Source organism: Prionailurus viverrinus, chromosome D1 (genome assembly GCF_022837055.1).
Source record: "Prionailurus viverrinus isolate Anna chromosome D1, UM_Priviv_1.0, whole genome shotgun sequence".
In the NCBI taxonomy this organism is placed as follows: Eukaryota; Metazoa; Chordata; class Mammalia; order Carnivora; family Felidae; genus Prionailurus; species Prionailurus viverrinus.
In genome coordinates, this window is record NC_062570.1 from 45,432,938 (window position 1) to 45,560,528 (window position 127,591).

The window sequence follows — 127,591 nt, forward strand, 5'->3', positions numbered from 1 at the left end:
AGTTTCTTCAACTTTAAGTAACAGAGTTTGGCCATATTCTTCTAAGCTTATAGTCAACTTAGAGAATCTGATTTTTAAGAATTTCGAGAACTTAAATTTTTATTGTTTATCATGGTATTGGGTGTTGGGGAGGATAATGATGAATAGAAATTCTAGTCTGCAATTCTACTGTAAGTAGAAAGAATACTAAACTTGAAGTAACAGGTAGCACTTAACTTTTCTAAGCCTTAATTTGCATTTCTTAAGAGTGGGCATAGCAGTAATGTACTTTGTAGGGTTGTTGAGTAGATTAAATAAAACAATGTGTGTCTAAACGATTTCTGTAAATGTTTTAGGAAATCATGCTCCAGGCCCTCAAGGACTTTAGGCTAGTTTATTGGGTGGATAGGAGGGGCCAAGTCAACAGAGAACCATGGTTCTCAAACTTGCAAATTACCTGGAGGTCTTGTTAGAGATGCAGACTCTAGGGTGGAATCCAAGATGCCACATTTCTAACACACTCACAGATATGCTACTGATGCCTAGTTCACATTTTTAGTAGAAAGCCTATCAAATGAATGTGTTTAAAGCAAGACACTGTAGAATAAAGCATGTACATGATGCATACCATGAGTGAAAGCCTCTATTCCTTTCCACATACCTAAGTCCTCTCCTACTTTGAAGACCGGTTCAAGCAGTATGGTTCAGACTACTGCAGCCCTCTATAAACCCTTCCTTCTTAAGCGTGGTGCAGTACTCTGGATTCAAATAACTTTTCCAGGTGACTGTGATATCAAATTGGTTCAGCACCAAACACTACAGAGGTAGTTCTCAGCCCTGGCTGCACGTTAGAATCAATTGCAGAGTTTAAAAATGTAGAGGCTCAGCCCCTAGGCCAGCTAATTATATGAAATCCATTAAAGCACCACAGGTGGTTCTAAGGTGAGCCAAGTTTGAGAACCACACACCATACTCAAGTCTACGATTGAGGGCAGGGATCACGTTGACTTGGTTTACCACTGTATTTCCAGTGCCTAACACAGAATTTGGCATTCAACAAATACTTGTTGAATGAATAAGTCAATAATAAATAAGTGAATAATAAATAAACAAATGAAAATTCAGGCTGTCAGCCATTTCCTTAATCTCTTTTCTGATGCCCAACAAAACTACGTACTAAAGCATAGAGTTGAAGTTAACCTCTGGAGCAGATTGCCAGGATTGCAATCCTAACTCTGTCACTGGACACCCATGCAAACTCAGGCAAGCTTCACAACCTCTCTGTCCCTCAGTTTCCTACTCTGTGACATAGGGATGATAACAGTATTACCTACTGTTTAGCGTTTTGTAATAATTAAATGAGTTAGGACATGGAAAACATGTAGAAAAGTGCCTGGCACACAGTAACAACGTATTAATTGACAACTATTTTTATATTCCATCACTGAGCACACAGTGGTTCTTAGAGTTCTGCAACTGGTCAGATCAGTGAGCACTGTCCTGTCATTTACCCAACTGATATTTCTTAAACAGCATCTCTATTCCAGGCACAGAGAATCTGTGACTATAGATATAGCAGCAAAAGGAGAGAAATAGGACTGTTCTTACATTACTTAAAATATAGTGGGCGAGGCATACACTGAACAAGTTATTTCAAAGTGATGAGTAATAGAAAGTTATTTTAAGTGTACTGACTATTACAAAGGGGAAAAGTATCATGAAGACCTAGAAAGAGGGTGGGAAGGCGACTACAACAATGTACAACATGGGCAATTAATACTGAAGGTTGGAAAGGCCTCCGAGAGAAGAAAGGATGTTCAAGCCTATTTGAGCAAAGAGAGATGGCAGAGCCTTCCAGTCAGAGAAGAATGTTCATAAAAGCTCAGAAGCATGGAAGAGCAAAGTTTGCTTTAGGCACTGAAAGAAGGCAGGTGTGGCTGAGACATATAATCACGGAAGGCTTTGGGACATATGGTTGCTTAGGTTGGGTTTTGAGGCCAAGTAAGATTGGGAAGGCAATGAACAAAACAGAGGGAGTAAAGACAGGAAGGTGAAAATTAACACAGCATTTATTCATTCATTTTCTACAGCGTGTTAAAGATAGGCAGTGAATGAAAATACAAAATACCCCTGCCTTCATGGAATGTACATTCTAGTTGGGGAGGTGGACAATAAGCAAATAAACCTAGTAATTAAATAAGATAATGAGAGGTCATTACAAGGGCCATGTAGGATATATGCAAGGTGACATGCTGGGGGATAACAAGAACGTATGTGAGTCAGAAGGAGATATGTCTGACAGAATTAAAGAGGACCTATTGATCACCATGTGATTTGGCTCTATGGGACCAGGCATGCCAAATCATAGCCACCGTAGAAAGCCTGGCAGACAACTTCAATGTCTTTAGATACAAGGCTGCTTCCTTTGTGTCAGTCTGCGCTTCTACCCTCTTTCTCTCTCCTCATGATTCCTTCCTCTGCTCTACTAAGCTTCCTTTATTAACATCGCCTTTCTTTCCTTGTCTTCTAAAAATAAACTGGAGAAGTGAGCATCACATAGAAATCACTGGTATGGCCCATATGTGAAATCAGAAAGAAATAATTTTGAGGTATAAGCTCCAGTCTTTATTAACTATAGTACTTGAAGCTTTGGTTTCCTTTTCTATAGAATGAAGTAATAATATTTGTATTCTAAAAGAACCAACAGGATATGCATATATAGTGTGTGTATGTATGTGTATATAATATGTGTGTATATATAAATGTGTGTGTGTATATATATATGTGTGTATATACGTATATACGTATATATGTGTGTGTGTATATATATATACACACATACATATGTGTATATATATATGTATATGTGTATATATATATGTATACGTGTATATATACATATATATGCACATATATACGTATATACACACACATATACACACACACATTTATATATACATATAAATACATATACATACACATAAATACATATACATACACATATATATATACATATGTATGCGTGTATATATACGTGGAGAGAGAGAGAGAGAGAGAGAGAGAGAGAGAGAGAGAGAAAGAGAGAAGGGGAACCTGTAAGGAATTGGCTTATGTGACTATGGGAGCTGATTGGTCTGAAATCTGGAGGCAGGCAGATAACCCAGAGAAGAGTTAATGTTGCAGCTGCAATCTGAAGGCAGTCAACAAAAGGCATCTTAAAGTGCTCAACAAATTGGATGAGATCCAACCACAATATGACAGGTAATATAAATTATTCAAAATCTACTGAATTAAGTATGACTCACATCTAAAAACCACCCTCACAGCAACATCTAGATGATTTTTTACCAAATATATGGCCACCATAGCCCAGCCAAATTGACATATGAAATTTACCATCACACTATCCTTTTACCTACACCAAGGATGTTACTTGGATCGCACTGGTTAATATACATGGATGAACTTGGGCAGGTCACTTTGTCTCTCTAAACCTCAGTTTCTTCATCTGTAAAATGCAAGTAAGACTACCTATATCACAAATCAAAATAAGAATGAGTTATCACCTCACAGTTGTCAGAATGGCTAAAATCAACACAAGAAACAACAAGAGTTGGCAAGGATGCAGAGAAAGGGGAACCATCTCGCATTGTTGGTGGGAATGCAAACAGATGCAGCTGCTCTGGAACACAGTATGGAGGTTCCCCAAAAAGGTAATAGAATTATCATCTGATCCAGCATTTGCACTACTAGGTATTTACCCAAAGAACATAAAAACACTAATTCAGAGGGATATATGCAGTCCAGTGTTTATAGCAGCATTATCTACAATAGCCAAATAATAGAAACAGCCCAAGTGACCATCACTGATGAATGAATAAAGAAGTGGTATGTGTTTATATATATGTATAATGGAATATTATTCAGCCATAAACATGAATGAAATCCTGCCATTTGCAATGACATGGATGGAGGTAGAGGGTATAATGCTAATATAAGTCAGTCAGAGAAAGGCAAATGCCATATGATTTTTACTCATATGTGGAATTTAAGAAATAAAACGAACAAGAAAAGGGGGGTAAAAGAGACAAAGCAAAAAACAGACTCTTAACTATAGAGAATTGATGGGCATGGGGGTGCAATAGGTTATAGGGATTAAGGAGTGCACTTGTGATGAGCACTGGATGATGTACAGAATTGCTGAATCACTACATTGTACACCTGAAACTAATATTACACTGTATGTTATCTAACTGGAATTTAAATAAAAACTTAAAAAAAGAAGACTACCTATTTCATAGGGTTGTGATGACAACCAAATGAAGCAATCTAAATAAAAACTAAGCACAGGAACTGACACCTAGTAAACTCCCAAATAACGTTTCCTTTTACGATTATTTTTATGTTAGTATTATTTGCACTGAGCACTTCACATTTTCTTAGCTGTTAACCTTAGCGTACCCTGCTATGCATACCACTTTCCTCTTTGACTGAATTCTAACCACACTTCAAGATTCAGCTTACATGTAAATCCTTTCCTGACATCCTTTGCCCTGCATTCTGGATTAGCTGCACTGTTTTCATACATCTTTCATAGCACTGAGCTTACTTTTTTTGTTTGTTTGTTTGGTTGGCAGATTTCATCACTAACATAAATTATAGAGGTAAGTAGGTGACTTTAATTTCCATGTCCTATCACTTAGCACAAAGCAGAACACAGAATATTTGATACAGTTGCAAAATGAACAGAATTACCCAGATCTGCTTATGCTCATGCAATGAAATGTATATTTGGAGGCACTTTACCCTCTTCAGATTATACCCATTTGTCCCTCCTCATACATCTATGGGGACCATGAGAGCCCCAGCCATTCCAAGCCTCTGGAATCACAACTTTTAATATTTATTCTCTATTTCATTATATTAAGTGACATTCTTCTTCTGTTTATTACAACTCTGTAGTAGGCAAGTAGAAAAATATGTTCGATGTTTTTTAAATTGAAATAAATTGACACTGACATACTATAACAGATTCAGTAGGTAGTTGCTGTAGAAAAGTCAGGGATAGCTTTTTTATACTAGCAAGAGGGAATGTTTGGGGGATGACAGAACAGTTCTGTATCCTAATTGAGATAATAGTTACATGAATCTTCACTTGCATTAAAATTCATGAAACTATATACCCAAAAGTCAATATAACTGTACCCTAACAGAAATAGAAAAAAAATCAATGTGCAGAAAGTGTACACAGTGAGAGACAATATATAGACAAGTCCATACAATAAAACTTTTATGACAATAAACAATTTTATGACAATAAAACTCTAATCTTTTACCCCTGCAGCAACCAAGCCAGGAAGCCAAACCATAACCTCTGTAAACAATGGCCCAGAATGGCCCATGATGTGGTGACAACTGTCAGTTTCTCTACTTTCTGTCCCCACTTCCGAACTCAGGACCAACAAGAGTAGGCCAAACCAATCACTAGGATGCCTTATTTCTAATGAGTCCACCTCCAGCTTCCCTAGGCCAACAATCTGCCATCAGGGCACATCTGAAGCCTTCCCTTTTCTTTGCTAAGATACTTTCCCACCCTCGGTCAAACACAGTGATAGGGGCTCTCTTGCTATAACAAGCTCTAAATAAGCAGTTTCTAGGGGTTTTTTTTCTTATGTAAATGGTCTTTGTTTATTTCCACAGCAGTATACTATCATTTGGGATAAAATATAATTATATGCATGTGTTTGTATATGCATAAACTTTAAAGTACATGTGCACACATGAAAACAGAAATGATGTTGCTTCCTAGGAAGGCAACTGGTTGGTTGGGTAATAGACTGATTTTTCTGTATTCTCCTTTTGAACCTTTTGGATACCCCACCACCATTAAATCAATGATTTAAAAATAAAAAGTAAAATAAAAGGGCAACCTGGGTGGCTCAGTTGATGGAGCATCTGACTCTTGGTTTCAGCTCAGGTCATGATCTCACAGTTCATGAGTTTGAGTCCCACCTTGGCACAGAGCCTAATTGGGATTCTCCCTCTCCCTTTCTCTCTGTCCCTCCCCCATTCACATACACACACACTCTCAAAAATAAACATTTTTAAAAAGTAAAAAAAAAAAAAAAAAAACCTAATATAAATAAATAAATAAATAAATAAATAAATAAATAAATAGTGAAAGTGAAGTTCACTAAATTATGAAGACCTCTGGACTAGAAGTATTAATTATTCAAATTCACAAATGATCACAAATAGTCTCTCAAAGTAAACAGCTTGATAATTATTATGTTTAGAATAAATCAGTGATAAGGAATTTGGTGAGTTGTTTGACAGCTCTGAGATTTGCTGCCCCATGAAGACAGTACCAGCCTGGGGGGTGGGGGTCATAGGGAGGATTAATTGTCACTTTATATGTGTGGCACCTGTCATATATTAAGTGCATTTGCTGGAAAGACTAACTACTGAAGAAAATATAACCCAACATTTATTATAACTCAGACACAGATGTTTCTTTCTTGCTCACAGACCAGTGAGGGTAAACAAGGTAGCAGGTGGTGCAGTTGCTCAGGAACACAGACTAACTGTGGTCCTGCCATCTTCAGTTTGGGGCTTCCAAAGTCTTCCTGGGTAGTGTCCCTATCCATCTAGCACAAATGAGGACACAGGAGGCTCCATAGCCCGTGCCTGGGAGTTGGGACTGTCACTTTCACATTTAGGACTGCCAGATTTAGCAAATAACAGACATCCTATATTTTATCTAATTAATTTGAATGCCACATAAATAACACAGTATTTATCTTATGTTTTTATTATTACTGTTTTTTTTAGAGAGAGTGTACTTGCAGCAGGGGAGGGGCAGAGGGAGAAACAGAGAGAGAATCTTAAGCAGGCTCCATGCTCAGTATGGAGCACGATGTGGGGCACAATCTCACAACCCTGGGATTATAACCTGAGCCAGAACCAAGAGTTGGATGTTCAACTGACTGAGCCACCCAAGCACCCCCACAGTATTTTTTCAGTATAAATAGTATGTCCCATGTAGTATTTAGTACATATTTATAATGAAAAATATATCTAAAATTCAAATTTAACTAGGTATCTTCTATTTTATCTACCCATCCTGGGCCACATTCCATTGGTTAGAATAAAACACAAGCCCACATAAAACAACAAAGAAGGCTAGAAAATGTGGTTTTGTTGTTTCCTCAGAAGATGGGAAGAAGAGTGTGGGTCTCGCTAAGCAACTAGTAGTCTATGCCATGATAAGAAATGAACACAATTTAGGTCCCTTCCTTTTTCTACGCTACAGGTGTTACAGGACCTACAGAATTAATAGGAAATAGTTGTTCTTGAGCTTTTTCAGGCATTCTCATCTTAAAAATATATGTATTTATTTATTTTTAAAGGGGGAGGCAGAGAGAGAGGGAGAGAATCCCAAGCAGGACCCACCCTGTCAGTGCAAACTCCAATGTGGGGCTCAATCCCAAAACCACGAAATCATGACCTGAGTCCATATCAAGAGTCGGATGCTCAACCAACAGAGCCACCCAGGTGCCCCCAGAATCTTCTTTCCTAACCAGTGCCTCAGGCTCCATTTCAGACAATGGAAGCAATATATCTTGGACTCTTTGGAACTAAGACATAGGTACATAAAAAAATTAAGGACTAATCAAACAGTTTGAAGTGACACAGGCTATAGTAGGGCACAAACCTGAGTTTTTGTATCACAATAGACAGAGGCATTGTTTCCAACACTACCTGTGCAGGAAGCCAACCTGGAACACTGGCCTCAAACTTTGGGTACAGAGCACAACTCAAACACCTGTCAAAACAGTCTCTGCAAAGGTTCTACCACTTGGAGCAGGTCCTTGGTAGACTACAAAAATCAAATAACAAGAAGACAGTGACACAAGGTTGGCGTCCTTCATCAAAGTCAGACAGTCCTGGACCCTGTGCTGCATGGCAAGCCTCTGGAGGCAGCAGTACAGCTGGTGTGGACTCTAATAAACTGCCTCCTTGGAGTGATAGGACTTGTGAAGCTGACTGCTGTCTCAGGTAGTTTAAAGAACAAGAGAATTATTTTTTAACAAATCCTCTTGTGATGGTTGAAATCCCAGTATTCATTTGTATTCATTTTGGAAGCTGGCACCCATAACTTAAGGGACTGGTAATAACATTGACAATCTGCTACCGTGGAACTCATGCAGGTGTTATTAACTTTAACTGAATTGATCTCAACTAGATCACTGTCAGAGAAGATATGGTAACAATTGATTTTTTTTCCAGCTCTGAGAGCATTATCAGTTGACTTATTTCCATTTCTCCAGTCTTATTTTTTTTTCCTTTTGGTTGAAGGTTTATGGCAGCATTTCTTTCTTCTTGCTTTCTCATTTCAATTTGTAAATAGTATGTTTTTAAAGCACAATATTTAGGGAGAAAAGGCAATGCAACTTCAAAAACAACTCATCCAAGCCTATAAATTTGGCAGCTGTAGAATATGTTTAAACAGGCATTGAGAAAGAAGGGCACTTTCTCTGAACGTGATTCATATCAACCATGCACTATGGACTGTTATGCCCACTGTTATGGACAAACTGTGCCCCCCTCCCACAAATTAATATGTTGGAGCTCTAATGTGCAGTCTGACCATATTTGAAAGAGGTAATTAAGGTTAAATGAGGTCATAAGGGTGGGCCCTAACACAGTAGGACTGGTGTCCTTCTAAGAAGCAACACCAGGGATACACACACAAAGGAAAGGCCAAGTGAAAACACAGCAAGAAAACAGCCATCTGCAAGCCAAAGAAGGAGGCCTCAGGAGAAATCACACCTGCCAACACCTTGATCTTGGACTTCCAGCCTCCAAAATCGCAATAAAATGAGTTTATTTTGTTTAAGCCACCCAGGTCTGTTGTATTTTGCTATGACACAGGGCTTACCAATGCACCCACCTACCCAGTACCTTAGAGGAGTGCAGTTCTGTGTAGTACAGTGTTTCCTAATAGGCTTGGGAAGAGCACTGCATGTCTTCTAGCAGCATTAAGGTGGATGGAGGCACCAAGATGCTTACTCTCTGTTCCCCATTCCTAGAACATGCACCTGCCTCTCCTGTTGTGCTCACCTGAATCAGAAGCCAGTGCAGAAATAAAGGCCCTACAGGGAAAGATGGAGTGTGGAACTCTGATATGGCTGGCCCTGGCCCTGTAGTTTCCTAGTACTGTGACCTTGGGCACTGTGTCCTTGGGCAGTGAAGCTCCACAGACTACTGGGTTATTATTTGGGCAATAGGGAGAATAATACCTGCTTCTGAGAGCTGTTACAGTGATCTAATAGAATAACAAATGTGAAAGTATCCTGTACAGTGTAAAGTACCAGACAAACTAACAGGCGTAGTAAGGCTCTGATAGTAGAGGATTATAAAAGTCACTCTTTTCATTTGTTACCTCAAATACTTCAAAAATTTATATTTTAAACTCGTGACTATCCAGAAGGAGGTAAATCAGCTCTTCTACTGGCTGGAAATTATTTTAACAAAACCAGGAAGACAAGGGTCTGTGCCAATAGGATGCATAAATTAAAGAGTGATTCTGAAGATGTAGGAGTAAACAAGGACAAATCATAAACAATTCAAGGTATAGAGAAAAGTCAAGAAAGCTGTTTCCTTAAAGTACAGGCCCTGGACTCAGGTAGGTCTCAGTGTGAGTAAGCTTTTCATCTTTCTCTTACAAACTATGTATTATGGGCAGGTTATTTAATCTTTCTAAGCCGTATAGGTTTATTGAGGGCTAAATAATATTGTATGTGTATATTATATATATACACACATATAATAATATATGTGTATATGAACTACTTTGGTGCTTTTTGTATAAGAAATGTAATTATTTCTTGTCCTAATTTTACCAGCAATTCCCTGTGTGACCTTGAATTCACCCTTTTAAGCCCCTGTTTTCTTACCTGGTTTCAAGGACTTCCTTCTGGCATGCTATCATTTTAAAATAGTGAACATTGTGGCTGTATCACAAGGCTGATAAATAATTCAGGGTTCTTATGTAACTATGAAATATAACTTACATATCAGGACTAAAAAAGAACAACAACAAAAAAAAAAAACAAAAAACAAAACCAGTGATTAGATTTGAAAATGGTTCTCCATAAGCATACAAGGTCATAAGCAGAAAACTGTGTCTCATGAGTCTTTTTCCTCCAGACCGAATGGCCACTCAAGAAATGGATACCACATACCTACTATGGGCAGAGCCCAGTTCTAAAAGCTGAGCATACTGCTGGAGCAAGCTCATGCATGGTGAACTGTACAGTGTAGAACATTCACTGCTGTGCAGTGCAGAAGACTTTAGGATAGATCCAATGAGAGCAAGCTAAGCACTGAGAGGAGGTTCAAGATGCAGAGTTGCATGTAAGTCTCTAACATTTACAAAGGTGGAACAGTCCTAAATAAGTACAGATCCGCTGGCCTGGAGCTGTCAGTGGAGCAAAAGCCATGCCAGCCTCTATCCTGGTGAGGAGCTGGGGAAACCCTCCACCCCGACCTCACAGTTATGTGCCAAGCATGCTGACAGAGGTCACCCAAGCTTGTCTTTACTTAACTTCTAAAATCACTGTGTTTCTGAAGCCACAACCAGGCCAGGAGGTCAGGCAATGAAATCAACCATCTCCGCGTGTGTTTGTTTTTTCTCATCTGTGAAGTAAGACCTACTTCACAGGGTTTTTCTAGCAATACAATTAGATAATATATGTGAAAATGCTTAAGGAAGCGGCACAAATACAAATGCTCATCATTGCTGCCATCATTTATCTCAAAAGGATCTGCCATGTGAAACCACCCACTTCAGCCTGGTTTTGCAGCAGATGGCTGCCAGAAATATCAATAGCAGCAATTTTTCCAGTCATTCTTCAAATTCTGCTTAGTGTTCATTATCACCTTTATTGACTTAGCCCAGCTGCAGACACCAGCCCAGCTCCATCATCCTGTCACCGGGATTCGGCTGGGCAATTTGTGCTTTCCAAAGAAGGAAGGATGGTTGGGCAGGAATGCAAGCAGGATTCAACAGCACAGCCTGATGACATCCTCCCTCTCACATGTCCTCTGTCCTTGCTGGGCCTCCACAGAGCAGGGGTAGGGCTGTCCCTTCTGATCCTGGGGTCAGGAAGGCCCACAGCTCTAGGGTCTATGTTTGTATTCAGGAGAAGAAAGCTACATCAGGGCCCATCATCACTTAAGAATGAGCCCTCTACAGACAGAGAACCTTACAAGCAATGTGATGTAGTGGGAATAACAGTAATAATGCCCTCTGTGTGCTGAGGAGGTACAAGGAGCCAGGCTCTATGCAGATGCTTTAAAAATTAGTTACATTAGGGATTCCTGGGTGGCTCATTCCGTTAAGAGTCCTACTCTTGATTTCAACTGGGGTCATGATCTTGCAGTTCATGGGTTTGAGCCCCATGTAGTGCTCTGTGCTGACAGTGCAGAGCCTGCTTGGGATTCTCTCTCTCCCTCTTTCTCTGCCCCTCCCCTGCTCATTCTCTGTCCCTCTCTCAAAATAAAAATAAACTTCTTAAAAATTAAAAAATTAAATAAAAATTACTTAGATTTAGGGGCGCCTGGGTGGCGCAGTCGGTTAAGCGTCCGACTTCAGCCAGGTCACAATCTCGCGGTCCGTGAGTTCGAGCCCCGCGACAGGCTCTGGGCTGATGGCTCAGAGCCTGGAGCCTGTTTCCGATTCTGTGTCTCCCTCTCTCTCTGCCCCTCCCCCGTTCATGCTCTGTCTCTGTCCCAAAAATAAATAAACGTTGAAAAAAAAATTAAAAAAAAAATTACTTAGATTTAAATGCCAGCTTTGTTCATTCCTAGCTGTGTGGCCTTGAGAATGTTACTCAGCCACTCTGTGCCTCAATTTCCTCATCTGTAAAATGTTTCTGGGAGTATTGCTTTGAGGATTACATAAATATATAGCTATAAAGTGTACATAAGTGTAGACATATAAAATATAAATATGTAAAATACATATTATATAATATATAAAATAAAATCTAGAATACCGGAAAACGCCTGTGACATATGCATCACATTAAGTATTATTAGTTATTATTATAAATCTTCTATATTCATTTACTATTGTGGCTGTAACAAATTACCACAAAATTAGTGGATTAAAATGACACAGATTTATTATGTTATAATTCTGGAGGCCAAAATTACTAAAGTTAAGGTGCCAGCAGAGCTTCCTTCCAGGAGGCCCCAGAGGAGGACATGTTTCCTTTCCTTATTCAGGTTCCAGAGGCACCTACACTCCTTGGCTCATGGCCTTCTCCTTACACCCCCCCCTAACCTGTGCTTCCATGGTCCCGTCTCCCTCTCTGCCTCTTATCCTCCCAGCACTGTATTACAAGGACTCCTGTGATTTCGTCAGGTCTAATAGAGCAATCTGGGATGATACTCCCATTACAAGACCCTTAACTCAATCACATCTGCAAAGCAAGGTAACATACTCATAGGTTCTGAGAATTAGTATGTAGACATCTTTGAGGGGCCATTATTTGGCCTCCCACAGCTCCCAAGAGTAAAATATCTGTATGAGGATTTTACACTAAGGGTTGAGTCTTGGAGGAATTACAAAAAGCTAAAAATGCTAAAGGTGGGTTCCAAATACAGGTAACCCTTGTTGAAAAATCCCTAATCTTTGAACCAGTTGCTTCTAGACATGGACAAGGAAACTCAGAGTTGGCTTCCCAGTCCTGCTACAAGCTGCCCAATGGGACTGGGCCACTAAGAGGTGCCAATGAGACAGTGACTATGAAGAAGATTTAAACTGTTTCACAGGTACGAGGCCCTTGACTGGGTGTCCAGATGGGGAAAATCTGCCCCGCGAGCAGAATGACTTAAAGTCACAAACTAAGGAAATAGTAGAACCAGGATTTCACCCTAGATCTGCTTGACTCCAAAGAAAATAACTTTATTCAGTGAAAACTGTAGTTTAAAGAGTCATTGCAAAAGAAGTGTGCTTTTGTGATTTTCAACTTGAGTATACACGGTGTAACCTTTTCATCCTCTCATGTACATAACCTTTCAAGTACAAAGCATAACGTGCTTCTATTCAATCTTGTACTTTATGCACTACAACCTTTATACTTTCAACATGGACACGTCTGGGATTGAGAAGCTAGGACATATGAACACAGAAGGAAAAGGTTATGGCTCTCTAGTAAAGAAAGGGGAAGGTCAAGCGAGGACATGCTTGGAAACCCGAACATCCTAAGCAGAACCCCAACTGGTCCATCCATTTCTGACAGAAAAGGACAAGAAAACTCCTTAGAATAAGAGGAAGAAGTTTAGGGCCAATTAAATCAGGCTCTTCCCACTGCATGGTGGATGAGAGACTTAAAGAATGTATTTCTCTACTCTTGCCCCAATTAATGGTACAGATTGAAAATATAAATACGTCTGAATGGGGGTAAGTTAAGTCAAATGAATCAGGAGCATTGGCTGGCTCCTAAGAGGAACTAAGCACTACTGTGCCCCCAAGGTTGACCTCCAAGGGGCATGGAATCTGATGGTTTGGATCATGGATTAAATTTCCACTCTGCTTTGTTAGGCTGGATGATTCTTTAAGTTTTTATTTTAATCGCCTCGTGCTCATCACAACAAGTACACTCCTTAATCTCCATCACCCATTTCACCCATCCCCCCACCCACCTCCCCTCTGGTAATCATTAGTTTGTTCTCTATAGTTAACAGTGTGTTTCTTGTTTTTTCAGTCTTTTTCCTCCCCTTTGCTTATTTCATTTCTTAAATTCCACATATGAATAAAATTGTATGGTAAAGTTCTTTCTCTTACTGACATATTTCACTTAGCATCATACTCTCTAACTCTATCCATGTCATTGCCAATGGCAACATTTCCTTCTTTTTATGGCTGAATGATATTCCAGAAACACACACATACCCCACACATCTTCTTTATCCATTTATCAATTGGACACCTGGGCTGCTTCCGTTTCTTGGCTATTGTAAATAATGCGGCTGTAAACATCAGGGTGAATGTGTCCCTTTGAATCAGTATTGTTGTATTCTTTGGGTAAATAAGTCAGTAGTGCAAATGCTGGATCATAGGGTAGTTCTATTTTTAACTTTCTGAGGAAACTCCATACTGTTTTACACAGTGACTGCACCAGTTTACATTCCTACCAAGAATGCAAGAGGGTTCCTTTTTCTCCCTATCTTTGCCAACACCTGTTGTTTGCATTGTTGATTTTAGCCATTCTGATAGGTGTGAGATGACACCTCATTGTAGTTTTGATTTGCATTTCCCTGATAAGTGATGATGAGCATCTTTTCATGTGTCTCTTGGCCATCTGGAGGTCTTCTTTGGAGAAACGTCTGTCCATGTCTTCTGCCCATTTTTAATTGGATTATTTGTTTTCTGAGTGTTAAGTTGTATCCATTCTTTATATATTGTGGATACTAACCCTTTATCAGATACATCATTTGCAAATACCTTCTCCCATTCAGTAGGTTGCCTTTTGGTTTTGTTGACTGTTTCCTTTGCTATGAAGCAAGTTTTTATTTTGATGAAGTCCTAATAGTTTATTTTTGCTTTTGTTTCTTTCCTTTGCCTTAGGAAACCTATCTAGAAAAAAAGTTGCTACGGCTAATGTCAAAGAAGTTACTGCCTGTGATCTCTTCTAGGATTTTTATGGTTTCAAGTCTCCACATTAGGTCTTTAATCTGTTTTGAATTTATTTTTATGTATGGTTTAAGAAAGTGGTCCAGTTTTAAGGCACGTAGGTGGCTCAGGCTGCTAAGAGTCTGACTCTTGATATTGACTCAGGTTCCTCAGAAGTTGTTCAGAGAAAAAAAATGAAAAACCATCCATAAATCACTTGGCAGAGGAGCTAATATATTTCATGCATGGACGTGATGATGGCTTATATTAATTGACATCTTCCCACATTATAACAGAGACCTCTGACAAACTGACATTTATATTGCAAAATACAAACTCAGGAGAATACAGTAAGAAGTTTCTAGGTGCTTGTTTCAAAAACTACTCAAATAAAAGAAAATAGAAAAATATACAAGAGTGATAGTTAACATTTATTAAGCATCTGTGGTGGTCCAGGTACTCTTTTATATATTTTATTTATATTAATAATTTAATCCTTACACAACCATATGGATTTAATATCAACCCATTTTAGAGATGATGCAACTAAGGAACAGAGTCTGCACTGCTAGGAAATGTAAGAGCCAGGATGTTAACTTGGGCAGTGTGGTTCCATAGCCTACACATTTTGTAACTACACTAAGGTGGCCATATAATTTACCATCCAATCCAGGATACTTTTAGCTAGGAAAGCAGGCAGAAATCCAGTGTTCCCAGGCTAGCCAGGACATATTGGCATGCTAGCTCTACTGCCTACATAATAGCCATTAAGAACATAAATAGATCTTAGAAATTATCTACTGCTTGTATAAAATGAGGAACCTTAGTGCCTGTCTCATGGTAGGTACTCAATAAATTTATGTTGAGTGAATGAATGAGTTGAGTAACTTGTCAAAGGACTAAAGTATAATTTTCTCTTATTTTTATGATGTGATTGCAGAGCCTGGAAATATCTGGGTTGATGTTGTCTGGGAATTTTCCTGTACTTTCTTTCATAGGACAGTGACTATTAATTGCTTTAGGATTCATTCCATAGGTAAAGCAATTTACTAAGGTCAATGAGGAAAGGATCTGAGTGTCACAATGTTGGACAGACAACTCAAACTCTATGCCTGTGGGAGAGAGTCAGGACAAAAGATCAATGTCTGTCTCCCTGGTAATTTATGTGTAAGAAAAATATCTTATCTAGTCCCTCTATGTTCCTTACTGCCCTGTGACATCAGAGAATGTTTTGTGTATTTTTCTTCTCATGTACTGCCAGAGGTGCCTTTGGAAAATACAATAATACCTAATATTCATGATGCTTACTATATGCCAAGTATGGGTCTCAACCACTTTACATATATGAATCTCTACCATACCCTATGAGGTAGGTACTTCTGTTACCTATTTTACAGAGGAAGAAAAGGCATAGCTAGTAACTGACAGGACTGGGAATTAAGTTCAGAAATTATGAATTAAATAGCTCCAGAGCCTATACACTTCACTGTTCTGCTGTGTTGCCTTGTTATGCTAATGCAGCTGTTATGAGAAGGTTCTGGACAAATACATGGAGGAGGGGGAGAAAGAAGAGTTACAGAGAAGGATTATTCTACTAAAAAAATCTCAGCAAAGAAAAATAACAGTTGTGGAAAGATGGGAGTACCAAACTCATGGGCTGGTTACAGAGAGAGTATTCCTTGATATCAGGAGAGTGAGAAACCAGTAACATTTTGGAGAACAGCTCTTTCTTAGGTGGAGCTTTTTGAGAGTATCAGCAATGAAAAGAGAATTTTAAAGTTATTTTTCTGTGTTCTAAAGATGTACTTCACCACCACCTTAAAAGTTAGAGGTGATTTTTTAAGAGGCACAGGAAACTTTTTCATGTATTTCAACTGTTTTTTCATAGAATGTCTGTTTAAATTGACATGAATTTGTTCCATTTGGGTTTCATGTAAAGTATCCCATCTTGCATGCACAATGGGACTATGAGGTAGATACTACTATTGTCATATTGTAGATGAAGAAACTATGGATCAGAGAAGTAATTTGCTTAAGGTCACACAGAAAGTAAATACCAGAAGCTAGGGTTTGAACTTAGATCTGACTCCAAAAAGCCCTGCTTTCACTATGCAAACTAAATTGGTTTGTATCTCCTGTGACAAGGCCAGAGTTCACACAGAGACAGAGGAAGATCTAGAACATCAGCCTCTCAACTTTAATTGTAGAGACATTACAGCTTCCCTTATTGCCTGCATTTCCTCCCCAATGTACACTATGTACACTATCAGGACATTTAACACATAGAAGGGAAATTCTAGACTGGAAGAAAATGATAATTCCCAAAAGAACCTCTTTCAAATGTTTCTGAATTTGACCTTGAACCTCACTTTTTTCAAAAGTGAAAATACATGTGGGGCACCTGGGTGGCTCAGTCGTTTAAGCGTCATCTTTGGCCTAGGTCATGATCTCCCTGTTCCCAAGTTCGAGCCCCATGTCAGGCTCTGGGCTGACAGCTCAGAGCCTGGAACCTGTTTTGGATTCTGTCTCCCTCTCTCTCTGTGCCTCCCCTACTCATGCTGTCTCTCTCTCAAAAGTAAATAAACATTAAAAAAATGAAAATACATGTAATAAGTGATATATTCACACATTAAATACATATATCTATGTGTACATACATATAATGCACATAACTACATACATATATGCAATTTGCCATTCTTTGACTTGTGGTGAAATGGAAGGATGTATACCATATTGGTTAATAGCTTTGGCGAGACACACATATGGATGTAACCACCATTCTGCCTGCCTTTCAGGATCTATGTGATCATGGACATTTAATTCAACTGCTCTGTCTCAACTTTCTCATTGTTAAATAAGGGTAATTATCCCTCCCTTATATTGTTGTGTTGATTAGGTTAAATGTGTAAACCACTTAGCACAGGCCTGGCACCATAATAAGCATAGAATAAAAGATTACTTTCATTACTTCAAATAAAACCTTTGCATTGTTACCAGAATTAAGTTATCAAAATCAATTGAGCTTTTGTCAATACCAATCACAGGGAGCCATGGCCAAAACCGCTAGCCTTAGCATGTAAAGGACTATGAACCCTGTGGTCCTAGTCACTCATCTATCCTAATGATACAACTGAATAAGTCATTTCCTTCTCTGGGCCTTCATTTTTTCACTCAATAATAGAATATTATTATGAGTAAAGCAATGGTTTCTGTGTTCAGTTCTGACTTTAAAATGCCAGTTCCTAGTCATAGTAAATGTCAACAGCACCCTTTTTCAATCTTAAGAACAGTGATTTTTTCATGAAAAAGTCCTCAACAGGTCATCCTGGTTGACACTGTGCAGACACAGGAAATTCTACCTTAATGAACAATTTGTGATTCTGTCAAAAGTTGTAACCTCAATTTCCTTCTAAGGAGGAAGCATTTCCATCCAGATCCTGAGGGAAGGGAAGGGTTAGTGGCCTAGGAAAGAAATTAGACTTAGTTCTGATTTCTTCCCACCAAATGGCCACACAATGGTGATGCCATAGTGATCAACTGAATTCTGCTCTGGAGATAAAGATGCATATTAATTATCCTTGGAGTAGCTCTAAACACTCTAATGTAATCCAAGATTAAGTACTACGACTGTGCGGACCACTTTGTTTAATAATGTAGAGTACATATCTATGCAATTCTTTCCACTTCTCATAGAAAACTCAAGCACATATAAGTAACAGGTTCACAGAATCATTCATTTATAGAGTCAAGAAACTTTAGTGAATGCCTACCAACGTGCTAGATGCTAAACATATGGGAGAAATTAGAATATAGTTTTTTGCCCTTGAGGCTAGTAGGCAAGACAAAAAAAATGCAATACCAGTGTGATAAGGTAGTAAAAGTATTATGAAAGCACCCGAACACAGTTTAGGGAGTGAAGGTGGCAGTGTGGTGATAAGCTGGTTCTGAGGGTGGCAGGAACTCTTATTTATAACATTTGCTGATTTCTGTGGTGTAAGAACTCCAAAAGGCCTATTTCAAGGCTTCAACAAGACATCCCTGAACACAGAGTTGAGAAGAGGGATGTGTAATTAGCTCTTATAAGCTAGTACACCCTGGCAGTAAAGGGCAGATTCTCAGAAGAACTGACAAAAGCTTTCTTATGTGTTTGACCTTTCTGCTAAGAGATTTCTAAACTGAATGATTCTACCGAAAAGCTGGGGAGCTCAGGACCCACAATATTTATTAAATTCCATGCAGGGAGTCTAGACCAACCTAAGCTCAAAGAGCTCTTTTGTCACTGAGAACAGAGATGCCTGACCACTGAGTTGCACCTATGTTTACCTGTGTGTAGGAAGAGTAGTTAGCATTCTGGTGTGTTTGTTCAGATTATAAACCACATGCCCTCAGAATAAAGATTCGGTGAACCTGCTGTCAGAAGAATTTCCCCTGTGGTGGCAGAATGAAATCAACATCTTTGGTGGAATACAGTTAAATCAATAAGAAGTGCTGTTTTAACACATTTCAGAAACTGCCAAGAAACCCGACCCGAGTTTAAGAACATCACTGCAGCCAAACTTTCTTGTTTATATAGCAATTCAGGGATATTAGGGGAGTTATTCATGAAATTTAGCTCTGTATATACAGTTTATAACAGAGTTTATAATTCCTTGTTCTAACCAACTCTAAATGAGGCAGAGCCCTTTTGCTCCACCAGTAAATTTTCCTTAAACGAGCCTTTCAAAGTAATAGACCTATGCAGTGTTAAATGAGTAATGCAATAAATAAATTTACCGTCCTGTGGTCCAAACATTTGAGCAACTCTGATTTACTATTTGGTGGGTTTCTCTAGTGGAGAATTTCTCAGAGCCTTTATTCTGCATTAATTATGGCTACTTTATTGAGCCATGTTAAGTTCTATCAGACAATGTGCCAAGCACTTTAAATGTTATCTAATTTAATCTTTTAATCAAATTTGTAAAATACAGATGATTATCAACATTTTTCTGAGGATGAAATTAAGGCTCATCAGATTGAAATACCTATGTGTAGGATCATAGACCCAAAGAGCGGATCTTGAACCCAGACCTCCCTGACTTCAGAACCCATGCTCTTAAACTTTATGCTATTTTCTCCCTATGCTATAAACCTCTCGCTGTGGGGCAGTGTATGTACCATTTCCCAATGTATCTGAGGACTAAGTACTTTTCCACAGATGCACCAGTGTCCAACACAATATACTTGGTGAAGTACTGTACCATAGGAGCATAACACTAACTTTTATGGATATAATGCAAAGAAACAAGAAAATCTTGTTTAGCTGTTGAAAATTATGGTACAGCTAGAAGGAATATAAGTAACAGAAGTCATACAGTTGACCCTTGAACAACACAGGAATGAGGGGCACCAACTCTCCATGCAGTTGAAAATCCACATATAACTTTTGAGTCCCCCAAAAGTAATAATAGTCTACTGTTGACCAGAAGTCTTACTGATAACATGATTGATTAATGCATATTTTTTATGTTACATGTTATATTTTTTGTTTTATGTTTTTATGTTTATGTGTTTATATGTTTTACAATAAAGTAAGCTAGAGAAAAAATGTTAAGAAAATCATAAGAGGAAACACATTTATGGTACCGTACTGTTTAAAATTTAAAAATCCACAGGGCACCTGGGTGGCTCAGTTAGTTCAACATCCAACTTCTACTTAGGTCATGACCTCACGGTTCATAGGTTTGAGCCCTGCGTCAGGCTCTGTGCTGACAGTTCACAGCCCGGAGCCTGCTTCACATTCTGTGTCTCCTTTTCTCTGCCCCTCCCCCACTCATGCTCTCTCAAAACTAAACAAACATTTAAAAATACATTTTAAAAAATCCATGTATAAGTGGATCCATGCAGTTCAAACCTGTGTTATTCAAGAATCAACTGTGTAGAAGGGGAAAGTTAGGGTCATGAGAAGTGTTAAAGTCTGAAGAAACAGGTTTCTACCCTGGGAGCATCACAGATATAATCTTGAGCAAGTCATTTCACCTTTCAGCCTCAGCCTTTTCTACAAAGTACCTATGTTACATGAGATAAGCTTCCAGCTTCCTGATGTTGTATTCAGTCTGCCATGGACATCTCGCACTCCCTACAATGTGTTGCTACATAGGCCAAAGTGACAATGTCAGGCTCATTCTTTCACTCTGTGAAAGTGTCATTGGACTACTTTTCAGGGTTTTTTGTGCAGTTAGGAATGCTGAAAAGTGAAGAATGCACTACATGGACCTATGCTGCGATGTGCTCTCCCTCTGGTCAGAGAACATGCTTGCTTGCTGCTTGCTACAAAGCAGCATATTCCCTCATCTCACAGCATTTTGTAGCACACCCCACTGAGCACGAAGGCTCTACCTGGTCCTCTTTGTTGCATGTGGAATTCAGGGATTGTGGAAACTGGTTTAACTATGCTGATATTCCTGCTACTGATTTTATAGTGAATAAGAGAGCCCTTCATCTCTAACCCAGGTTTTGTATTTTCTAGCAGCACTCAAGCAACTATGCAACTTAGCAACTATGCTAAGTTGTTAGCTTAAGTGGTTGTCCTGCTGTTAGCGCTTTTCTGTACTGTCAAACTTATTTAAGTAGGGTAAAATCCTAGCAGATGGCATAAGGGAGCACATGGTACTCCCTAAATTTAGTAGAATAAAGAGAAACCATGAAGTGCAAGATGTGACTGGTTGTGAATTGTGTGTGTGTGTGTGTGTGTGTGCGTGCGTGCACAAGAGCGTGTGCCATTCACTCATTCATTCTTTCAGCAGGCACATTCTGAGTCAATGCCCTGTGTCAGACCCTAAGCAATAAATGATATGGAGGAAACAATCCCTATTTTCAACAAGCTCTTTAAGGAATATAACCCATCAGTTATAGACGAAGCAATTAAGCAATTGCTAAAATTATAAACATGTCCTTAAACAGATTCACACAGACCAAAATAAAAGGTAAATTCTGAAAAAGTTGTCCAAAAGTTGGATAGCTAATAGAAGAGGAGGGACACTGAGGTTGTCATTGACATAATTAGACCAGACACTGTATGTGAGAATATCTGGCAACATGTAACTTATGTGTGACCCGTTATAGGTGCTCAGTAATATTTCCTGAATCTTACATTCAGATAGCCTTGATATTTGCACACATTGGTTCCAGTTTTATTTCAAAGCCAGATGGAAGTAGACCAATTATTTCCATACAAAACCAGACAAAATATTAAAGTCCATTCAAAATCTAACAAAATGTCACTATATTTGAAAGAGCAGTCAAATCACTCATGGCGTGAAATTAACCTGTGCTCTTAACAAAGAAACACACAAAACACCAAGAATTTTAGGATGGTCCTGGGAGACATTTAGGTTTTTTTTAATTTTAGTTTTAATGAATTAGAGAAGCAGAGAAAGAGAAATTATAGTATCCTCATGTGAGGAAAACCGTTTACCTTGATGCTGAGAAGGCAAGACCAATGCTTCCTATAGTCCTGAATGTTGCTTGGTGGGTTTTTCCCAGGCCAATTTATTATACAAGTGACTGCTAAATAGATCTCTTATCATTGTGGTCAGTGCAATGGTAAAAGAGGATAACATTTATCAAAAAATTAGTGAAAAGAATAGGTAGGTCTATAAAGTTTATTCATATACTAATTCTTCTAACAAATATTTATTGAGTTCCTATTCAATGTCAGGCCATATATAAGGTGCTGAGACAGTATTAATGGAATTATTTGTAATGTGTTTGAGTGTGAGTTGTTAAGGTAACTGAAGCTGACTCAAACACTGCAAAAACTAAGATAGGCTTATGACTCCTGATTTTGGAATCCTTTTGAGTGAATAAACCATATTCCTGTCCAAAAAGACATTCTTGGTGGGAAGTCACCAAAACTAACGTAATTAGAGGTAGATGGCAAATAGCCAACTCAGATCAATTTGTAAAGGCTGCTGGAAACAGCAGCTTAAGAAAAAAAAAAACTGTGTAGCCTCTTCAATGTGTGGGTATAGGAGGGAAAGCAGAATGGTTATCATACAGTCAGTAGAACTGCAATTTTGAGTTATAGATCTAAGGAGCCAGGAATACAGAAGACAAAGACAAGTGAGTGACTTCCTGGAGTTTGTAAGAGCCAATCAGATTCCCAATTTAAATATAGGCAGGTAATTTGAGTTGGAGTCCTGGTGTGTCAATGAGTATCCTTGAAAGGCTGAACCCAAAACATTGCTGTCATTTTTTTTTTAAGTAGGCACCACAACCAGCGGGGCTTGAACTCATGACCCTGAGATCAAGAGTCAGATGCTCAACCAACTGATCTACCCAGGCACCCCTGGTGTCATGATTAAAATTAGAAAATGAATCCAGATAACATAAAAACCCAATAAAGCATAATTCCTGGCAGAATGGGGAAATAACACAGCAGATAAAGCTCTTACTTCTGGCAACATAAGAATGTCTTTTGCTATGGAGGAGGGCCACCCACCCAAGGCTCAAATGATAACATCTGAATGCAAGTACATTATTACCCAGCTGGAGATTTTATTTTACAGTCTTCCTTACAGCTGGGTGTGGTTATGTGATTAAGTGCTTGCCAGTGAAATGGGAGTCCAAGTAATATGTGCATCTTCTGTCTCAGTTGCTTAAAGTTGTTTACCAAGTGGACAAGGACAGTACCCTAGAGATGGCAGAGAAACAAGGTGGAGGAAGCCAGTTCCCTGTGTGACCTCAGGGAGCCAACATGCCCCACAGACCTGGTCTGCTGCTACCTGGGAAAGAATACTCTATTTTGAAATACATTGTTACAACAACTAACTTAATTTTTTCCCTAACATAGTTATTCAGAGAAAGCCCTCTGAAAGAGACTAACAACATTTGAGCAAGATGTGTGGTCACAGAGCATGAAAGAACACATCCCTGGAGCATGATGGCATGAGACAGGCTCTCTTTCTGCATGCGCTCAACCAGCAACGTAAATATTAACCGAAATTACCTTTTTTTTAAAAATCTTTTTTTAACGTTTTATTTATTTTTGAGACAGAGAGAGACAGAGCATGAACAGGGGAGGGGCAGAGAGAGAGGGAGACACAGAATCTGCAACAGGCTCCAGGCTCTGAGCAGTCAGCACAGAGCCCGACGCGGGGCTCGAACTCACAGACCGTGAGATCATGACCTGAGCCAAAGTCGGACACTCAACCGACTGAGCCACTCAGGCGCCCCCGAAATTACCTCTTAATAAAGGGCCAATTGTGGACACACAGAATCCAGAAGATGGTGTATACATTTCTTCTTATTCCCATGTTAGCCACATTGGCCATTTTGAGGCCTTTTTAGCTCTGATGTTTCTCCCTCTTTCTTCTTCCCTTCATCTTTTCTACATGTCAACTCTCTTCCCATGCACCAGCTCCAGATGGCTGCAGGCTCAATCAAGGAGACAGACATGCTATCATTATCTCCATTTTACAGAAAATAAGGTCCTGATTGAGTAACTGACCAAAAGTCTCACAACTAGCAAGTGATAAAGCCAGGATCCAAACTCACGTAATCTGACACAAAAACCCCCTCCCTTAATTACCATACTCACTGCCCCACTAAGTACAGCTTTTATGAAATCTTCAAAGCAGAGCATCTTCAAAGCAGTTAAATCTTTATCTTGCTTTTAGTGAATGCTTCTAATAACATAATATCCCTACTAAAAAGGCTTCTTTCTTCCAGGGATAAAGAAGAAAAAAGGGGGGGGGGACGAAGGCAACAGAAAATTCTACCTTGCTACTCTTAAAAAGTATCAATGCTCAGAAAATTATGGCCATATCCATTCTCAAATACTGACACTCCCATGAAATAGCATTATTTCACACACATGTATAAAGTGGCAGAGTTGTACTCCAACTTAGCTCTGTAGTAATCACATTTTTGTTGCTTTCTCCAAAAAGGAAGAAAGATTCACAATGTCCAGAGATATACCTAAGTGGCCCTGGCAGTAGTAAAGCAGTATGCATAGAAATGTTGCATGCCCAGTAGTTTCTGTCTGTGTCTACCCCCTTGTTATCCTACTCTCCTATCTTTGGCATCCTATGGGTCTATAACCTCTCCATACCTGTCAGTACTTACTGTGAGCAAGCTCCCTTCCCTAATTAAATTTAGCTTTCAGCAAAGACCCCAGCAAACTCCTTCAGACTAAGATATAAGTGAACATTACCCACAATGCATAGCCCAGAATGAGAATATTCACAGTATGACATAAATTAATCTCCAGCCTATGTAAAAGAAAGTTCTCACTCTGGGATTTTAAGCATGGAAGTAGAACTAATGCCTAGCCAACTCTCCTAGCATGAGGTCACCCATACCCCAGTTTGACTAAAAACGACCACCACCACCACCACCAACAACTGTAGTGTCAGGTAAGACTTCCTATTATTTAAATTAAGCCAGGTATCTACCTTCTAAAATACTGAAACCAAAGTACTCAAAGCTTGAATAAGCTTCATGTTTTTCTCTTCCTCAGAAAGTATTGAGAAGGTGACTTGTTAGAACTTCACTGGGGTCAATCAAGCGTGTGCTTGTATCCGGGCTGGTTAGCAGTGCCTCTGGCAGCAAGAACAGAACAGGCGACCCAGACAGCCAGGCAGTGACAAATGGCTTTTCACAGGTGGCCACGGAAACAAAGAGTAAAAATGTAATTACATTTGCTGCTATTAAAAAAAAAAGTCTCCACAATTACATTTACTGGTCATTAAATAGTTATTGCTTTGCTTATACCAAAATGGCCAAGTTGCATTTCTTGCTTTATTGGATTTTTTTTTTAATTTCCTCTAATGGCTAAGCATGCTTTCCTTGGCATAGAATTTGCAGCTCTAACAGCATAGCCTGCCCTGTTGGTTGTTAAAAAGCTCCAAAAAGAAAGAAAACAAAGCTAAGAAGCCACGTGGCATTGGTGCTGCAGCTCCCAGCCTGAAGGTCAAGGATTTTAGTGATCTGCAGAGCTTTTCAAGGAGCCACAGAATCCTCCTTCAGTGTATCAACCACCATCTTGGTCTGCTTCCACATCTCACACGTGTCTGACATACACACAATGAATAAAATATTCATTTCCAAGTGGTACTGTAGTCATAGTGACTTCCTGTCATGAATTATAGTAGTATACGACATTTTTTACATGAGAAAGGACTGACTTCGTTCCTGAAACCATATGCAACCACTGTCATTATTACCCACACAATTTAACAAAATGTAAACCTAACGTAAGGATAGGCTTCAATAAAAGTAGATTGGCAGTACAACTGTTCTCAGAACAATGGTCATGTCAAAATGTAGAGTTTTCAACCCTTCAGAATCTTAGTTGAAGTAATGATGGCTCCCACAAGCACAAACTAAAGAGTAAGCAAATTTTGGTCATATCATAAGCCCACAGATTTCCTTTAGAGAAATGATTATGTATAAACATTGTTTTCCCAAAACAGAATCTTCAGTAGGTCTGACATCAGCAAAAAAAATGTCAACCTTTTCAAGCCTCTAAATTTAAAAAAGGACATTTCCTCTTATTAATTCACAACCTGAGGTTCCTGGGAACCCCAATTCAACGGGAAACATTGATTAGTTGTCACGTAAGAAAAATATAGCTTCCGATTTGTACACACTTCTGAGACTCAACTCTACCAGCAGACCAGTACATCCTTGACAAAAAACAAAAGACCATGTCTTCCATCAATCAACCTCTAAGGCAAAGGACAGTCTCATGATGTTTCCAGCCTTGGGACCCACAGTGTTGGTCTGAATGGAGAGAAGTTGTTGCCACTTTCATATTTTATGGCATTAACAGTTGCCTCATGTTCTTTTTTTAATGCCTGGAGTAAAAAAACCATAATTTGGCTGAAACATGTAGCAGGCGAAGAAGAATCAAATTGTCAAACCTGGGGTCATGCCATAACACCTCATGGGCTGGGACCTACTTTCAGATAAGAATTAAATCCCAACCACCTACACTGTATTTGGACCATAGTAAAACTTGTTTGTCAAGTAAATTATTGAGTTCTGAATAAGATACTCAAAGCTGAGTTGGACCTATGAGTTGCCTGCTGTCCTGTTACACTGAGAGACTGTTGTTTTCTCTGTGAGGTGCAACATAGGAAGCCCAGTTCTAAGAGGCTGATTCCTTTATAACTACATAAACTGGGTTTGCTATTGTCCCATTTTCCAAATACATAGATTCAAACTGTACATTGAAAAGTCTTGCCCAAATCTAGATTTTGGTGCCAGGAGTTTCCTAAAGCATCAAGAATTCTGAAAAGCCTTACTGTAGCAGATACATTTTACTATTGAAATTTCTAACTTCAATTCCCTTTCCCGAAACTAAAACTATCAGGAAGAGGGAGTGTCTGAAAGTCATAGCTGTGCAGCCCCCTCAATGGCCTATACCACCACTGCAATGAAGCCAAATAAGCCAAACCCAATCTGTGCCCAACACATACCTGCTCAGAGTTCAGTCACAGCCCCCCCAGTGGTGACTGTTTATGTGTTTGTCTCCCTGAAGAAATTATGAGCTCCTTAAAGACAACAACCTCATTTCATCAGTCTCCATAACTCTATAGACCAGCATAGGGATTGGAAAAGATTCAGTACCCCATAAATATATTCTGGATATTAGTAAATTAATTTTCTGTCTTAGTTCATGCTGCAGTGAAATCTTGCATAAGCTTCTTGACACTTCTATGTTTTTGAGACTAGCTCTTTAGCTCTCCTGTCCTTGTGCTTTTTGTTCAGTTCTTGCACTTAAAGAGTCTATTAACATCACCAAAGAGCCACATTGATAACTCCAGAGATAGAAGTGAGATAAGCAACCAGCAGCAATGACACAGTATTCCCTTACTGTGACCCCAGCCCTGGGCCCTAGACCCACTCTCACTCACAAAAACGTAGACTTTGAGATGAAACAGCCACCTTCAAAAAACACTTCCCAGTATTACTGAATCAATTTTCATATAGATTATTTAGGACTCAATAGCAAAGAACTTTCTTCTTTCTTGCAATCATGTGTCATCAACATCACCACCATTATTCATTAAATGTTTACTACGGGGGTGCCTGGGTGGCTCAGTTGGTTGAGTGTCCACCTCTTAATATCGGCTCAGGTTGTGATCTTGCAGTTGTTGGAGGATCAAGCCCCACTTCAGGCTCTATGCTAGGCATGGAGCCTGCTTGGGATTCTCATTTTCTTTCTCTCTCTCTCTCTCTCTCTCTCTCTCTTTTCTCCCACTGTCCCTCCCCCCCACAGTCTCTCTCAAATTAACTGAAAAAATTAAAAATTAAATGTTCACTATGTAGCACACACTGTTTAGTCATTGGTGCTGGTGGACACCCCCCCAAGCACACATATATGCATAGATAATTCTCTCAGCATCAAGCTTGGCTCAAATGTCATCCATGAAGGATATCAACAATAATCAGAAAATTATACCTGCCCTTTCCCTCATTCTGTCACTCCTGGTCCCACTTCCCCTGACTCTGTCTTTATCCATAGCATTTATCACCTTTTAAAATTCCATATTTCGGGGCACCTGGGTGGCTCAGTCGGTTGGGTGTCCGACTTCGGCTCAGGTCATGATCTCACGGTCCGTGAGTTCGAGCCCCGCGTCAGGTTCTGTGCTGACAGCTCAGAGCCTGGAGCCTGTTTCAGATTCTGTGTCTCCCTCACTCTCTGACCTTCCCCCATTCATGCTCTGTCTGTCTCAAAAATGAATAAACATTAAAAAAAATTAAAATTCCATATTTTAGTGATTTATTATGTTTATAGTTCATCCATTCTTTATCCATCACATCGCTTTCCATGGGGGCAAAAGTTTTGTCTGTTTTACTCACTGATGTATCCCAAGTACTCAAAAAGGTTCTATCTCACAATAACTATTTAATAAATACATGTTTAAATGTATTAATGTATACAAGTATTTACACAGTGCTTAGCATATTTTGCTCAAGAAATTGTTAAAACGTGCCCCTTCAAGAAGCTCACAGGATAAAAATTTTTTTTAAATAAAAAATAAAAAAAACTAAAAATAAAAAATCCTCAATCTGAAGACATTTTCAGAAAAAACTGTTTTTTGTTTTGTTTTGTTTGGGTTGCAAAGTTTCTCTAACAAAGCTCTTTTCAGTTTGACTGGCATTCACATTTTTCTCACACAGCATGTACCTTTCCTGTATGACAGATTTTCTGGAGATTGATTCTGTTCATGCTGGGCTTTTTGCCAATTTTTCCATATGCTGGGCAGGGACTAGGTAAGAGAAGCTAGCCTCTCTATGAGTTCTCCTGAGAACAGCTTTGGCCATCCCACAAAGTCATTCTTAGACATTTACATTTCTTATCCTGGGGACTGGAAAAGGACTAGAGGAATACATTAAAAAACATGTAGGACATGATCAGTAGTTTCAAGGAGTTCCCTGTACATGCTGTTTTCAAATTTATTTTAATATGACTGAATGTCTATGTTCAAATCATGGCTCTACGCTTCACTAGCCCTGTGAGACCTTATACAATTCACTTAACCTCCTTGAGCCTTGAATTCCTTGCCTGGGAAAAAAGAAGATGATAATCATATTCCCTCATAGAATCAATGTGGAGGGGAAATGATGTTTAGAAATATAAGAGATTAAGATGCTCAGAGGAGGGTTTGGACTATTGCAGGTACTACTTAATCTTAACTTTTACATTAAGTATCATCTGACAAAACAAAGGCATATGAAATGAGAATAAATAACTATCAAGGGTTAAATATCTCTCTCTTTCTCTGTACGTGTGTGTGTGTGTGTTATTTATTTTTGAGAGAGAGAGAGAGAGAGAGAGAGTAGGCAGAGAGAGGGAGACATAGAATCTGGAGCAGGCTCCAGGCACAGAGCCTGATGCAGGGCTTGAACTTACAAACTGAGATCATGACCTGAGCCTGAGCCGAAGTCGTATGCTTGACCGACTGAGCCACCCAGGCGCCCCTAAATGGCTTTAAGGTTTCCTTTGATTTCTGTATTTTATTGGCTTTTATCCTACAGTTATTTGAAAAATGTCAGTCCAGTTTTTAAGTATACCTGTGTTTAGTTTTGCAGACTTGAAATAAAATCAACTGGTAACTTTCTCCTATGAACTATGAGGAATTTATCACATTTTTACATCCTTTGTCCTCTCCCAGAATGTATTCTGCTTGGCCTTTGTTAATTCAATAAGCCAGTTTATGATCAGACTCTCATGATTTCTTACTGTCCCATAGATTTAGCATGCTCCATATTTCTTCCCCACTATCCAATGCCCACTAATTTTACTCCACCAGAATCAGTGGTTGTGTTTCTATAGCCAGAACAATGGAATTTTCAAACTGGAAACTTTTTTTCAAATAATGTCATTGTGGACACTTGACATTCTCTGTTCTTGAGGACACACAGATATGGGTGGTTGTACAGATGCATTCTTTTCTCCTTTTCCCTTACTTTAGCAATTTATCTCCTCTGGGGGCTCTGCTTGTTACATGATATGAGAGGAGCGTTTCTTCCCATGGCTGGTGAGACCAGGAACTATGCCTAGCCATGTGCATGCGCCCTAGATTGTGTTGCCTCATACTACTTGGTAATTTTTTCCCTGGCCTTGAGTATTTTCCTCAAATGCACATGAAGATAACGACTTAGCCAGGATTTTAGGGGGTTGCCTTTATAGATCTCCAGAGGTCTCTCTGTAACTCTGTCCTCTCCATTCTCTGCATTGCAGATTCTTCCCACTGTGGCCACTCTGAATTCTGAACTCCATCTTCTCAACTCAGGGAGACTGCTGAACCAACTGAACCACCTAGGCACCCCTCACCAAGAATTCTATATAAAAATTCCACACAGGTCTTCTTTTGTTGACCCACCAACATGTGTATATGAATTTCACATTGTTCTCTATCTCCCTCCCTCTTTGTGTGCACGTGTGTGTGTGTCTCAAAAATAAACTTTAACAAATTTTTTAATATTTTTATTTTTAGAGAGAGAGACAGACAGAACAAGTGGGGGAGGTGCAAGAGAGAGAGAAAGAGAGACACAGAGTCCAAAGCAGGCTCCAGGCTCTGAGCTGTCAGCACAGAGCCCAACCCAGGGCTTACACTCACAAGCTGTGAGATCATGACCTGAGCCAAAGTCAGACACTTAACCAACTGAGCCACCCAGGTGCCCCAATGTTAATTTTTTTTTTATAAAAAGCATCTAAAGCATAAAACTAACTGGCAACTAAATGTGTTATAACAAATGCAATTCAATGAGCACTCCTAATTCTATTAAAGGAAAAGCATACCTGTTTTTTTTTTCCAAAATAAAGAAAACTGAAGCAAGATTGTAATTATATCTTTAAAAAGTGATTGCCCACCTCCCAGGGTGCCTGGGTGGTCCAGTTAGTTAAGAGTCCCATTCTTGATTTTGGCTTAATGATCTCAAGGTTTGTGCAATCAAGCCCCACATCAGGCTCTATGCTGACAGCGAGGAGCCTGCTTGGGATTCTCTCTCCACCACCACCACCACCCACCCACCCCCCCTTGCTCAAGCACGCACACGCCCTTTCTAAAAATAAAGAACTTTAAAATGTTTAAGAAAAAGCGATTGCCCCCCCCCCCAAAAAGTGATTGTCCAAAAGGGAAACACAATGGTCTTTTTGCAGATCTTTCTAAATAGATCCTATAAATTATTCTGTTTTCATCCTTTTTGCCTAAAGGCAGAGTAACTGATTAAATGACTTTTCAAAGTTCCTTCCATCTGTGATTGCAACAAAACAGATAGAACATAAGCAATTAAAATCAAATATACCAGCTCTTCTGGGGTAGAGTTATATTTCTAGCAGAAATAAATATGAGAAAGAATATCCACTGAAAGACTGATTATACTGGAGAAAATATCTATCACGTGTAAAGACAAGAAGACATTCATCAGAGATAAACACAAAATGAATTATGATAGCAAAAAAAAATTGGACAGTCAGCTACAATAAATAATACCACAGCATCACATTCCAACTGTTTGCACACTTGAGAGCAATTTTGTTGCGGAAAGTAACTCTAAAACATTATCAACTGCCAATCCTTTAATAGAAAATTAATAAACTTGCTTGGTGTAGTTGCATATTCATTAATGAGTATATTTAAAATCTAGCTATCATTGTGCATCTTCATGGAGGCTAGAGAAATGGTACATGAATTTTCATGTTAAAGACCTGTCTAATCTCAGAATGTGCAGCAATATAAAAGAAAGAATAGTCAAAATACCTAGGAAGAAGAAATGAAATGGTTGAAACACGTCTTATTAGAAAAGCCTTTGCAGAAGAAACAAATCGAATTGTGATCTAGCAAATACCAAATTCATGATCAATCCCATTTTTTCTCAAGAAGCATATGAATATAGGATGAGTGGAGATGCTATCTCCCTTGAGGGTGAGATTTTGGCCTAAAGCCCTGTGGAATCTCTAGCATCTAAGAATCATAGATTTGTTCCAGACAATAGGAATTATCAAAATGCCATCTTGAGTTAGCTAATGATTTTCCCCCAAGGAAATATACTTTCAAATAATTATGTAGCACTTAACAGAAAGCATTTTGGCCTGGCTTAAATATGTGAAGCAGGTGTTGTTGTCATTTCCATTTTACTTATGCAGAAACTGAGCTTCCCAGAAACTACATATTTGCTTTTATAAGTCAAGACACAAATGGCAGTGCTGGAGTTTGAGTAGTAGAGAGAACTTGCCGGTGTCCTCAGGAGTAACCCACATTAATAAAAGATTTCATCCTGTGCCCTACACTTCAAGATGATTTCTGTATGGTTGCTATTGATCCAGAGGAGATGAGGCAGGTCAAATGGAATAGATGCCTGAGGACTGAGGAGAACATGGGCGAAGAGCAGTGTAAGTGGGGACATGTGTCCAAGAATCTGTTCTCAAATCAACGGGAGAGCAGAGGTTTATGTGCTAGATAACCAGAAAACCAAAGGTCTGATCTGAAGGTGGACAGGTGGCTACATATCTGTCGGGAGGGAAGCAAGAATGCTACTCAGAGTCCAGGAGAGTTAACCCAAGGAGAACAGGATTTTCCCATTTTAAAAACCTCCTGCTACACATTAAATGAGGAAACTGAGGTGCAGTAAAGTTTAGTGATGTATCTCTGGTTAAAAAGGGGCTTAATCCTATTGGGAAATAGGACCCAATCCTTCTGGGTATTTATCCCAAAATCCTAAAACTGAACAAAATTTAAAAAGCAAAGTGTATAGAACACTTGTGAATCAGACCATTCTGCCATGTGAATGGCCAGAGAGAAAGGGAAGCAGAAAAAAAGCTAAGAATTTTACTTTATAACTTGGTAATTTAAAGTCTTAAAAATGTGGTGATTTAGAGTATTCATTGATTTTGTGCTTGGTTATTTCTAACAGGCTTGAATGTAATTACCTGGAGGTTTATTCTCTGTGCCCTCCTGTGTGGGGAAAGGGAAAGGAAGGAAAGCCGAAGGAAGGAAGACACAGGAAGAAGTGACACCAAGGGTGAGATTGGTCCAGAGGGGACACTGCTTACTCAGCTAAATGACAAAGGCCAGCATGTGAACTGATTACCTTTTGGAGGAAAAAAAAAAAAAAAAAAAAAAGTCAAGCAGAAAATGCTATTGCTCAAATGAGGATAATTATAACAGAGAGGAAAGGAACCAGACTAAGGAAAGAAAATTAAGCCAAAGAGAATGCAGACCGATCACCAAGAGAAATGGCAAAGCATGAAGACTCTGAGCCTGGGAAACTCTCTTCTGAGGGTAATTAGAGGAACCCCATCGCTTGCATAATTAAATACAGATATTGTGCTTTAGGGAACATACCTGAGGCGACACAGGAAGAAAGGAAAGGCCTATCTGGAGATCCTGAGCTTTCTCATGGAAAATCATGAACGAGGGGAAAGCCCTGCCTATGCACAGGTTTACTGTAAATTTAAAAATAATCCAGCTCCACCACTGTTGTTTGTCTAAAATGGAGTTCAGAGTCTTCTTCCCATTCCCCCAATGGTGCTCACCTGATTTAAGCATCAGTGTTCTGGCATTTTGTTGTGGTTGAGTTTAACAGATGTATCCCACTGTATCAACATTTCGTGTGTGCTTAGGATTCTTCTCAATGATTATCACTCACACAGTAATAGCGAGCCACTGGACACAGCCTAAAGGAAACAGTGATTTGCAGGGCAAGTTGCAATAATCTTAACAGGGTCTGGAGTCAGAAATAGGTCAGAATCTCTCACTAAGCGTGATCTTGATGAAGTTCATTACCTTTTCTGAGGTTTTATTCTATCATCTGTAAAATGGGTATAAAAATCTCTTTCCCTTCAGATTACTGTGGGGTATAAGTGAGATGATAATTTTTTTTTAAAATGCACTAATATTAGTGCTTGGAAAAAATATGCCACAGAGCCTTTCAATAAAAGTCATCAATAGGGGCACCTGGTGGCTCATTGACTTTCGTGTCCAACTGTTGATTTCGGCTCAGGTCATGATCCCAGGGTCATGGGATGGAGCCCTGCCTTGGGCTCTGCGCTAAGTGAACAGCCTGCTTGAGATTCTCTCCCTCTGCCTCTTCCCCTCTCATGTGGGTCCTCTATCTAGAATAAAAACAATGTTATCGATAATGCTGATGATGAAAAGACACCACTCCAGATATTAACAGTTAGAAAGAGACCAAATAGAAAATACAAAACGTGTATTTTACCTCATACCTCCAGGTGTTGGGAGTGTGAAAATGGGAAACCTGATGGGGGAGCTCTCATGTTGCTTTCCACAAAACCAGCAAGATTACTCTTACCTTGACAAGGCAAGACACTTTCCACATAGGAACTTCATCTCCTGCTTTTACAACAAAGAAGGAAGGTTGCTCCCTACCAGGCAACAAAGCACTAACTACCACCTGCAGCCAATGAGAAGTTTTCACAACCTTTAACTCCTGTTCTCCCCTGAAATTTTGTTCCAAACAACCCTCCCAATTTCCTCCTAACACCTAATAAAAGCTGACCTTCTGTCTCTTTGGACTTGCCTGTGATTTGCCAAAGTTTGCTTGTCCTGAATTGCACTTCCTCTGCTGTTCCCGAAAAAACTCATGTTGCTACTAAAATAACCGACTATTTTATTTTTAAGGTTGGCAGAAGGTGCTCAGTGACTGTTGACTTATGTCATTTAAGCATATGATCATATAGAGTGCTTATGGAAGAGTGATGGCATTCAAGCATTTTCTCTCCTGGGTCATTTCAAGAAAGATCTGGAGTGAAGAGATAAGGACATTCACTTTTCTTGTGTGTCTATGTAGATGATGAAGAGATGTGATATCTTTCTTTTCCTAATAAAAATCCTGGGCAAAGTTCTGTAATATAAGTAAACATACGGAACTTGCTCATGTTTTATTGCTGAGATAATCTTAGCCCCTTTTGATGGAAAGAGTGAGAAGTTGAAAATAAGAAAATGAGGGTTTGAGTCCCAAGACCAACATTTCCTCCTCAGTTTAATGGCAACTTCAGTGTGAGCCCTCATCATCCTCACTGCAAAACAGAAATAATCATCTTCTCCCCAACTACTCCACAGGGTGGTTATAAGAATTAATTAATAATGTTTGTGGAGGTGCTTTGTAGCAGCATCATGTCAAAACATTACCTTACCACATTTTTATCTCATAGGAAAGTAAAGTTCATTCTTTATGAAGAAAATAGAACATAAGCCCCAATATAGTGGGCTATATGGAACCAGCATTCTGGTATTCAAACATTTATGAGGGACCCACCACCGGTTCCCTTCTATTTGTGAAGTATGCAAGCCACACCCTGACGAAGCTATTCTGTAGGGGAAAATAAATTATATTTGCATGAAAAACTGTGTATTCTGGGTGTTATATGAATCACCACATTCTACTCCTGAAATGATTATTATACTATATGTTAAGTAACTTGTATTTAAATACAATTTTTAAATTGAAAAAAAAAACCCTATGTATTATCTAGAAATACCACTCCAGGTTATCTGATTCTACTTTTACTTGTCTTTAAGCTATTTTGCAACTGAGTACATTGTGAGTAACTGCGAGTAATGCAAGATGATTCTTATCTATAAACACGTAAGTTTTGTCTTGCCCTGCAGAGATTCAATTGTCTTTCTACCCACTCCAATAAAAAATTAGTTTTGCCTCCATTTATATATTTAGTTCAATATTCCTGGTCTACAACTATGCCCCTTTTTTTTGCATTTTCTTTTTTGAATCACATTTGCTTGTCCATCATATTTACCTGATTCCTTTATGAGTTAAAAATCTTTAACACATGTTCATTCTTGTATCTGTATGAGAATAACAAATTTACTCTTTTTTGGAAATTATCTTTGAGCAGTTTGTCCCTTCTTCGTTTACCCCACAAACATTTTCTGAGCAACTACTCTGTGGCCAGCTCTGTTTAAAGAGGTCACCAGAGCACTTAGCACGCTGCAGCATACTGTGAATCATTTCCTGACCCAGCCCAGCTTTATTGTGGCCAGCCCACAATAAATACTCAACAAACGGGTATTGAATTATTTTTAAAATGTCTTTTCCTAAAGGCAGTAATTTTTAGTGTAGTAATTTCTAGTCTTGTAAAGGCTTTCCAACTAGAGCCTAGACAGTGCTGGTGACACTGAAGATGTGATAGATGTTTGATGAATGATGAATGAATGAACTTACAGTAAGCTTTTGAGGGACTCACAGTGCACTGATGTTGCTGCTCATGTGAAGGTAGACCATCCAGGCTTGCACAGTTCCTCTCACTTGGGAGACATGGCAATCCATACCCAATGATGGACTTCCAAGGCATGACAGATATAAAAACCCAACATATATATTTGATCCTTCTCAACGAAATCACCTCCCTGGATCAGCAAACCATTATTGGAGCAGTGAATTTGTGGTATCTTTTTTTTTAAAAAAAAATTTTTAACGTTTATTTATTATTAAGAGAAAGAGAGAGAGAGAGAGAGAGAGAGCATGAGCATGGGAGGGGCAGAGAGAGGAGGAGACACAGAATCCGAAGCAGGCTCTAGGCTGAGCTGGCAGCACAGAGCCCGATGCGGGGCTCGAACTCACAAACCGCGAGATCATGGCCTGAGCCGAAGTCGGACACTTAACCGGCAGAGCCACCCAGGCGCCCCTGTGGTATCTTTTCTTGAATGGTTAGATTCGCAAAGTAAAAAAAGTCATTCTTCTAATTATTTAACTTTTTCCTTAGTCCAGTCAGTTAAATTTTTGTCATTGTTTTCAGGAGTTGATGTCATCCTTGCTCCATGGCTAATATTTTTATTCAATTACCATCAACCACAAACCTCGGGTTCATTTTTGTCAAACAGATTCTGACATTATCTCTGTCTTGCGGATACTGACAAGAACACTAACATGACTGTTGGTTTTCTTTCATAAAGTGGAAAACAAGAGTTATGTTACGAATTTTCTAAACCCCATGCACTGTGAGAAATATCTATGCCTAGAAATATAATTTAGTATAGAGAATTAGATATAAATCTTACCAAAAAAAATTAAAAGACACTACATGCTTAGAATGAACTACAAATCCTGGTCTCCAAAAGGGAGCTGGCATAAACCTTGAAGAGATTTATTAATAATGCCCACATCTGCCCTGATACCTTCTCAACACCAGAGGTAAAGAATTATTCCTCACTGACCATGCTATAAATATAGCTGGCAGGAGAGGGAGTTTTACAGCTTCAGAATGACCATGTGGATTACTGCGAAAGGTTGTTCCCAACACCGGAGGGAATTAAATTAGCTGTGCTGAGAGTCTCAGAAGGTTGAAATGTGCTATTGTGCTGATATTATGTGTCACAATTGATGTAGTCAGTCCAGCAATTTTCAGCTATACGAAGTGAAAAAATATGGCTAAATTGGCTATTTTAATTAGCCAATTTGAAGATGGCCATGGCAACTGGCACAGGATACACAAACTCAAAATCAGATCATGCCTTTCTGAAGTCGTAGTGTTGTGGGAGGAAGGAGCCTTGAACAGAAATAACAAGGCAAGTAACCACATGTGGGAAATGTTCAGCAAAATAAGAAAAGGAGAAATAAAAAGATGTGATGAGAGGGGGAGAGATTACATTCAGCTCTGGCTTTAGGAGACTTCCTATGGAAAAGGAATTTGAGCTAGGCCATCAGTATGCCATGGTTATGAGGAGATGAAAGGCCAAGCATGCTCAGAATAGGGCACAGCATTGGTACACACCTGGAAAAGAGATAAAAGGACAAGTAGGAAGAAGGGAAATAAGCTCTCTGTGTGAATGTCCTCTGTGTACAGACCTACCCTACTTTGATGGGTTTCTCCTTGGTAAGGCTATCTTTTTGGTGATAATCACTACAAAATTGCCATGTATGGAGACTATACAGGGGAACATGAACATAAGCACCTAGACATGGGAAGGCATTGGAGTATGAACTAAAAATAGCAGGTACTCAGTTTTCGGTAAGAACAATGGTTTTTAAACTTTATAAATCCATGGAAACTCTATTTGAAACAAAACATATGTGGGATCACAATAAACAAAATGGAGCCGCTCTGTTTGAGACAGGGATGGGGCTCCAAAGGCCCACCTACTCAGCTTCTTCTAAATACAAACCTCATGTAGAAGGCCACAGAGGAATGATGTCTCACTGCTTTCTGGAATAGAGTTTAGAGAAAGTACTACTCTCAAACAACAACAACAACAAAAATGTACAGTAGCAAGAATTTAGAAGTTTGGTTCTGATGGAGAGGTTTGGTTCTGATGGTTCGGTCTTTACTCTGGAAGGAATAGGGAGTTGTTAAGAGTTCTTTGGGTAAGAGAAATGTACTGTGAGTGAGAGAAGAGACAACAGGAATATAATGATAGAAAGATGGAAATAATAAATCATTCAGAAAAGATTTGTTCCTCACTGACCATGCTATAAATATAGCTGGTGGGAGAGGGAGTTTTATGGCTTCAGAACAACCTTACTGTGAAAGGTTGTTCCCAAGTGTTCATGTCCCACTTGGCCAAGTGATTGATGTAAAGGGGAAGGAAAAGGGAGAAGTCCACAAAATAAGGCAGGGCTTCAAGCTGGGTGACTTATGTCATTAGAGAAAAACAGTGACTTGTGGAAGCTTGAAAGAAAAGATGAATCCAGTTTAAGAAATGCTGCACAGGCTGGGCACCAAAGGTAAAGGTGGCCAACCAAGAGCCAGATGTGAGACAATGGACCTTAGTAAATGTGCTCAAACCTTGTGATGCTCAAAAAGCACAGAAGCTACTATTCCCAAAATGAACAAGGGGCCATCTATAGAACACAGCTACTAGACAGACAAAATGTGTGAGAGTATAACTCCCATACAGGAAATGTATTGCTAGAAGCACAACCTTAGGTAAAAGTTCTCTTTTCCATCTTCCTCTTTTTTGGGCTGATAGGCTTTCTCAGATTTCAAACTATTTCTTCATACATTCCTTTTTTCATTCAACTTTTACCAATTAATTACCATTTGGGCTTGTGGCATAGTGCTAGAGCCTGTATGCAATTAAAAAACAAAAACATGGGGCGCCTGGGTGGCGCAGTTGGTTAAGCGTCCGACTTCAGCCAGGTCACTATCTCGCGGTCCGGGAGTTCGAGCCCCGCATCGGGCTCTGGGCTGATGGCTCAGAGCCTGGAGCCTGTTTCCGATTCTGTGTCTCCCTCTCTCTCTGCCCCTCCCCCGCTCATGCTCTGTCTCTCTCTGTCCCAAAAATAAATAAACGTTGAAAAAAAAAATTAAAAGCAAAAACAAAAACAAAAACAAAAACGTAATAGTGGCCCCTGGAGGCAGCTTGGAGCAATAGAAAAAGCATAGATTTGGATGTCTGATAAACCTACACTTGAATTCTGGCCAGGTTAAACTTTCTCTAAATAGGATTTGAATCTAGACCACAGGGAGAAATCAGGATAAATGGTCACCAAGAAATGGGCTGGATTTCCAGAAGGGATCCTACTTTCTCCACCCCTTGATGGAAGACCTACCACTGTGGTTCTGACTTGTATGCACTGGGAGAAAGCAGTACCTAGTGGGTGTCCTGTTTTCTCCAGCCCCTTCCTATGGCATCTCTGCCATTTGTAAAGAAAGGGAAGTGGTATTTTCACACTTTTATTCTTGCTCAGGGTAGAGAAAAGCTCATCACTACATTTTCTTCTTCTTTATTGATCTTAATTCCTAGAAAATCAATCTATTACATGATGCCTACCCTACAGCGACTAAAACAAAACTGTGGACATTTCCACTTCACATAGTCCCAACTAGCACTTTTCTGGAATCTGCCTCACACTGGTTTGGTGTCTGTGTGGTCACTGGTTTGGTGGTCTGTGTGGTGTCTGTGTGGTCTATTGAGTTAGAAAGCCAAAGAGATAAAGTCCAAACTTCCAACTCCTTAATTATCTTGACCTGACATACCAGAATAACTGGAAGAAAATGTATTCTCAAGTAATACAGATAAACTATTCCTTCTTAAATCACTAATTATAGCCTAACAGAGCCCAAGAGTTGGTCTAAGGGAAATTTTATACAGACATCTAACCTCTAAAAATTGAGATTTAGAACTAAAAGCAAAGGCAAAAACATAAGTAAATAAAAATAACTGGAACTATAACAAACTAAAAACCTTCTGCACAGCAAAGGAAACCATCATCAAAATGAAAAGACAACCTGTTGTATGGGATAAAAATTTTCAAATCGCTTATCTGATAAGGGGTTAATATCCAAAAAGCATGAAGAACACCTACAACTGAATAGTAAAAACAATAACCACAACAACAGACCATCTGTTTTAAAAACAGATAGATGAGGGGCTCCTGGGTGGCTCCATCAGCTAAGCATCCGACTCTTAATTTCTGTTCAGGTCAGGTTCTCATGGTTTCTTGAGTTTAAGTTCCACATCAAGCTCCATGCTGACAATGTGGAGACTGCTTGGGATTGTCTGTCTCCCTCCCTCTCTGTTCCTTCCCCACTTGTGTGCTCTCTCTTTCTCTCTCTCTCTCAAAATAAACAAATAGACTTAAAAAAATAAAAATAGATGATCTGAATAGACATTTTCCCAAAGAAGACATACAGATGGCAAACAGGCTCATAAAAAGATACTCACTGTCACTAATCATCAGGGAAATGCAAATCAACACTATAGTGAGATATCACCTCATGCCTGTTAGAATAGCAATTTCAAAAAGACAAGAAACAAGTGTTGGTGAGGATGGGGAGGAAAAGGGAACCCTCAGGCACTATTGGTAGGAATGTAAATTGGTGCAGATTCTATGTAAAACGGTAGAGAGGTTCTTCAAACAGTTAAAAATAGAACTACCATATGATCCAGAAATTCCACTTCTGGATATTTATCCAAAGATATATGCACCTCCATGTTCATGGAGAATTATTTATAATGGCCAATATATGGAAACATCCTAAGGTCCATCAAAGGATGAATGACTAAAGATAATGTAGAATGTATGTGTGTCTGTATGTGGTGTGTGTAATGGAATATTACTCAGCCCTAAAAAAGAATGAAATCTTGCCAATTACAACAACACAGATGGACCTAGAAGGCATTTGGCTAAGTGAAATAAGTCAGAGACAGACAAATACTGTACGATCTCACATGTAGGATCTAAAAGAAAGAAAGAAGAGAAAGAAGAGAAAGAAGAGAAAGAAGAGAAAGAAGAGAAAGAAGAGAAAGAAGAGAAAGAAGAGAAAGAAGAGAAAGAAGAGAAAGAAGAGAAAGAAGAGAAAGAAAGAAGAGAAAGAAAGAAGAGAAAGAAGAGAAAGAAGAGAAAGAAAGAAGAGAAAGAAAGAAGAGAAAGAAAGAAAGGAGAGAAAGAAGAGAAAGAAGAGAAAGAAAGAAAGAAAGAAAGAAAGAAAGAAGCTCATAGATACAGAGACTGGTGATTATTAGAGGTGGGGGTTGGGAGGTACACAAAATGGGCGAAGGGAGTCAAAAGGTACAAACTTCCAAATATAAAATAAATCATGGGGATATAATGTACATCATGGTGACTATAATTAGTAATATTGTATTGTGTATTTGAAAGTTGTTAAGAGTAAATACTTTTTTTAAAATATTTATTTTGAGAGAGACAGAGAGAGAGAGAGAGAGAGAGAGAGAGAGAGAGAGAGAGAGTGAGCGCGCGCATGTGCACAAGTGGGGGAGGTGGAGAGAGAGAGAGAAAATCCCAAGCAAGCTCCACACCATCAGCACAGAGCTCAACATGGGGCTCGATCTCACAAATCCATGAGATCATGTTCTGAGTCGAAATCAAGAGCCAGACACTTAACCAACTGAGCCACCCTGGCGCCCTGAAGAGTAAATCTTAAAAATTCTCACCACAATAAAATTTCTACAACCATGTATAGTGATGGGTTTTAACTGGATTCATTGTGGCGACCATTTCACAGTATATACAGATATCAACTCATTATGTTGTACACCTGAAACATGTTGTATTACAATTATACCTTAATTTAAAAAGACAAAAAATAAAATAAAAAGGGATGAGAATAATTTCTTAAAGGTTATGTTTCAATTAAGCCTTGTAAATGTTAAAAGTAAAGGGTCATTTGGGGGGGAGCTATTTTTATAGTGTCCTTAGGTGTATGCAATGAAATACAGAAGAGTGAAAACTGAGCACACAGTGTATGAGCTAGTGAAAAAGATAAGCTTTCCCAGGAAGCACTATTCATTCTTTATTGAACAAATATAAAGAGACTGTACAATATTGAGAGATTTTCAAAAAATCGAGTCTATCCACATCTCCCCCAGTCCCCCATGATTGAATTACTGCCTCCATTTCCAGCCCTAATATTTAATTTTTTTCTGGGAACAGACAATGGTTACAGCAGCTCCACTTTCTCTATGAATCTACTACATTAATCATGAAAATGCAGACACCTCCCCCACTACAGGTGAAGTCAAAATGCCTCCAAGGTTTACTAAAAGCTGCATGGGTAGATTTGGTCTAGGCAGCCAGGGTTTTCCAAATTGCTCTCCACTGCAAATTGTCCCCCCACACCTTTGTCTTCTCATCCCCGTTTTCTATTAAATCAGTAATATTTCTGTTTCAATTCTCTTCTCCCCAGGTTTGAAAATTAAACATTTTATGCTCCTTCTATTTAGTGGTTACTTTGACAAAACCTGAAGTTGACCAGTATTCTGTGCCTCATCTCAAATGATACAGGAACCTTAGGACTCTGATCAGGACTCATCCTTCAATCCCAGTCTTGTACGCTAATTTTTTCTAGCATTGTTTCTTTTGCTCTGCACATCTCTGTAACATTTCTAGTGGTAACTCAAAATCCTCTTCTCAGAGCACTATTTCTTAGAATCATGTATTGACAGAGGCTAGGTTGCATACCAACTTCAAGCTTGATGTTTTAAGAGGAAGTTTCTAAGTAAGCTCACATTACAAGGTATAAATTTAGCTCTCCTGCTAAAACATCAATTTTTAAATGATGGCTTTCTCTTCTGACCATGGAACAGTTTTTCCAACTTTCTTCTGACTTTGGAGTAATATTCTCAGGACAACCCTGAGTCGGGCCCCATTCCTTAGAACTATGTGTCCAGCATGCAGCAAACATGGGGAGACTGCACACTTATGGCTCAGTACTAGAGAAAAATCTATTCCAAGATGCTGGAATCTATTCTAATTCATGCTGTCCTATTCCTCAAAGATATGGCTAACCTGTGGGAAAGCCCCACCAGTATCTTCAAAAAAATGTTCAACCTTTCTTCCATATGCTCTCCCTGCCTATGCTTTCCTTGTGTACACTTTTCTGTTCCACCCCATGTCTTAAGTCATCATACTGTGAATGTAGTAACTTTATAGAAGATTTGGGGTTGTCCTAAAAAGGGAATTACATTATAATTGCACAGCATTCTATAATCTCAAGAACTCTCTCTTCTGCTTTCCTAAACTTACGCTCCTCATACTACCCCACACAGCCTCTAAAGTGTGCATTTCAGTCCACCTTTCCCCACTACTTCTCTCTTAGTGGGGAGTTTACCAGGCTAGTCTGTCATCCTCTAGCTTCTCTGGAATTCCATAGGATCAATTTTTCTCTACTTACTCATGCAGGTAAGATTACCATTATTAAGCACTGGGTACTTGGGCTTTATCCTTGAGGCTTTCTAACTGAGACTCTAGGTACACAAAAGTGCCCCAAGAACAATTTCATGGAATAAAAGGAAGTCCAAATATGCTGGCCTCTAGGCCCCCACATCAACCCAATCTACTTATCAGAGATCTTGTAGTAATAAAAAGCAGAAATGAGGTCAAGACCTATGACAAAGAAATTTCACTGCAACCAATTATAAATATGCTGAATAAGTTGCTACTTGTTTATAAATACCCTAAAAGCTAAGAAACTGAGAATTAACAATTTTCTTTCATAACAGGCAAAGGAAGATGTCTCCTTCCCTCATGGGTCTTGAGTAGGAACATTGGTGAGAAAAACATTCAGACGAATAAAGGAGTATTCATCAGCAAGTGAGCACTTTAGCACTAATATGATAAAAACAAAATATTTTCCACATCGTATAGATTTAAGGCATTATTAAGCCACAATGATTTTGTCTTGTCACTACTCCCTTACTTCTGCCTTTTAATGATAAATAACCATTCCTTAGTTTCTCATTTTTGCTTTATGGGGTTTGCTTTGCTTCCCAGGCAACAACTATTTACTGAAGATTAAAGACAAAGAAAAAAAGTCAAGAAGCTTTATTCATTCCATGGTAGCTCTTCAGAAGAGATGTGAAATAACTCTTTTAACTCAACTGAGAATAGTCATTATCTACCATGTACGCTAGTGGGCTCACCAAGCCCTGGAAAATTTGGGGGCTTGCCAAACTAAATTCTGGAAAGATAACACAATATAAAAGTGAATATTGCCTTATTCCACTCTCACAGAGAAATGTCTCTTTTTAAACCATAGGAACTTGGCAAACTTACGAATGTTAGGAAAGAGAAATACTAGCCGAGTTTAGGTAGCAGAGGGAAGACAAAGGATAAAAACTACAGGGTCCCTTACCTGGATAGATTGATTTTTTATTATGATTGCGATTGTGAGCATTACACTGAAAGGAAGAAAACTTATTTGGGTAGCTAGTATGCAGTTGCAAGCCCTATTGTCAGTCTAGGTCAATATGAGGAATCACTTCCGACGAGGTATGAAGTGATTCCAAACTCCCTAGGTCAAAAGAGCTTAAGATTTCACTCAGAGTTGAATTCCTACAACATAAACCAGACCTAAGTTTCAGGAAGAAAATAAATATGTCTTATATGAGAAGATGTCATAGATATGTAAGTCAATCTCTGAGTGAACGTTGGGCTACACAATAAGCCACCCCACCTTGGCCCCTACCCCCAACATAGACCATGAGTGGGGAACGGACTCAAAGCAGTAAACGCATTGGCTCATGAGTGACCACTTCAATTCTCTTTGTTGTTGTTTGAATTAAGGGACACAAGTGGAGTGAATGAAAAGGTAAGGGACACAAGAGCAATGAGGTCATTATTCTGTTCATCAAAACAGCACTTTATTTCCATTTGTACACACATCAGGTTGTTGCCTAGGAAATGTTTAGAAACCACTGTCAATAGAGAATGATAGTCCATTGTTACAATCATATTTTCTTTCTCACTGACTACATGAGCTTGAATAGGTCATCTTGACCTAATTTATTAAGCTTAAAAAAAATCAGGCTTGTAGAAAATAATACTTGTGAAAGTGGGATTTGCCACTGTAGCAAAGGACCTAGAGAAATAATTTAACTGTGAGACTTCTGCAAATTCAGATAAGCCAGATATGAAGTAGAAGAGGGGATATAGGGACACCTAGCTGGCTTAGTGGCCAAGGACCCAATTCTTGATCTTGTGGTCTTGAGTTTGAGCCCCACACTGGGTGTAGAGATTACCTTAAAAAAAAGAGGGGATATAGAAAGTCTGGGACATGAGGCATCAATTTCCATGAAGGCCTGAATTAAGAAGGAGGAAAAGTTGTTATATTTATCATAATTCATGTGACTATATGTTCAGATTTGGGCCTAGGACATTCCCAGTTTATGCCCACTTCCTTGCATGGTTATCCACTATACCATCTTTCACTCTCAAAAATGTGCCAATATAGATGATAAATTACATGGTCACATTAATTACAGTCAAGGTAAAGACCCACAGATTTAAGATATACTGGAGTTTGGTTAACTAAAATCTATATCCTATTTCCTCTTCCTGTAGACTATCCTTCAATTTTAACATGCATTATTTATAGCTTTTTTTCCTTTTTCAGCTTTGAGGTATAATTGAGCAAAGAAAGTAATAGAAAGTACAGAACATGATTTTTATATAGGTATATTGTGAAAGGATTTCCACCATTAAGTTAATTAACATATCCACTATTTCACATATTTACTTTTTTGGTGGAAGAACATTTAAGTTTTATTCTTTTAGCAAATTACAATTATACAATATAGTGTTATCAACTACAGTCACCATGTTATACATTAGAGCCTCGGGCTTTCTTTGTATTATAGCTGAAAGTTTGTACCCTTTCTACCAATCTACTTCTACTTTCCTCAACTCCTGGAAACCACGTTTCTGCTATTTCTAGGAGTTTGGCCTTTTTTAGATTCTACATATCAGTGATATCATGCAGTACTTATCTTTCTCTGGCTTATTTCATTTAGCATAACACCCTTTGGGTTCATCCATGTTTACCCAACTGGCAGGATTTCCTTCTTTTTAAAGGCTGAGTGGAGCACCTGCGTGGCTCAGTTGATTAAGCTTCTGACTCTTGATTTAGGGTCAGGTCATTATCTCACAGTTTTATGAGTTTGAGCGCCACATTGGGCTCTGGGCTGACAGTGCAGACCCTGCTTGAGAATCTCCCTCTTTCTCTGCCCCTCCCCTGCTTGCACTCTATCTCTCTCAAATAATGAAAAAATAAAAATAAAGGCTAATATTCCATTATATATGGATACCACATCTTCATCCATTTAACCATCAATGGGCACTTAGGTTGTCTCTGTATCTTGGCTATAATGAATAATGTTGCAATGAATATGGAGGGGTAGATACCTTCTGCTTTTCTTTCTGCATGTTATAGAAAAAAACCACCTTTCCCAGTTTTGTCAGACAATTTTAATGTAGTAGATGAACCTTATCATCAGCCCAGCACATGCTTCTCATTGCCTCTCAAACCACCATCTTTGTTTTGGGGGGATCCCAGTAGTCGGGAGTATGCCAAGACCAGTCAGTGTCTCAAATGAGATGTTTGTAGTCAGCACCTAGATGTAGTGTGATTAGAAGCCAGACACTTAGTCAGCAGCTGGGAAAGTATGCAGTCAAACCCATTTAAGGGGAAAACTGTGCATTTTAGCCTGCTCCCTCTGCACTAATCCAGGCTGTATTGCCATGGGTATGGAGGAGGGAGAGTGTTCCTACACCCACTTACAAAAACTCCTTTTCTGTTTGCTATAGTCCTGTAGAACTGTAAATGCAAGCCTTGTGATTTAGGGACCCAGCCCTCAGATGGTAGCTATAAAAGTTGAAGTGCTAAATATGTGGACAAACATCTTTCACGGAGATGCTAATAACAGTTTTGTTGGAGAAAACCAGAGGGAGAAAAGTGGGGAGGGGAGTGATCACCAGTTCTCTCAAGCTCCAAGTTCAATAACAGTCAACACCTAGATGCCTACTAATCAGATGCCAGATCCTCAGGCAATAACTTGTATTCATCCAAAACCCTTCCAGAGAAAGACCAAGAGAATGGGTGCTTTTGCCTGTTCCCTCTGCATTGAACTTTGTGGGGCTAGCCATGGCCAAGTGATATCTTTCTTTGCTATAGGTCTGTGGGTCCCATGAATGCAAGCCCCATTTGCTTTCAGCTAAATGATCTGAGGGACCATGCTTTGGGTGACAGCCTTAAAAGTTGGGGCACTAGATGTGTGGTCCAGACCTTTCCCTCTTCAGAGAGAAGCTGGGAGTTGGGGTTTCCCCCCTGACTCTATACAGCACTGTATTGGGAGTTGATTTTATGGTAAGAATAGGTGTACCTATTTTGATGTAGGCATTTTCTCAGTCACCCAATACGTGAAATAACTCAAACAGTTTCTGGATTTCTGAAGAAATTGCTCCTTGTGTAACTATAGATTTGGTTCCTCCATGGGAAGTGGGAAATTTAGGAACCTCCTATGTTGTCATGTTAGGTTGGAATCCCCTAGCTTTTCTTATGAAATATAAAGTACTTCAGTATTTCTATCCTCCTCCCAAATTAGAAGAACACTGGTATGCTTTCATACTCCTAGTCTATCCAGCTTAGAATTTTATAATTCTCTTTTAATGTTAAAAAAAGTGTAAGTAAAGTTTAACTAAAGATCATAAAAATGTTATTACTATCTGTGTCATCACATTATCCTCTTCTTTCTGTTTGGTGAAATTTATCCTTTAATAGTTCAAGTAAGGATCTATGTTTGATATTTGTATGCCTAAAAATGTCTTCATCTTTATTCCCTCCATAATGATAACCTAACTGGGTATAAATTCCAGACCAAGAATTAGTTCCCAACAGCACTTGGATGATATTACTCTATTTCCTTCCCATATCCTTTCTTCATTATCTGCAATCTACCATTTATCTAATTACTGTTTTTTAAAGGCAATCATTTTTCCACCTGATAGTTTTTATGATCTCCTTTTCCTTGACATTTTTCATTTTCACTATGACTAGAAAGTGGTATGTTTTTACTGACTACATTTAATATTCAGTGCATTTTATGATCTGAGAATGTATGTTACCCTTCCTCAGATATTCTCCATCATTCTCATGGAACACTGTTCTGAGTTGCTTTTCAGTATTTTTCCTTTTTAAAAAATTTTTATCTTTCTTTTTGTGATAACCTCTCCAGGTCTAAGAGTTTTGTGATAGGTCCCATCTGGTATTCCAGGCTTAAACAGTATAATGTTAGATCAGGATTCTTGCCGAAAATGATATTGTAGAGATCTTACAATCCACAATCAAAGCTCTATGCAGATTATTTCAGTCACTAGGCTATATTAGAAAACAGTGCTATTCAAGAAGACTGACAGGTCATGAAAAAGAATAGAATAACACATCACAGCATGATGCAGGTGATTTCCTCACCTTCAAAAGCATCCTCAGTTTTCATGTTACTCCACATTACTCAGAGGAACAGAGATGATATTCTACAAACTCACATGTATCCCCAGTATTTTATTTTAGTGTATGAATTTAAAATACTAGATTGTAAGTTAAACATATCCAACTAGAAATCATTAACATTACAATGATAAAGAAGCAGCAAAAGCCTGTCAACTTTCATTTCACTAAAAACAATCTAAAGATGTCAGCAGGTGAGTGGCTCATCCTAGTGAAACAACAGACATACCATTGGTTTTAAGAGAGATTTCATATACAAAAAATTTTAATATAGAAGATAGAAACTAACATAGCTAACAGACTTCCGTTATTGTCATCTGGATCAATTGGACATTGTTGGAAACTTTCGTATCCTCAAACTGGTGACTTGTTCGTATTGATACATTGATTTAAAAGAACATTTTTAACCTTCTCAATATATCCTGATCTTCTCATCAACCTTGATAAAAGCATTTTTCATTACCTAAGTATAACTGACATTTCTTGAATACTACTGAAAACCCTCTCAGTTTCATCTCCTATTCCAGCCCACTGCTACAAAAACCCATTTCTTTTAGTCACTCGGGAATTTCCCATCCCCACCCCTGTCTACATATCACAATCCAGAAGCAAGAGATTTAACATCACGTGGCAATCCTTGACCAATGGAACTAGCAGCTAAGGGATAAATGTTTCTCCTTTTTTCCTCAGGTAGATAATTCTTAGACATCATTTCCCCACAAGATTAAGCAACACATCACCAGTGGGCACTGACTTCCCTCCTCTGTTCATTTCTTCCTTTTTCACTTGTGCTCCTGGAATCATATTCCCATATAAACTACCTGTCTTCAAGCTCTTTACTTAGGCTTTATTTTCAGGGAAATCTACACTAAGATATTTTTCAAGAACCTAACCCTTGGGTACACAGATATATAGTCAATTGCAAAGCTACAACCCATGTAATGAGTCCATTTCTTTTTAATTACAAAGTTAATGTATGCCCACTTTTGCACTGAAAATAAGAGTCTCACCGTTTCTAATCTGATGTTTTTCTGTACAGTATTGGACATCAAATCCTTTAAATATAATTGAACTAATTTGCCTAAAATCAAGGCACATTCTTCTAGTCTGACACCCACCAGACAAATGCCCAGAAAGACTCGAAGAGAAAACAAAGATCCATTTATGAATTTGCTAGATTAGTAGATTCTGTAAGCATCTGAGGATACAAATTTGAAATAGGAGACATACCTGCCTTCAGTGAGCTCATATTATGGTAAGAGAAACATAATAGATTCATATATATATATAGTATATACACACACACACATATATATACACATACACATACATATATATAACACACACACACACACAAATGAAGTATAATTACATGATATACAAAATAAAAAAATTGTTCTATAGAAAATGAATATACAAATAACATGGTGCTTAGATTCTACCTTCCCCCAAAAAGATCTTTGCTGCATAATTTTGGGTACATTATTTAATTTCTGAGTCTCAGTATCCTGAAATGTTAAATAGAAACAATTATAACTACTTTAAAAAGTTTTTGTGAAAATTCAAAAAGACAATATGTGAAAAGTGTTTGGCATTTAATATATGGCATCCACTATTATTGTTCTTTGTTACAGACTTTTCATCGCTATTGTTAATAACAAATGTCATTTACTATCATTAATGTAAGAGGACATGACCATTAATTTAACAACATAACAGGAAAATAACCATGGTAAAAATAAATGAAGTTAGGGTATGTGGTCTAGAGAGAAGTAGGGAAGGCCAGAGGAGGCTTCGAACGTAAAGGTGAAGAGAAGGCGGCAGATCTAAAAATAAGTTCATAGCACAGGTGGGCTTGTGGTTGTTCCAAGTCCTTAGTCCACAGTATGGAGGAACTCACAATTCTAATTTGAGGTCATGACTTCCAGAGCCTGTCATTTGTGGAAGAGCAGCGTCTCCATCACCCCTGGATCCCTGACAAATACACAATTGTGGCTTCACTGGCTTCTCCCCTCAAGCAAGTGTTAAGCTGAAACTCACTCAAGCAGAGCTATTTAGCTGCCCTTCCCTCTCTGTTCTACTGGCTGTGTTGTCATCATGTGTATTCAATTAAGATTAATATCACTACCAAAAGAGTCTGAGTTCTCACCAAGCCCCAAACAGAAATCACTCGTTGGGAACCAAAGTCCTATGGCTCCATTATGTTCTGGGGGCAAACAGCAACTGAATGACGAATTACATCCTCCATTTTTTTGTTGTTGTTATAGTTGTATGGATTTAAAATGATTAAGGTAAGACCCAGCTGTAACACATCAGTAACCAATGCAAACAAGACTACTCTTTTTATTAATGGATAGATAGTCCTTACATCCTTTTCCATTTTATTTTATTCACAATTATGGTCTCTAAGAACATTCTTGTTCTTACTCTTATTTTGGCTCATTTGAATTAACAAGACTTGTTTCTTCTTGATAAATTATGTTTAATTAATCCTTTTGGACAGCACTGAGGACCAAATATTGGATGAGCTACTTAATCATGAGCCCTGTCAGAGCCCAAATCCACCCCAGACTAACTAATGGAAAATTGTACGAACAATAAGCATGCTAACAGAACAGATAAAGCTGTCCACAGCCACTTGAGAAATGCCCTCCCTCAGGATATGTTTCAAAACTCTGCACACATATCTAAAAGGTTCAAGACTTTTTGTCTGGGATTAGTTTTTATAAAGTCAAATAGCAGATTCACCGTCGCAAATCCAGATTTGGGGAAGACTGAATCATATACAGTTTGAGGGGCCATTTTGAAGAAAAAGAATAAAAGTAAATAGGAGATAGATATAAATTTTAACATGGATTAGGCTAAAAAAAAAGAAATGCTAATAAAATGTAAATTTTTTAAAAAAAATTTTTTTTCAACGTTTATTTATTTTTTTGGGGACAGAGAGAGACAGAGCATGAACGGGGGAGGGGCAGAGAGAGAGGGAGACACAGAATCGGAAATAGGCTCCAGGCTCTGAGCCATCAGCCCAGAGCCCGACGCGGGGCTCGAACTCCCGGACCGCGAGATCGTGACCTGGCTGAAGTCAGACGCCTAACCGACTGCGCCACCCAGGCGCCCCTAAAATGTAAATTTTTTTAAAGTTGACAAATACCACAAACATCACTGAAGTCAGAAAAATAACATATTCACTAAGTTACTGTGTGATCCATTTCTATAATACTTCCTCATACATATTTTTGCTGGTTTTTCTGGTTGTCTCTTCATATTACAACAATTTTGTAGTATCATTTTTTGATAGAAATAAATGGAAAGAGCCTTTTTTCTGGCACAGTTGGTCAAATATTGTTTTTTTTTTAATTATTTTTGATGGCATTAAGTAGGCATCTGTGTGAACTGAATTCTCTACTTACAATGTTACATATCTGATGATGCAAAGAACATTCAACAGACAGGCTTCCAGCTCCTTCCAGTAAGCTCTGCTCACACAATTCCAGGGCCAGATACAGTAAGACACATTTACACTGTGATGTCACATCTTGATGTCACAATGTCCAGCATAACAAGCATTAGCAATATTCATGAAAGCCATTTCTATGTCAGGATGCTTAACAGCTTCACTCTTCATGTAAGCGGCCATTTTTCATAAAAAAAGCTATTAGCATCCTTCAGCATACTAGTGAAAAATACTGGTCCACATCTTCATATGGTAACTTTAGCCTCATGTTCTCCCCCAAGTATATATGCCATACAATGTCTGGCCTTAGGATTGGAATCCAGATTCATTCATGCTGATATCTTTGTCCTTTTCTGTATCTCTCCCAATCCTCTCTACGTTGAAAAAAAACAAGAAAGAGCACAAAGCCTTCCTAAGCACAGAGTTCTTGCTGCATTTAATGGAAGGATTCCCTGGGGTTCTACATGTGTATCAGAGGACCTGGTTCTGCCAAAAACGGCAAATCTAATCATCAAAAGGACATTTAGGAAGGATTTTTCTTAAAAACACACCTTTGAAATTAAAAAAAAAAGTAAAGGGGAGAGAAAAATATGATTCTTAAGTTACTAGAACATGGTAGCTGCACACTCAGCTGTTTAAAAAATTCTTGAAGGATTAACCATGTATTAGGGATTCTGCATTTTAATTTTGGCATGAGATCTTGGAGTTTTAAGGAAAATACAGTTGAAACCATTATTTTTTCAAGCTATCTGATAATTACATGGCTTACATCCTTTTCTTCCTTTTTTCAGATTCCTGTATTGGTTGTTTTTTTTTTTTAACTCTAAACAGGGCTACATTTGGAAGTGGTGACAAATTTAACACTTACACAGAATTTCTTAATGTCATTTCTTCTCCTAACAAGCTTAGTGAGAAATGAAAATATGAAGGAAAAGACATATCTTACTTGTGTGCTTCTTCCAAGCAAAGCAAGAGAATAGTTGTAACAGATTCCATGCATTAGTGGGCACTCCATTACCCCATTTTGCTAAGAATCAAATCAAAAGAGACATCTGTTCTCAGTAATTCCTCTTTCTTCTGTACCAGCAAACTGCTTCCAGCAGAGGAAGAACTCCACAGTGCCATAAAGAATCCCTCTGGCTTTCAACAAACCATTATGTGAAGGTCAGGTCTATATGCTACCAAGAACAGTTAAGGTAAAATATATATATATATATATATATATAATGTAATATATATAATGTAATATATATATATATTACACACACACATACATGCAGATACATAGACAGATACACACACACACACACGTACATATAATCAAAAGGGTAACAAATTGATCTTCTATTAATCAAAAATGGCCAGGAAGTCTCTATTAGATTGAATTTTTCCAGTTAATGGTAAACATGGGATACTTGTTATGGGACCTGTCACATGTCACACTATGATAGGACCATGCTTCTCAATGTTTTTTAAACTACATTCCTTCTTGATGAACATAAAAATCTCCACTTTCCTGGAGCTTCTACTCTCTGCCTATGTCCATAGGCCTTGCTCTTGTCTTCATAATGGAATCAGTGAGAGACAAAGGAAATTTTATTTTCTGTATGTTCCCATCAGCCAAGAAGTTCCCTTTAGCTTTTCTGATGCAGTTTACATTACAAAACTAATGGCCTTTTGTGACATTTCAATTTGATAATTTGTATAATGTTAAATACATATTTTCATATTGCCCGCTGGGAGAGTGATATGTTCTCCTGGAGGAAGAAAGGTCTCTGCCCCGTCCCTACCCGCAAGTAAGAAATGGTGCTCAAAGACTAATGATTCCAATTTTCTGCTTTAGTAAATAGGATAGAGAGAGCATAATTGAATTCCCATTTAGTGCTTAGGATCTAATAGTGCCTCAGGCTCTGGATGATAAAATTGGATCTTCACTATACAGCACTATAGCTACAGATTTACAAAATAAGCAAGCTTGACTGGAAGGTGTACCACAGAGTCAGGAAATACCGCAAATGCCCCTCCTCTATTGTTATTTTTTTAAAAACAGAGTTTCTGTCACTGTGAGCATTGTTGAGAATTATAACTTGAAAATATTTAAACTACCCAATGCAGCTCATCTTTCGTGATTTTCCCCCAAAGCATCTTCTATCATATATGAAGAAAGAAGCTAATCTCTTTAATCTATTGCCTTAGAATCCTCCTATATTTGCAGATATGTAATGACTTTGCCATGTCAGTATTTGCTCAGACTCTGGATATTAACTTCCATACTTCTTTTCACATGCTCCTGGCAATTAATCCCTGATGCAATATGCATACTTTAGTGCCCTTTTACTGCATGACCTCCACGGTCACATCTCCCCAGGCTAATACCATGCTAACACCTTGATTCTGCTTTCCAATTTTAGGATATATGGAGTTCAGGAAGCAAAAATAGAATGGGCTTGAACTGTCTCATTTTTGTTCCACCTTTTCATGGTCCCTGTGTGTTTCACCTTGAAATTAATTAAGAGAGGACAGTGAGGTGAAATTGCACTATTTCATCTGGATGTTACCCTGCTTACCCTTTTTTTCCTTTTTTTTTTTTGACTCTTAAAACACCAAAATTTCAGACATATATTTAAGCAATAATGAAAGGATCACAGCTCGTTACAGAGGTTTTTGGTCAAACACAGATGCATCCCCCTCCTTGATTTTTTTTTGTTCATAAGAATATGAAACTATTATTATGGCATAAAGTTGCCAAAAGGGGGGAAAGATTTTTTTTAAGATGTTCATGAGATGAAGAAGTATGATTGACTCCAGATGCATGATGGAGACAGCAGATTCTGTATCCCACAAAAAGGTGTGATACCGTTACAGAGCAAGGGACAGTAGTAAATTAAATTTCCGTGCCTGTAGAGAGATGAGGAAACCAGGACAATACTTGCACGGCTGCTCACAGACAGGGTAGCAATTGTATACTTACAGGTGGGGGCTTGTGGGGGAATCAGCAAGATGAGATAAAAATACTCATTCTCTTTGTTTCAGTATCCTAGGCCTCGGCTGATACCACATTGCTACTACCAGTCCAAAACTCACTCACACACACACACACACACACACACACACACACACACACACACACCCATAATAGACAGAATAGGGTTCAACAAATCATTCAGGCAGTTACAACAGGGAGTACTGCACCTGGCCAGGCTGGAAACAGTAAAAGTAAAGAAAACTAATGTAATAAAGCATAAGCAAGCACCACTGGGGACACCAAGAGAGAATCTAGTATCAGTCAGACCAAGTGTGACTTCTAAACAAGAAATGCTCATCAAGGCATGAGGCATGTTTCCTGAAAGGTTTCCTCACAGTCATACCATGCAAGGGTATGCAAGCTGATTTACAGAGCACTATGGGTATTCTCCCAACAAAGCAATAAGACCTGGATCAGATGATAACTTGACTCATATGCATTTACGGAGGGACTACCATTCATTAGGTGCTATGCTGGGCATGGGAGAAGGCGAGCACAGACCCTTAGGCAAGCAACAATCATGTCCTGTGCTGAATGAAACTACAGATGCTCCTAGGGGTCAGGGAGATGGACATGGAAAATAAACTCATTCTAGAAGAGTCAAGGACAGCTTCACAGAGGTGAGTTCTCTGTGCGGTGTTTTGAGCATATCACACGGGATTCTTAGCTACAAACAACAGAATGCATTTGCCTATTTTTAGCAGCAAATCACTTTATCAGAGGAAAGCTCACAGGTTTTCTGAGAGACTATGCAGCCAGGAGTAACACCCCAAATATTATTATGGAACACCTCTAGTGGAGAAACTGCTACTGCCACCTCTGGGCAGAGATCCAGTCCTGGGCCACAGGACTTGACCAAGTGCTGCCTCTGGAACTGGATGAACCTGCCACCTCAGAAGCTCTACTTTCCAATTCTGAATCTGGGGTCAGTGCATCTGACTGGTGGAGCCCGGGTCGCATGTAAGAGAAAGTGAGAAAGCCCACTTTCTGAATTTGAGACATACAGAGTAGAGAATGAATGCTTCAGGAATAGGAGGCATATTTGATGTTTCTGGGCACACAGAAGAGATGACAGAGGTTCACTTCAGAGGCCTATAAAGGCACTCACAACATGAAGCAAGGAGGAATGGTGTGGGCAGGGGCACTGAGAGTGAAAGAGCCTGGCTTACAGCAGATCTGAGAGGTCATTGCTCTAGACTTTCAACCTCATCTTAGGAGAGGGATTCAAGAAGCAGCAACTCAGTTGTACACTATCAGAAGAGATTTTATTACTTTAGTTATTACTATTATTAGCACTCTTATTCCCAAATGTCAGATTCATTGTATCTTGGATGCTCTGTTCACACAGTACCCATCACTAGCCAAACCCTGTGCTCAAGCACTGGGAACTAAGACTGTGGAACAGCCACTGAGACCTTCTGCCCCCTCCCAGGGCCTGACATATTTAGATCTATTAAAGCTAAGACTTTTACTATTATTAACAATATTCCCCTATGCATCCTCAACTGGAATTTGTCTACGAGTATTTCCTATTAGAACATTTAATAACCAATTGCATATCATCCCATGCTGTATGAGCACATGGTTTTTGTTAGTTAAGACGGCAGCCATGGTACATGCATTATATAGCCACCTACTATAGAACACAGGCACAGAAGCTTGCTTATTGCAAATATTTTATCATCATAAACAACCCTTTCTTTACAGTAGCTGTCAGAGTGGTTTGCATTTACATTCACACATCTGTCCACCTGTCAATCAGGAAACAATTAGAGGGGGCAAAATGAAGAGAGCAAACCTGCTCCTATTGGCTTGGCTTTCTCATGCAAATGCCAAGCTAACTTGGACAGAATACTTTTAATACTTTAATGACCAGTAAGTCAGAACTTCACACATTTTCAAACTTCCCTAATAACTCTGCATAGACACAGACAACACCTTAGGGATCAGTCTAGCTTATTAATTAGTCTTCACACTCTTGTCTGGTTTCTAACATTTTAGAGCCAGCTTGTAGCATCAGCTCAAGTTACAAAACCTGCTGCATCAATAAGTTATTTCCCATAACACTAGAGGCACAATTAAATCAGTCTTTATAGCTTCTTGAAGATTTCATATTCAGTTACCAAATGCACCAGAAATTTCTCACTTTACTGAGCTAGGCATTTCCATTCTGTATTACTGCAATGAACTTCTTTCTGAGCTTTTTCAAGCTCTCCATTTAAATGCCTTGTTGAAAGGAAAAAAAAAAAACTCCCAAATGTAACCAAACTGTTCTAGTTCAGTTTATGACTAAGAGCTACCTAAACACCCCTTCCCCCAGCAATCCTTCTTCTGCCTCTATTTTTCTTTCTTATTGCTTTGATCAACTTTTAATTGGACCACCAGAGACAACTCAAAATCTAGGGAAGAAAGCTCATTGTCCTCTACCTCAGTGTCTAATGCTCACTCTAGGATGATCTTCTGCTCTTTTTTGATAGGTCTTTAGGGAGTAATCTCAGAGAAGCCCATTTTTAATAGTTGGCCAACTCAAAACCAGGAAAGATGTGGGAATATGGAAAGATAAATTATACTCCAACAAAATAGAAATATGATGCAACTCTAACCAATGAGTCCAAACTTTTTACAAAGAATTCTGTTGAGACCATACTTGGATAAGACTTGAGGACAAAGTATAGGGTTATTTAAAAGACAAGGTTTCAAAATGGATTTATTGCTTATTTATTAGTGGACACGATTTCACATTTTAAAAGAACTACAATTTGTAATTAAACACCCTCACTCCACCTTACCCTAGAATGATACCTACTTGTTCACAAATAGAGATAGGAAACTTCATTGGACAATTAGGGGTTTACATGACACTTTCACAGAAATTATCTCATTTTATCCTTAACATTAGGTAGAGAAGGTATTCTTAGGTCCATTTCATGAACTAGTAAGCTGAACTCAGCATTTCCCCAAGATCACATATGTAATTAAAGAGGGATTAAGCCTCTAATCTTATCTTCTCACTTCTTCCCATTCTCTTTTAAATAGCCTTCAAACTAATGTTTGAACACTGAGTACCTGACTGTGTCAGTCATTCAAGAAGAGCCCAAGGCCTTTCCTGGGTCTGCAACCCTTAGCACCACCAAAGTTGAAGGGAATGATGTCAACTGCCCCATCATACCTCAAATAGGAGACAGGTCAGTAAAGCAAATGTTTTCACCTTCATTACATTTTTTAACCACCTTACCCATGGAGGGTGCTCAGCAAAAATACCTTTCCAACAAAGCTTCACAATTTACAAAGGAAACACTGCATATCACTGTTCCAGGCCTTTCCCTTTTACCAGCTCTTACTTCCCCATCTTTCCATCTAATACTCTGTTTTACTTGCCTTTATTTTACTTTTTTTTTTTTTTTGCATTTCCTGCTTGTTATTTTGTCCAGTGATGAACTTTTAGCAAAGGCAAGACAATGAAAGCCACAAAAACCTTCACCTTCTTTAGAAGCAATGAAAGCCAAAGTCTACTATGACCCCAGAGAAAGATTCCATTCCCCACCCATCCTATGTTAACAGCTTTTTCTCCATTCACAATATAGTATATTCAAGAATACATAAATGCTTCAACCCTTTCCTAATTCCGGACTTATGTGTTAACACAGAATCACTAAGCAACCTAAAGCTAATTCTTTTATTGCTGGCCTCTTATACCAGTGCTTCCTGCCTTGGCTTCAAATGCAAAATCTGAATAAAACTATGTCTGCCCTCATGAGACTTACATTTGTAATGGAATTCATCATAAAAACAAATTCTGTTTGAATTTTCTGGGTCTCTACTATGCCTAATACCATGGACTATATTTGTAACTCCCCAAATATTTATTAAGTTGAATTACAATTATGGTAAGAGTCAGGTATAGATATTCTGATAAAATGTCTATTTTAACCACTGCTTCAAAAGAAATATAAGATAAGTGGTATATGATGGGGTACGTGGGTGGCTCAGTCATTTAAGCAGCTGACTTCAGCTCAGATCATGATCTCACAGTCTGTGGGTTCGAGCCCTACATTGGGCTTTGTGCTGACAGCTCAGAGCCTGGAGCCTGCTTTTGATTCTGTGTCTCCCTCTCTCTCTCTCTCTGCCCCTCCCCAGCTTGTACTCTATCTCTCTCTCTCAGAAATAAATATTAAAAAAAAATAAAAAAAATATATAAGTGGTATATGAGCTTAAAGAGAACAGACATTAATATCTAAACTATAGCAAGGTAACCTCAAATGTTCAAATGTCTCTCACTACTGAGTTGTGTCATTTACACTTAAAAGCAGTTTCCAGACAAATAGCTATAATTCTCAGTGGGTCAGTTAGCCATTTCAAAACAGTTTTAAACAGGTTTATCTACATTTCTTTCAAAAATTAAGTGTTCTTTAGTTTCAGCCACTCTTTTTTCATTTTTGGTCATTGAACCTCCATAACACATCAATTTGTTTTTAATTCAATACAGCAGAACTTCTATTTTGGACTAGTTTTCATGTGGGCCCATACCTGTTCCCAGTGTTTTATATTTTCACATTATTCTTTATCAAAATTACCACATATGTTATACCCTTATTCAAACAGCAAAAGGTATCTTGGATTAGTTCTATCATTTCCAAATTATTGATGGAGAAGCTGAGGTTCATGGCACTCTAAGCGGCCTCATAGAGGATTTCACAAAGGCATTTACTGAAGATGGTGATGGATGTAAAGAGATGGTAAGCAGGGAAGATAAGCATTCCAGGTGCAGAAAATAGCCAGTCAAGCATAAGTGGAAGTACATAGCTGAGTGAGGACCCAGCTGCCCCAGGATCTTTCATTCGTGGGGAAATTCTCCTTTGTCACCATCCTGTAGCTCTTTCCTTGAACCACAGATTTAGAAGGACTACCTTGCCTCTGGTAAAATATAGTAAGTTTGTGATTTTTTATAAAGGAAATATAGAAAATACTCCTTTATTCTATAATACTTATTTCTACTGACTCTGACCCAAGTTTCAAAATTACCCTATTATACACAGAATTACTACCCACTGAGTCTGTATACTGTTTCTTGACACTAATACTTGTAACTTTGGGGAGACTCATGTACAAAATACAGGTAACAACACCTACTGTACATGGTTGTTGTAAGGACTAAACAAGATAATCTGTGAAAGCACCCAATGCCTGGCACAAAGAAGTATTGTTTGGGGATAATCTCAATGAATTTGGCTATATTTGGCTAATGCCTCCAATCCAGCCTAAAAAACAAAAGGCAGCCAGCTACTGGAGAGTTTATGCAATAACTTTCAATAATCAGTAACTAGGAATTTAAATTCTACCAGCGGTTTTAAAAAGTTGTAAAATGTTTTCCATTTCCCTCCAGAATCATGCTGATACCCCCCCCCAAAAAAAATACATTAAAAATTATGTACAGACAATTGTGTTGAAGTAAGTGGCTTAACTTTTTAATACTTCCCTCCTGGTGCATCAGTTAAGCACCAAGGACTTCTTCCTGGGATCCCATCTGCTCCCCGAGGTTTATTTTAAACAATAAGCTACTTATTCTAAGAGGAGAGATGCTCCCATCACATTAAACTAAGAAGTCCCAAACACAGTTTGGTGTCCTAGTTATTTTCTCTAGAGACTTAACAGCTAAAATAATTTCAACCTAAATATTAGGAGTTGAGGGGAATAGAAACAATCTGGTATTAGATATTAGGCCAAGCAAACCTAAGTCAGGAGGCACTGATGGTCTGAAAAAGGAAATACACAAATGGGTGAAAAAAGGGTCAGATGAGAAGTTGAGTCCAGCAGCCTACAGGCAAGTAAGGAGTTAAGGAAGTCAGAGACAGAGAGGCAGGACGGAGGCCAGGCACAGCCCCAGAGTATGGCAGATGAAGCACTTGCTGGCACAAGGTTCTGCTCTCAAAAGCAAGAATGGCCTGAGGTTAGCATTTGAAACATCTGCCCAATGACAGGTGCTGGAATTGGGAGGACACAGTTAGCTGAGGCCCCTGGCCAAACAACCAGGTATCAAATATAAAGGAGAATTTTCAGTTTTCATCTCTCTAATCTTTGTTATCTGAGGACATTAACCAGAGAATTAGAAACCCTTCTCCTTTGCCTGTAGAACACACAGAGGTCCTCATGCTGACTTCTGGCCTTTCCTTTACAGCCGTTTTAGCTGGGCCTGCCAGCTTCTAAACAGTAGTGTTTCCTTCCTGCTCTCTCTAGATGATCACATCCCTTCATGTTTTAACTACCACCTATTAAAAGATGCCCTCTACATTAGTATCCCTTCCTAGATCTCATTTCTGATTGCCAGCCCCATTTGTCAAGTGTTTAAAGGACATCATGTGGGCATTTCATCACCTTCAGCCCATCCATACTTCCACAGAATCAGTCATTCTCTCTCTCCCTTTCTCTTTCCCTTCCTCTCTCTTTGCCCTCCCTGCTTCATTTCCCTACACATACATACCCACACACCTACACATACCTATACAAGTAAAAGCTCAAGTTAGTTTAAAATGGTGCTTCTTGAAACTTAATGTGCGTATAAATCACTTGGATATTTTGCTACAGCTCAGATTCTGATACACTTAGGCTGGGGTGGGACCTCAGATTCTGCATCACTAAAAGCTCACAGGTTTCATCAATTCTGCTGGTCCCTATCCCATTCTTAAAGTCACAATGATACACAGGAACTAGGTCACCTAAGTTAGAGTTTCACCTCACTCACTGCCTCCATTCCCCTGTTTGGCCTCAGTGTCTTTATCCATAAAGGCACAACTACACTGTACAATTCATGAGGTTTCCATCCAGCACTTAAAGCATGAATCAAGAGCTGAAGCCTGTTAACTGTAGCTAACAAAAGGTACCCCCATTTCTGTGCAGTGAACCTGATTAAAAAAGTCTAACCAGGACTTAGTAGCAATGCTAAATTAAACTAGGATTTAGTAACAATACTAAAGTGTTCAGAACACTATCTGCAATAGATATGGGTCCAGGAAATACACACTCTTAAAGACACTGGGCCAGGGGCAAAACTGGCACAGTTAAAACACAGTGCTATTTTGTGAAATAACAACAATTTGAAATGACTTCTTTTCTCAGTGGGTCTGTAAATCAAATGACAGCCATCAGAAATACACTGAGAGAACAGTCACTAAATAAATAGTACTGAAATAAAACCCAACAATAAAGGTATTCCAGGTCTAATGGTTATTTTTACGGCCTGTAAGCAAGGTGTTTAGGGCTGTAGTGTATGTTTCCCCAGTAGGTAGATGACATACAAGCCTATATAGGCTTTTATTTTAAAAGTGTTTACTTGTTAAAAAGTGTCACCTTTTATGGTGGTGGAGTATAGAAGAAACAAGACAAGGCTTGGAACACTAAGATTTGGGTTCAAGTAGAAGTTCTCTCTCTTGGTCAAATTAACGTGACCCTCTGTTTCTTTACTGGTGAAATACAGATCGTAATAAATCACGTACCAGTATACTGTTTTGGGAATTAGATTAACTAACTGGAAGAAAAGCTTAACAAAAATTACAGAACACCATAGAATACCAGAGAAGAGTGTAAGGAGAGAGGAGCAGCGTGAGAGAGGAATAGTGGCAGTTATTTTGTGTAAACTGAGTTGAAAACAGAACACTTCCTATTACTCCCTTTTTAAAAAACAGTTACTCCACTGTCTACAAAGAAAAAAAGAGCATGCCCTTTGAGGACCACTGCAATTTTTTCTCTGCCTGCATTTCAAACCCACTTTCCACTATACCACATAGGCTTTCTACTGACAAGTGATGGGAGGGTCTCTGTGTTGCGTGAATGAATGAGTTACTACATGTTTAAGAGGGAAATGTAACTGCCATTTGAAATTACCTACCATGTGCAAGATGCCATGTGTTAGTTGCTTAATTTTTACAACCACCCTGTTGAGCTTGTAAATCATGTTAAACTTTATAGTCCCTTCTGATTGCCTTGGTTCTACCAATTAAAGGTCTAGTGACAGGATCTGCTCTGGAAGATTGTTCATTCCCCATATTTTACAGTTCTTCCTTTTGGCTTCTCAAAATGGGATTAATTAAATTTCTCAAAGATTATAAATGGAATCTATATTCTTCATTTCATAATACACCAGTGAAGACAAAATTTATGCCATGCCTGTCATTTGCTGATATAATATTTTCCAAAGAATAACTAAAAGTAGTAACAATTCTTATGTCCATTGCACATCTAGTCATATTTACTAGGTTACGTAGAATATCATGTGTTAGATACTACAGTGCAATAATAGATTTACAGCTACTGTTTGGACACTGGCTGTATAAGAAAGGGGAGAGGTATGAGGTTTGCCCCTTACATAGGGCTAAGTAAAATTGGTTCTAATGTATCCATACCAGTTTACTGGGTGACTTGTACACAATTATCTCATTTTGATTCACTAATTCCTCTCCACCGACCTGTAAGGTAATTATTCTTATCCTTTTGATTAGTTGAGAAAACCAAGACTAAGAGGGATCAAGTGACTCCCCCAAGGTCACATAGCCTATAGCTGCAGGGTGTCACTTTTTAAATTTTTTTTTTAATTTTATTTTTTATTTTTTAAAATTTACATCCAAATTAGTTAGCATATGGTGCAACAATGATTTCAGGAGTAGATTCCTTAGTGCCCCTTACCCATTTAGCCCATCCCCCCTCCCACAACCCCTCCAGTAACCCTCAGTTTGTTCTCCATATTTATGAGTCTCTTCTGTTTTGTCCCCCTCCCTCTGTCACTTTTAAATATACATCACTTAAGTCTGAATCCCTGTTCCTTTTATGACCCTACTTATTTCTTTAACAAGTAAATATACAGCACCTGCCATGGGACAGGCACAGATCTAGTAGCTTTGGACTTTGAGAAAATCATTTTATGGAGACGAAGACTCAATGCCTGGTTCCCCTACTTTCAAAATAGCATGTGATGTTGGAATTAATTTCTCCCTTGGACCCAGAAATTTAGCAATATCTAAATACCATCAGAAGGGAAGTAATGAATTTGGCATTTCTGGAGACTCATGTTTTCAATCTTCTCTGTGATCACAAACTAGTTACTAAAGGTTACCAATGTGTTGAAAAAGATGGTCGTTACTTCTCTTTTTTCCTGTTTTTGTCAGGCACAAAAAGAACTCAGGACAGGGGTGGGGAGTAGAAACAACACATAGGAGAGAGAGATTAGAAACTTTTTAACTTTAAAAAGGTCTTTACTTATACACTCATTCATGCCACTGATTCACAGATTCATAAGCTGCAAGGGGACATTAAAAACGGGGCCCTTGGCAAGAAACATCGTACATAAACCATTTTCAGTAAAAGGCAGTAGAGTGTAGAGGTTAAGAATATGAACATGGAAGTAGATTTCTTCCTAGCATCAAATCTCAGCTCTGTCACGTAATAGCTGTATGACTTTGGGTAAGTTTTCTAACTTCCCTATACCTCAGTTTTCCATCTGAAAAACAGGATGGAAAATAATAGTGCCTATTTCATAGATTTGCTGTGAAGAGTAAATGAAACATTATGTATAAGGTACTTGGAAGACTGCTTGATAAATAGTAAACACTTTAAAAGTACAATTATTATTGCCATTCTCTTGCTCAAAAACATGCTTCTACCAACAGGCTAGGTCCAAACCACTCGACATTCAGACCTTCTGAGATCCTAAACCATGACTTGAGTTTCATTTCCCACTATCCGTTCAATTGTATTTCAGTAGTATTACCCAATCACTAAGTTCTTACTATTGGCTAAGTGCAGTTTTAGGTGCTGGAGGTATAGAGGAGAACAGGCAACACATGCTCCTTGGACTCACAAAACTCAGTTCCTCGGATTCAGCCAGCCCAGTCTCCCCACTACCCCCTTGGAAAGTCATGGTAATCTTGACCTTTATTCCTAATATCCTCCTATCTAACATACTTGAGTAGCAGTTAGGATTCTCTCCTCTGCCTAATCAAATTTCATCTTCCTTTCCAAGTGCCCTCTTGCATAAAGTTTTCCCTGACAATTCAACTCAAGGTTGCTCCCCTTGAATTCCTATGTCACAGCATTTAATTAGCTACTGCCTTCTATTCCTATGAAAATATTTTACCCACACTGTAACAGATTACAGTATTAATGGTCAGGAAAACTTTAGTGGAAAATCCAGCTCTGCTTATTAAATATGTGGCCTTAAACAAATTTTTTAACCTCTATAAGCCTTGGTTTCCTCATCCATAATGGGAACAATAGGATTTACCTTACAGTGTTTTTATGACAACAATGCACATAGTGAGATTTCTGAGAGATAGAAGATACTACATTAATGATAGTCTCCCTTTCTTCTCTCCACTCCCATTGATCTTATCTTCCCATCTAACCAGTAAGTCGTCTGATTTGGTCGAATATGGCTCTAATGCCACATATGCAAGGTTGAACATACGTTAAATATTCAAATAATAAAGAGAAAGGGAAGAGAAAGTGGTCTTAGTATCTAGAACCGACAGAGAACCTTCATGTCCTGCCTTGATGACACCATCCTCTTACCTAACAGCACTTTCTATTAAACTCTCTCATGTGACAAAATGTCACATGCAAAGCACTCATTTCCAGTTTCCACACATCTATGTTCATAATAGGTACCATGTGTTAAGCACCTCATTTTTGCTAAGGTGATTTACAATCCTTCAATGTCTGCTACAACCCTGTGAGATGGCAATTATTGTTTCCATTTTATAGGTGAGAAAAAAAGTTCAAAGAATAAATAATTGATTCAAGGTGACCAAGCTAAAAAGTGGCAGCACAAGAATTCAAATACAAATCTGACTATTAAGCCATGATAATACTAAACATTTATATTACATCAAATCTAGAATGCACTTTTTTTACACCTCTGAAATCAGGATGAGTCCAACCCATAACTGATATTTTTATTAAATTACAATTATTAGTCTTTTTTTCTATCTTAGTGGCATTAAGTGCATAAACATGATGCATTTCTCAGCCAATGGTTTATTTGATTCAACAAATGTGTTAACAGTACTTTTTATGCAGTAGGCATCACACCTTAAATCTACTAATTCATCTAATTCTCACAAGAACCTTGTGATATAGTCTTTTATTATCATTTTCATTCTACAGATAAAAAGACTAAGGCATAAGACAGTTAAGTAGCTTGTGTTCTCTCCCCTCTCCAACTTAACAGCTAGAGCACATTGTACTTAGTATTTGAAACCCAGATATGGTTCCAGATTCTGTGATTAAAACCAGTAAATTGCATGCATTCATGCTATGCTATAAACTGCTATGCTACATCAGCTCTCTCTGCACTGCTTTTCTGTCCAAAGATGTCCTTAAGAATTATTTGTAGGTTTTTAACAAGACAGTAGATATCTTCTTCAGCTCTCTATAATTTCACAGTACCTAGCACAGTGTCTTGTTCATTGCCTCACTGGCAAATGCAGAATAAGTCTTTATTGAGTCTAATCTTAACACAAATACCAAAAGTAAAAATTTAACAGATTTAGTGTAGCCTTTCAGCTTTCCTCAGGTGATGTTTACTGATGGATTCATTTAATTCAGTGGTTCTCAATAGGGCAATTTTCCTCCCAAGGGACATTTGTTGATGTATGGAAACCTTTTTCACACCTGGGGATGGGAATGGAGATGCTACTGGCATCTAGTGAAAAGAAACCCTGAATTCATTGAATAGATATGAGGCACCTTCTCAAGCCACATTTTTCTTATCTATAAATCTAGAAATTCATAGTATCAAAAAAATTCTTTTGATCTGAATGTACTCCTACTCAATACATGAATTCCCTTTTCAGCAACCACATCAGATAGTCTTAAGACTCTATCTGAACACCTCACCTTCAGGGGCCAAAATTTTATAGACTCTGGGGAAGCCCACCTGTTTCTAAAACCATTAATTACAAGTCATAATGGACATGCAAGAAACATGGCTACAATTCTGCTTAACATCAAATAAACCAGGCTCTATTACTATGGCTGATAAAAGCACTATTAAAAAAAAATCACCCATGACTTTTTCAAAATTACTGTTCTTTAACATGCAGTCTCAGTTCACTAACTAAACTCTTCCTTCATCTTAAATGCAATTTTCCACACAGAATATTTCTAATGGTTCTTAGATAATCCTCAGAAATGTCAGTACCCTTCACTAATTCAGATTATCAGAGAAAAGCCAATCTCAAATAAGGACATTTAAAAATTATGACATAGCTATAAAATTGCCTCTTTATTACTTCTAAATGCTGTTTTCATTCATCCATGCAATAAGCCCTTTTGTATTCCCATGCTGGACCTCAGAAATACAGATGGAATAGAACCAAACCCTGGAATGAAGGTATCCACAGTCTGTCAGAGGAGGCAATCATACTACATTGTGACTGCAATCAAGGAAAGACTGATGAGGAAGTCACCAATTCTATCTGGGGGACTTGAGAATTTACAGAAGAGTTGCCTGAGCTAAGGTTTCAAATATTTGTAGCATTTCCTGGACAAAACAAGGGAAGAGCAGGTGCAAACACACCAAGTCTTGAAGGAATGAAGAGCATTCTGAGAACGTACATAATCCAGCAGGCTGACACTCAAGCCCTGTCTACAGGATCTCCAAGGCAGGAGATTTTGTGGAAGCTCATATGTGCCCTGGTAGAGAGTTTTGACTTTATCCCAGGACCCAAGAGACCAAGTCAGAATGCACTGTAGAAAAGATCACTGGCAGAAGTGAGAACAAATTGGAACTGAGAGAGACTGGCATGCAAAGGTGATGGTGATTTATCTAGACATCTTGGAAAGGAACTGTCCTTCTTACAACAGTATCTGCCTAGCTTAATGAAGACCTAGAGTTTATTTTAAATGGAGCATATCAATTGCTATCATTGTATTAGGTCACTAAAGGGCATGGAGAACAACTGTGGATCTTATGGAGGAGCCAACTAAGTCCAAGGAAGGAAAGTAGTTGTACTTAAGTGATACAGTAGTTAGAGAAGACATAGGAGGAGCACTCAGGGCTCTAAATATCCAACCCTTTCCACTTTTTCTACTTCTATGAGATTGTTGTTATTTGTTTGTGAAAGGCTGTTTTTTTTTTATCATGTTAGCAATTAAATGCTTCTCCTTTTTTTCTCTCCCATCATTCACCTGATGTTCTATTTACCCAATTAATTTTTACTGTGTATAAAGAAAGCCCTTTCAAAGCCAAGGTAAATTTCAGCCTAGACCTTGTCAACCTGCTGGCTGATTCCTAATTAACTGAGATGAAAATGAATGGAGGTTTATTGTTATTGAGCTTCTGAAAGCCTTCTGCTTACACTGGATTTGGAAGCACTTGACAGGAGGATTGTGTGCCTTATATTCTGAACTCGACAATGGACAGATGACAGAGCAAGGGAGCCATCACAGGGCTATAGGACCCAGATGGGCAGGATGTTTCCCAAATTCCTTAGTAACTACTGTATTGATGCAGGGGGAGTGCTCTAGGAAATGGCATTGGAGTAGGGTCAGAGTTCAAACCTTACACTGGTGACATCCTTGCATCTCCAAATTGAATAGTCTTGAGAACCTCAATATTGATTTAAGACAGGATTATCACTGCAAGTTTGTTATCATTTATAATTCTCATTCACACAACTATGGGGGTGATTATGATTCTGTGAAATTGGAAGTAATGACTACCTACAATTTCCTATGCTTTGTAAGTAGCTATAACAAGAAGAGAGAGAGAGGGTGAGAGTGTGGGGTAGAGGACGGTCAGAGAACACACACTACATAAATTTTCTGAAGGTTGCATAACAGCTTCTTTCTTCAAAAAAGAAGAAATAAAGTCAGCAGTTAATTTGTACAAAGTCACTTGGGAGAACCAAGAGTTATTTGCTGCTGAACCCACTCTCTTTGTAAAATCATTCATCTCCACTCCTCTAGTTTCCACAGGTAGGGACCTCTCCTACACAGTGACATTCAAAGCCTCTTTCAAAGCCTATCCCAGGTATTCCCAGGGGTGGCAGAGTTGCTTATCTGTAGGGTTTGGGAGATGGACCTCCATGCAGCCTTTTATTCTCTTACTCAAGGTGAAATGTTAGTGAGTTGACTGCAAACCTTAACTACTTTCTCCAATTTCGTTTTATGAGAAATAAACTGATCTCAGTCTATATCTTGGGCTTCACAACCATCTCCTAATTCATTCTAAATATGAGCAAAGAAATTTATTTACTAAGTACTCCTAAAACACCTAATACTTTAACCACTCTACTGTGAGATACCTACTGCCTTGGAAGACTGACACTCTGGAATATATATAACTGAAAGTCTGGAGAGACTTTACTCTCCTCCTGAAACAACCAAAAAATGGAAAAAATATAGTAAAATATGGTTTTGAAGATACTGGAAATCAGGCAAAGAATGACAGTGGTCCCTGAGAATAGGAAGTAAATAAGAGATAAAGTTGCCCAACTCTCTTGATAGTGTTCAGTACAGAGGGGAGGAAACCAGACAGAGCCCACTGAACTTCCTAAGTTGAGAAAATGAAATTGAAAATCCAGAGGTACCAAGGTGATTAGAGAACAGACTCCTGTAAAGGAAAGAATAGCACAGAGAGAACTCTGAAGATCTGGAAAAATTTTCCCTAGATTATTTAGCTAAGTGCTGATCAACATGTGCCTGTAAGGAAATGACCTAACACTGGGGGAAGAGCCACCCAAAGAATTAGAAGGAACACTGCCTGATCTTACATAGGCATATTGGAAAACTTCATAAATAATGGGGAATGGGGTAGAATACCCAAAAACTCTTGCTTTGATAGTGGGAAATAGTTATCTCTAGATTGAGTACTACTTGAAACCCAACTAATAAATCTTAAAAGTAAAACTCACAAGGATCAATCTATATCCAAGGAAAAGGACTGTATCCAGAACAAAGCTCAAGAAAACTTATAGGAATACAAAGATATCAAGACCCCCAAGAAGGTAAAAAAAATCCATGTCTGGAATCCAGTCACATAGCAAAAAAGCAGGAAAATACAACCCGTTATGAGAAAAAGCAAAACCCACCCACAACTGACACAAATGTTAAAGTTAGCAGAAAAGGAAATTAAAACATAATGTTATTCCATATGTTAAGAAATAGAAACATAGAAGGTATTTTTTTAATCCCAGTTACACTTCTAGAATTAAAAAATAAAATATGTGAAGTGAAAAATGCACTGGTTGAGATAAACAGCCAATTATAATTTGCAGAAAAGAGGACTAGTAAACCTGAAGACATTGTGATAGAAACTCTCCAGAATCAATCACAAAAATAAAATATGTAGAAGGATAAAGAGGAGATTAAGGAAAGAGCATGAAAGTCCAAATATACAAATAAGTAGATCCCTGAAATTTATGTGTGTGTAGGGGAGGGGATTATTTGAAGAATAAGGACACAAAATTTTTTCCGTATTTGACTGATATTATAAATGTAGAGAGCCAAGAATTTCAAAATACAAAAAAATGAAAAAACTATACCAAGGCACATCATAATCAAACTTCTCAGAACCAATAGTAAACAGAAAAATCTTAAAAGCAGTCAGAGAAAACACTACAAGTTACATGTGCACAGGAATAAAGACAAGAATGACAGCAGACTTCTTATTGGAAACACAAGTGAGAAAAGAGATAACATTTTTTAAATACAAAAGGAAAATAACTGTCAATTAGACTTGTATACCCAGAAAAACAACCTTTGCAAATGAAGGTGAAATTATGACTATTTCACACATAGAAAATCTAAAAAAATTCAACACCAGGAGTTCATCAGTACAATAAATGTATTAAGAAAAAGGTCTCTTAGGCAGAAGGAGAGGAAAATATGAATCTACATAAAGGAAGGAAGAACACCAGATATGGTAATACCTTTATATAAAGATAACTGACTATTTAAAACCAGGAATCAACAGACTACAGCCCACTATGTTGTGGTATGGATGTTGTTATCTCTCCAAATTTCATATGCTGAATTTTGGCAACAGGAATTGCCTAAAGGTGATGGTATTAGGAGGTGGGGCTTCTGGGCAATGAGTAGGTCCTGGGAAGTGGACCCCTCATAAATGGGATTAGTGTCTTATCAAAGAGGCTCCAGAAAGATCTCTTGCCCCTTCTTCCATGTGAGGTTACAACAAGAAGTCTGCAAACTGCAAGAAGGCCTTCATCTGACCTTAATCTCAGACTTCCAAGCCTCCAAAACCATGAGAAACAAATTTCTGTCGTTTATAAACTATGATATTTTGTGATAGCTGCCAAACAGACTAAGACCAAATCCTTCTTGCTTTTTTTAAAATAAACTACTATTGGAAAACAGTCATTCTCATTCATTTATGTATCACCTATGACTGCTTTGAGCTACAATGGTAGAGGTGATTTGTTGCAAGAGACCATACGGCACACAAAGCCTAAAATACTATGTACCTCTTTATAGAAAAAAAAAATGAGAGTATATGGTTAAGATTCTTCACTATGTGCAAAATGATGTAATATTTTGTGAAAGGTGTAATAAATTAAAGATGTATGCTATAAATCCTTAAGCCACCACTAAATTAAACAAGGAGTTGTAGTTAACAAGCCAATGAAAGATATAAAGTGGAATCATATTCAATTAATCCAGAATATAAGGAAAGTAGAAGGGAAAGAATAGATGAAACAACTAAGAAAAAGAAGGTATATTTATACCTAACATATCAATACTTATATTAAACATAAATGGCCTAAATACCTCGATTAAATGGTAAATATGATCATATTGGATTAAAAAGCAAGATCAAACTATATGCTGCCAAAAGGAACACACTTTAAACATAAAGACATTAACAGACTAAAAGTAAAGGAATGAAAAATAATATACCATGTTAACATTATCAAAGGAAAGCTGGAATGGCTATATTTGATCAAAGGATATTTCAGAATAAAGAATACTGTCAAGGGGTGCCTGGGTGGCTCAGCTGGTTAAGCAGCTGACTTCAGCTCTGGTCTTGATCTCATGGTTCCTGAGTTCGAGCTTCACATCAGGCTGTGTGTGACAGAGTGGAGCCTGGAGCCTGCTTCGGATTCTGTGTCTCCCTCTCTCTCTCTGTTCCTCAACACCACCCCCCTTCCCCTGCCTTGCACTCTTACTCTTTCTCTCTCTCTCTCTCTCTCTCTCTCTCTCTCTCTCTCTCAAAAATAAAGATTTAAAACAATTTTTAAAAAAATAATACTGTCAAGGATAAAGAAAGGTATTTGATAATGATAAGCAGGTTAATTCATGAAGAGAATATAACAACCCTACACATTTATGCATGTAAAAACAAATTAAGCAAAATGTATGAAGCAAAAACTAAGAACTGAAAGGAAAAATGAATCCACAATTATAGTCAGATTTAGAATAATGTAATTAAAACTACAACGAGTACCACATCCCACCTATTAGCATTAAATTATTAAAGCTTAATTATTAAATTATAAAGCTTATCTTAAAAGCTGGTAAGGAGGTAGAAGGGCTAGATATCTCATACACTGCTGGTAGGACTTTGGAAAAATAGTTTGGACGTTTCTCAAAAAGTTAAATGTGACCTACCATATGACCCAAACTTCTACTTCTAGATATGCATGCAGGAGAAAGAAAGCATATGATCATATGCTTGTGTCCAAGGGCTTGTACACAAACATTCACAGAATCTTTATTTGTAATAGCCAAGAACTGGAAACAACCCAAATATCCATCAATATGTGAGTGAATACACAAACTATGGTATATACATACATTACGATACTAATCAGCAATGAAAAGAAATGAACTACTGATAAGTGTTAAACTATGGAAGAATCTCAAAATAATTATGCTAAGTTAAAGAAATAAACCCCCCCAAAAAAAGAGAGACTATATACTATATGATTTCATACATAGAAAATTCTATTAAATGAAAACTAATCTTACAGGAACAGAAAGTAAATCAGTCATTACAATGGGATGAAGGTAGAGCAGACCAGGGAGTAGCTAGTGAGAGGAATTATGAAGGTGCCATGAGGATACTTCTAGGAGTTATGTTTTTATTAACTTTATTGTGGTAATAGCTTCACAGGTACATGCTTATGTCAAAACTTACCAAATGGTATACTTGACATGTGGCTTATCATACATCAATTAATCCTCAGTAAAATTATTTTTAAAAATGTACAGAGAGAATCACTGGTCTGTATCAAGGTCAGCCAAAGGTGGCTTGAGAGTGCCCACAAAGCATAATTGCTTTGTCTGCAGAGAGGTACAGGCCAAGTGGCTCCACAGTGTTCCTGGCCCCTCCCACTGTCACCTTCCAGTGCCTGAGAGAATATTTCTTCTAAACCTCATTTTCTTCCTGTGAGGTCACATACAGCTTCTGTTCCCCTCATCTCAAAGGTGTGGTAGGAGGCAGTTCTTCTTACCCACCACCATCTTTTCAAAACAACTCTCTCTGCCAGCACCAAACACTGACAGGCACTAGGGGAAGCAGAGCTATCCACAGCTTTCAAAGACTGCCAATGCCTAATTGGCACTGTTAGATTATACAAGGGCTTCTTCTTATGTAATCATTTAGGAAGTATCCATGCTGGAAAATAACTTTTAAAGTACCAACAGTGTAATCCATCATTTTTTTTTCATCAATGTACTTCCCTGCACAAAGAGGAACAGTGTATAAATTAAGGAATTAGGGTAAGATTATAGATGTTTTGCTCTAACACAGTACCTTATATGTGCTTCCCTCTATGTAAAGTCTGAAAAGTTCTTTCCATCAATAAATACCACCCATATTCTATACTAGGTACACATAGGAGGCAATACTTGATGCACCCCCAAGTGATGAATCAATTGTCAAAATACCACTTATACATTAGCCAGAGGAAGACTAGACCAAGATCTCAAACTAGAAATTGAGAAAATGATAATTTGAGGAATCCAGAATTCTACTGAGTACAAATAAAGTCACCACTTGGACTTGATTTTCCACAAATTGACTTTTAAAACTGATAGCACTTAGACTTTGATGTGAAACATATTAATCTCAAATATATCCCACATGTTTTAAGATACAGAAATCTATTTAAGGGATACCAAGATGGTAATAGTCCATTTGGAGAGTGACATTTTCGTGGTGGTAGGAAAGATGGAAAAAAACACTTTCCCAGTGTTTGTCAAGCAAAGGAAAGTGGGATCCCACAGCTTCCATGGACCCTCACTGATATAAGCAATATAAGATAGAAAGCAGATTTTCTTCAGCTGAACCAATAGGCAAGAAATCTATCCACAGGCTTATCTTTCTCGCAATCAGAAAAGGGCAAATTCTGTATTATCACTATATAATATATTCAATCACATTTCCGTTTCTGAGAGCAGATGAAAAGTGGGAAGCCTGGGATTCTAAATTAATTCCTTCTATTCCTTTTCAAGACATAGCTTCTGTGCTGTAGAAGGTTATCACTGCTCCCTTCTCATTTCTTATTTATAAGTCAAACTCCCTGTCCTAATCATCTCCAGCTCTTCCCCACAGCTAAATGGTTTCAAAGAAACTGAAGTTTGGCATCTTTTGCAAAGTGCCTACTGCTTTACTCCTTAAATACTCATATTGATTTTAGAGTTAAATAAAGTTAGTATGCCCAAGGATAATTCTGTATACCTACTGCTATCTCTGATTCTGACTGCTAATGCAATAGAATCATTGAAATAGTCAGAACTCTTTGATTCCAAGAGATAGAAATCCAACCCTGGGTTTTTTCTACAAGCCTGTAAATATGACCATAAACAACTTCAAGCTTATATCCTTCTAGACTAATGGCCAGAAAGCAATTTTGAATTGCACATATGCAATTCAAGATGCTCAGAAAGGCCTCTGATTTCTGCACCCCAAGACTGAGGTGTTATGATTTTCTGCCTACACCAAAATCACATAATTTGGCTGAGGACGTAACAATTTTTAAAAAGGAAGGGGAAAAGGGGGAAGAGTGGGGAATAGGAAGTAGGAAGAGGGGGAAGAGGTTAGGACACATAAAACCACTTGATGAATAGTTGGAAATTGGGAAACCAGTTTACTACATTTGTTCATCTTACACATTAGGTTTGGCTATTCATCTTACAGACTTTTTGAACCATCATAAAAAGTAACACTGATAAGTGTTACCATCAAGCAATGGTAGGTGTCTTAATTTCATGGTCAAAGGAATGGAGTTAAACTATTGGCAGTTTTATTCGAACTACAGATTAGACATTCTCCCTTAAGTTAAAAAAAATTAAAAATACCAAGAATTATGACATAGGTAACAGGTAGAATTCTTGTTTCAAGTAGAATAACCCTACATAAAATTTTGTGCTTGCTTGCTACTTCTTAACTGTTGCTAGAAATCTGAGATTTTTGCCTTCTTTCACCTTAAAACTTCAAAGAGTAAAATAGCTTCTCTCATATTGGCCCCTAAATCTCAAAACTTTGAGGTTTGAACAATTTTCCAAAATGTGCTTTCACTTACAATGCAATTCTCTAAACTGTTCTCAAAGTGGTAGATTTGGGCTTTGTCCTCCATCTGTGTTAGTCATGGGAGGGATGCTTTCAGAAGATGAAAAAGAGATGTGCTTCGTACTGGAAAAATTCACAAGAAAACTCAACTGGGCTAACATCACCTTCTGTGTTATAGTCCCCTGGTGAGTCCTTCATCTTCTTATCCAGAGTGAGACCCCATGATGCTGCCCCACTTGCCACACAAACAGAAACAAAATGATGCTCCCCTATCTGAAGACACCTTAGACACCTTACTAACTTTCATAAAGACCTTGCCTTCATAACATGTGTTATTTCTTCCAGCACAAATTATCACAGTAAGTTTTATTCTTTATGTAAAAAAAATGTTTCCTATAGAAAACTGAAAATATAAATAAAATATTTCAAGAGATTACACCAGCTTTTTTCATTTGACATTGTATCACAAGCATTTTTCATGCAACTAAATGTGAAAACATGGTTGTATTGGCTGCAAACTATAATTCAGTCATATTGATGTGCTGTATTTTACTTAATCATTAGTATATTTTCATGTTTTTTCTATTAATAACACTATTAAATATCCATAAGTCTTTTTCTACAGCATTATTACTTTGAAATTTATCCCCAGAAATTGATTTATCTCTTTCGATCTGTAATTTATTTTCAAACTCTTAATACATATTGCCAAATTTCTTCTAAGTATGAATTAAATTCTCACTCTTACTCACAGAATCTGAGAGTAATTATCTTTGCCATCAATGGTATAATCATGTGAGTATTCTCAACAACAAAATTTAAGCAAAGTTATCAAAATAAAAATTTGAGATGGATTTTCACTCACCAGCTGACTTAATTTGCACCATGACTAGCATCCCAGTAGCTGATATATTTTAAATGCAGACTTGCTTGTCAGTAACCTAAATATTTATCAAAAAGGGGACAGTTAAATTATGGTACATTTATATATGTATTCCAACTATATGTAAGCAATAAAAAAAACTGAGAAATATCCATGCTTCTTTTAAAAAGAACCCGAACTATATACGTTTCTACATACAGTAGTAACTGCATATAGTGTATACATATATATTGTGTATATATCATGTATATAAAACTAAATATTCATAGAAATATAAAAGGTCTGAAGGGATAAGCACCAAACCACCATGAACAGCCTTAACCTAGAAAGAGTGGGTTTCTTGACAGGGGGTGGGAGATTCTAGAGATGGAAATTTCAACTTGGATTTTCCCACAATAAGCATTTATTATTTTGGCAATTATGCCTCAGTTAGAATAGATATAACACTCCATTAGAATTAATAGATATTTTTACTACCCTCTAAGGAAATTTTATTTTATAGATTTTGAAGCCATGAAGTAATTTTTGAGTGAGAAAAACTAATTTTTTATATCTACCTTTATAATATTGTAAGATCTACCTGGTAAATTTAGAAATAAAAAAAAGTGTATTGTGGGTATAATTTGACTTGATCTTAAAATAATAATACTTTTTATATTTGAATATCAATGTGGGAGGGGGATAAAAACACAAAGCAGAAAATATCAAAGGAAAAATTCTCTGGGAAGATTTATCATCCTCTCAAATGCTCTGGGTACAAGTCTAGGCATTATCCTGTACTCATTTCACTCTGATCTTCTGTATCCAACGTGGGTTGTATCTCCCAGTTCAACTCAGATCTATACCTCCTCTTCCCCCAAAGTCAAGGTCCCAATTCAGGCCCACAGTTCTCTCATCCTCAATAGCTTCCTAGAGAACTTTTTGCCTCTAAGTCACCTTCTGCCTCCTGCAGCTTATGTTATTCAGCACTTCACTTGCCAAGACTATTAGATTTTCATCCACTGTAAAGTCAAATACTAATTTCTTAGTACAGCATTCAAGGACCTATGCAATGTGCTGCCTGGTCCACCATTTTTCCATCACTAGCTACTGGATGTGCCTCCCCCATCCCAACTCAACGACCAATTCACATTTCTCTATACTTTCCTTCAAGTCTAACCTCCATGACTCTGCTTGTGATGAGCCATCTATGTCCCAGTTTTTTTAAATAGATGAACTATTGTCTAAGGAGGTAAGAAAGGAGGAGAAACGAGGACATTCTTAACTTTGATCACCAAGATTTGGAAGTGAAACTGTATTATTTGAATTTGAATGCAAAGTTCAAATGAAATTTCAAGGCAGTGATAAGTCTGTTTCTAACTATTCTCTCTAACACCACTACAGGTGGTGGCTGTGGTAGCACACACACACACACACACACACACACACCTCTCCAATCCCAGCCCCAGAGGTTTGTGGTCACTGCCTTTTGCTCTTTGGAGTCCTCTACTGGAAATTTTGAGAAGCACCGCTTGAAAGTTTTTCCAACCCACTTCTGTTTGACAATTCCTGTCCATTTTTAAGAGCCAGCTCCTCTACAACACATTCCAAAACCCCTCCAAAAAATAAAACCAAAAATTAAACTCCCTTTCTTTACTCCCAAGGAATATATAATGACTATTACATATATTATATAATTATATATATTCCTATATAATTATATAATATATCCCTATAATATATAGGAATATATAGGAATATATATAATATAATATATATATATTCTTTAACATATATATGTTCCTATAACCTGTAATATATAATATATATGTTCCTATAACATATAATATATATAATATATATGTTCCTATAACATATATGTAATATATATGTTCCTATAACATATAATATATAATATATATATTCCTATAACATAATATATATATTCCTATAACATATAGTATATATAATATATAATATATACAATATATTCCTATAATATATATAATATATTCTTCTAATATGTACGTTCCTATAATATATATAATATATTCTTATAATATATATGTTCCTATAATATATATAATTATATATAATATATATTCCTATAATATATATAATTATATATAATATACATAGTATATATTATAAACTGTTGCTAAGCTTAGGTGGGTTTATGGATTCCCAATCCCTGCCTGGTCACAAAGCAACGCATCTCAGTAAGGACCAGGAACAGCTTGAGTGAATGCATGCCAGGATGCAGCCTTACCAAGGTGTGGGGAAATAAAATTTCCCAGAATTTGTCAGTGATCCTGCAAAAAGCTTTAGCCTTCTGAGCTACAAAAATGTATATGCTCTAAAGTAAGGGAAAGCTTACTTTCACTTCTGGAAACATGTCTACATACCATAAGATTAGATCTGTAATTTAAAATTTATCCCCAAAAGTCAAGTGGGTACGTCCCAGGATAGGTACCTACGTTAGGTGAAAAGGTTCTTGGAGAAGGGAGCATTATCTACAAAGGTATTTCTACTTCAAGAAGTATTAAGTAATCCCTGTAATAAGTATCCCTGACCTTGGGATACCTCTTTGTCACAAATCCTAGAGGCAAAGGACTATCAAGTAGTTGGAGTGATTTTATTTGCATATCAAAGGGCTGGAGTCAGAAAGAAACCTTTCAGGAGAGATGGGAGACAGTTGCCTCCTTTCTTTTTGTGTGCAGAAAAAAGAAAAAAAAAAGAAAAAGAAAAGGAAAAAAGAAAAAGAAAAAAGTCATTTTCCTCTTCCCTCACCTATGGGGTATCCAGCTACTTGCACAAAACAGCTAAAGTGGCCTTAATCACATCACCCAGGGGCCAAGACTAGGGCAAAGAGGAGGCCAGAGCACTTATTTACTTTGAAGTATTTAATAAGGAATGGGTCTCTGTTAAAGAATACTTCATGTGCACATTCAGCCTAAGTTAATAAAGATGAATATTAAAAACCTAAGGCCTATGAGAACTTAAATGTAGCCAATATTTGTCTTCATTTTTCTATTTTGCTACTATTGTTGTTTCTCCTCAACTCTCATCACCTGTCTCCAATCCTCCTGCCATCCATTTTGCTTCCAGAAGCCTCATTTATGTTTACTATTTACCTTGTTGTCCTGATTTTGGCATACGGCTGCTCATTAAAGCATCATTGTTTTCCAGAGGGGAGCTCTTTTTCACAGTGATGCAGAAGTGGTTTAATCTAGTTATAGACACCTGGGATAGTGAGTCAGCTAACCTGTAAGAGGCATGAAAGAGACATGGTAAGTCATAAATCCTCAACCATATCTCCTTGTACTAGCTGATAACAGTGAAAAAAATGCAAAGGTAGCAAATGAGCATGTGGGAGATAGAGGTTAGTGAGCTATGGCTGCACTATCCATGCTAATCATTCTCCTACTTAATATATTCATGGAAATTCTCACACCTACTTAACATATTCATGAAACTTCTAGTACTCACTTAAAATATTCATGACACTTGCTCATTTTCAGTCCCACAGTGCTCACAAAAGTTATTACAAATAGATAAGGTGGGAAAGGTAATCTGAGGCCAGAATGTGTCTGCCTCCGTCAATTGTGTTAGCATCTGGTCAGAAGCAGAGACTGTATCTAATGAATTCTGACTTCTCCAAACATCTAATATTATACTTCACACACAATAAAGTTTTACGAGACTAAATGTTTGTCAAATCAAGTCATTCCTACAGGGAAAAAAATGTGATTAATAGAGGATGAACTAAATCCTGTCAATGAAAAACTTAATCTCTGTAAAAAAACAAGTTATCACAGTGTTGGTAAGTGTATGGAGAGATAATTACAAATACATAGCCAGTGGCCATATAAATGTGTTCATTCTCTTGGAGGACCTCTTTTTGAGATTATCAAAATTTTACTACACACACCTTTGACCTAGAAATTCAACTTCTAAAAATACATCTTGTAATTGTATGCATATGCAAAAAAGTATGTGCACAGATAAATGAATCCTGCATTGTTTTTAAAGCAAAGGAAAAATAAGCTGTATGTGCATTAATAGAGGACTAATAAACTGTATTACTTCCACTTATTAGGAATATAACATACCTACTACTAAGTTATTGACAAAAAACAAAATGTAGCAGATAGGTCTATATGATGTGAAAAAATCTTCAAGATAAATTGTTACTTGGAAAAAAATCAATTAAGATATAGGACAGTATGTTTAGAATAACCTGTGGTTTTTTGTGTGTGAAAGTAAACACACACACACAAATTTACTGAAAGATTACACAACAGAAAAGGGGCACTGTAAGTTCTAGCCATAGCAATCAGATACGAAAAAGATATAAAAGGCATGCAAATTGGTAAGGAAGAAGTAAAACTTTCACTATCTGCAGATGACATAATACTATTCATACAAACCCTTAAAGAATCCACCAAAAAACAATTAAAATAAATGAATTCAGTTGGAAAATACAAAATTAACATACAGAAATCTGCTGCATGTCTACACACTAATAACAAAGGAGCAGAGAGACAAATTAACAATTCCATTTATAATTGTATGAAAAGAATAAAATACCTGTGAATAAACTTAACCAAGAAGGTGAAAGACTTGTACTCTGAAAACTATAAAATACTGGTAAAAGGACATTGCAGACTCAAATAGAATGATATTCCGTGCTTATGGAGTAGAAGATTTAATATTGTTAAAATGGCCAGATGACCCAAAGCAATCTACAAACTCAATGCAATCCCTATCAAAATAACCATTGCATTTTTCACACTAGAATAATCCTAAAATTTGAATGAAACCACAAAAGAACATCAATAGGCAAAACAATTGTGAGAAGTAACAAAGCTGGGAGTATCACAATCCCAGATTTCAAGATCTACTTCAAAGCTATAGTAATCAAAATAGTATGGCACTGGCAAAAAAATAGACACATAGATCAATGCAACACATTAGAAAGCCAAGAAATAATCCTACACTTATATGGTCAATTAATCTACAACGAAGGAGGCAAGAATACACAATGGAGAAAAGACAGCCTTTTTCAATAAATAGTGCTGGAAAAACTGGACAGTTACATGCAAAAAATGGAACTGGACTACTTTCTTACACCATACACAAAAATAAACTAAAAATGGATTCAAGACCTCAATATTAGACTTGAAACCATATAACTACTAAGAGAAAACCTAGGAAATAACCTTTGACATCAGCCTTAGCAACATTTTTCTAGATATGTCCCTTCAGGAAAGGGAAACTAAACCAAAAATAAACTATTAGGCCTATACCAAAATAAAACGCTTTTGCACAGCAAAGGAAACAATCAACAAAATTAATAGGAAATCAACTGAATGGGAGAAGGTATTTGCAAATGATATATGCACTAAGAAGTTAATATCTAAAATACATTAAAAAAAAAACTTAAACACCAAAAAAACCCAAATAATCTGATTTAAAAACTAGCGGGGGGGGGGGGGGGGGGCAGCTGGGTGGTTTGTCAGCTGAGTGTCCCACTCTTGATTTTGGCTCAAGTCATAATCTCACAGTTCATGGGTTTGAGCCCAACATTGGGCTTCATGCTGACAGCGTGGAGTCTGCTTGGGATTCCCTCTTTCTGACCCTCCCCACTTGCTGTCTCGGGCATGTTCATTAGTGAGTTCTCTCTCTCTCTCTCTCTCTCTCTCTCTCTCTCTCTCTCTCATAATAAATAAGCTTAAAAAAAACACAGAGGATCTGAATAGACATTTTTCCAAAGATGACTGACAGATGGCCAGCAGACATATGAAAACATGCTCAACATCACTAATAATCCAGAAAATGCAAATCAAAACCACAGTGAGATCGCCTCACTCCAAAGTGGCTAGTATCAACAAGACAAGAAATAACAACTTTGGTGAGGACATGGAGAAAAAGGAAACTTTGTTCCCTGCTGGTGGGAATGTTAACAGCATGCAGCCACCATATGATCCAGTAATTCCACTATTGCATATTTACCCAAAGAAAACAAAAACAGTAATTTGAAATGACATATGCATCCTTGTGTTTATTGCACCATTACTTACAATAGCCAACGTATGGAAGCAGCCTAAGTGTCCATTCATAGATAAATGGATAAAGAAGATGTGGGTTGTGTATGCACGTACAATCACACAGACACAAAGAATATTACTCAGCCATAAATAATAATGAAATTTTGCCATTTGTGACAACATGAATGGACATAGAGGGTATTATGCTAAGTAAAATAAGTCAGACAAAGAAATACAAAGACCACATTATTTAACTTGTATCTAAAAAATAAAACACACAAAACAAACCCATAAATACAGAAAACAAACATAGTTGCCAGGATGGGGGGATGGGAAAGAAGGGGGAAGGGGAGAGGGAGATACAGGCTTTCAATTATGGAATGAGTAAGGCATGAGAATGAATATAGTCAGAATATAGTCAATGATATTGTAATAGTATTGCGCGATGACAGAAGATATACTTGTGAGTGTAGTATAATATATAAATTTGTCAAATCACTATATTGTACACCTGAAATACAGTAACATTGTGTGTCAACTATACCTCAATTTAAAAGAAAAAAAACAGAAAAAGGAAGTAAGCTATAGAATTACAAAGGTAGAAGTGTCATTAGAGGTAATTATCTCAAAAAGGAGAAATGACAAGTGAGTTGTTAAAGGATACACAGCTGTTATTGGTGCTAGAAATACAACTAGGACCAGGTCCTCTGACTCCTAATTCAGATCCTTACCTAAGTTTCTTTAATAATGTGCATACGAGCTATCATTTATTGAGCACCTACTTTGTGCCATGTACAGGCATCATACTAGGTACTTTATAGAGAATGCCTAGAATTCTTACAATAACACTGAAGAGTAAGGTTTGAAAGTGTCTTTCAATTTTCAGGACCATTTTATACCTTAGAGCAAATCCCCACGTTAGGGTAAAGTGGCCTAAAGTACTATGTACTTTATATACACTACCTCTGCTAGCTCTATTACCTTAAAAAGGTAGATATTTCCACTTGACACGTAAGGACACCACACATCTTACTAGTGATAATACAGTTGATATGTGGTCAACCTGGGATTCCAACACAAGTTTGCCCAACTCTCAAATCTCTGTTCTTGGTACTACTTGACATTCTACATCCTGAAACTATGGATATTCTGAGAAATTCATTCAAAGTTTTGCTTATTTGTTATAACTTATCAGTTAACTACTGGCAGCAAATTAGTAGTGATACTTTTATATATTTACATGTATGTTCTCTTATGTATTGACATCTCACTCAAAAGCCATACATTTCATTGCCCAGTTTTATCATCTAGCTCTTTCACTACCACACATTCTGTTCTCTGTGATTCTTGAGCCTGAATCTTCTGTCACTAGAATTGCTTGCCAATATGCAAGCCCTGGTTTGATGCACAAAAATCCTAAAAACACTTCAGATTCCACACCCAATTCTGCCTTTCCACACCTACTTCTCTTTTCAAGGGTATTGAAAAAAAATCACCAAATCTTAAAGCTATAAACTAATTACTGTACATCTGCCTTAATAATTACTATATTAAGCAACTTACAATTATGACTTCATTCATCTATAATTAGGGTCCACATATCTCACACTGATAGCTATTTTAGTTTCAAGACAAAATTCAACTCAACAGTTATGTTCGTCATTATGAAAATACATGGCTCCAACTATATATATTAACCAAGTGCCAGGGTGAGCTCAAGTTTCAGGCTTCTTGAACCTACATTTTTCTGTTCTCTATCTTCAGGTCTGAAATCTGGCTATATAACTCAGTTTTTGATATATTTAAATGATATTTAAGTGATAAAAAATACTTTAGACATGGCTAAATTTGTTTTGCTTAGTATCTCTCTCTCATTTTGAACAGAGACCTAAGTTTCACAATATCAATAATTACATCAATAAAGAAATTAACATACAAGAAGAAACACATATTTAGAGTCCAATGTGATAACTTTTCATATATTTACCTGTGAAACCATCACTACAATAAAAATAATAAACATATCTATCACCTGCAATGAACTTATACACCTTTATAATCTCACCTTCTACCATTTCTTATTCCAAGCAACCACTGATTCATTTTCTATTACTCTAAATTAGTTTGTATCATCTAGAATTTTCTCTAAGTTGAATCATACTTCATGTATTCTTTTTTGGTCTGCTTTCATTCAACATAATTATTTTGAGATTCATCCACATTGTCATGCCTATAAATAATACAAATCTGCTCTTAATATTTATGTAAAAAATCTGTGTATGGATGTACACTTTAATTTCTCTTAGGTGAAATGACAGAATTATATGTTTGGCAGTTTCTAAAAACCTAACTGCTATCCAAACTGGTTAAACATTTTACACCACCACCAGCAATGTAGAAGAGTTCAAGTTTCTCTACATCCTTACCAACACTTGAAACAGCCTTGTAAGTTTTAATCATCCTAAAAGGAATGTACTATTCTCATTGGAGTATTAAGTTACCTTTCCCTGTGTACCAGCAACATTGATGATCTTTTCACACATTTATTTACCATCTGTCTATCTTCTTCGGTAAAGTGTCTGTTCAAAGCTTTTACCCACTTTGTGTTGGGTTGTCTTCTCATTATTGAGTTTTGAATGTTCTTTACATATTCTAGATAAAAACTATCAGATGATTTGCAAAGATCTTTCCCAGTATATGTTGTGTCTTCATTCTCCTAAGTGTTTTACAAAATGCAAAAGTTTTTAAATTAATGTACAATTTATCAATTTTTTTTATGGATTGTGCTTTTGGTATTATATCTAAGAAACTTTCACCTAAGATTATAAAAATTTTTATCCAGAAATAATAGCTCTGGGGCACCTGGGTGGCTCAGTCCATTGAGAGACCAACTTTGGCTCAGGTCATGATCTCACGGTTTGTGAGTTTGAGCCCCACGTCTGGCTCTGTATTGACAGATCAGAGCCTGAAGCCTGCTTGAGATTCTATGTCTCCATCTTTCTCTCTTCCCTTCCCCACTCATGTTCTCTCTCTCTCTCAAACATTAAAAACAATTAAATAAATATTATAGCTCTTGATTTATGTCAATGATGCACTTCGAGTTAATTATTCTATATGGCATGATATATACACTGAAGTTTTTTCTTTTGCATCTTGATATGCACTTGTTCCTGCATCTTTTGTTGAAAGCAACATCCTTTCCCCATTGAATTGCTTTTGCCCATTTTTCAAAAGTCAGTTGATTGCTTTTAAGTGTGAATCTATTTCTGGACTCACTATTCTGCTCCACTGATCATTTCTATCTTTCTAAGTTTTTTCCTCTGTGCATTATCCTTTCCTAGCCTTTCACTATTAACCAATTTGTGTTTTGATATTTAAAGTAGACTTCTCATAGGCAATATAGTTTGGTCTTGCTTTTTGTATCCAATATCTGCCTCTTAATTGATGTATTTTACATCAGTTAATGTGATTAATATGGTTAAGTTTGATTTTATTATTTTACTATTTGTTTTATCTGTTTGTTATATTTTTCCATTCTTTGTCTTATTTGGATTAACTGATTATTTTTGTGATTACCCTTAATCGGCAGAGTTGACTTTTTATTAGCTGTAATTTTGTTTTTGTTTAGATTTGTAGATATTTTTAGTAATTATTCTAGGGTTAATAGTGTTTCTTTTCAGTCTATATTTAAATATTATACCATTTCATGCATTATATACTTTCATTTTTTCTCTCCAGGCTTTTGTGCTATTGTTGTCACACATTTTGCTTTCACACATAAACCCTACTCTATATGGTTTTTATTTCTGTTCAAATCATTACCTTTTAAAGAGACTCAAATAAGACAACAATCTATAGACTACTTCTGGAAAAGATGGTAAAGTTGGAGGATCCTAAACTCACCTTGTCCCACAAATACAACTAGGTAACACCTACATCAGTGTAAATAACTCAGAAAACAACCCAAAGACTGGCAGAACAGACTCTCTACAGCTAAATGTAGAGAAGCCACATTCAAGAGAGTAGAAAGGGCATAGTTGGGAGCCAAACTAACGTGTAGGACTGTTTTTCTTGGTGGGGGCGGGGGGGGGGCAGAGGAGGGGAGGGAATGCCATGGGCATGGAGAGGGAAGAGAAATAGACTCGTACACCAGGCACCCAGGCATGGGAGACCTGTACTGGGAAGACAAATCCCTATAACATTTGGCTTTGAAACCAGAAGGGGCTGTGTGACTTGTTATAATTAGTGGGGCTTAACACCTAGAACTTTAAAATTCAGCCACTTGGCTGTCAAAGAGCCAGGAGGGCAATAGGAAACTGACTCCTCACCCTTAAAGAGACAGCACAAGGGGCGCCTGGGTGGCTGGTCGGTTAAGCATCCGACTTGGGCTCAGGTCATGATCTCACGGTCAGTGAGTTCGAGCCCCGCGTCGGGCTCTGTGCTGACTGCTCAGAGCCTGGAGCCTGTTTCGGATTCTGTGTCTCCCTCTCTCTCTGCCCCTCCCCTGTTCATTCTCTGTCTCTCTCTGTCTCAAAAATAAATAAAGGTTAAAAAAAAAATTAAAGAGACAGCACAACAAACAGCCCCACTGGGGATATAGCATAGAAGCAGCAGTTTAAAAAATGCCTGAGGTATACAGGAAGATTCATTTACTAATCTCAGAGCATGTGCTAGAGGGGCAGGGATCTTTGGGAACTTCAAAAACAAAAGACCTAGAAGGTACTATTTCCCTCCCACCTCCCAGCCTATACACATGCAGCAGATAGTGCAGCAAGAACACTCTCCACCTAGCTTGGCAGCAGTGCACCCTGCTCCCAAGTTCTCCTGTGGACATTCCTCCTCTATCCAAGCTTCAGCCGGAGTTTTCCAGGGTGACTACAGGTCTCCTTACATAGTGGACCAGTATCGACCTTGCTGGCACCATGCACCCTACTTCAGCATTCTCCTATGGACTTGCTTCCTCCAACACACCTTTGCCAGGAGTCCACCCAAAGCAGTGTCAAAAGCATGGAAGTGTGCAAGCAGCCCCAACAGAAGCCAGTATCATGTCAAAGTGACTGCTACTCTGGGGAGAAGGGAAGGTAACCATGAACATAAGTCTAACTGCAGCCCTAGCAGTGGGCTGGGGGCAGACATCTGGTCTGACTGCAGGTCCCACCTACACCAGTGAAAACCTCTCAAGGGACAACAAGGGTAAAGTGCCCTGCAGATTGGTGCAGCTGCATCTCTGGCAAAGGCATGGTCTGACTCAACTCAAGCACAAGGCAGCCAGCCCAGAATGGCCCACTAACACAGGACCAAACCCTGTTTACAACAGGCAAAGGAAACCATTACAGACAACTAGCCTGAAGGTAAATGTGGATCAGCCACAACAGCAAGGCACATGCATCACACATAAGAGATACCCCTGAAGCATCACTTTGGGTAAATGAGGAATAATGCACTGCAGGACCTCTTCTCCCTAAGAACACTACTTAAAAGAGCCGGAGATGTAGCAGACTTTCCTAACACATAGAAACTGACATAGGTGGTTAGTCAAAATGAAGAGACAAAGTAGTAGGTTTCAAATGAAACAAAGAACAAGAGAACAGGTCAAAAATCACAGCAAGGGAGGTAAACAAAACAGAGCTAAGTAATTTACTTGAAAGGAATTTAAGGTAATGGTCATAAAGATACTCACTGGGCTTGAGAAGAGCATGGAGAAACTTGATGAGACCCTCAACAAATACAGAAAGAACTAATCAGGGATGAAAAACTCAATAAATGAAATTAAAAATAGACTCGATGGAATAAATAGTAGACTAGAGGAAGCAGAAGAATGGATCAGTGATCTGGAATACAGTAACTGAAAGTAATCAAACTGAACAGAAGAGTGAAAAATAACAATAGGAGAAAATATACTAAGGGAACTCAGTGACACCATCAAGCATAATAACATTTGCATTACAGGGATCACAGAAGGAGAAAAGAGTGAAAAGGGGGCAGAAAATTGATTTGAATAAATAATAGCTAAAAAGTTTCTCAATCTGGGGAATGAAACAGAAATCCAGATCCAGAAGGCAGATATCCCCCAACAAAATCAACCCAAGGAGGTCCACACCATGACACATAGTAATTAAGATGACAAAAAGTAGTATTAAAGAGAATTTAAAAGCAACAAGAGAAAAGAAAACAGTTACATACAAAAGAAACCCCATAAGGCTTCCAGTGGATTTTTAGCAGAAACTTTGCAGGCCAGAGGGGAGTGGCAGGATATATTCAAAATGCTTAAAGAAAAAACAGCAACCAAAAATACTCAACCCAGCAAAGCTACCATTCAAAATAGAAGGAGTTTCCCAGACAAGGAAAAGTTAAAGGAATTTATTACCACCAAACTAGCCCTACAAGGAATGGTAAAGGAGACTCTGAATGTATAGGAAAGACCATAAGTAGGATTAAGAAAAGTAGGAAGCACAAAAACAGTAAAAATAAGTATATCTGTAAAAATCAGTCAAGGGATTCAAAAAAACAAAAGGGCACCCATTATGACACCATATACCTAAAGGATGAGGTGGAGGGGAGAGAAGAGTAAGTTCAAATTGAATTAACCATCAATTTATATCAGACTGCTATATGCATAAGATGTTATCTATACACCTAATGATAACCTCAAGTCAAAAAATGGTAACAGATATGCAGGAAATAAAGAGAAAGGAATCCAAGTATATCACTAAAGAAAGCTAGCAAGCCATGAGAGAAGAGAGCAAGAGAAGAAAGTAACAGCAAAGAACTACAGAAACAACCATAAAACAAGTAACAAAAATGGCAAGAAGTACATAGCAATAAGCACAATTACTTTGAATATAAATGGACTCAATGTTCAAATCAAAAGGCAGAGGGTGACATGGTAGATGAAAAAGCAAGACCCATCTATATGCTGCCTACAAGAGACTCATTTCAGACCTAAAGAGACATGCAGACTGAAAGTGAGGAGACAAATATTTGTCATGCAAATGGATGTGAAAAGAAAGCCAGAGTAGCAATATTTACATCAAAGTAGACTTTAAAACAAAGACTAACAAGAGACAAGGAAGGATCCTATATTATCATCAAGAGAGCAATCCAATAAGATGTAACAATTTTAAGGATGTACCCACCATGGAAGCAACCAAATACATAAAGCAGCTAATAACAAAAGAAGTAATCAATAGTAATAAAATAGTAAAGAACTTTAAAACTCCACTTACATCAATAAATAGATCATTCAAACAGAAAATTAACAAGGAAACAGTGGCTTTCAATGACACATTGTATCAGATTGATCTAACAGATATATTTAGAACATTCCATCCTAAAACATCAGAGTACACATTCTTTTCAAGTTCACATGGAACATTCTCCAGAATAGATCACATATTAGGCCACAAAACAAGTCCCAGAAAACTCAAAACAATTGAATCTTATCCAACCACAGTACTATGAAACTATAAATCAACCAGAAGAAAAATCTGGAAACATAAATGCATGGAGGTTATAGAATGTGCCATCTCTAAAAAAAGAAAGGGGGGGGGTCCAACCAAGAAATCAAAGAGGAAATCAAAAAATACATGGAGACAAATGAAAATGAAAACACAATTGTCCAAAATCTTTATGATGTAGTAAAACTGTACATATCAAGACAGGCCTATCTCAAGAAGCAAATTACCCTTAGACCTAAAGGAGCTAGAAAAAGTACAGCAAACAAAACCCAAACCCAAAATAAGGAGAAAAATAATAAAGAGTAAAGCAGAAATAAATGAAATAGAAACTTACAAAGAAAAAAAAAGCAAACAATGAAACTTGTTTCTTCTAAAAGATCAACAAAATTAATAACCATTAGTCAGACTCATCAAAAGGAGAGAGAGGGAGAACTGAAACAAAATCAGAAATGAAGGAGGAGAAATAAAAACCAGCACCTCAGGGGCACCTGAGTAGCTCAGTCAGTTAAGTGTCCAACTCTTGATTTCAGTTCAGGTCATGATTTCATTTTCTTGAGTTCAAACCCTGCATCGGGCTCTGTGCCAACAGTGTAGAGCCTCTTGGAATTCTCTCTCTCCCTCTCTCTCTCTGCCCCTCCTATGCTGTCTTTCTCTCTCTCAAAATATATAAATACTTAACAAGTTAAAAAAACAGCACCACAGAAAAAGATTGTAAAAGAGTATTACAAAAAATTATGTGCCAATAAATTAGACAATCTGGAAGAAATGGACAAATTTCTAGCAACATATAACCTCCCAAAACTAAATCAGGAAGAAATTAAAAAATTGAACAGATTACCAGAGAAGAAATTAAATTAGCAATTAAAAAACGCCCAACAAACAAAAGTCTAGGACCAGATGGTTTCACAGGTGAAATCTACCAAACACTTAAAGAACAGTTAATATTGGGGCACTTGGGTGGCTCAGTTGGTTAAGCACCCAACTCTTGGTTTCTGCTCAGGTCATGATCTCACATTTTGTGAATTCAAGCCCCACTTTGGGCTGCATGCTGATGCGGCAGAGCCTGTTTGGGATTATCTTTCTTTCCATCACTTTCTGCCCCTCCCCTGCTCTCTTTCTCTCTCAAAATAAATAATATTAAAATTAGAAAAATTAAAAATATAAAGAACAGCTGACATCTATTCTTCTAAACTATTCCAAAAAATAGAATATTCAGGAAAGTTTACAAATTTATTCTATGAGGACAGCATTACCATGATACCAAAACCAGATAGAGACACTACAAAAAGGTGAGAGAGAATTAGAGGCCAATATCTCTGATGAACATGGATGCAAAATCCAACAAATTATTAGCAAACTAAATCCAACAATACATTAAAAAAAATAATTCACCACAATCAAGTGGGTTTTATTCCCAGGATGCAAGGGTAGTTAAATATTCATAAATCAATGAATATGATACAACATACTAACAAGAGAAAGGATAAATAATATAATCATTTCAATACATGCAGAAAAAGCATTTGGCAAAGTACAAAATCCATTCATTATAAAAACCCTCAAAGTAGGTTTAGAGACAACATACCTCAACATAATAAAGGCCATATATAAAAAACCCACAGCTGACAGCACACTCAACAGGGAGAAACTGAGAGCTTTTCTCCTGAGGTCAGGAACAAGACAAGAATGTCCACTTTCATTACTTTTATTCAACATAGTATTGGAAGTCCTAGCCACAACACTTAGACAACAAAAGAAACAAAAGGCATCCAAATTGGTAAGGAAGAAGTAAAACTTACACTATTTGCAGATGACATACTGTAGATAACCCCTAAAGACTCCACTAAAAAACTACCAGAATTAATAAATGAATTCAGTAAGCTTGCAAGGATGCAAAAACAATGTATAGAAATCTATTTAATCTATTAATTCACTTAATCCTATACACTACTAAGGAAGAAGCAGAGATTAAGAAAATGATCTCATTTACAACTGCACCAAAAATACTAAAATAACTAGGAATGAACTTAACCAAGGTGAAAGATCTGTACTCTACAAACTCTAAAACACTGATAAAAGAAATTGAAGACAATACAAATGGAAAGATATTCTGTACTTATGGATTGAAAAAACAAAAATTAAAATATTGATACTACCCAAAAGCATTCTACAGATTTAAAGCAATCCTTATCAAAATACCAATAGCATTTTTCACAGAACGAGGACAAGTCATCTTAAAATTTGTATGGATCCACAAAAGACCCTGAATTGTCAAAGTAATCTTGATAAAGGATGAAACTGGATGTATCACAATCCCAGATATCAAGATATGCTACAAAGCTGTAGTAATCAAAATGGCATGATACTGCTAACAAAAAAAAAAAAAATTAAAAATTAAAAAAGACATAGATCAACAGAAAAGAATAGAGAGCCCAGAAATAACCTATGATTATATGGCCAACTAATCTTTGACAAAGTAAGCAAGAATAGCAACGGGAAAAAGGCAGCCTCTTCAAGTCATAACAGGAAAACTGGACATCAACATGCAAAAGAACAAAACATTCTCATACCATATACAAAAAATGCAAGTAGATTAAAGACCCAAATATGAAACCTAAAACCATAAAAATGAGAACACAGGCAATAATTTCTCAGACACTGGCCACACCAACATTTTTCAGATATGTCATGTCAGGCAAGGGAAACAAAAGCCAAAATAAGTTGTTGGGATCACAATACAATGCTTCTGCACAGTAAAGAAAACAGAATAACAAGAGACAAGCTACCGAATGGGAGAAGATCCAATAAAGAGTTAGTATCAAAAATATATAAGGAACTCACACAACTCAATACCAAAAAAAAAAAAAATCCAATTAAAAAATAGGACAAGGACACGAACAGACATTTCTCAAAAAAAGGCATACAGATGGAAAACAGGCACATGAAAAAATCCTCAACATTACTCACCATCAGGGAAATCAAAGCAACAATGAGATATCAGCTCACATCTGTCAGAATGGTTAAAATCAAAACATAAGAAACAGTGTTGGCAATTTGGAGAAACAAACTCTCATACACTGTTGGTGGCAATGCAAACTGGTGTAGGCACTGGGGAAAAATAGTATGAAGGTTCCACAAAAAAAATTACAAATAGAACTACCATGGGATCCAGTAATTCCACTACTGGTATTTACCCAAAGAATAAGAAAACACTAATTCAAAAAGATACCTGCACCGCTATATTTACTGCAGCATTTGCAATAGTCAATATATGGAAGCAGCTGAGTCGGTAAAAAAATGAAGACGTGTTATACACAATGTAACATTAGCCATTAAAATAAATTCAATATTTCCATTTGCAACATGGATGGATCTAAACGGTATAATGATGGGGCACCTGGGTGGCTCAGCCGGTTAGCATACGACTTCAGCTCAGGTCATGATCTCACAGTCTGAGTTCGAGCCCTGCGTTGGGCTCAGTGCTGACAGCTCAGAGCCTGGAGCCTGCTTCAGATTCTGTGTCTCCCTCTCTCTCTGCCCCTCCCCTGCTCATGCTGTCTCTCTCTGTCTCAAAAATAAATAAGAACATTAAAAAAAACTTTTAAAAAATAAAAGAAATAAAGGGTATAATGCTAAATAAGTCATTGAAGGAAAGACAAATACCTTATTTCACTCAGATGTGGAATTTAAGAAACAAAAGAACCAAGAAAAAGACAAATCAAGAAACAGACTCTTAACTATGGAGAATAAAGTGATGGTTACCAGATGAAAGGTTGGTGGGAGGATGGCTGAAATAGGTAAAGGGGCTTAAGAGTACACTTATCCTGATGAGCATTGAAAAATATATGGAATTATTACAATCATTATACAATTAGTACAATCATTATATTGTACACCTGAAACCAACAACAATGTATGTTAACTATACTGGAATTTTTTTAATTTAATAATTATAAAAATTAAAAAAACAATCTGTATTTATCTATGCAATTACCATGATCATGTCTGATACTCATTCCTTTGTATACATTTTCATCCAGTATCAGTCATTTATCTTCTATCTGAAGAGGTTTAATATTTTTTTATAGTACAAGTACACTGGCAATTAATTCTTTTAGATTCTATGTCTGAAAAGTCATTATCGCAGTTTTATTTTTTAAAGATATTTTCTCTGCCTGTAAAATTCTAGGTTGACAGGTTTTCTTTCATTACCATCGAAAGCTTGCTACACTATCTTTTCCCCTGCATAATTTCTAACAAGAAACTTGCTGTTTTTATCTTTGTTCCTCTGTTTATAACATGTCTTATTTTCTCTGGCTACTTTGAATTTTTTCTCTTTATCACTGGTTTTGAGTAATTTGATTATGAAGTGTCTGCCTGTGAGTAGTTGTCTTCATGTTTCTCATGCTTACCATTTTTGAGCTTCATGGATTAATCAGTTTATAGTTTTCATCAATTTGGGGATCGGGGGTAGAATCATTTCTTCAAAAATTTTTCTGTCTCTCCACTTTTTTTTTCAGGACTGTAATTACACATTAACAGGCAATTTGAAGTTGTAACTGAGCTCACTGATGCTCTGATAATGTTTTTATTTTTTTCCTCACTGTATTCCATTATGGATAGTTTATACTGCTATGTGAAGCTCACTTATCTTTTTTTCTTGGGTGATGTCTAATTTATTATTTCCATCCTGCGTCTTTTTCATTGTACATCTTGTGGTTTTTATCTCTAAAAGTTGAGTTTGATTCTTTTTTTATATCTTCCATTTCTCTGAATTTTTGAATGTGTGAACCACCTTTGTAATAACCATTTTAATGTTCTTATCAGCTAATTCTAACATCTGTGTCAGTTATGGGTCACTTATGATTTTTCTCCTTTTATGGGTTGTATTCTCCTTTGAATGCATAGCAATTTTTTTAACTGGATTCCATACATTAGGAATTTTACTTCATTGAGTGCTGGATATTTTTGTATTGCTATAAATTTTCATTAGCTTCATCTGGAATATGGTTTTATTACTTGGAGTCAGTTTGATCCTTTGGGGCCTTGCTTTTAAGATTAGGCAAGAATAGAGTAACATTCAGTCTGAGGCCAATTATTCTGCACTACTGAGGCACAACACTTCCACGTGCCTCATTGAGTTACTATGAATTGTTAGGTTTTCCAGGCTGGTGGGAACAAAAACTTTTCCTGGTACATTTATGCGTATCTGGTGTTTTCCCCTCTAATCCTTTTGATTAGTTCCTTCCTTGCTTCAGGTGGTTGCATTACCTTCATGCTGATCAATACCTGGCTAAATACTTATATGCAACATTCTGCAGATCTTTGCGGTTCTCTCCATGTGTGACTCTCTTTAGTCCTCTGTCCTGTTAACACTGGACACCTTTGTCACTTCATACTCCCAACCTGTCTCCTCAACTCTTGGTGTCTCCCTAACATGTGCCTCCACCTGATTTCTCTCTCTCTGCACCACGGCCTACAGCCCTCTCAACCTGAGACAATTTTAGAGCTCACCTCATTTGTTTCCTCTCAGAGATCATTGTTCTTTGGTGCTCAGTAACTTGAAATCCATGGTTTCACAGACTGTATCCATATTTTTTTGGTTGTTTTGGGTAGGAGGATAAATCCAGTCCTAATACCCCAATTAAATCAGAGGTAAAATCCCAAGTCAATATTAATCTATCAAGGTAGAATTCCATCTGTAAAACTGATGACAAGAGGCGTGTTATGGTGAAGTAAAATAAGCATGGATTTAGGAGTTTTCAATTCCTGTTCCTGCTCCTCAACTGCCATGTGGCTTTGGACAAGTGACTGCACATCTGTGAACCTCAGTTTTCTCCTGAATAGAAGATAATTGCAGATTTCATGTCCTAACATTTATTCATTTAAAATTACAACTACTTTTATATATACACCTATATGTGTATAAAGTGAATAGATGAATTCAGAGGGAGAAAGAAAACCCACATTGTGCCAGGCCTTGTCCTGGACTCCAGGAACATAGCAATAAACAACACAAGACTTAGTTTCTGCCTTCATAGAACCTGAGACACTTTTTGAGACACTATTGCATTCTAAGGGGAATTTTTGAATGTTTTGATTTATCTTATTCCATCTATGACTGAATATTTTATTCATACTGCACGGCCCAATTAATATTTTATCTCTTCTTTGAGGTATTCTGTAATACATCCTCTTACCTCTGATCTAAAAAAAAAATACATACACACAAGCTTTCAGATACATACATATATACTGAGTGTTACGTGCTTAATTTATTAATTCTTTTTAATGTTTATTTTAGAGAGAGAGAGAGAGCGCGCAAGCACAAACAGAGTAGGGTCAGAGAGAGAGAGGGAGACACAGAATCCGAAGTAAGCTCCAAGGTCTGAGCTGTCAGCACAGAGCCCAATGCAGGGCTTGCACCCACAAACATGAGATCATGACCTGAACTGAAGTCAAATACTTAAACTAACGGAACCACCTAGGTGCCTCTTTACATGCTTACTTTATATCTCTTAAGATATTCATTCATTTATCCATTTATTCATCTGTTATAAATTCAGTACATACTCTAGGCCAGGGCATGTGCTAGGTATCAAGGATACAAACACTAAACAAATTTCAGTTGCTTCTCAAAATGTTTACAGTAAAGTATACAATAGACTAGTATAATGCAGGGTATGTGATACAACGCTTCAGTTGGGAGAAGTATACAATGCACTTCTTCATTGGAATATGAAGAAAGGATACCTACCCACACCTGAGAGAATCATGGATGATATCTTGTTAAGATACTTTTTGGGGCACCTGGGTGGCTCAGTCGGTTAAGCGGCCGACTTCAGTTCAGGCCGTGATCTCGTGGTTTGTGAGTTTGAGCCCCGCATCGGGCTCTGTGCTGACAGCTCAGAGCCTGGAGCCTGCTTTGATTCTGTGTCTCCCTCTCTCTCTCTGCTGCTTCCCCATTTGCACACTGTCTCTCAAAAATAAATAAACATTAAGATAATTTATAAATTGAGTTAAATAACAATTAATAATTAGCCCACCTGAGTTCTCCTTCTGCTTAAAATGTAGAAAGATAACAGACACCTTTACTCTGCCAAACAACATGAAATTACTACAAACACTCAGAGATAGACTGGGACAAAAAAAAAAAAAGCAAGACCCAACTACATGATGTTTGTAAGAATTATACTTTAACTATAAAACATCATCAGATTAAAACTCAAAGATTTGAAAAAGATATGCCACACAAACCCTAAATATAAGCAAGCTGGAGTTTTGGGACACCTGAGTGGCTCAGTAGGTTAAGCATCTGACTCTTGGTTTTGGCTCAGGTCATGATCTCATGAGTTCATGAGTTTGAGCCCTACATTGGGCTCTGTGTGGACAGCACAGTGCCTGCTTGGGATTCTCTCTCTTCTTCTTCTACCCCTCCCTGCTAACACTCTCTCACTCTCTTTCAAAAATAAACATTTTTTTAAAAAGCTGAAGTTTTAATGTTTTAAAATCTGGAGTATCAAACAATGTTAACTTCAAGAATATTAGAAGGAGAGGAGGATATTTTAATTTTTTTAATTTATTTATTTAAATTCAAGTTAACATACATAGTACTGGTTTCAGCAGTAGAACCCAGTGATTCATCATTTACATATAACACCCAGGGCTCATCCCAACAAGTGCCCTTCCTAATACTCATCACCCATTTAGCCCATACCCCACCCACCTCCCTTCCAGCAACCTTGAGTTTGTTCTCTGTATTTAAGAGTCTCCTATGGTTTGCCTCCCTGTTTTTATCTTATTTTTCCTTCCCTTAGCTTATGTTCACCTGTTTTGTTTCTTATATTCCACTAATGAGTGAAATCATAAAGGGTAATTTTATGATTAAAAGATCAATTCACCTGCAAGGCCTAACAGTCATAACATTTATTTAAATTATAGGAAGTGATAGTTGGCAGATTTGGAAGAGTGAAATAAACACATCAGTAATTACAGTTCAAGATTACAACATTACTTTCTTAGTAACTAATGCAAGAAATGGGGGGCAGGGAAAAACCCAGAAGATTAGACCAACACTATCAATTTGGTAATGTCAACGTTTACAGAACTACCATCAATAACTAAAGAATACATTTTCTTTTGAAGTTCATGTGAAACATTCAGAAAGATTAACCATATGATGCTGGCTCATAAAAAAAGGTTTTTTGTTTTTTTTTTTTTATAAACTCAGCGACTGAAATCACAAAGATTATATGCTCTGACCCTAACATTAAATTTTAAGTCAGTAATACTTTGTATAAAAAAGCTACGTCTATTTGAAAATGAAGCAAGACATATCTAATGCCCATAGCTCAAACAAGATATTTCAAAGAAAATTTAAAAACATATTTAATGGAATAATTCTAAAATATTAAAATTAATGAGATGCAGCTAAAGCAGTCCTCAAAGGAAAATTTATAGCCTTAATGTTTGCAGTAGATAAGGCATAAAATAAATGATTTGTACTTTAATCTTAAGAACCTAGAAATATGAACTAAAATTTAAGTAAAATGAGGAAAATAATAAATATGAGACAAATACTGTTATTAGTTGAAGAAATCAACAAAGAAAATAGTTTTTTTTAAGATTAATAAAGTTGGTAAATCCATGGCTAGATTAATCGAGAGAAAGAAAGGGCAAATTCTCTGTGTCATTAGATCCTACAGTCATAGGACAATGAGCTTATATTTTTATGCAACCTAATTTAACTGCTTAGGTAAAATGAATAAAGTCTTTTAAAAACACAACTTACCAGACTACAAGAACTAGAAAATTTTAACCATATTAATAAACACTTCCTCACTTTCAGAAAATACTTGCTTCCCAATTCATTTTAGAAGGCTAGCAAAATCATGATAAAAAATCCTTAAAAAGGATATAAAAGAAAAACTACAAATACCCTTCATTAGTATAGGCACAAAAATTCTAAACAATTTAATAGCAAATTAAATCTATCAACATATAAAATGATAATACATCATGACCAACTGAAACTTATTCTGGGAATGCAAGGTTGGTGCAATACTCATATTAATTAATTCAATACACTACCTAAATAGAATAAAGGAGGTAGGAACATGATCACAGTACAGGCAGAGAAGTATTTGTGTTTAAAAATGTTTATCCCTCAGCAAAGAAAACAGGATTTTTCTCAGTATGAAAAAATACATCTATAAAAATCCTATAGTTATCATGGTGGAATACTAAATGTCTTTACAATTAGAAATAAGACATGTTGGTCCATCTTTGCTATTTCTATTCAACATTATACTATAGGTCCTAGCCAATATACTAAGTCAAGATAAAAAGGTAACAGGCATGAAGTTCAGACTATAGTAACAGACATTATGACTGTTTACATAGAAACTCTAAGGAATCTACAAAAAAAAAAAAAAACCTATTATCATCAATAAGAAAAATTATCAAAGACATGGGATACAAGTTAAATATCCAAAAATCACTGCATTTCTATATACCAAGAATTATAAAATGAAAATTAAGAGTACAACTTACAATATCATCTAAAACCAAAATACTTTAGAATACATTAACAAAAATGTATGAGATTTCTTCACTATAAAATATTACAGAGAGAAACTAAAGATGACAAATTAACTTAGGAAAAATAAATCTTATTCATAAATTGGAAGATTCAATATTGTAAAATTGCCAAGTCTGCCAAAATTCATCTAGTTAAAATCTCAGGAGGTATGGCAAGCTAATTCTAAGATTTTATTTAGAAATATAAACAACTTTGAATAGCCAAAACAATTTTGAAGAATAAAAATGAAAAAAATTATACAACCTGATTTCAAGATTTACTATAAAGCTATAGTAATGAAGTCAGTGTGGTATATGTGAAGAACACACAGATAGACCAAAGGAAAGAATATAGATCAAAGATAGACTCACATATACACAATTAATTTATTTTCAACAAAGCTTCCAAGGTAATTCCATAGGGAAATTATATTCTTTTTGACAAATACTACTGGAAAATTCTGGTATCAACATAGTACGAGTTCATTCTTGATTCCTACCTCAAACAATACATTGAAGTTTATTCAAGATATCCTAACCATAAAATCTCGAATTATAAAACTTCTAGAGGAAAATATCACCACATCCTTAGTGTAGTCAAGGTTAATCAGGACACATGAGTTATAAAAGAAAAGATTGATAAACTGAATTTCATCCAAGTTTAAAACTTCTCTTCAAAATATACTATTAAGAAAATAAAAGATAAGCCCAGATTAAGGAAAAATCATAATATAAAGATATAACAAAAATGAATTCAGAATATGTAAAGAACTTCTATAGATTTTTTAAGTTAGACAAATAGTGGGCAGAAGACTCATACATTTATCAAAAAAGATATAGGAATGTCTTAGAAGCACATGAAGAAATAATTAATATCATCAGTCATTTGGGAATGCAAATCAAAAACATAATGAGATACCATGTCACAGCCACTGGAATAGTTAAAATTAACGAGACAAACAATACCAAGTGTTGTTAAGACTATGAAGCCACTGGAACTATCACAGGCTGGTTGCTGGTGTAAATCCCAAAAGACACAAGCACTCTAGGAAACAATCTAGGAAACAATCTGGTTCATCATATATCTACCAGTAATCCTCCTAGATGCTTACTCCAAAGAAAACATGTGATCACAGAGGGAACAGGGGCTCCTCAGTGACTCAGTCTGTTAAACATCTGACTTCAGCTCAGGTCATGGTCTTACAGTCTGTGAGTTTGAGCCCCACATCGGGCTCTGTGCTGACAGCTCAAAGCCTTGGAGCCTGCTTCAGATTCTCTGTCTCCTTCCCGCTCTCTCTGCCCCTACCCTGCTTGTTTTCTTCCCCCCCCCCCAAAGAAGAGTACAAAAAAAGTTCAAAGAAGCTTTAATTCATAGTATCCAAAATTAGAAATGTCCCATATAGCCATCAACAGATGAATTAATTTTAAAAGTATGACAAATTCATGCAATGGATTCAGTAATAAAATAACACCAAAAAGAAAAACACACACACACACACAAAAAAACCCATCACAACATCATGAATGAATCTTAAAAACATTATGGTGATTAAAAGAATCCAAACACAAGAGTGCACACTATCTGATTTCAGTTATACAAAACTCTAGAAAAGGCAAAATTAAGCTATAATAGAAATCAAATGATCACCCAGGCCGAGTGTAGACAGTGAGTTGATTAATGTATCAAAAGAATTTAAGTGATAAAAATGTTCATTATTACAGTGGTGGCTACACCAGTGTATTTATTTGCCAGTACCTAAGACCTGGTTATATTGTCACATGTAAATTATACCTCAAAAGTGTTTAAGAGTGCCAGTCTTAAAACAGATGAACATAAGGGAAGGGAAACAAAAATAATATAAAAACAGAGAGGGGAACAAAACAAAAGAGACTCATAAATATGGAGAACAAACTGAGGGTTGCTGGAGTGGTTGTGGGAGGGGGGAATGGGCTAAATGGGTAAGGAGCATTAAGGAATCTACCGAAATCATTGCTTCACTATATACTAGCTAATTTGGATGTAAATTTTAAAAAATAAAAAAAATAAAGTTTAAAAACAAAACACTCTTCTACCTACAAAAAAAAAAAAAAAAAAAAAAAAAAAAAAAAAAAAAGAGTGCCAGCCTTGGGTAGATGCAAAGCTTTTCATACAATCGAACCACTTTTGCAAAGGCTCAGAAGGGAAAAGAAAATCAGTGCTGCAAAGTGGTTTATAAATTACCTACTGGATGCTTTATAGCCAATTTTAATCCTAACTTACCAGTGTGTTTTAACTGAATTGTACACTCAAGTTCTTGGTAGCCTCAGAATATATGCATGTATGGTATGTATGTATATATATAGTGTGTGTGTGGCATGTATGTATGTATGGTATGGTATAGTTTAGGGCTAGGCTCTGGAGCCAAGATTTAAAACCTAGTTCAAGTCCCGACAGTACCTCCCCCTCCTGTTTAGTAGCTCTGAAAGCTTAGTCAAGTATTTAATTTCTCAGTTCCTCTATTTACATATCTCTAAAATGGAGATGATGATAATACAACATTGAAAGTGAGGTACTATGTGAGCTAATACATATAAAGTAATTATTTATAACATGATGGGCATAAAAAATAATTATAATTGAGGACGGGGTCTCTATCTCTTATTTACCTCCACTGCCTGGTACATAGTACGATTCCCAATTGAATTTACAGGTTGACAGAGCAAAGTGGTCTGTTGGATCCAGAAAACAAAGAAGAGAGAGACACCAACAACCCATGTCTCTCTTGCAGCCCCCAGGGTGAAAAATATACATTTATAGATATACATATTTATTTCTACTCTTGGTGTTTTCCTTGCAGATGGAAGCTACTTTCAACACCTCTAATACCACATCCACCAAAATCATCTTCTCCTGTGCAGCTACAGGAGTTAATTCATCCTAAGATGCATGAAGAAAGTAAGAAATAATTTTAGTCTCAACTATCTTAATTTGCTTACCTAACATTTCATAATGTATGAGCATTAAAAATTGTGTACAATTCTCACTGACTAAGGTACTTTCCACTCATTTATTCACACCAACATAGCATAAATAAAATCTTTGATACGGCCCCTACTTCTTCTTAGGCAATAAAGTTAATCATAAACCATATTCTCCAAGAAAATTCACCATAGTCCGTTACCTGCCCCATTCTGCTATTCTCTCAAGGATTTATCGTAAGTCCTCTAATTACTGTACTATCCTCTCAGAGTCTGATCTCATTGGAACTGGTCTCCTGATCCAGAATCCCTACAAAAGTCTGGAAAACACAAACTGAGTTAAACCACCCTATTCTGAAACTGAGAGCCAGAGAGGTGAAGTCTCTTACCCAATGCCACACAAGTTGGTGTTCAATACACATAGATATCAATTAACAAAGTGTATAGAGTGACAACTATGTGGCTTCTATTGGACACACTCTAGATCTTCAGAGAAATAAGAACTAGTCAGAACCCAAGATGCCAGCCTTCCTTCTGTTCACAATGCTTCAAAGGAAGAGAAGGAGAGGAAGGTATCTCCAAGAGGAAGATCAGGAAGAACAACAATGGGATTTGGAGTGGGTGAAATTGAGGATAGCTTGATAAATCTCCCAAATCACTTTCCTAAGGGGCTGCCTGTGATTTACTCATCTTTGTGTATCCTAGGATGGCTAGCAGTGTTATATCCATAGGAGAAACTTCTGTTTGTTGTTCAATAAACAGAACAGAACAGTTGTTGCAGAGTAAAATTTTCCATCCACATCAATTATACGGAGCTTACAAAATGGAATGAGAAAGACGGAATGGAAGGGGATGGGATGAATTGGGATGGGAGGGAAGAGGAAGTAATCTGATGACCTTTAATGGAATTAAATCAAATGAAGTCCATAATAAATGGGCAGGAATCTATGTTCATCCATCTATATTCTCACTCCCCCCCCCCCCCTTGTGGCAAGGAGGCTGGCAACATTTGCTGAGGAAAAAAAAATACCACATACCATTTTGGCCTCTGAGCTTCATGTAATAAACTACTGGGTCTACTAGTCTCAACCAGAAAGTCTAGGATCTCCAGCATGTCCCAACTAAATTAGAAGAGAGCACTTGCAGGGAAAGAGATATGCTGAGCCTATTATAACATCTCTTACACAGAAACACAAAGTAGAATCAGAAAGTCGTCAGAGTTTCAGCCTGCTTTCCCTACACCAAAAAGACAAAGCTCATGACCATTTTGAGGGCAAAAGTTATGTGGATGGATACAGCATTCATTACTTGAAGAAAACAGATCAGTCAATACTGCACATCCTAAAGAGAGAAAGGTATGGAAAAAAGGAGTCCAGGATAGAGTCCAGGACCTTCTCCAGCTTCATCCTGCACTAAGACTGAGGGCAGCACTGCTGCCCATATCTGTATCAGGATCTTCATGACTCTGAAATCTAAGGCTGTGATTCATCATTATCTCAACAAGCATTTGCTCCATGCTCACTTCAAAGTTCTCAATACCCTCTTGCAGCTTCTTCAATGACTAGAACAACTTCATGACGAGAAATCACTTCCATCAACACAAAGCAGATTGGCAGCACACTGAAGCATAGCATCTGAGTCAAGCCTGCTCAGAAAGATCATTTTACCTCTTCTTTAATTCCTCATGGCTGCTGTGTCAGAGTATTTTAGATTATTTGTAACTCAGAATACGCTCACTTGGGGCAACAATGAGCCACAGACACAAGGTTTGACTGCCATTGTTCTCTCAATCTCTGTTTGTGCATTAGCTCATTGTCCAGCCTGATCTACCTGTCTTGCTTTGGTCCAGCAAACTCCCCACAAATCCTATATCACCCTGTAGCTTCTGACTTTGCCTAACCACTTAGCCCTGCTACATATAAAAATAGAGAATAAATGTCTCTTTCTCTGTTCTTTTTCAGATGGCAGCTGAAAAAATTAGTCATAGGTTAGAAAACTCTACCATAGAAAAAGATGACTCAGTTAACTTCAACTTGGTGATTTACAATGGGAGTAAAGTAGGGCAGATTTTTGGATTGGGCATTTATTCATTTCTGCACATTGAAAATTTTTACCATAAACGCAGTTACCTGTAATGCATTAAATTCTTTATGGTCATTAAGTCACTCAAGAAAGCAGCTCATTGACTGCCTTCAAATAACAGGAAATGTCCTAGTCACTGGAGAATGAGGTGATTTCAGTATCTAGCACAGAGAGTGGCACATAGATGTTGTTCCCCACATGTTATATTCTTTTAGGACTATTACATTCACTACTATTATTGTCAACTCTGCTTGTGGACTTTCCTTTTCTTGGACAGGGGATTATTCTTACCTGTGGCTGACAACAGTGACCTTTATAATGTTCCTTTCATTATTTCTGCCGGTTATCAACAGTGCAAAGTCCACCTCCCATACATTCAACTTTTCTTCCAGATAATAGAAAGACTGTCTGCTTTTTTTGGCCTCTGTTGGCAGCTTTAACTGGGATTTCTAGCTCCTGTTGCTAACGTATACCAGAACTCAGAAGTCTTACATACTTTGGCAAAGCCTATAAAAACAACAGAACATGTCAAGTCGTTGACTGGCAAGTCAGCCTTCAAATGAGGCCTGGCCTGTGGTCCCACCTGCTGCTTTACCACTTACAGGTGGTCCTAGGCAACAGTGGGAAGCAAAAAAAAAAAAAAAAAATTGATGCAAATGACCTGCCATCTTCTATCAAAGTATATGTCACAGCTATCCTACCAAGCTATAGGAAAATTAAAGAAAAATGAGTACAGCTCCTTTGAAAATCTTTCCATGAAAGGGATTTTTGTCCCCTTCCCTTGAAACTGGGCAGGCTTGTACCTTAATTATAACCAACAGAATGTGCTGGACTTCTGAGGCTCAATAAGAGAAGGTGATACAGCTTCTGCTTTATTCACTGAGACACTATTTAAGAAGTCCAACTTTCTTGAGGCCACCATACCACTAGAAAGTCCAGGCCACATGTATAGGCCACCTGTAGGTGTTCTGGTCAACAGCGCTGGCTAAGGTCCACACTAATGGCCACTATAGATTCCCAAACATAGAGGTGAGGTTGCATTCATAGGAGTCCAGTCCCAACCATAAAGTCACCACTATTCATTGATGGTGAGATAAGGCATTCCCACTGTGCCATATCTGGAATTGCTGACCCACAGAATCTATGAACATATTACAATGGGTGTCCCAGCAAGAGTAACTGGGACAAACAGTGTTTAAAGTCAAACAAGCCTACACTGAAATTCTATCTCTATCCCCTATGTGAAGTTCACCAGCAACTCAATCTGAGTCTATATCTGATGTGTAAAGTAGTAATAACAAAACTTATAAAGAATTTGTGAACTAACGAATACGGAAATAGTACCCCTCCCTTGGGTGTCTATTTCCTTTCTCCCTTGCCACTCATTCCTCAATCTCAGAGCTGAGGAACCAAATGGAAGTTCATTAATCATTGCTATCAACAGTGCTAATGTAACTAATGCATTGCCTTTCATCTGAAACCTAATTAATTTATATAAATAAAGAGCAGTTGAGGGAATGCCTTGCCCATAAATAAAGATTTTCCCTCATCCTGGCTGCTCTCTCAAAGGCAGCTAACTTGGCTTCAGGCCAACTAGAGACATTCCCACCTTCAGCCAATCTTTGTGAGGGCTCTACAATTCCCTAACAATTTCTCCCCATTTTCTCATGCATTCTTCACAACAAACCGATGAGCAGGAATGATTCTGCCCTTTCGAGGTTAAGAGATCGTGAAGGAGAGTCCACAGTACAGCACTAGAATTTATGAGGGCAGCAACATCAGGTTACTGTGGGTAAGCAACTGGTGTTGTCATGCTATAGCTGGTCCAGGTGTCAACTCAGCTCTTGGTTGGCAGCTATTTCAGAAGATAGCTTTAAGTGAGAAAATAGAAGAGGCTAATTTCGGCTTTTATGTAGCCTAAGTTACTGATATGGGGAGAGAAAATAAACATAACGAGCACTTAGCATGTGCTGAGCATTCTGCTAGCTGTTTTCCTACATTATATATTGCAATTCTCAATACATTTATTTTACAGATGAGGAAACTGAGGCTCAGGGATAAGCAAATTTTCTTAAATTCACGCAAGAAGAAATGATGGTATATGCTGCAAGTCTAGTGTATCAGATTCTAAACGTATAGTTTCCCCTCTAGCGTCTCTTATTTCCAGGAACAATGATTTCTTGAATCAGTGCTATGTCAGTCAATGAACTTGTGCAGATTTGATGGATTGGTTAATTTATTTACAAATTAGTTGATAAGGCTTAGTTGGATTCAATATATCTTTTGGCCAAGTTAGTCCACAGTTTCCTCACTGACTTCCACGGGCTCAAGTCTACCTATAATTGATGTACAAATAAATTAGCCTGAGAGTAGAAGTTATTGTACTGAGAGCCTGGATTTCACTGGGTTCTGCCTGCTCAGGGCTCACTTGTTGGGCTTCTCTCCTACAAACAGAGATTCTCAGTAAAGGCAGCAAACCTGAAGACATCGTAAGCTTGGAATGCAAATTAACTTGAGTCTTTTATTCTCAACTTTCCTCAAATTTCATGGGAACCCAGACTAGATGTAAACATACAAGCCAGCAAAGGGAGAAAGAACGACTTTAGCCCAGAATTGGATAGAAAAGAAGTCAGAATTTATTGAAATTAGATGCAAGATGGCAGATTTCTGAGGGACCTCTCAATAGCAAAGAGAAGTGGGGCAGCAGATGGCCTTAGTTATACCAAGACTGTGAGTCTTTCATTTGCTCACTGACTTAGGTTTTAAGGAACAGCTTCAAACTAGCTTTAGATGAGGAGGGTTGATTATAAGGAATCAGAAGTACTTTACAGGATGCAAGGGCAGGAAACACAGCCGAGCCATATACAAAATGCAAAATCTGTGAGCTGCTCCTTTGTCCAGCTCTTTCATCACTCTCTGAAGCAACATGGCCTCTTGTCTCTGCTAGAAACTTATTACATTCCTTTATCTTTTTCTATGAACTATTTTCTCTTCTTCCTAAAACCTCATAATTTCAATTTGCATGGAGCACTGTGTTGCCATGGTGCTGACTCTAGTTGCAATGGGACTTCACAGCTCCCTTACCAGTTCCCATCTGACAACATCTGGAGCATCAAGTTCTGGAGAGAGAATCTGATATTCAGTTCAGGGTCAGTAACAACGGAGTTGAAAGCACTTCATACAACATTGCTCCATCCTTTCTTGACTTGGGTGGTGGCATGGCTTGAGAGGAACTTCCAAAGAAACTCAAAACATACCTAGTACATAACTTCGGGGATGGGGGTAGAAATAGCCTAGATAGAATCTAGCCTAAAACCCAATAGAGGCATAAACAGAACCAAGATAAGGTCCCCTCAAGTGTTTATATTTTAGATTTTTATCCTCTTTTGTACAAACTATCTTTGTACATGAAACGTACCCAAACTCAAGCCTGGGTTTGAGTGACAGCTGTACATCCCATGGGCCTTCATTTCCTTATCGGTAAAATGAGCTGTAAGGACACCTGAGTAACTCAGCTGGTTAAGCGTCCAACTTTTGATTTTTGCTCAGGTCATGATCTCACAGTTGATGGGATCAAGCCCCACATCAGGCTCTGTGCTGATGGCTCAAAGCCTGCTTGGGATTCTCTCACTCTCTCGCTCTCTCCCCCACACCTGTGCCGTTGGTCTTTCTCCCTCTCAAGATAAATAAACTTTAAAATGAGGTGCAATAAAACCATTAAAATGTTAGTCTTTTTCCCTGAGTCCCTAAAATAATGAGGGCCTGCTCTGTGCTAGACTGTGCTTATCACTGGAGATACTGGTCTGTGCCCAGAGAAGCTAGTGTAATTGCAGAATAGACAGACCACCTAAAACAAATAATTATACTGTCAGATGACACCCCAGGTGGAACAATGAGCTCCAATATTAGGGTTTATAAGAATCTTCTGTGTTCCTGCTTACAAGGCAGAGTCCTAGGTCTTACCCTACATACACTGAGTCACAAACTCTGGGGTTGGAGCCCAGGAATCTGTATTTGGGGCAAACTCACAGAAAATTCTTTGAGTGCAATGTTTGAGAACCATTGCCCTCTTAGGTATATTGTCACAGTTGAGACCATGCCCCAGCCACAGGAAAGAGTGACTCCCTGTGCATAAGAATTAGAGAATGCTTCCTCAAGGGGTGACATTTGAGTTGAGTCCCAAATGTGTTTTCCAGGAAAAGGATAAAGATCAGAGAACCCTAGGCAGAGGGAAAAGCAAAAGCCCAGAAGCATGAAAGTCAAGGCAGGCTCTCAGAGGGCAGAGAAGACACCAAACATTTGCAGAAGAGCAGGATAGGAAGGAGACTGGAGCCTGTGGGGGGAAGAGCTAAGTATACAAGGCTTAAAAACAAAAGGTTCAAGGAGTCTTTTAAACAGTTTCTCGGACTTGTATTTTCCTTTAATACCATTTCTCCAAAATTCTCTTTTCTTGCCATTGCCCTGGCCCACGAAAGGCCTCCACAATCTTCAAGGAGCTACTCATCAAACACAACTGTTGAAACAAAATGGAGACAGAGACCCTGGAGCTGGTTAGATCTGATGCCATTCACTGGAAGGAGAATTGAAATGCATCTTGAGATCTGTCAGCGCAAGGAAAAAGGAGACTGTTCCTCAAACTTCTCTCTTGAAAGCCTGAGCAGACTGGGGATTGCTTTGGCCGAAATCAAACAGTGTCAGCCAATGTCCAAGAGCTGTTTTGTCTCTTTGCCAGACAGGAGAGGCTGGGATTCTCCAGTGACTTCCTTCCCCAGGCCAGGAATATCCATTTATCTTGAGCCAAACCTCAATACTGGCTGCTTCCCTCCCAGAATCTGGCATTTCAATTTCTAAAAGTCTTCCAAATAGCCACATGCAGGGCAAAAACCCACACCCAGAAATGTTCTTTCTTTCCTTTTTCAAGAGGGACAATTTGCTTTTAAAATAGTCACCTAAGGTGTGATTGATGGGAAATCAGTACTTGTCATTTTTGGCTCTGTAGGAAATGTCATTTAGTCAAACTTAACTAAGCCTTTTATTTCCTATATGGGCTCCCTCATGAACTGGGGCCTGTCAGCCACCCTTTCCAGAAACAACAGAGAGCCTGAGTATGCTGCAGTATTTTCACAGAGCAATGCCTCCAGCCTAACAGATCAGATTTCTAGGTCTTTTTCTTCTCTCCTCAAAAACAGACACCTCTCCCAGAGCTGCTGGTCTAACTTTACTTAGGTACCAGTGAGAACAAAGGACAAGGGCTTAATTTTCTGTTTTCCCTTCTCTACACCTCCTCCATCCACCACCTGTATCCAGCAACACTGCAGGAACCCTGGCTTCCTGAGAAAGCCAAGTAATCTTCTGAGATTCCAACATTTTCCCTCTCACACTTCCAATCTATAGAATTTTGAGGAGCTTGCCTTTAGGGCCAGCAGAGATGTCAATGTTCAAGGGCAGATTGAGCCTGCCAGGGCTCACGTGAAGGGCAAGGGCTTTGAAATCAGAATATGCAGGATTTAAATTCTAACTCTCCCAGATACTAGCTGTGTTACTTAGCCAAGGTATTTTCTTTATGAAACTTCAATTTTCTCACTTGTAATGGACAGTGATATTGACATCTGTCAAGTTTTAGCGTGAGCATAATTGTGGCAGACACTGTTTGATGGTCACTTAGCACCTTCCACCTTAGAGGCTAAAAGAGCTTAACCCTCACTTTCCTAGGCTCCCTCTCAGTGAGGAGTGGGTGGCTAGATAACACAGTTATGGGGAATAGCATAGAAGCAGAAGACTTTAAGTGGTTCTGCAAAGGTTTCTGCTTTCTTAATAAAAGGGACAGATGAGGCTGACTCTCATTTTCCCCTTCCTCATTCCTTGAGCAAAGATGTGATGCCTGGAGTAGCAGGAGCTTTCTTGTGGCCAAGAGAATATCAGTATCATCAGCCCTGACATCAACAGAGACGTCATCAACACATTGAACCAATGCTGAATCCATCAAATTCCAGATTTCTCATATGTGGGGGAAAAATGGCCCCTCTTTATTTAATCCACTGCAAGTTAAACTTGCTATTTCTTGCCAGCAAATGTATTCCTGATATGTGTAAGTGACATACATACAGCAGCTACAATAGTCACTGCTATTTGATAATTTTAGTTCTGTTATCCTCCCCTCACTCAAAATGTGCAACCCTAATCTCCACCATGGGGTTGTTCATGTTCATGGTAGGGTTTGGGCCCAGAATATGGATCCAGACTGACTTTCGAGGCCTCTGCAATCTGTTTCTTCCTCTCATGACCACTTGCATACTGCTGTCAAAATCCTAGTTAATGCCAGCCAAGCCAGTTGGTTACACTGCACATGTACTATACTCATTCTATCCCCAACCCTCTACTCTCCATTCCTGCCTTCCTTCCTTCTTCCCCACCGCCCTTTCCTCAGCCTTCCTGAATCTTCTCCATCTTTCAGTTCTTAGCTGCAGCCCTACCACCTCTCTAAAACATACTTTCTGATGCAGTCAGACACAGTCAGGAGACGCAAGAGAATCCTGTGTACAAACATGGTCGCCCCACGGGGCAATGAGAATGAGCAAACAAGAAAACGTGGCTAGTCAAAGGAGCCCTGGGAAAGGAGGGATAAAGAGTTTTAATAATCAATAACAAAAGACAGAGTTGTACAGGGCAGTTGCAAAGCAGATCTCTGGGCTTGACTTTGGCTGCTATATTAATGAAAAGAACTGGAGAGCCAAGGTCACTCAGGCGCTGCCCTTGAGGTGGCAAGAAGAGGTGCCCAGGGAATGTAGGATACAAAGACAGAAAGCACAGCGCATGTAGGGTCCCCAGAAGCTCCACATAGGCCCTGACCAAAGAAAAGGATAATCAAATTGCCAAGGCTTTGGAAGACTTCTTCTGCCACAACCCCTCAATACAAGGAGTGGTGGATTACCAGGTAGTTAACCAGATGAACAATGAACAATGACAGGATCAGCTATATTGGCCTTTCAGGCAGACTCCCTGGGGTCTACCAGCAGCTGCCATAAAGTCCCTGTTGTGCTCTTCTTGGGTAAACTGTGACACCTGCTGGTTTACAACAGAGAAAAACCAGGCTTCTGGATTCGGTTTAAAAAAAAAAAAAAAAAGTTGCCTGGTGCCAGTGCAGGACAAAGACTCCCAAATAGATTAGGTTCTTTGCTAGTGAGATATTGTGCATCTTTGAGATTCTGTGGCCACATGCAGATTCAGCTTCCTATGGCCACAGTTGTTTTAGAGTATTTGAAGGACAGTGGAAGTAACCAGAAGGTGAACCACTATAATAAGAAGAGGTAACAGGGAGACTAACCACAAAGGGACTTGATTTTAGTTTCTGGCTCTGCCAAGGGGCTCCTGGCTCAGTCATTAAGTGTCCAACTTCGGCTCAGGCCATGACCTCTTAGTTTGTGGGTTCGAGCCCCACAGAGCCTAGAGCCCAGAGCCTAGATCCTGGACCCTGCTTCAGAGTCTGTCTCCCTCTCTCTGCCCCTCCCCTGCTTGTGCTCTGTGTAGGTCTCTCTCAAAAATAAACATTAAAAATTTTTTTTTTTTAGAATCTGGCTCTTCCTCTTTGTGGCCTCAGGACAGTCAGTAAACCACTTGTTTTGTTGTTGTTCTTTTTAAAGAAGTTAATTATCTGTATTATACCTACCTTATAGTTCTTCATGTAAGGAATGAAATGATATGTTTATTGAAACCAAAAATGTGTTTTGTAAGCATTATTTGAGTACCTACCATGTGCTATCTAACATAGTACTAGAGATACACATATACTTATATACACACATATGCATACTTTTGCACAGTACATATAGTGCTGATACACAAATGAACCAACCACAATACTAGTCTAGGAGGACGGACATACATGCAATCCAAAGAATCCTGTTTTCTTTGCCTGAAACTCTTCCCCCTCAGTATCTTTTTCTAGTCTCAGTTCACAGGTCACCTCCTCTGGGATGCCCTCCATGCCCATCAAGACAGGTCCTTTTTATTTATCAAATTTTTAGTTTAATGTTTGTCCCTCCCACAAGACTATTAACTTCAAGAAGGCCAAGGTCTTATCAGTTTTGTTCATACCATATTTTATGCATCTATCACAGTATCTCAAAAACAGTTTCTTCCTCTAGAAAATTCAAACTGTATTTGCAGGGATACTGTAAAGATTAACAGCAATAAAACCTCCCATCAGCAGTAATGTAGGTAGCATGAAGCCAATACATATGTATGTATTCAGTTGATATTATCAATAAAAATGAAGTCCACACAGTGTCCAGAAATACTATAGAAAAGGTGGTGAATTTTACCTGGGAATAGGGAAGGATACCTAAGCAAGGTCTTAAGGGATGGAAGGAGTTAGCCAAACAATCTATGCTCAGTTGTGTATAGAGAGAAATAGAATCCAGTCTCTGCCCTCCAGGAAGCGACAATTCCATGGAGGAGGACATCTTTCCCCCAGGTGAGGGTCCTTTGGATGCACAGAAAAGGACAGCCTAATCCATAATGTCTGGTCAGAGAAGGCTTTCAGAAGGTGACCCAGAGTAGTGCCATACAGACAGAGAGGGGTTAACCAGACTAGGACCCAGAAGAAGTTTCATTATGCAAAAAAGCAGGAGACAGTAAATGCCAAGGAACTGCAAAGAGTTCAGGCTTAGGGTATATGGGCCCAATTGGAAAGAGTACAGTTGGAGAAACAAAGTCAGGAGATAGGTAATGAAGAGTCAGGTAATAAAGCCATGCTAAGGAATTTGGATTTCATTCAGTAAGCAATGGGAGTAGTTGAAATATTCGAAAAGCAAGAGAGAGTGATATGGTCACTCTTACATTTCAGATAGGTCTTTCTACAAGGACAGTCAGACAGCAGCTGGGAAATTAGTCAAGAGGCTTTTGGAAGAATCTTGATAGGCAATGGTGATGGCCTGACTGAAGAAAGTAGAAGTGATGAGAGATGTGAGTGAATTAAAAATATAATTAGGATGTAAAATCCACAGGACTTGTGAACAAATTTGATGTAGGAAGTGATAAAGAGCAAATGACCCAGAATTTGACTTGGATGACCAGGTAGATTATGGAGCCACACACTGGTTCAAAGATAACAAGAAAAGCAGCAAGTATGCAACAGGAAAAAGACCAGCATGGTTTTGTATATATTTCATTTGGGGTTTCTAAGGAGCCAATAACAATCCTCTTCTCTTATATAACATCATTTCCTCATGCACAAGCCACCTGCAGGGTTATATAACCATCCCCAATCTTTCTCTTTCAGCTCCTACCAACTCACATATTGATCTGGCAACACCACTGGTTTTCTGGCAATGACTGTGTCACATGGTCAATCTGCCTACTTTCCATAGCTTTTCCCTGGCCTTCAGGATAGTGACTCAGACTAGCAGGCAACCAGGTGCCCAGCTAGCAGCTTCATGGACAGAGCTGGAACACAGGGCAGAATCAGAGCCAGACATATACAGTTGTGAGTAATCAACAGTTTGTGTAAGGGCAGCATGGAAAACAGCTCAGCTCACCCCAGGAAACTGTGCAGGGTAAGAAGATGAGCACAGATGGAAGCCTGAGGAGCAAGAAGAGAAACGTTAAGAGCAAGGCGGAGAAAGGCTGACAAAGGAGGAACAGCCAGAATGACATAGGAAGAAAACCAGGATAAACTCAAGGGAGGGGATAACTAAACACACAGTGGTCAGAGACATTCCATGCCACAGGGAAGTCAGTACCAAAATCAAAATTCAGGGCTTGTGGATGCTCAGGTGGTTTCAGTAGACTGGTGGGAGCAGTTGAAGATGGAGGAAGTATAGACACTATTTTGTGAGGACAACTCTTTGGAGAAATTTGTAAAAGAAAAAGAGGGCAAAAGCTAAAAGTAGTTCAATGTAGAAAGTATTTTTGGTTTTTATTTTGGACATTAGTGCTCATGGTATGGCAGCACGTGTTGAAGTTCATGTATTATAGCTCAGCTTATAGAGCCAGACCAGCTGGGCACCTTCCTCAACTTCTTGGGATCCAATTTTGCTCATTCATAAGTTGGAGATACTAATAATACTGCCTATATATAGTTGTATTTAATAGTTACAAGTGTCAAGTGCTTACATGGTTCCTGAACCACTGTAAATAATAAATATTAGCTACTTCTGTTGATATTCCTATTTCATAATAGGGAAAAGTGATTAAAAGAATAGAAAGATAAGGAATTAGTGATGGAGCAAAGTTCCTGAAGAGGCAGGAGATGGAGCAGAGCACTAAAGGAGGAGTAGCCTTAGACAGGAGGAAGGACTACCCTCCTTCCATCAGTGTGCTCACTGAGAGAGCTACAGGAAATCACCAAGGGAGTTCAGATTCCAATCTGTTGGTCTTGAACAAGACACATAGTTGAGAGAGCCTCCATTTTCCTCTGTGAGATATGAAACTAGGTCATCTGCCAAGAATGAAGAAAAGTGGTGACATGGGGAGAGGGTTGTCAGGAGGCATGAATGAGAAAGGTCTGCTACTGAGGCCATGGAGAGTCTAAGTCTGGGGCATGACTCTGGGGAGGAGTCCAACATCCCCCAGAGCACTAATGCATGTAATATCCTCAGGAATCTCAACAGCCTATGGAAGAGTAGAAATGACTATTGGTTGGACTGCTCCAGAGTTGAGACTTTGAGAGTCTGTGACAGAAGTTAAAGAGATAGGGACACAGAGTGTTGAACCGGTACAGAGTCCAAGCTAGAAGGTGGGGATGTAAAGCCAGAGAGGAAAAAGATGGAGGCACAAAAGGAACAGAGGTCTCCACCAGTAGACACAACAAAATAAGTGAGTGGCACATAGAAGGAAAGGAGCTAGTAGCCAGAGACATTGTTTTTAAATATTGTAACAGATTAAACAGGGCCACAAATTCATTGTCATTTCTCCCAGTGAGAGGTGGAGTCCGATTTCCTTCTGCTTGAATCTGTGCTGGGAATAGTGATTAGCTGGACCAATACAACACGTTATAACTGATTATCTGGGCTTCACAGTCTGGATCATGAGAACTCTTACACACAGACCTCTTGGAACACTTGCTCTTCAAGTCCCAAGCAGCATTATAAGCAGTCCAGCTATTATTCTGAAGTCCCCAGGCTGGGGAAACCATGTGGAGATGCCACAGGGAAGGAAACTGGGATTACAAGAAGAAAGAGATAACTAGCCAGTCATCCACCATGCCAGGACCAGTTATTTGAATTATCCAGATGAGGTCCCAGATGCCATGAAACAAAGACTAATTGTTCTTGTTGACTCTTACCACCTTGCAGATTTAGGAGAATAAATGGTGGGAGTTGTTTTGGGTGGTTTATTATGCAGCATTAAACAACCAGAGCAATTGGAAGAGCTAAGCTTTCAGGCATGGTACAGACTAGGCTGCAGAGACAGCAAATGGCCATGATGACTGATAGCTGAAAAAGATGAAACTAACTGGTATTAAGAGTTCAATGGGAGGAATGATAGTAAAGATGGTGGCGTAGGAGGATGCTGGGCTCACCTCATCCTGCTGATCGCTTAGATTCCACCCACATCAGGCTAAATAACCCATAAAACTGTCAGAAGACTAGCAGAATGGACTCTCCAGAGCCAAGGGTAGACAAGAGGTCCAGAGAAGAGGGCAGGAAGGGAAGAGAGGCAGTGCATGCTACACAGACTGGCAGGAGGGAGCCGGGGTGGTGGAGGGGCAGCCCACCAGGCAAGGCAGAGCCTCTAAAGTCTGGCTTGCAAAAGCAGAGGGGCTGGACTGCATGAGTTCTGACAGCCAGTGGGACTTAACATCTGGAATGTTAAAAGTGAACGGCTCTGCTCTCAGAGAGCAGGGAAGGTGAGAGGATGCTGGGAGGGAGAGTTGTTGAGCCCTGTAAGAAGAGCTCAGCTTGGCAGGGGAAAAAGGTTCTGGGAAGGGCCATCTCCCTTTCCCATTCCCCAGCCATACTCCAAAGGGAACCAGTTCCCGTCACGGAACTTGCTTGCACTGCAGAAACACCCAACTCTGTGCTTCTTTGGATCCATCTCTGATGGGTCAGCCTCCATCCTGGTGCTGCAGGGCCCCTCCCACAGGGGACCACCATTGGCAAAGCAAGCTAGGCTGCCCCTCCGGCCACTGTGCACCTTGCAGATCCACCCCATGTAATACGCCCTTGACCAGATCCCATCAAAGCAGCACCACAAGCCTGGCAGTGAGCAAGTAGCCCAGACAGGGGCCACACCACTCCACTGCCGCTGGGAGAGGGGAAGATAAAGTACATATCAGTCTGACTGTGGCCCCAGCAGTGGGCTGGGGGCAGACATCGGGTCTGACTGTAGCCCAGCCCACCAACACAAGTTTCTCTGGACAGCACAGGGGAAGAGCCCTGCTGTTTGGAGCCACCACAGTGACTACCCAAAATGATGAAACAGAAGAAGTCTCCTCAAAAGAAACTCCAGGAAGTAGCAACAGCAAATGAATTGCTCAAAAATGATTTAAGCAATATAATGGACAAAAATTTAGAGTAATAGTCATAAAATTAATCTCTGGGCTTGAAAAAAGCGTAGGGAATGGCAAAGAATCTATTGCTACAGAGATCAAGGGACTAAAAAATAGTCATGAGGAACTAAAAAAAACGCTATAAATGAGACGCAAAATAAAATGGAGGGGGCCACACATTGGATTGAAGAGGCAGAAGAGAGAATAGGTGAACTAGAAGGTAAAATTATGGAAAAAGAGGAAGCTGAGAAAAAGAGAGATTAAAAAATCCAGGAGTATGATGGGAGAATTCGAGAACTAAGTGATGCAATCAAACAGAACAATATCCATATCATAGGAATTCCAGAAGAAGAGAGAAAGGGGTTGAAGGTGTACTTGAACAAATCATAGCTGAGAACTTCCCTGATCTGGGGAAGGAAACAGGCATTGAAATCCAAGAGGCACAGAGAACTCCCTTCAGACATAACTGGAATTGATCTTCTCCATGACATATCATAGTGAAACTGGCAAAATACAAGGATAAAGAGAGAATTCTGAAAGCAGCTAAGGATAAATGGACCCTAACATACAAAGGTAGACACAAAAGGGTAGTAGCAGTCCTATCTACTGAAACTTGGCAGGACAGAAAGATATGGCCGGAAGTCTTCAATGTGAAGGACAGAAAAAATATGCAGCTGAGAATCCTTTATCCAGCAAGTCTGTCATTCAGAATAGGAGACATACATGTATTCCCAAACAAACAAAAACTGAAGGAATTCATCACCACTAAACCAGCCCTACAAGAGAGACTAAAGGGGATTCTGTGAGTGAAATGTTGCATGGGCCACAAAGTACCAGAGACATCACTACAAGCATGAAAACTACAGATGTCACAATGACTCTAAATCCCTATCTTTCAATAATAACACTGAATGTAAATGGACTAATTGCTCCAACCAAAAGACATAGGGTATCATAATGGATAAAAAACAAGACCCACCTATTTGCTATCTACAAGAGACTCATTTTAGACCTGAGGACACCTTCAGATGGAAAGTGAGGGGATGGAGATCTATCATGCTACTGGAAGTCAAAAGAAAGCTGAAGTAGCCATACTTATATCAGACAAACTAGACTTTAAAGGCTGTAACAAGAGATGAAGAATGGCATTATATAATAATTGTAGGATCTATCCATCAGGAAGAGCTAAATTATAAATGTCTATGCACCAAATTCAGAACACCCAAATACATTAAACTAATAACACCTTGATAATGTGTTAAATGCAGGGACTTTAATACTCTACTTACAATAGACAGATAATCTAGACATAGAATCAGTAATGAAACAATGGTCCTCAATGATACATTGGATCAGATGGACTTGACAGATATATTTAAAACTCTTGCTTCTTGAGTGCACATGGAACATTCTCCAAGATAGATCACATCCTGGGTCACAAAACATCCCTCAATAAATATAAAAGAATTGAGATCATACCATGCACACTTTAGATCGCAATGCTATGAAACTTGAAATCAACCACAGGAAAAAATCTGGGAAACCTTCAAAAGCATGAAGGTCAAAATGACCACTAAACAATGAATGGGTCAACCAGGTAATTAGAGAAGAAATTTAAAAATATGTAGAAACAAATGAAATGAAAATACAACAATCCAAATGCTTAGGGATGCAGTGAAGACAGTCCGGAGAGGAAAATACATTGCAATCCAGGCTTATTTCAAAGAACAAGAAAAATCCCAAATACAAAATCTAACAGCACACCTAAAGGAAACAGAAGCAGAACAGCAAAGACACCCAAACCCAGCAAAGAAGAAAAATAATAAAGATCAGAGTAGAAACAATATAGAATCTGAAAAACTGTAGAGCAGATCAATGAAACCAAGAGTTGGTTTTTTTGAAAAAATAAACAAAATTGATAAACCCCTACCCAGGCTTCTCAAAAAGAAAAGGGAGATGATCCAAATAGAAAAAATCATGAATAAAAATGGAATTATTACCACCAATACCTTAGAAATACAAGTAATTATCAGGGAACACTATGAAAAATTATATGCCAACAAACAGGACAACCTGGAAGAAATGGACAAATTCCTAGACACCCACACACTACTGAAACTCAAACAGGAAGAAATAGAAATCTTGAACAGACCCATAACCAGCGAAGAAATTGAATCGGTTATCAAAAACTTTCCAACAAATAAGAGTCCAGGACCAGATGGCTTCCCTGGGGAATTCTACCAGACATTTAAAGCAGAGATAATACCTATCCTTCTCAAGCTATTCCAAAAAATAGAAAGGGAAGGGAAACTTCCAGACTCATTCAATGAAGCCAGCATAACTTTGATTCCCAAACCAGACAGAGACCCAGTAAAAAAAGAGAAGTACAGGCCAATATCCCTGATGAACATGGATGCAAAAATTCTCAGCAAGATACTAGCAAAACGAATTCAACAGCATATAAAAAGAATTATTCACCATGATCAAGTGGGATTAATTCCTGGGCTGCAGGGATGGTTCAACATTCACAAATCAGTCAATGTGATACATCACATTAATAAAAGAAAAGAACCATATGATCCTGTCAATTGATGCAGAAAAAGCATTTGACAAAATTCAGCATCCTTTCTTAATAAAAACCCTCGAGAAAGTCGGGGTAGAAGGAACATACTTAAACATCATAAAAGCCATTTATGAAAAGCCCACAGCTAACATCATCCTTAATGGGAAAAAACTGAGAGCTTTCCCCCTGAGATCAGGAACACGACAAGGATGTACACTCTCACCAATGTTGTTTAACGTAGTGTTGGAAGTTCTAGCATCAGCAATCAGACAACAAAAGGAAATCAAAGGCATAAAAAGTGGCAAAGATGAAGTCAAGTTTTCACTTTGTGCAGATTACAGGATACTATACGTGGACAACCCAATAGACTCCACCAAAAGCCTGCTAGCACTGATACATGAATTCAGCAAAGTCACAGGATACAAAAATCAATGTACAGAAATCAGATGCATTCTTATACACTAATAATGAAGCAACAGAAAGACAAATAAAGAAACTGACCCCATTCACAATGGCACCAAGAATCATAAAATACCTAGGAATAAACCTAACCAATGATGTAAAAGATCTGTATGCTGAAAACTATAGAAAGCTTAAGAAGATATAAAGCAACCTGGATGGAACTGGAGAATGTGATGCTAAGTGAAATAAGCCATACAGAGAAAGACAGATACCATATGTTTTCACTCTTATGTGGATCCTGAGAAACTTAACAGAAACCCATGGGGGAGGGGAAGGGAAAAAAAAAGAGGTTAGAGTGGGAGAGAGCCAAAGCATAAGAGACTGTTAAAAACTGAGAACAAACTGAGGGTTGATGTGGGGGTGGGAGGGAGGGGTGGGTAGGTGATGGGTATTGAAGAGGACATCTTTTGGGATGAGCACGGGATGTTGTATGGAAACCAATTTGACAATAAATTTCATATATTAAAAAAAATAAAGAAAAAAGAAACAGAAAAGCATTCCGTGCTCATGGGTTGGAAGAATAAATATTGTTAAAATGTCAATACTACCCAAAGCTATCTACACATTCAATGCAATCCCAATCAAAATTGTACCAGCATTCTTCTTGAAGCTAGAACAAGCAATTCTAAAATTTTTATGGACCACAAAAGACCCCGAATAGCCAAAGTAATTTTGAAGAAGACAACCAAAGCAGGAGGCATCACAATCCCAGACTTTAGCCTCTACTACAAAGCTGTAATCATCAAGACAGCACGGTATTGGCACAAAAACAGACACAGAGACCAATGGAATAGAGACTCCAGCATTGGACCCACAAAAGTATGGCCAACTAATCTTTGACAAAGCAGGAAAGAATATCCAGTGGAAAAAAGACAGTCTGTTTAACAAATGGTGCTGGGAGAGGTGGACAGCAACATGCACAAGAATGAAACTACACCACTTTCTTACACTATTCACAAAACTAAACTCAAAATGGATGAAAAACCTCAATGTAAGACAGGAAACCATCAAGACCCTAGAGAAGAAAGCAGGCAGCAACCTCTTTGATAGCAGTTTCTTACCTGACACATCCCCAAAGGCAAGGGAATTAAAAGCAAAAATGAATTATTGGGACCTAATCAAGATAAAAATCTTCTGCACTAGAAAGGAAACAATCAACAAAACTACAAGGCAACAGATGGAATGGGAAAAGATATTTGCAAATGACATATTGGACAAAAGGCTTGTATCCAAAATCTATAAAGAACTCACCAAACTCCACATCCAAGAAACAAATAATCCAGTGAAGAAACGGGCAGAAGACATGAATTGACACTTTTCTAAAGAAGACATCCAGACAGCCAACAAGCACATGAAAAGATGCTCAACGTCACTCCTCATCAGGGAAATACGAATCAAAACCACACTCAGATACCACCTCACGATGGTCAGAGTGGCTAAAATGAACAAATCGGGAGACTATAGATGCTGGAGAGGATGTGGAGAAACGGGAACCCTCTTGCACTGTTGGTGGGAATACAAACTGGTGCAGCTGCTCTGGAAAACAGTGTGGAGGTTCCTCAAAAAATTAAAAATAGATCTACCCTATGACCCAGCAATTGCACTGCTAGGAATTTACCCAAGGGATACAGTAGTGCTGATGCATAGGGGCACTTGTACCCCAATGTTTATAGCAGCACTCTCAACAATAGCCGAATTATGCAAAGATCCTGAATGTCCATCAACTGATGAATGGATAAAGAAATTGTGGTTTATACACACAATGGAATACTACGTGGCAATGAGAAAGAATTAAATCTGGCCTTTTGTAGCAACGTGGATGGAACCGGAGAGTGTTATGCTAAGTGAAGTAAGTCATTCAGAGAAAGGCAGATATCGTATGTTTTCACTCTTATGTGGATCCTGAGAAACTTAACAGAAGACCATGGGGGAGGGGAAAGGAAAAAAAAGTTAGAGAGGGAGGGAAGGAAACCAGAAGAGACTCTTGAAAACTGAGACTAAACTGAGGGTTGATGGGGGTGTGGGAGGGAGGGGAAAGTGGGTGATGGGCATTGAGGAGGGCACCTGTCGGGACGAGCACTGGGTGTTGTATGGAAACCAATCTGACAATAAATTTCATATTAAAAAAAGTTAAATGGGAGAAAGACACCCTTGCCTTGTGGACACAGGGGAAGCTAGATCAGAGAGAGAGGGGATGAGGAAAGACTTGTCAGAATGTACAAAACCCAGAATAGTTTTATTCGTAAGTACCACAGAAACATCTATTTTTATTTGAACACACTTATTAGGTTTCAAAGCATTCATGCAAACTGGCCCCAAGGAACATACTTAGCAACTGTTTAAATTTAGAGTGTATGATGTTGCCCTAGGTGATCACTCTATAAATGTGAAATAATAAATTGCACTTCTTTAAAATAGTGCTCTTAAATATAGATGTTGTGTTACTCAATGATTACACCACCTCCCCCCCAACTCCCATGTATTGCCATATATAGTTTTGTTTCTCACTCTTATGATATTAAACATTCAACAAGTCTGTAGGGAGCATCTGCTATGTGCCAGGCTCTGTGTTAGGTGCTGTACTTAGATCTTAATTAGTCAAGAAATGTCCATCTTTGGGGACTGCAATGAAGATGTTTAGCAAGCATTTAATATAGGCTAGGCCCTATACTAGGCACTTTATAAGCCTTATCCCATTGAAACAATGAGTGGGTTCTGTTTCAGGCAGGGCTCAGTCAGAGAAACAGAGCCACCATAAATATAGAAAGATTTGTTACAGGGGGTTTGACTTTATACAATCATGGGAGCTGGTTGTCCTCACATCTGATGTTGGAGCTGGAAGTCTGTAAAGGAGACAGTCAGCAAGGGAAGAAGGATGTAAAGTGGAGAAGAGCAAGAACAAACTGGAATATACAAAGTGGACTGAAATCGCATCAGTTTGTTTCTGATTTTCATGATATGAGCGTCCTGTAGAAGCCAGGGCCTTGTCCTGGAGCTAAACAGACATACCCAGCCAACAAGTGAGAGAAGCCAAGGGAGGATCTGGGGGAGGCTAAGCCATTGCAGGCCTGATTGCTACCTCCCCCCACCGAGGTGAGCAGATTAACAATGTGTGTGAACGACCAAATGACTGTTGCTTTCCTTGCACTTTGCAAATCTCCCACCGGAATCTCTGTTGGGGCCACTCTAACCAGAAACATACAAGAAAGGAAATTCTGCTAAATGTGGTTCGGCCCCAACGAGCTGTCACATTACAAAGCCACCATAGAAACTATTCAAACAACAGAAACCAGTATGCACTATCATCACTGAAATTTCAACAAAGGCAGAAACAGGTGCTCTGTTCTCAGGAAACGACGCTCCGAGCAGACAGACTTGGACCTGCTTGATACCAAAGCCTGTGCTTTGAGCCATCACACACAATATTCTTGGCTTCTACTTCAGGAAAGTTTAAAATGGCAGACAAATAATAAAACATGTTGGTCTCCTTACCCCTCAGCTGACACACACATGGTACCAGAACCTAGGACCTTTGCAGATGCCTAAATAAGTGGAGACCTGACAAAAGAAAATATATTCATTGCAAAGTACAAAAAGAAAACTTACAATCCAAATGAATATATGCTTTATTACATGTCAACACATCTTTTACTTACCTAAAACTTACATGAAATTTTAATTTTTTTTATCATGCAAGATTTAGATGAACAACATATTTAATATGAGAGAAGAGCTCCAAAACTAAGACACCTAGGGCTTACCAACTTCTTCTGGACAGAGGAAAATTTAGTGGGGGCATGGGGGGAACACATATTAAAACCCATTTTTTTGGAGACCACATTTGGAGCAGGTACTGCAGTCCTGCCTTACTCAGCAATTCAGAATTGCAGATGTGGCGTGAAAAGGAACGGCACTGATATTCACTGGGGTTTTATATAAAATGAAGGAAAAAATGGGCAGCTTGGTCCTGGCACACTGCCCACCTTGCTGATATGTCGGGAGCATTTTAAACATATCACTGCGGGTGGTTGAATGAGAACAGAAACCAGAAACGTAGAGATCGAATTTAGCAGCAGATTGAATTGTGCTCACCAAGACGTTTGCCTCTATGCCTGTTCCCTTCTTCCTCAGCTCAGGCTGCAGGATGCCTAATCACAGAAGGCAGCCTTCTAGCAAATTCAATTAACCAAAGAGATCCTTGTGTGGGTTAACGGATAAGAGAAATGGAAAGAGACATAACTGCACAGAAATGGCCACGGGCAGGGTGGGAAGAATTCAGTGCTCAGCCAGACCGAGCTCATCCTTCTTGGGGAACCAGTTATCCCCCCAGGTATAACAGCTCCATATCCAAGGTTGGAGGGTGAGGGAACACTTAGCTCTGAGACAGAAGCAGACTGCATCAAGGAGAGAGTTATACCTCTTCCTCCTCCCTTCCAGATGCCCATATTCTAAGATATAACGACAATTTGTTCACTTAACCTATCTCTGTGGTATACCTAGCTCATCCCTCTTACCTGGTCTAAAGTGACCTAGGTCTCTTTCTCTGGAAACTTCTGACGGGCTTAGTTTTTAATCTCAAACTAAATTAAATTGCATCATGAATTGAGAGACAGCATTGGTTAAGAGTGTGGTCTTTGAAGCTACATAGCCAGAGTTTGAATTCTAGCCCTTATCATTTATGGTCTTATATGTACAGTCTTGAGGCTTTATACTTAAAATCTGTCACCCTCTGTTTTCTCATCTTTAAAATGGATATAATAGTGCCTACCTCATATAAGATGTTGTGAGGAATAGCCTATATATATATATATATATATATATATAATATGCTTAATACGTGTCACATAATCCTCAAAAAATACTGGCACCTAGCTCTAATAGAAATTGCTAATGAGTGTGCTGGGCAATGAAAATGACAGAAGCTCACACTTTAACTGAGGAAGCAGGCATTTAAGTATATAATCTTAATACAATAGTATGAGTACTAGAAGCCCAGAGATAGTGGTTCACAACCTTCCTTCTGTCCCCAAACTCTTGAGGAATAAGATGGAATCCCATGAGAAGCAGTGGCTCACCACAGGAGTAGCTGACCTACCAGGATGGAGGTATGAGAGGCCACCCTACATCCCATTTCCCACTTTCCAACCGGCCCAAATTACCTGAGCAACTCTGATGACATACAGATTATAGCCCATTGTCTCTTGTCAACAAATGTTTGTTAAACACAAATATGCAAGGTCCTGTTTTACAGTGTGCATAGTGTTTGCAGTCTAGCAGAAGGACAACATTGAGCAAAAAATTAGGGTGCCTGGGTGGCTCAGTTGGTTAAGCATCTGACTCTTGATTTTGGCTCAGGTCATAATATCAGTTTGTAGCATCGAGCCCTGTGTTGGGCTCTGCACTGACACTGTGGAGCCTGCTTGGGATTTTCTCCCTCTCACTCACTCGCTCCCTCCCTCTTTCTCTCTCCCTCCCTGTCCCCTGCCCCCGCTTGTGCTATAAATAAACATTTTCTTAGGAATTCCAAGTATTCTGAACATCAACAAGTAAAGGTGTTGAGGCCGAGAACTTAAAACTTCCTAAAGGACAAGAGACCGAGGTGGAATAGTAGTTAGTTCAGAGAAGGGGGTGAGAAGACTTAAAAGCACATTTGTCAAAATAAAGAGACTTCAGCCAAAATTATAATCTATACTCTACTTAAATGCAGATGTATAGGGGCACCTGGGTGGCTCAGTCGGTAAGCGTCCAACTTCGGCTCAGGTCATAATCTCACGGTCCGTGAATTCAAGCCCCACGTCAGGCTCTGTGCTGGCAGCTCAGAGCCTGGAGCCTGCTTCAGATTCTGTGTCTCCCTCTCTCTCTGACCCTCCCCCATTCATGCTCTGTCTCAAAAATAAACATTAAAAAATTTTTTTTTTTAATTTTTTTTTCAACGTTTATTTATTTTTGGGACAGAGAGAGACAGAGTATGAGCAGGGGAGGGGCAGAGAGAGAGGGAGACACAGAATCGGAAGCAGGCTCCAGGCTCTGAGCCATCAGCCCAGAGCCCGACGCGGGGCTCGAACTCACAGACCGCGAGATCGTGACCTGGCTGAAGTCGGACGCTTAACCGACTGTGCCACCCAGGCGCCCCCCAAATTTTTTTTTTTAAATGCAGATGTATAAACAGATACAGAACCCCTTAGGATGTAGACTGAGGACAGAACTCTACCTCCTTAATAGTCTGAAAAACTATTTCATGAATAGAACTAACAGTTAAAATCTTTAAGGATACCATAATAATGTGTAGCCTTTAATAAGGACAAGGAAAACAGCTACTTCAAACAGGTAAGAGTGTAACTGTAAATGCAGTGGTGTATAATTTCAATCAGTAAGAACATGAAACATACATGTAGACAGATATACACACTGTACCTTGGACCTCTTCCTCTCTGCCCCTAGAATTTCTCTTATGGTTGGCAATGAATGCTCTTATCTCATGAATTATCAAATCAAAGGCCATTTTATATTCACTCTTGATATAATTAACCAATAAACTAATTAAATAAAGCTGCCACCTTGCTTTTCCTCCAAGACCTAACCTTCCTGCCTTGAGCAGGCCACTGCTGTTTAGATTCTAGTCATGTCCTTCTGGCTGTCTCTACTGTCTCCCAAGAAATGCCATCTGGGGCATCCACATCCTCCCTCACAGTCTAGGAGATTAATGGACCCATCGCAGCACAGGTCAGAGGCAGCCTGGCAAGGAGGCTTTTCATGGTCTCTGAGTTTCTTAGAAATGGAGGAAAGAAGACTTTAAATAGAAAAGTCTACAAATAAACTGGAATTAGACAAAAATGGCAGCTGAATATACAATTTTAACATACAATTTAGTACACTTTTAATTCCAGTATAATTAAGATAGTGTTATATTAGTTTCAGGTGTACAATGTAACGATTCAATAATTCTATATATCAGTGTTCATTATGATAAGTGTACTATTAATCCCCCTCACCTACTTCACCCATTGCCCCATCCACCTCCTATCTGGCAGCTACCAGTTTTTTCTTTCTAGTTAAGAGTCCTTTTTGTCTGCCTTTTGTTTGTTTGTTTTAGTTCTTAAATTCCACATAGGCATGAAATCATACGCTATTTCTTTCCAAATAGCAATCTTAATACCATGAGGACAGGGTGACAATGTGCCCAAGGAGATGACCATAC

The 127,591-nt window shown here is 38.3% G+C and overlaps 1 long non-coding RNA gene across 1 annotated transcript; it reads left to right on the forward strand.

The window, feature by feature from the left end:
• The first annotated feature begins 53,433 nt into the window (after positions 1-53,433).
• LOC125176619 (uncharacterized) lies at positions 53,434-102,855 on the forward strand. Its single transcript, XR_007156344.1, has 3 exons — positions 53,434-53,540; positions 58,406-58,554; positions 102,676-102,855. It is a non-coding gene; the product is annotated as an uncharacterized LOC125176619 (long non-coding RNA).
• The last annotated feature ends 24,736 nt before the right edge of the window (positions 102,856-127,591 follow it).